Raw genomic sequence first — 122,203 nt, 5'->3', positions numbered from 1 at the left:
GCCCTCATGGACCAGGAATTATCCTAGTCCCCTAAATCCATTGTCTCCTCTCATCGTTGTTATTGTCTTTCATTCAATCGTATTTATTGAGTGTTTACTGTGTGCAGAGCACTTTACTAAGCGCTTATTCTCTTCATCATCATGATCCACTATTACCACTCTATGCAGAACAGGACTAGTGCAACCAGACCTTTGGAAACATACTATAAAAGATGACCGAATCCTTGTCCATAAGGACTTTACACTTTAATTTCAGCATCCGTCCTGTATACTGGTATAGCTGTCCTTCATTTAGAAGGTGATGTTCCTGATGACGATTTTCATTTGAGTATGCAAGCATGATTGAGAAAACCACTGAGCTTCAAGAAAGAGGGCAGTTTTAACCAGAAGTCAAACCGTGAGGAAGCCAATCCCTCCCAGAGAGCAGGAGGCTCGAATTGAATGTTGTGTTCATAGGCAGAGAGTTCTGATTGAGGAATATGATAGCCCATCTGAAAGATTCTTCTCTGACCCACTTTGTAAACTGGGATAAAGGTGAAGTGGATGGACTTTTCCAAATAGGAGTCATTGGGCTGATTATCTTTTACAAAATGTAAACTTGGTTATACTGTCAGGGGCTGAGGATAGAGTAAGATTTCTTGGTAGTCAAGGAAACATTTTGGAAGACCTCCTCTAGACTCAGCTCTCCTCTAGACTGTACGCTCCTGTGGGTGGGGAACGTGTCTATATAACAGACTGTTATATTGTACCCTCCCAAGTGCTCAGTACAGTGCCCTGGAAACAGTAAGTCCTAAGTAAATATGATTGGTTGGTTAACGTGGAAAATTCAAACCTGAAAAATGAATACTCCCCTTCTCACTTGTAGCCTTATGGCCAATTTTTTAAAGGTTTTTTCAAGCCTTAATCTGATTATATGATTAGTATGTAACGTAATGGGAGAATTAGAAAATTTTCTTCCTGAAACATGCATCTGTTTTGGCTCTAACAGTCCTCAAGCTCATGTATGTAGATTTGGGAAAAGGCTATGTGCATGGGCATGGTGTTGATCAAGGTGTGTTCTGGCTTCAGTTTCCAGCCCCTGCTTCAGTCTTACTGTGCTGTATTGAACTGTGTTTTTAGGACTTTATTTTACTTTGTCATCTTTAAGGCACTAATGTGTGGCAAGGATGTAAAATACTCCAGTAGAGGTGGGATTAACGACAATATAGTAGTAGCATAGTACTATAGCAGTCTAGTAATAGTAATAATAATAATGATGGTATATGTTAAGTACTTACTATGTTCCAAGCACTGTTCTAAGTGCTAGGATAATAATGTTGGTATTTGTTAAGCGCTTAATATGTGCAGAGCACTGTTCTAAGCGCTGGGGTAGATACAGGGTAATCAGGTTGTCCCACATGAGGCTCACAGTTAATCCCCATTTTACAGATGAGGTAACTGAGGCACAGAGAAGTGAAGTGACTTGCCCACAGTCACACAGCTGACGAGTGGCAGAGCTGGGAGTCGAACCCATGACCTCTGACTCTGAAGTCCAGGCTCTTTCCACTGAGCCACGCTGCTTCCCAGGTTATCAAGTTGTCCCACGTGACCCTCACAGTCTTAATCTCCATTTTCCAGATGAGGTAACTGAGGCACAGAGAAGTTAAGCGACTTGCCCAAAGTCACACAGCTAAGTGGTGGAGCCAGGATTGGAACCCACGACCTCTGACTCCAAAGCCCGTGCTCTTTCTGCTAAATCGCACTGTTTCTCTGTATAGTAGCACAGTATAGTGTATAGTAGCAACATTTATTGAGTTCCCACTTCCCGTAGTGCACTGTACTAGGTATTTGGGAAGTCTTGTCTTATGCTATCGAGTTATTCCAACCCATAGCAACTCCATGCACACATCTCTCCTTGAACGCCCTGCTCTCCATCTGCAGTCATTCTGGTAGTGTACCCAGAGTTTCTTGGTAAAAACACATAGATGGTTCACCATTGCCTTCTTCCATGCTGTAAATTCGAGTCTCCTCCCTCGACTCTCTCCCATGCTGCTGCTGCCCAGAACAGGTGAGTTTTGACTTGTAGCAGATTGCCTGCCCTCGCTAGCCACTGCTCAAGCTAGGAATGGAATGGGCAGGCCTCTGCTTGACTCTCCCTCCCATAGCCGAGACTAGTAGAGTACGGGAAACTCTCCAGGTGCGATGCTGAGAGGGGAATTAGGAAGTACTTAGAAGAAAAGCAGCATGGACTAGCGGAAAGAGCCCCAACCTGGGAGTCCGAGGACCTGGGTTCTAATTCTGGCTCCGCCACCCCCATTCTGTGTGACCTTGGGCAAGTTACTTAACTTCTCAATGCCTCAGTTCCCTCATCTGCAAAATGGGGATTCGATACCTGTTCTCCCTCTTACTCAGACTGTGAGCCTCATGTGGGACCAGATCTTGTATCTACCCCAGAACATGACAGAACAGTGCTTGCCATAAAGTATTTAACAAATAAAACAATTATTTTTAACATTATTGTTATCATTATTATTAAGTACAGAATAGAGAAGTGACACATTTCCTGAACACAAGGAGCTTTAACTCTAACACAGGAAAAAAATATAAAAATATTGGCATGGTGGATATTCAAACCATCTATCTCCTTCCATTAATCCCCATTAAGTTTAATAGCGGGGGCTAAGTTGGTATTTAAGCGCTTACTATGTGCAGAGCACTGTTCTAAGCGCTGGGGTAGATACAGGGTAATCAGGTTGTCCCACATGAGGCTCACAGTTAATCCCCATTTTACAGATGAGGTAACTGGGGCACAGAGAAGTGAAGTGACTTGCTCATAGTCACACAGCTGACAAGTGGCAGAGCAGGGATTTAAACCCATGACCTCTGACTCCCAAGTCCACGCTCTTTCCACTGAGCCACACTGCTAAGTGCTTTCTATGTGTCAAGTACTGTATTAAGTGCAGGGATAGATACAAGATAATCAGGTCAGAGAGAGTCCTTGTCCCATGTAGAGATCACGGTCTAAAAAGAAGGGGGAGCAGATATTTACATACTACGGATGAGAAAATCAAGGCACAGAGAAGTTAAGTGGTCTGACCCAGAAGACCTGCAAATGGCAAAATCAGTATTAGAACCCAGGTCCTCTGATTCCCATGCCTGTGCTCTTTCCACTAGGCCACATTCCTTCTCTCAATGGTTCACTTGTTGCTATAACGTGATTTCTTCATAAAATGAGGTTCTTCAGATACTGTTTTAGAGCAGAAATCACTGTACTTTAATATAAAGATTTTGGGGGTTTTTGTTCTTGTTTTTGATGGTACTTAAGTGCTTACTAGGTACAAAACACTATACTAAGCGCTGGGGTAGATACAAGCTAATTCATTCAATCATATTTATTGAGCACTTACTGAGTGCAGGGCACTGTACATTTGGGAAGTACAATTCAGCAACAAATAGAGAAAATCCCTGTCCACAGAGGGCTCACAGTCTATAAAGGGGGAGACAGACATCAAAATAAGAAAACAGGCATCAGAAGCATCATTATAAATAAATAGAATTATATATATACATACACCATTAATAAAAAAATAGAATTATTATAAATGTGTACATACATACACAAGATTGAACCTAGTCCCACTCCCGTATCGAATTCACAATCCAAATAGGAGGGAAGTTGCTACAGTCTTTTCTCATTTCACCCTATCCCAAAGATAATCCTCATTTTTCAAAAGTTCAGGGCCTACCTAGCCTACTCTCCTACAACATTTTCCTACGTACATCATAAGATCATGTTTGCAATAGTGGTAGTGTAATCCTACCTGGATGTGGGAGATGAACCAGAAGATATCTTGAGGTTCCTAACAACTCATGATTCTATAGCTCTCAGAAACCAATGAGAATATGCACCCAAACACACTTCTCCCACCTGCTATTAACATATTTTTACATTTTGTACATAATAAGCTCAACCCCAACTTTCCCCTGCTCTGATAAAGACTTTATTTCAAAGAATTTGTTTGGAAAATCACAGAATGAAATTGGACCAAGGAAAGTCTAAATATTATAAAAATTTGATAATCTGAGCAGAGTGAGAATCATCTGATCGTTGTCGGCAGGGAAAATATCTACCAACTCTGTAATACTGTACTCTCCCCAGATTTAGTACAGTGCTCTGTACATAGTAAGTGTTCAATAAATGCGACTGACATAAATTCCAAAAGCTGTTAATGTAACTGAAAAAGTTTTGAGGCGACTCATTTAGCATTTTTCCTGAGTTACTTTGTCATATCATTTTTTCCCCTCAGCTTAAATTATGATTTATTTCAGAAGAGAAGGAAAAATACATCATAAGGAAAATAAATCTCTCGATAAAGAGAAAGAACATTATCATCCCTTGATACCGTGTCAAAGATAAATTTCAACTTAAAGTAATTTCCGCTAAAAGGAACTGAAGGGTTATTGAAGCCCCTTGCAACTGTCTTGTGTGTTTCTCTGACTCACTGGTGGAGTTCAAGTTGAAATGCAACGGATCCAGAAAGCTCCCTCCCCTCTGGAGCTGGAAACTGACTCCTCCTTGCCTTAACTCTCTTTCCCTCTCCCTCCCTTCCACTGGAACTCAGGGAGAGAGTAGAAAATTGGAGGATACCTTCCTCCACTGCGATAAACCTCCCTTTTCATAAAGCTCCTCATCTTTTTGACTTCATTTACCCCTTCCTCTCCCACAGAACCTTTTCCCGACCCACTAAATGGTAAACCTGAAGTTAGCAAGATGAGGTTAACTAACTTTTTGTTCACATTCCTGCTTCAAGTCTGTGTGCTCTGGAAAGGGCTGATCGCTCAAGACTTACCCCAGAAAGCTATAGCTTTTCAAGGTAAGGGGGTCACTTCATCTTATAACTGTATTATAGGAGTTTGGGTTCAGATTCAAGTAGGTCTCATAGCGGCGTTTATTTTGTAGAATCTTGACTGGGCTTGGTAGATTTCTTAATTTTACTTTTTTACCTCTGGATTTGAAGCTGAGTCTTATCCGTTTTAAAAAAGCTGGATTTTAAAATTGTTGGATTCTTTAAAAAAATCGCTCAAGTTGATGTATCATTTTCTCCTTCAATATCCCTGGTAAATGATTTTTTCAAGGTTTCTTTTAGTAGCGTCCTATGGAAAGAGAGTCCAAGAATTTGACTGAGAAGTGTGCGTGTGTTGGTGTATTGATTACTGGAATCAGTGCTTAAATACTATTGGAAAATATCACTTAAGAATACACATTCATCCGGAATGTAATTTCCAAGTGGTTTTACTCTCTCTGTTTTTTTAAATGATTTTCATCCCAATTTAGTTGCCATTTTTAAAAAAACCTTCTATCAGCAATGGCTATTGTTAGACATGATAAAAATTTTGTAGGGGATAATATTTAGCAGTTAACATTGCATTTTGCTCTGGCTAAGGAATATTACAATTGGTTATAGAGCATAACTTTTTTCCAAAGTTGGATGAACAGTTGGCTTTTTTTCTATAGAAGTTAAGCCAGCAGATAGCTCTTCTTTAACAGTCTTTGGCTATGAAATGAGTCATTATAATCTCCAAATAAGTATTTAAGAATGTTGTTTTGGTACTGATCTTCTAAATTTTCTGCCTAATTTGCTTCTAGGACCTTTAAAAGACCTCCACAAAAATGTTGGTTTGTGTGTACGCCCTTGTATCTATTTCCTTGCACAAACATCTTCCCACCTTATCTTTTACCTGATTCTAATTTTTGAATATAGAGTGACTTTGCTTTTTTCCATGAGTGTCACTAGATTTTTCAAGATATTCTTTAGAAACGGTGAAATTCAAGAATTGAAAGTTGGTAGAATAAAACCTAATATACAATCACAGCCTAGTATTATCAAGAATTACAGGTCTGCCAGTGGAGGTACAACTTACGGAGATCACCTATATGCTTGAAAGATTCCTTCCTGACTTATGGGAGACCTGGTTCCTAAAATAATGCATTTTAACCCGAATGTTCTCAAGAGTGCTTAAAACTATCTTCTCATTATTTCGGGAACAGATTGTCCTGTGGATCTGTTTTTTGTCCTCGATACCTCTGAAAGTGTTGCTTTGAGGGTAAAACCATTTGGATACCTTGTAGAGCAGGTGAAGATATTCACCAAGAAGTTCATTGACAAATTAACAGACAGGTAAGCATACACTGTGATTTCTATTTTCTGAGCATTTCTCTGACTGATCTTTGCATAGATGAAGACAGGGCCACTGTTTATGTCTGATAGGTCTCAACTCCACAGCCTCTCTTCTGCTTTGGCAGATAGGGTCTCATCCAATAGTTTTCTACATTTCTGACTTCTAGGTTCCAGCTACACGTGCTTAACACTTAATCACCTTCCATCCTTCTTAATTAGAAGGGTATGTGTGGAATATGTAAAGTTATTGAAAAAAGTGGTCTAATTGCAGTTGATTGAGGTTGATTTTCTTTCTAAAGAATTAAAGGTCTAAAGTAAATACTATTACTGCCTATCAGAGAATATTTGGACATTTAGGCATCAAAATAAATCATTTTCTTTAAAATTTGAAAATGCAAAACTTGCCTGCACTTTTCTATTTCATACTGAAGAGGGCACCTCTCCCTTTAGCAATGTCAGACCTTTTCCGCACAGTTCAATCTTTAAACGTTTCTCTTATTACTATGCTGTTTGTTTTTTTTTAAAAAAAAACACAAAACAAAAAATTTTTTCAATTCTGCATACAGGATTTCTATTTTGGGACAAGCTGTAAAATACCACTGAATGCTCTTGACAGAGTCTTTTCAGAAGATAGTTTTAAGAACAGAAGGTCTCCGTAGAGTGGAAAATGTCATTTTTTATTTGTCTCAGGAAGCTGGAAGCCTAGCTTTGTGGTGCCAGTTTTAACTTTATTCTAGTGATTGGTTTTGTCTCCTGCTTCCTAGTGTATCAACCTTTGGGTGCAATGTATTTGAATTTACTGTTGCAAGCCTGGTCCTGAAGAGACATTTGGCTGTATTAAGATGGCAGCCCTTTGGTATCCATTCCACGTAGTAAGCACTCAATAAATACTATTAATTGATGGACTGATCATTATAGGGTTTAAATAAAAATAATAATGATGGTATATGTTAAATGCTTTCTATGTGCAAAGCACTGTTCTAAGCGCTGGGGAGAATACAAGGTCATCAGGCTAGCCCACGTGGAGCTCACAGTCTTAATCCCCATTTTACAGATGAGATAACTGAGGCACAGAGAAGTTAAATGACTTGCCCAGTGTTACACAGCTGACAAGTGGCAGAGCCAGAATTAGAACCCACGACCTCTGACTCCCAAGCCCATGCTCTTTCCACTGAGCCATGCTGCTTCGCTAGTTGACCCATCTTAGAAATGGTTTGTTTTTGTGGGAAAACACATAAAAGATCATAACCCAGAACTAGGGTTACAGCTGTTATTTCCCAGAAGAAAGACAACCGGGGAGGAGTTATCTGCCAGCGGAGAGAGTCTTTTGATAACCATGATACTGATTAGCAACATTTTGTTCCATCAGAACATTTTTATTCATGAATGCCAGCCCCACTTTTCCATTTCCTTGGCCAAAGAAATGGCGAATGCAGAGTCTGGGTGTCCCCTGGCCATGACTCCCATTCATGCCTTCCACCAAAAATCACATATCCTTTTTTGGTAAGTCTCTCATGTGCAGGATGTGGGATGGCACCCAGACGATCTGCTTTCAAGGTTGGTGGATCCCAAATACCTAGTACAGGGCTCGGCACACAGTAAACACTCAGGAAATACCATTAATTGACCCACTGATTGATCATTAGAGGGCTGAGATGGTCCATCTTGGAAATGGTTTGTTTTTGTGGGAAAACACATAAAAGATCTTAAGCTTTTCCAGAATTAGGGTTACAAATGTTATCATAGATGTATCCTTATATTTACAGATATGATTTAAGGACAGACTCATGCCATTCTTAGTTTCCACTTTAGGAATTTTGACCACTATTTGGTTTAATTTCATTGAATAAGGGTCTGATTCTCTGAGGCAGGGATCAGGAGCATCTTCAGAGTCTCAGGGACCCCAATTATGGGTTTGTATCTGGTGGACCTGGTGACTTGCTTTGGAGTGAGTTCACTCTGGGGGAGGGGAAGGGTCCCCGGGGGAGGGGAAGGGTCCTCTAATCCCTGGCTATTAATTAATCAGTCAGTCAATCAATGGTATTTACTGAGTCCTTACTCTGTACAGAGTGCTTACTGGGTGCAGAGCATTGTACTACATAATTAGGAAAGAACTGTACAATGGAGTTGATAGATACATTCCCTGTCCCCAAGGAGCTTGCAGTTTAGAAGGGGAGATAGACTATCTTCACAAGAAGCTGCAGAATTAAATGGTCTCAGAGATTCCAGAGGTAGCGTGAAGCCTTGGCCTTGTCCCTCCTGTCAGATATAGGGCTGAATGGTGTTCTCATCCAAATGTGTAAAAGTCTTTCATCCTGGCAAATGGTTCAACCGAAAATGGCAGAGCGTTTAAGACCCCCAGGAGCCATTTCATATGTACAAGTACATGAGCAGTGCTGAAGTTGGTCAAAACCAAAATTCTGTCTCCAACAGCTTCATCAATTATCTGGTCATGTCTCTACTGAGGTAAATGGAAAATCATCTCTTAAAACAAGTCTATATTATCCCTCCAAAATGGCAGGGAAGGTGACCTGGTGATGGTTATCACCATAATCTGAAGAATTTTGCCAAAAAAAAAAAGTTTGGCTTTGTAGCCTCCCCACATTTGCAGGACACTTAGACTTGACTTTGTTATTGAAGATATGAACAAAGCACCAAATTATCAGGCAGTTAAACAACAAGATTCAGGCCCAAATCCAGACTTGGCTTTTATGTGTTTCTACCTGAGGCAGGCAGTCAGTCCTGGGAAGGGGCAAGGGAAACTTTAAATTGGTAAGATGAAGAAAGCATGAAAGATCGAGGCACTGTTTGTTTTTCTAGGTATTATCGATGTGATCGGAATTTGGTGTGGAATGCTGGAGCTCTGCATTACAGTGATTCAGTAGAGCTGATACAAGGCCTGACTCGAATGCCTAGTGGACAGAAGAATTTAAAGGATAGAGTGGAGGCCGTGCAGTACATTGGGAAAGGCACCCACACGGACTGTGCCATCAAGAGGGGAATAGAAGAGCTCCTCATTGGGTAAGTTGGGTCAAGTCTTGTGATGTTGAATGAAAATGGAGTATAGTGAAGGGTGGGTGGGAGAAAAGAAAGTGATAAACTCTATTAAGTCTATATCTCTGCAGTTTTCCTCGGATTTCCTTTTTGCTGATTTATAATCATATAAGACTAGTTAACTGACATCTGTCTAGCAAATAGTTGCGGGAGTTTTGTGTGGCAGTTCTGAAAGACCCCAAAAGTGTGTTTGTGAGTTTTTGTGTCACATGCTTCAGGGTGGATATTGGAATCTGACATTTTCAGAATAAGAATATTTATATGAATTCCACATGCATAAAATTGGTAGACTAATTTAGCAGTGAATTTCTTGATCTCATAAAGCTTCGGGTCATTCCTTTTTGGAATTCTTCTTGCAATCTTTCTAACCTTTGGAAAATGGAATGTCAGTAATACCTGATGGAAATGTCCTTCCTTGGGTGAAGCGGAGGGCATGTTGGAAATTTAGAAAAGCCAGTGAACAGAGTCTCCTAATAAAAGACACCACAGTTACCAGCCCTTGTTTCGAATTAAATGAAACAGGCTGCAATCAATAAAATATCAATAAAATTGGGAAGCAGCCTGGCTCAGTGGAAAGCACACGGGCTTGGGTGTCAGAGGTAATGGGTTCAAACCCCGGCTCTGCCACTTGTCAGCTGTGTGACTGCGGGCAAGTCACTTGACTTCTCTGGGCCTCAGTTCCCTCATCTGTAAAATGGGGATGAAGACTGTGAGCCTCGAGTGGGACAACCTGATTACCCTGTATCTACCCCAGCGCTTAGAACAGTGCTCAGCACATAGTAAGCACTTAACAAATACCAACACTATTATATAAAACCATACCATACAAATACCATAAAATAATCCAGCATAGTGGGGAAATGATGGAAAACACTAGTTTGGATTCCTGGAGACAAGCGGAATATGCAATGAGACTGTGTTCCCTTCACATCTTCCCAACCCTGAGGCCACCATGATGGTTCTGTCTGATCTTTGGGGACTAGTCTGGGATCTCCCTGACTTCACACAGATTGGAAACATCTGAGATTCTGGGTTTGTCAAGTGGATGCGATGATGCCATGGCTTTAGAAGCAGACATGCAAGTCTGACTGTAAGGTGTGACTGCTCAAGTTAGGTTCATTTATTCTTTCAGTCATATTTATTGAGTGATTACTGTGTGCAGAGAACTGTATTAAGGGCTTGGGAGAGTACAGTACAACAATAAACAGACACATTCCCTGCCTATATCGAATTTATAGTCAAAAGGGGGAGGTAGTGTTGGGCCCTGCCATCTTGGGTATCACTAAGAGTAAGTGTAACAGTAGAGATGAGGCTTTTCATATGGACAGTTGGGACTAAGATACTGCTTTCAACTGAAAACCTCTCTCCAAAATAAAAATGCTAGTCTTGGGCAGACATATCCACAATGTACCCCCATCCCTTCAGGATAGGTTTTGAAGTTCATTCAGTTGTATTTATTTGAGCACTTACTGTGTGCAGAGCACTGTACTAAGCTCTTGGAAAGTACAATTCAGCAACAGAGTAAGGACCAACAAACAAATGACACTACTTGGAGCTTCTGTTTTCCCAAATGGAATGTGTTCTGCCTCTTAAAACTCATTTGCATTCATTTCTTACTATGAATTCTGTGAAATTATTTACTCTGTAGTTTGCATGAGAATCATGATGTCATGCAAAATTGTCATTTTTGTGTTGCCTCTTGAAAAAATTCATGGCAGGTTTCTACTGGATAATGTATCCGTTGAATCCTAGAAGGTCCAACTTTGAAAAGTTTAAAATAATTTGTCCGCCAAATATAGACACCCCATAAAAGTAGACAGGGATTTATTTCAGAAGTATCTTCAGATCTGTACAACGAAGTTTATGGGTACGACTTTGCCTTAGTGCTGATGAAATTTCATGTTTTTAGTGTCTGAGGCACGAGGATCTTAAGGCATAAAATGTGTTTCAAAATCATGCCATTTCACCAAAACCAGGATGTAATCTCCAAGGATCTGATTATCCTTCTTCAGATTTATGTACTTTTGCTCTAGGGAGTGTTCTTTTTAGCACATAGAATCCTAGAACAGAAATGAACTTCAAGAAATTCTATGTTCCAGCCCCATCCCCCCAAGGAGGTAAATGTCTAAATGATTCTGTCAGGTGACTGTCCACCTTCTTTCTAAAGCCTTCCTGCAGAGGTGTGGTAAAAGAGATGGGATTCTTGAGCTTCATTCTTCTGTGAAGGTTTTTAATTTGAAGCAGTTTACAAGCACTTCCTACCAACTCCTTAAGGCATTAGGTAGCACTGAAGTTACAGGTTCACGTCCAGACAAAAGTTCTCCATCTTTCGGAATAAAGTTCTTGGGTTTGGGGCCAGAGTGGTGGAATTAGCAGCAGCATTTATTAAGTAAGTGCTTACTGTTTGTAAAGGACTGTCCTAAGCACTAGGAAAGAATTAGAGTCCCTGGACCTCAAGGGGCCCACAGTCTAAAATCAATTATTTGAGGACATTCCAGGGTGGGTGTGACTATGAAATTAGTTGCCTCAAAGTATCTTTGGGGAAGCAAGAGAATTGAGGGCATCAATTGAAACATAAGTAGGGTGCAGCAGTTAAATTGAACCTAATTGGCTAAATTAAAAACCAATTTCCTGCAGCCAAACAACCTTGACTGTAAGTGGCAAGCGTAATTAGGTGAGTCTAAATGAGCAAACTGCCCTCTGGAATGCATAGCAAGCTCAGGGGAGTCAATCTGTCACTGCCTGCTACGTCAGACACTAAAAGAAGGGGAAGGAAGGACTCGTCTTGGAGGTACTGTACCATATTCATTCATTGGTTGAAATACCAAGATAGAAGACAAAGAAAAAACTTCTTGGCAAAGGTGTGTACTTCCGGAGACGAGGCTTTCTCCAGCTTTATTCAAAGCCTGGGAAAGAACATCGGAATCTTAAGTTCAAGAATTCCAATCATATGGCCTTGGAAGGATTATTTTAAGATGGAGAAGGTGCAAGTGATTAAACTTCACTTCTGTAGATCTAGGAATACTTTAGGTTTCTCAGCAAGATAAATAAAGGTGACCTAAAAGCTGCAGTATCTTCACTGATCCTTTTACTTGAGCCAGCTAGAATTCTTGTAGACGATCTCACCAAGAAACTACATCCATCTATTGGAAGTGTGAGTTCAGTGCAATGACCTACTAAATTGGCCTTCAGCAACCTCCTCTGTTAGTAGGTAAGGGAAGGAAGGTCCCTCAGTGAAATTCAAAATATAGTGAGTGTGGTGAGACCCTCCTACTAGTAAAGATGCTTGCAAAGTTCTCCTTCCTTTGGATAGATCTCCTTTTTTGGGTGGAGAACAGTACGAGACATTTATCTTGGGCTGAAAGAAGAAAAACCATACGATGCACTTTAGGTCCCATCAGGGTACACAGGGCTTGGTGGGTGGGGGGGACAGACTCTTGAGATGGAATTATTGTAGGGAAGATCCTCTTCAAATGGAGAAAGGACTTAGAAGACTCCTGAAATAAGAAGAAAGACTGCCCTTCAGGGTCAAACTTCTTCAACAGGAAATGGGACACTTTTCTTGTATCCAAGAGTGCGGATGTCCATTTTCCAGAGAGGTTGGATGGATGCTGTGTGATCAGTTGCTGAATTTTCCTTTCTGGGCATGTTTAATGTTTTTTCTTGGAAGTCTTTATGATTCTAGATTTATAACGGTAAAGCTGTTTACTCCTCCCCACCAATAATATGCTGGATATAGCCTAATAATTATTATTATTATTGTATTTGTAAAGCGCTTACTATGTACCAGGCACTGTACTAAGCACTGGAGTGATTACAAGCAAATCGGGTTGGACATAGTCCCTGTCCCACGTGAGGCCTTCAATCCCCATTTTACAGATGAGGTAATTGAGATATAGAATGAAGTAACTTGCCCAAGGTCACATACCAGACAAGTGGCGGAGCCGGGATTAGAACCCATGACCTTCTGACTCCCATGTCCGTGCTTTATCGACTATGCCAAGAAAGCCCTGCTCTCCAAAGAACTCCTGCCTCCCAGGAAGTTCTGAGCTACTCTCATGAACATGGAATGGGTCAGGTCTTGCCATGATTGTTTATCTTGGGGTAAATGGAAATCCCCTTCTGTTGCAAAAGCTTTATTAGTTTGCAGGGTCATAAATAAGCTTTTTTTTATGTGACATTCATCCTGTCCTGAGTGTCTTCTGGCCTCAGTTTCTTCAAAGGGCAGTTTTCTGCTACCATCTTCAAAACTATGTAAAAGATAAGTGAGCCCTAGTTGCTTAGGCAAATTTGTTCTATGACATACAAAAAGTATTGGAAAGACTAAATTTGAATGCTCTATTATAGCAAGCTATTTTGGGGGGGAAAAAACCCAAGATAACCACAAATTCCTTCTTCATTCTGAATAATTTTCAGAGGAGATAGGGTTTGATAGCTCTTTCTTGGAGAATTTTAAGGAGAGTGCCGAGCTCTTGAGAATTCTGAAGAATCTTATACAAATTAGTACAATCCGGCTCTTTCCCAAAGATAAAAAGGGAGTGGTTAGCTGGGATGAAAGAGCCAGAGGCTTACACATGTAATAAGGAAGAGATAAATAAGAATTCTCAAGTTCATTTATCTCTATAAAGGTTACTGAAATTAATTGGCCTGGAATTTGAATTCCCTTCTGTAAGAAAGGTCATGTATTAGGAGATTTGATTTGCTTAAAGACCACTGAGATTTTTTGTAAAATATGGGCTTCCCAGGTAACTTGCTTGTATTTAAGTACCTAAGTCTCTAAGTTTGACTCTAAATCTCAAAATATATACCCTTCCTTATAGCATTAAATAGTTTAAGAACTTGAAATATGATTGATAATAAGTGGATAGTTTGTGATCATTTTGGAATGGTCTGTGGATGTGTATGTGCCTTCTCAGTTGCCTAATTAGGAACTAAATCTGCTGCTGGAAAGACAAATTGATGATGTGTGACCAACATTGACCAAACAAGTCTAAATTCCCCGTGCTTCCTCCCGCAATTACTGTACTGTGTACAAGCCTTCTCTGGTAACAAAGGAAGGGGGAAATGATGAGTAGAAAGAGGTCAAGTAAGTTCAGTCATGAAATAGATGCAACAATCCAATCCTGCCCCTTTGTCAACTCTCCCATCCTTCACAGCAGTATCTCCAACAGATCTGTGTTCTCTCAAAATCCACTCCCTTCACCTCCTACCCCTACTTCACCTTCACCCCTTAACAAAACACTTACCATCTCCCTTTTTCCCTCCCTAACTGCGATCTTTAACTGTTCACTCTTCAGTGGATTTTTCCCCACTGCTTCCTAAAAAAACATTCCCTCAACCCCACGGTTCCTTCCTGTTATCACCCCATCTTCCTCCTACCCTTCCTCTCTAAACTTCTTAAACGAGTTGTCTACACCAGCTCTCTCCACTTCCTCTCCTCCAATTCTCTCCTTGACCATCTCCAATCTGGCTTCCATCCCCTTCATTCCACAGAACTGCTCTCTCATAAGTCCCAAGTAATCTCTTTCTGGCCAAATCCAACAGCTTCTACTCCATCTTAATCTTCCTTCGCCACTCTCAACCACTCAACCACCCCCTTCTCCTGGAAACATCATTCAACCTTGGCTTCACTGACACTATTCTTTCCTGGTTTCCTCCTATCTCTCTGGCTGCTCATTCTCAGTATCTCTTGTGGGCCCCTCCTCTGCTTCCTACCTACTAACTGTGGGGGTCCTTTCAAGGCTTAATTCTGGGTCCTCTTCTAATCTCCATCTGCACCCATTCCCTTGGAGAACTCATTCACTCACAGGGTTTCAACTGCCACTTCTATGCAGATGATTCCCAAATCTATACATCCAGCCATGCTCTCTCTCCTTCTGTGCAGTCTTGCTTCTCCTCCTGCCTTAAGCAGAACTCCAAAGCCGAACTCTTTATCTTCTACCCAAACCCTGTCTTCGCCTTGACTTTCCCGTCACTGTAAACAGCACCACCTTCCTCCCTATCTCACAAGATCATAAACTTGGTGTTATCCTCAACTCATCTCTCTCATTCAAGCCACATATTCAATCTGTCACAAATTCACCCTTTCCTCTCCACCCAAACAGCTTTCACTTTAATCCAAGCACTTATTCTATACTGCCTTGTTTACTGTAGCAGCCTCCTTGCTGACCTACCCGCCTTCTCTATCTCCCCGGTCCAGTCCATATTTCACTCTGCTGCCAGGATCGTTTTTCTACAAAAACACTGAGTTCATGTTCCCCCACTCCTCAAGAACTTCCAGTGATCATCCATCCACCTCTGCGTCAAACAGAAAGACCTTACCATTGGCTTTAAAACACTCAGTAACCTTGTACTCTCCTGTCTTACCTCCTTGATTTCCTACTACAACCCATCCCACATACTTCACTGTTCTAATGCCAACCTACTCACTGTACCTCGTTCTCATCTGTGTCACCACTGACCACTCACCCACGTCCCACATCTGGCCTGGAATACCCTCCCTCTTCATATCTGGCAGATTTCCCACCTCCAAGACCTTACTGAAAGCACATCTTCAAGAGGCCTTCCCTGTCTAGGCCCTCCTTTCCTCTTCTCCCACTTCCTTTGCATCACCCTTCCACGTGGATTTGCACCCTTTATCCACCCCTCCCTCAGTCCCACAGAATTTATAATAATGTTGGTATTTGTTAAGCGCTTACTATGTGCCGAGCACTGTTCTAAGCGCTGGGGTAGATACAGGTTAATCAGGTTGTTCCACGTGAGGCTCACAGTTAATCCCCATTTTACAGATGAGGTAACTGAGGCACAGAGAAGTTAAGTGACTTGCCCACAGTCACACAGCTGTCAAGTGGCAGAGCTGGGATTCAAACTCATGACCTCTGACTCCCAAGCCCGTGCTCTTTCCACTGAGCCTCACTGCTAATTTCTATTAATGTCTGTCTCCTCCTTTAGACTGTAAGCTCACTGTGGGCAGAAAACGTGTCTACCAACTCTGTTATATTGTCCTGGAGCAGCATGGCCTAGTGGCTAGAGCACGGGCCTGGGAGTCAGAAGGTCATGGGCTCTAATCCCAGCTCCACCTCTTGTCTTCTGTGTGACCTTGGTCAAGTTACTTAACTTCTCTGGGCCTCATTTCCCTCAGCTGGAAAATGGGGATTAAGACTGTAAACGTTATGTGGGACAGGGTCTGTGTCCAACCCGAATATCTTGTATTTACCCCAGTGCTTAGAACAGTGCTTAACAAATACCGTAATCATTATTAATATTACTCTCCCAAGGGCTTAGTACAGTGCTCTGCACACTGAGTGTGCTCAGTAAGTATGATTGATAGATCAATTATGATTAAATCACATTTCCATTGCAGGATTGCTTCTGAAACATATTAGAAACTGGAGTTATACGGAATGCTTCTATTGGCCTGACTCAGCATAAAGTTTACCATGTTTTATTAATCTAATGCAGCAAATATAATCCTTGTTGTCCAAGGAAATAGTGGCAGTTAAGTGCAGTATCCCTTTTACCCAAGAACATTTTGTAATCTCTGCCTTGGAGATGAATACTGCTTTCTGCAGAGCAAATTGACCTGATGAAGGAAACAGAGACCCTTGGTATTTTCCAGACATCCCCATTGATTTATGATCATTTCACCCAGTGTGTTATAAGTCCCTAGCACTCTAACAGTGGTAGTAACTCAGTGATAGGTATTTGGAAAATTATTTCCTGAGGTCACTGTTGAAGCGTGAGAAATTATGATTACACATTTTTGTGGTCATGCGTAAAATAAATTTGTAATTTTTTAGTACTCCCTTGTCCTTAATTTTGATATTCACCATTTGGTTAACTCTTACTTGCATAAATATTTCTGGTGGCTGTTAAAGCTCCCGTTGAATCTGCAAAGTAATAGGAAATTAGCATTCTTAGCAAGATTCTGGGCTTCCTTCCCCTCTGAATAGCCAGTCATGTTTGAATTGTTCCCCTCCAACTTGTGTGTTATCTGTATGGCTCCAAAGTTAACAAATAGCCAATAGAAGTGGTTTCTGGGTCCAATCTCTCTGCAGAATTCTTTGAGATTTATTAACATTTCTGAATCCTCTGTCAGCTCAACTCTATGTACAGCTTTGCCAACCTGAGAGAATTGGAGCTTAGTTGGTTTGGGGAACCAGATGTTTTGGAAGAAGTACTTCTTTGGTGGGGAAAATGTATCTGAATACAAAATACAAAATCTCAGACCTTTTCATCCATTAATATATAGGCTCTCCTACAATCAATATGATGACTTTTGCTCGTGATAAATTCTGCTGAGATAAAAATGTGAAAGCTAATCATTTCCCCCTGTAGAACTGCCCATTTGCTTTAAGAAAAATAGAACCCTAGCACTGAACATTATTTTGGGGTCATTCCGTTACAAGGGGAGGCATCAGGGAAGTGGGCAGAATGTGAAACCACTACCGACCCTTCCCAGTTGCGTCTCCTCCCTTTGAGCTGTATAGCTGTTGAATGGATATTAATGTCAGACAGAGGTCCCCCACTGTCTAGGATGCCATTTCAGTGACCCACCCACATCTGCCATCTGAGCCAAAGCTGACAGTTGTGTGTTGTCCCTAAAGCTGAGTGAAGTCCAGGGTGACCAAAGAAGTGACAAGGGATCCAAAATGATACCTCAGCCCGAAAGGCTGAGGCTGACCTGGCCTGAACCCTTTTGGCATGCATGCCAGACTTGCCAATTCCACTTTTTGGATCCTATGAAAGAAGATTTAAGAAGCCTTTCCTGTTCTTAAGGACTCTTTATATTAGGATGCACTTTATTAACCATTTAGTTATACCCCGTAGGCTGACCCGAAGAAAGATTTCTTCCATTTGGTTTAATAAATCAACTCTGAGTAATGTGTACTTCATTATTCTAGAGTATGTGGCCTTTCAAAATGGTTTTAGAGAAATCTGGCCCCAAATAAATGTATTTCCTACCTAAACACCCTTTTTATGACCAGCATCTTACAGCCAACATGACCAAGGAGAAACAGATTGATTGAATGAGATTTAAATGGAAAACATGTTTCCTAGTACTGCGGCAGGGAACTCTGACTGGTTCTATAGACCCAAGTTCCTAAACCTTTTGCCCTTTCCAGAGGTACCTCCCTGTTGACCATTAAACCTTTGGAACATGACGGTGTGGCTGAAAATCCCATTTGGGAGCAGGCTGGGTTGGCAACCCGCAGCCCTGAGAAGCATGTTCTCAAATCCCCATTTGCGATCATTCCAGTGGCTCCCACCAGAAGGAGAACAAGTACCTGATTGTGGTGACAGATGGACACCCCCTAGAAGGCTACAAAGAGCCCTGTGGAGGACTGGAAGATGCTGTCAACGAAGCCAAGCACCTTGGAATCAAAGTCTTCTCGATTGCCATTTCTCCTGGACATCTGGTATGAGACACAAAATACTTTTTCCTAGAGCATAGACATTTCAGAGGTTGAGGCTAAGAGACTGGGAGATTCTTGGAAAAGTAAATAATGCATTTAATTGCAGGCTGGGAACTGCCCCGCACCTGTATGCCTTTAAAGCATCTGTCTAAATGGTGGCCAGTACAGTAATGACTTCAGATGATCCTTAAGGACTTAGATTTTTTAACCCGTCCCCCAGTTCCACATCACTTACGTACATATCCCTCTGTAATGTATTTTATTGTCTGTCTCCCCATTTAGTTTATAAACTACTTGCAGGCAGGATCATTTCTACCTACTCTTTTGTATGGGGTAGCAGCATGGCTGGGGTAACAGCGTGGCTCAGTGGAAAGAGCACGGGCTTTGAAGTCAGAGGTCATGAGTTCGAATCCCTGCTCTGCCACTTGTCAGCTGTGTGACTGTGGGCAAGTCACTTAACTTCTCTGTGCCTCATTTACCTCATCTGTAAAATGGGGATTAAGACTGTGAGCTCCACGTGGGACAACCTGATTCTCCTGTGTCTACCCTAGCGCTTAGAACAGTGCTCTGCACATAGTAAGCACTTAACAAATACCAACATTATTATTGTACCCTCTCAAGCGCTTACTTACAGTACTACACACAGTAAGCACTCAAATACTATTGATTGATCCAAATTTCATCACCATGCTGATAGCCTCAAAACATCCCTGAATTCTTGGAGATGCAGGAAGAAATGAGACAGTCATTTCTAGGACCACACTGAAAAGCCCTGGGCGTCTCATTTGCCTTTTTTTTTTTTTAGTATTTGTTAAGCAGTTACTATGTTCCAGGCACTGTACTAAGCACTGAGGTAGAGAAGCAGCATGGCATAGTGGATAGAGCATGGGCCTGGGAGTCAGAAGGTCATGGGTTCTAAGTCTGCTTTCTGACCTTCGTTAAGTCACTTCACTTCTCTGTGCCTTAGTTACCTCATCTGTAAAATGGGGATTGAGACTGTAAGTTTCAAGTGGGACAGGGACTGTGTGGAACCCAATTTGCTTGCATCCACTCTAGTGCTTAATACAGTGCTTGGCACATAGTAAGTGCATAACAAATGCCACAATTGTTATTATTAAAGTAATCAGGTTGGACATGGTCCATGTCCCACCAGGGGCTCACAGTGTTAATTGCCATTTTACAGATGAGGTAATTGAGGTACAGAGATGTGACATGGCTTGCCCAAAATGGGTGGCAGAGGCAGAGTTAGAACCCAGGTCCTTCTGACTTCCAGATCCATATTCTATCCATTAGGCCGTGTTGCTTCTTTTGTTAGAAGAAAGATCCAGATAACCCAAGTGTACTCTCTCCTTCTGGGGAGTAATGAAAAGAGTTCAGCTCAGCGGCTGAGACATTTTACTTCATCAAAGGGCTTTCCACTTGCTCACAGCTGCATCCACTAAAGGAATCCCTTTATCCCTCCTCCAGGCAGGTGGGTAGCCCAAGCAGCTGTGTCTGCTGGTAATGACAGCTTCTCCTTGGTGGGGGGAGCTGGCCAACATCTCTTCCATGCTGAAGAGGTCATTCTGGCTACATCATTGGGAAAAATGGACTAAAGATAGAAAATTGGTATGATCTTCCTCAGTTGACCAAAAAAGAATCCTCCAAGAGGAGGCCGGTGGTTTGGGAAATAATCTATTCTCTCTCCTAAATGATTCTATGAATATCCTGAGGGGTAGTGTTATTCTCCTTCTTATCATTGTTATTATTTTTTGCCCTTCTAAAATTCATATTCATTCACTCAATCATATTTATTGATCACTTACTATGTGCAAAGTACTGTACTAAGTGCTTGGGAGAGTACAATATAACAACAAGCGCATTCCTGCCCACAGTGATCTCACACCATATGGTGACTGAGCAGGGAAATGGAGACAGATGTCTGACGGGGATTCCAAAATAGGTTTAAGGTTATAGCTCTTTTGGGATCATTTCTAGGAACACGTGCTGAGTGGATCGGGTTAATCTGATGAATGTTAGCAATAATGTGCTATGCATACAAAACCTGAACTGAATGGATCCATTCCTCTTCCTCTGGTTTACAAATTGTAACACTAGTATCAATGGGGGACAGATCAGGATGGGACCTAACACAGCCATGCCACTCCCAGTCATGTGCTGTCTTGGATTCCTCACAATGACTGTAGCAGTATGAGGGGAGAAAACTTTTCCAGCCCTAAGTTTGGCACAGGGGTGTTCGCCTTAAATATGTGGCAAGTCCCAGCATCCAAGATTCTTGGGAGGAATAGAGTGGAGAAGCATTAGAAAACCAGTCCCGGGCCATGTTTTGGTAAGAAGCTCTCTCTGGAGTTGAGCTCATACAGTTGGCAGACTGAAATTCCCAGAATTCAACCTTTAGGGAGAAACCACTTCTTAGGAAGAAGATTGCTGCGGTAGTGTTAGGTGCCAATTTGGCAGGGTCAAAGAGACTACTAAGGAGCACTGGCTGCATTGAACTCCAAAACAAATGTCAAATTTATGCCATAGCAATGTACTCCAGAGCCCTGAAACTGTTAAGAACATTATTTTGTCATCGTTTGGAATATAATTTTGAAGTGAAATCCTCTCCTGCACTGCTTCCTCCCTACACCTAACAGAATTAAGTATACACTCCTTGAGGGTTTAAAGTCAGTGAATTAATTGTATTTTCTGAGCGCTTACTATGGGAGAGTACAATACAACAGAATTAGCAGACACATTCCCTGCCCATACCGAGTTTACAGTCTAGAGGGTGAGACACAATATAAATAAGTAATTTATAATATATAAATATATTATACATACATACGTGCTGTATGTATACGTGATATATACATAAGTGCTGTGGGGTTGAGGGTGGGGCAAATAGCAAATGACCTCAGGGACAGGGACCATGTCCTCTACTTCTGCTACATAGTCACAAGAACCTAACAGTGTTCTCCCCGTAGGCTCTCTATAAAGACCAAGGGTAATGAAAATGATGATAATAAAGTAGGTTAGATATACAAGTACAGCAGAAGAAGTGTCAATACAGAAAGAGTCTGAAGGATTGGGTCTACACTGATTCTCCTATGTTTTGGATGTTTCCATGTAAATCTAATCCTCTTGTACCTCCAAAAGATCACTTTTCAGAAGTCCACTTGCCCTTTCCCCAAGTGCCCATCCCCCTCTCCCTGACCTCAATCCCAGAAGAGGATAAATTGTGTTTTTCAGCATATCCAATGGCATGGAGGGGTCTCTTGTAGCTAGAGAAGCAGCGTGGCTCAGTGGAAAGAGCCCGGGCTTGGGAGTCAGAGGTCATGGGTTCGAATCCCGGTCTGCCACTTGTCAGCTGTGTGACTGTGGGCAAGTCACTTCACTTCTCTGGGCCTCAGTTACCTCATCTGTAAAAATGGGGATGAAGACTGTGAGCCTCACGTGGAACAACCTGATTACCCTGTATCTACCCCAGCGCTTAGAACATTGCTCTGCACATAGTAAGCGCTTAAATGCCAACATTATTATTATTAAATATTGGGAAGCATTGTGGCCTAGGCTTAGGCCTAGGAGTCAATGGACCTGGGTTGTAATTCTGGCTCTGCCGTTTATCTGCTGAATGACCTTGAGCAAGTCACTTAACTTCTCTGTGCCTCGGTTCCCTCATTTGCAAAATGGGGATTTGATACCTGTTCTCCCTCCTACTTAGACTGTGAGTGCCATGTAGGACCTAAAAGTCTTGTATCTACCCAAGTGCTTAATACAGTGTTTGGCACGTAGTAAATGCTCACTGAATGCCACAGTTATTTTTATCATTATTACTTTTATTATCATGATTAAGAATATTGATCTCCAGGCTTTCCTCTAAGATTCACACTGCTGCCTCTTTTGATCTCAGGAGCCCAGGCTGAGTATCATTGCTACAGACCATACCTACCGGCGAAACTTCACTGTAAATTCTGAGGAAAATGTTGATGAGTCCATTGACACCATGATCAATATGATTGTGAGTAGAACACTTTCTAAAATTTTCTAATCAGCATATTTGCAGAATTTTTGATTTCACAGTTTTTAAGCTTTGGCCTTTCTGATGTTTAATTCTGTTGTCTCACTTTCATTTGCAGAAAAAAAACGTGGAACAAGTGGTAAGTATTCCAGTATTCTCTGCTCTTCCCCTCACCTACCACCTAATTGAACAAGGTAGACCCATCTGTTATTGAATTGGCATTTGTGTTTCCCTTTGGAATTGTACAAGCAATAAATAGAAAGCAAAGTAGAGAATGGGGCAGTTTTTTAAGACTTTATATTTGGAATCCACTGACTATATGTCTTTGAGTCAGTATTTGGAGGCCACTGACTCTTTTACTCTCTGTATTTGGAGGACATTGACTGTATGTCTTTGACTTTTCTTCACTAAAATTTTGTGCTTTTTCTTCATTGCTTTGCAGTGCTGCTCCTTTGAATGCCAGGTGAGTGAGATGGCATAAGCTTACAGGTTCAAATTTCCTTTAGCTGCACTCGGTTTCTGTATCTGTGTGCGGGCATCTGTGCTAACTGTGTTTCTGTCTGTTGGCTTACAGCCTGCCAGAGGACCTCCAGGACCCCGGGGTGATCCAGGATATGATGTGAGTAAAATTTTAATGTTCAAAGCATTTCTCTGTACTTCAGTGAGCTCGTCCCCTGAGTGAGGCGGGACACCAGGATGTGGTGACAGGATTCAGGGAAACGCAATCCCCTCTCTGCCACAGAGCCCAGTGGGCTATTGAGAGATTCCTTTGCCTCTCAGAAAAACAAGTCCACATGGATGCAGTCAGGATTTTGAAAAGTTTGTATGAGGAGAATAAAAGAATAATATGGCCTTAGTGTTCGCCACAGAAGCTAGTGACCATAATGTTTTTTTTAAGTGTGAAGCCTAGAAAAAGAAGTTGTGTTGGCATTTCAGACAGTTGGACACCAACTTGTTTTTGAATCACTCCAAGGAAGTAGTGTATTGCAATGCCCTGGGGTTAGAAGAAGCAATGGACTCAGGGTCTGATTCTGCAGCAAGGCCACTTTCTTCCCGAGTTTGGCCTTTCCCAATTTTTTCCTATTTTTCTTCTGCTGCATCCACCCCAAAATTTTCCATTCGAGCTGGTAGACATAGACTATTTGGGAAATCCACCACTCCCAGTAAAGCAAACTGGTGGAAATACAAAAGGTTGTTTTATGGTTCCTGTTCATCCAACAAGAAAATAAGCCCTGGCCCATGTACTGGAAACAACCAGAGTACCTAAAAGCACTCTGTCCTTTTAATCTCTAGACTGAAATCTCATTATGGGCAGGGAATGTTTCTGTTGTTATATCATACTCTCCCAAGTACTTACTTACGGTGCTCTGCATACAGTAATCTCTCAATAAATACAATTGAAGGAATAATCTATCCCCTGGGGCTTGGACATCATTGGAAAATTAGGTTTCTCAGGAACTCTCCATGCCATTCGCTATGGTTCCTGCTTCTCTTCTCTTAGCCTCATTACACTGGAACTATAGTATAGGCTAGGACCAGGTTGAGGCAGGGAAGAGGGAGAGATGTAGATGAGGCCAGTCTTGATTTTGAAGGCTTATCTAATGGAATTTTACCCCCTAAAGCATTTTGGAAAACCGTTTGTATGAGATGGCTTCTTAATTTCTTTAAGCTCATTAGGTGTAGGGAATGTTTATTGCATTGCTATACTGTACTGAAGGGTCCTGCGAAAAGGAATCAAGTTACAGGACCACAGAAGATGGGGTTTGTTTTAGCAATACTAATACAGATCTGTATAGGTGAGGCCAGACAGAGCCTGTTACCCTAAAAGGGAACTCAACCTCATCCTTGAAAAGCGGGAGAGGCAATTAGTTATAATTTGTGTTAGGCATGGTGTTCCTTCACACCATCAACAAGATCCAGTCAGTATTGGTGATCTTGATCAGATGATCCAGTGGGATCAATCAAGTGTGGCTTCAGTTTTCTTAACTGATTCATTCATTCAATAGTATTTACTGAGCGCTTACTATGCGCAGAGCACTGTATTAAGCGCTTGCAATATGCAATTAGGCAACAGATAGAGGCAATCCCTGCCCAATGACGGGCTCACGGTCTAGTCGGGTGACAGGGGAGGGTGTGGCTGAAGCATGTCTAAGGAAAATGAGCTGGATGAAATACAAAATGGAGTCTGAAAACAAAATAGAGGAAGCCTGGTTAAGATTCGGTTTCCACCGTCCTCTCCCAAGAATTTAGTACAGTGCTCCACACACAGTAAGCACTCAATAAATATGATTAACATTTTGTCTTCCAGGGAGAAAGAGGAAAGCCCGGTCTTCCTGGTGAGAAGGGTGATGCTGGAGACCCCGTAAGTAGCCAGACTAATGACTGTATTGATGATGGCTGTGAAAACTACAGCCTTTCTTTTGCTAAAGATCTGTTTCGTTAGTTCTCATCCAGGCTAGAGCCCTGGACAGGCTGGTAATCCAGCTCCAGTTCACACTTAGAGCCTTCCTAGTCCCCGGCATCCAAATACCAAACTGAACCAGAAATGGCCCAGGTCGCACTGGAAGTGGATGTGGACTCCAGTCCAGAGTGCTATTAAATATATATATTTTTCCCTGAACTTTCTGGGAGTGGTCCAGGGGACAACTGTCCGTATGTGGAATTCTCCAGTTGCCACCCCTCTGCTCCTCCTGCTGTAAACCACCACACTGTGGGGAGGATGTGAAGGAGGAAGAAATACTGCGCTTGGTGTGTTGTGACTGGGTTTGGCTTTCTTCCAGGCTGATCTGGCCCAGGGAGCTTAGGTCATAGACCATTCATGCAGGCCTCTGATCCGAGCTCTCCTAGAATAGTCCTATGCCAGATATTGGGAATGTTGATCCTAATTATTCCTAGGAACACAGTAGAGTGGGTATCCTGCACAGAATAAAATGTGGATGATCATCATGAATAAAAGCCTAATTAGGGTTTTTGACTTAACAGGTACATAATCAGGTGATCAAAGTTTCCCCTCTTGCCCTCCATCCTCTGTCCTCTGTCCTCTTCCTTTTCATCTAAGGAAGATGAGAGAAACAGCGTGGCTTAGTGGAAGGAGAACGGTCTTGGGAGTCAAAGGATATGGGTTCTAATTCCCACTCTGCCACTTATCTGCTGTGTGACCTTGGACAAGCCACTTAACTTCTCTGTGCCTCGGTTACCTCATCTGTTAAATGGGAATAAAAACTATGAGCCCCACACGGGACAACATGATTACCTTGTATCTACCCCAGCTCTTAGAACAGTGCTTGGCATATAGTGAGCGTTTAACAAATATCATAATTATTAGTAGTATTATTATCTAAGACTTTCTTTCTCTGACTCTAATGAAAGGAATTCCAGAGAAATCCAGAGCTTGCCCAAAAGACTGATCATGGTTTGTCACTGGAGCTAACTTCATTTTGCTGACTCTCTTCTCATGTCTCTAGCCCGTTTTGTTAGCAATCAGCATAATTTGAGAAAACCAAAGTTCTGTGAAAAGCATTTTAGGTCTTCTTTGTGCCTCTGCATGTTGTTTGCAAATAAATGTTCAGTATTAAATCCAAACTTTATATAGTGCAAAAAGTCGAGATCAACAATCTAACAAAACTACTTTAGAGAGAATAAAAAAACAAAGTAGCGAACTGAACGATGTAGATGCATCTGCATCCTTACTTAATCTAGATTGGAATCCCAGTCATTTCCTGGAACTTCTTACAGTTTGTTCAGTCATTAAAATGCAGCAACTGTGTCATTACAGATGACCCTAATGAGCTTTCCCTCCCCTTCTGCCAGTGGCAATCACTGCTTTTCACGTAAGAACACAGATATAGATGTAGAGAAGCAGAATGGCCTACTGGATAGAGCACGGGCCTGGGAGTCAGAGGACCTGGGTTCTAATCCCGGCCCCGCTGCTTGTCTGCTGTGTGACCTTGGGCAAGTCATCTAACTTCTCCATGCCTCAGTCACCTCATCTGTAAAATTGGGATTAAGACTGTGAGCCCTAAATGGACGGAGACTGTGTCCAACCTAATTAACTTGTATCTATCCCAGCACTAGGTTCAGTACCTGGCACACAGTAAGTGCTTAACAAATACCATCGACAACAGCAACAATAGATATTGTGAGACAGAGGGACAAAGAGAAAGAGATGGGGTTGGAGATGTATGGTGATTTGATCTAGTCCTCTTCCCTCCTGGGTTCTCCTCAGCCCTCGGTGCTCACACAAACTAAGGGTTGAGGGTGAGTGCCCGGCTCTGCCACTTGTCAGCTGTGTGACTGGGGGCAAGTCACTTAACTTCTCTGTGCCTGTTACCTCATCTGTAAAATGGGGATTAACTGTGAGCCTCACGTGGGACAACCCGATTACCCTGTATCTACCCCAGCGCTTAGAACAGTGCTCTGCACATTGTAAGCGCTTAACAAATACCAACATTATTATTGTTATTATTCAAATGTGGTCAGACATCTGCTAGGTTATCCTCAAGAATATCAGCCACCCTAAAACTGAATCATTCCTAAAATAACTGCTCTATCTGTAAGCAATCCTCTGACTCAAACTTCCCCTCATCAGCCTCTTGGGGCACATTTGGGGCCCTCATCCAGCATGCTCCGAAGTCAACAGGGGCAATGTTAAAGAATTGATTTTCCTAAACTCAGTGACCTTGAGGGTATAGTTTTCCCACACTTGGAATGGATCCTTTTCCCATTCAAAAACTGCAAAATTTAACATTCTCATTTTGAAAACATTGACCCACACTCCTTCTCCCCCTACTTGAGAGGTGATGGATGTGCTTCCCACCCTCTTAAAACAAGATTTCTCATTCAACCAGCGGGCAAAGCAGAGATGAGATGCTCCACAGAGACACATTCTTCCACAGCTGGGACTGAGGGAAGATGCTCAGCCTGTCTTCTTCTGGGAAGCCGGATTACCAACAAGCAGTTATGGGCTCTGTGTAGCCTCCAGAGTTGAGAGTCCTATTGGTTATTGAGGAGCAGCTTGTTCCCCTGAGCCAGAGAGATTATGGCCCCATGGATCAGGGGCATGTAGAGACACTGGGTAGCCACTTTCATCCTTACACTTCCTAACTAGTGTTGTTCTTCCTTCTGTTCTAGGGGAGACCAGGTGATCTTGGACCCGTTGGTTACCAGGGAATGAAGGTAGGTATCATCTGCCCGATTTTTTGGGGAGGCTTGTTTTAATTCTGTGATTATTAAATGCCTTCTTCCCTCTCTGTTTTCCTTTGCTTTTTAGGGAGAAAAAGGAGGCCGGGGGGAAAAGGTGAGTGTGGGGTCATTCGGCCCAGGTCTCAGCCTTGCCTAAGAGGGGCTGCTTGGCTTCAGATTCCTCTGTCATGTACCTCTCTCTCCTTTTCCTGCTTCAACACATTAAGTATGCCCCATTCTCCAGAGGATCAGTGATCATAGGCTCAGTTTTTTTCCCAGATATCTGACTATCCCAATCCTTGTGCTTAGCTTAACATTGGCCATTCAAAGGGTTAATGTCACACCTCTTCAGCCCCCCATAACTGACCATCCTCCAACCTGCTCTGGTTACACACAAATTGTGCAACGTAGAGTTTGGTAAAGGTGGAGAGAGCTGGTTTAGCATCGATCTAATTCCAAAATTCAGTAAGTATGAGATTCAGTTCCCCTCAGAAGCCCCATATTCAAGTCTCTTACTTCTGATGAATAAAACCTGAGCCCAAATATTCAGAATTTCTCATAGTCAATGTCTGTCAACTCTTGGGATTAGAAAAGTCAGCTGGTTACTGGTGTGTCACTAGGTTATCCCACTTGCTATTACCAGTTAATTAGAAGTTCTAGGATTCCGTACATCTTTTCAAAGTGGAAAAGCTGAAGGAAACCCTCCTCAATTTGTGGATGTGTTTATGGGCTCCATATGCCTCATTTCTCATTTTGGGAAAGCATCATAGCCTAGTGGAGAGAGCAGGAGCTTGAGAGTCAGGAGAACCTATGTCCTAATCCCAGCTTCACCACTTGTCTGCTGTGTGACCTTGGACAAGTCACTTTACTTCTCTGTGCCTCAGTTCCCTCATCTGCAAAATGGGAATTAAGACTGTGAGTCCAATGTGGGACAGGGACTGTGTCCAATCTAATTAGCTTGTATCTACCCCAACACTTAGAACATTGCTTTACACCTAGTAAAGCACTTTACAAATACAATCATTTTTTTTTCCTCCTCTGTTGACCCTTGAGGGTCATAGTAGCATATGCTTGTAGACTGTAAGCTCTGTGTAAACTATAAGATCCTTATGGGTAGGAATCATGTCTTCCAACTCTATTGTGTTTTATTTTCCCAAACTTGCAATACAATGTTCTGCCCACATTAAACACCCAGTAAATACTGTTGATTTGGCAACATACAGACAGACATTGTCCTTGGAGAGAGGCAAGAGAGAAAATTTGGCCACTTCTTAACTCTTTTTCTTCTCATTTTCAGGGATCAAGAGGAGCGAAGGGATACAAGGTCAGTATTGCTCATATTTTGGTGTTCTTTTTCTCTTTTAAACTGCTGTGACCATTTTGTGACCATTAATCATGTCCCTTCTCTTGCTCCCTTTGCTTTCAGGGAGAGAAAGGCAAGCGTGGCATTGATGGCATTGATGGCATGAAGGTAAAACTTGCGTTGAGAAAGACAGAATCCTTTATTGATAAAAAATAAGAGCACTGAAAAGTTAATTATGGGATTTATTAATTACTTATTGTGTGCTGCATACTGGGATGAATACAAAAGAAAGAGAATAGGCAAGCTCACTGTAAGTGGCTCCTAGGCAGATACATAGAACAATTCCAGTGAAATACAAGACAATAAAAAACAAATTCAATAATCCAGATTAACAATGGTAAACAAGTAGCTGAAAACAGTACTTAGAGGCATGAATCTTCATGCTCTTCATTTTCCCAGGGAAGAGTTTCAAAAAGATGTATGCCGGCCTTGGGCTTCTTGGTTTTGCTGACATGCTAAGCAGAAACTAGAGGAAATAGGTGATTTGAGGCCAGCAAATGAGAGAAGCAGCGTGGCTCAGTGGAAAGAGCACGGGCTTTGGAGTCAGAGGTCATAGGTTCGAATCCCAGCTCTGCCACTTGTCAGCTGTGTGACTTTCGGCAAGTCATTTAATTTCTCGGTGCCTCAGTTACCTCATCTGTAAAATGGGGATTAAGACTGTGAGCCCCGCGTGGGACAACCTGATTCTCCTGTGTCTACCCCAGCGCTTAGAACAGTGCTTGGCACATAGTAAGCGCTTAACAAATACCAACATTATGATTATTATTATTTATGCTTGAATTTCTAAACTTGTGTTTTTTGAGGAAATTCAAACCTGCCTAAAAGTCCCACATTCAGGTATGAGATATAATTTGACTTGGTTTGGATCTGAAAGTACCACACATCATGAGATTACCAAGAAAAGTGCTTTATCCCACCCGGTAAAATTGAACTAAGGACATGGCTAGGACACACGTAAATGGTGATGCTGAGGGGAACCTCCATTTTAAAGCTTTATTTCCCTCCTGCCTGCTAGGGTGAAACTGGATTTCCTGGGTTACCTGGCTGCAAGGGATCACCAGGATTTGATGTAAGTGTGATTTTTTGAAATTAAAAAGATGAATATCATGGCTATAGCAGGTTTAAACCAGGCTGCATGATGGCTAGGGTAGGGAGAGGAGTGAGAAAACATGTGAGCAAACCCTTCCCTCTGATTAGCAGTGTAAGCATTCATGATCCTGAATTGAGGTGTGTGTTGGGATTGTAATAATTCATTAGTAAATGTTTAATAATCATTAATTTATCACTTGGAATATATTCCAAGACTTGGTCACATTTTCTTCTATTAGGAAATATTTCCTTGAATGCATCTTTGCAACTCCAGGAAGGTATTTAATAGAATATTAAGATTGGAACCATTCTAGAAATGCCCATCAAATATATTCTTTTCTTATCGTGTAGATAGATTGCCTATCAGTTACTTGTGTAAATTTAACACCCATAATGAAAACTGGTATCATTGTGCCTTGAGTAAAAATATTCTGTGTTTTAATAGGGAGTACAGGGACCCCCTGGACCTAAGGGAGATCCAGGCTCTTTCGGGGCTAAAGGACAAAAAGTAAGTTGTTTTTCCATTCAAAATGCTCTTGTTTATACTAGTAAGGAATTAATGGATTCAGTAATTGGTCTGTCTTCTATTTATTATGCTAACATAACAAGGGGGTGGCTTGATTAGCAGAATTTCCTGTGCACATGTCAGGTTTTGGACCAATTAACATCCATCTTGAGGCTACCTGAAAGGAGGGAGTTGATCTGGGGCAGTTTTGGGGAGGAGCAGTGGGAGGCTGGGAAAATACCGACTATGGGTTTCTGGGGAGGGGAAAACTGGCAGAACTAGAAGCATAATGTCACCAAGACCCACTCGAGGTCACTAAAGTCCACTTGGGTTTTCTACCCAAGCTCACCTACCAACCCTTACGGTCTCTACCTTTCCACCTACCTTACCCCTGTTTTCCAACCCACTACTTTCTCTTCCTATCCATTTCCCACCTATCCCCACTCACTCCCCCAAGCCTTTCCACTCCCTTACTGAGTCTTATTTCTCTGTTGCCTTTTCTCCTCATCCATCCTCTCATTTTCTCCATTCTCTTCTTTTCTCTTCCTTCCATTTCATTCTTTTTCTAGCTCCCTTTGTCTCAGGTTCTAGGTTCTAGATATTTCCTCCTGACTTGTATCTTTTTTTTTTTTACTGTCTTTTTCCATGCAATTCTCCTTCTCCCCACCTCCTCCACCCACTGTAATTCGATTGGACTCTTGAATTACTTATGAATCATCATAATAAATGAAGTAGGGACCTTAATTTGAAAGCTGTGTTTGTTTAAGGAAACCCTTGAACTTCTTTATCCTTGGCTTTCGTGTTTCCTTTTTTCTCCTCAAATATTTTTGTGTTATTTGGCCCTTGCTTTTTTCCTTTTCTGCTCTTTCTCTTTGCTCTCCTTCCAGTGTTGGCATGGCAGAGGAGTCCAACATTGTTTAGAAAACAGGAATGTGGCGGGGAGGAAGCAAGGAATGCTATGGATAGGTGTGCAGAGCAGAGGCTTTTCCCGGCCTGCCTTAGCTAGTAGCGGAACAGCCAACATGCTCTTCATGGCACCCAGACATCTATAGAGTTGACTTAGCCAATACAGAGTTAGGTGGAGAGAGGCTTCACTGTTTTTAAAGAAACTTTCCAACCAGCAGGCAGAAGGTCATATTCAGTGCTCTGCAAACGGTATGTGCTCAGTAAATACGACGGATTGATTGATATTTCCTTGGAATGGTATCCTGCTGCGTTGGATGGCAGGCCACTGGATCCTTGCTAGTCTTCACTGCTTATGCCCACAATCAGTGGACCTGGCACCAGAAAAGTAATGGAATCTGCCTGTTAGTTTGGCAATCTTGACTTGTGAGTCAGTTTCTGTAAAGCAAATCAGCAGCTCACATGCTTGGTTGTAATTCAGTATAGTGGACCTGGAAAATGGTAGGTTGGGCTCTTGTAGACAGATTGGGTGTCCAACTGGGGTCAATCCCATTAACCTTTGATATCTAGGAGGTGAGGGGAAGAATTTTCCTCCCTTTCACACCCAGATATCAGCATATACTGATATCTTGGAATGTCCCCTAATGTATTCCTTGTCCTATCTCTGAGAACATGAATATGAAGATGAGAAAAGTCTGAAATGTTTTCTCCCTTTCTATCTATAAGATCTTCTTAATAATAATAATACTGATGGTATTTGTTAAGCCCTTACTATGGGCCAAGCACTATACTACGCGCTGGGATAGATACAATGTAATCAGGTTGCCCCAGGTGGGGCTCAGAATCTTAATCCCCATTTTACAGAAGAAGTAACTGAGTCACAGAGAAATTAAGTGACTTGCCTCAAGTCACACAGCCGATAAGTGCCGGATCCGGGATTAGAACCCATTCCTCCCGACTCCCAAGCCTGTGCTCTTTCCACTAAGCCACGCTGATTCTCATCTTGCCTTGAGCTATCTGATGCAGTGCTCAATAAATAACACTGACTGATTGGTAGTACATGGCTTCAAATTCACTGACGAATTGATTTTTTGGTATAAGCTATTCCTGGGCCCGGCCAACATGCCGTATTTTGTATCAGACCCCGATACCAAACAATTGCAACCGTAAAAGCTATTCTTTCTCTCCTCTAAAATGTGAGTCTCATTTGGGACAGGAACTGTATCTGACCTGATTAACTTGTATCTTACACCAGCACTTTGTACAGTGCTCGGGACTGTAAATAATAAACAAATAATAAATAAACAGTAAATAATAAATGAATAACAAATACCACCATGATTATAAGTATCATTATTATTATGCAGTAGAACATGCAGTATAAAAGTGACATGGCCCTTGCTTTGGAGATTATAATCTAATCAATTTCAATCCTAACTTTCCCTGTTACCAAGAATTCACCTAAAGATTTAGTGAACCTTTGGGTACTTTCTGCCTCACCAACCCCCTCTCTTACCGCCCACTGTGTGAAGAAGTATTTCTTTAAGTTGTTTCTAGCCTACCAATTTTCAAGGGGAGACCCCTAGTCAGGGTTGTGGGATTTAATAAACAGCACAATAATTTTCAGCCATAATTCAATCATGTCCCCACTCAGTTTCCATCTTTGAAGACTGAAAAGTACTAGTGTAAGGGCAGCTTACACCAATTCTTCTGAAAATTGACTCCAGACAATAAGTTTGACGTGTTCTTAATGAAGAAAATGGAATCCTTGGACATTATTTATTTAATTTTGATTATCATCTTATTCTAATGTGAAGGAAATGGTTATTATTTTGGTTTGAGTTATTCCCTAAATTTTCCTTTGCCGTTTTATGCAGTAATATGTTGAAATGAATTGTTCTGCTCTGCGTGAAATAGTTTGGCTTTTGTGGCCTTGAGGAATCAGGAGAAGAGGGTTGTGGCTACAGAATGGACCACAGAGCTGTCTAATGAGCTTTGTGCTTTCCAGCAGAGATTTGCCATCCAAAATTAAAGCTAACATCTTTTAAGAAACATATCCCTAACGGGTGCATAAGCTCACGTTAAATGCAGACTGCAAACTGTTTAGAGTTGGCCCAGCTAGAAAATAAATCACTGCAAGCCTTGAACAATGAGATCTCCTTTAGTTGCTCTGAGAACAGCATCAGATCCTGAGTTCTTCAGCTAAAACTTTCTTGCGCTGATTTGATCCCTGTTGTGTGGGCTGAAAATGAGTGGTTTACTGGCCAAGGATAAATCTTCCTAATTATAGATAAATAATTGCCTTTGTAATTTTAGATTAACAATCCAAGAAGCTTTAAAGGGTGAGGAAATGCAGTATATTCATATAGCTTACGTAGTTATTCATATAACTACCTCTGTAGAACAGTACTCTGCACATAGTAAGCGCTTAATAAATATGATTGAATGAATGTTTATATAGAACTGGGCGGTGGAAAATGTTCCTTTGGCATTTGGCCTTAGTTATGTAATTTAATAAAATGCAATGTCACACACTGCCAATGGCAGAGTTATAGAGGGTTTTGAAAAAATGTTTAAGTATAGCTTACATAGTTATTCATATAACTACCTCTGTAGAACAGTACTCTGCACATAGTAAGCGCTTAATAAATACGATTGAATGAATGTTTATATAGAACTGGGCGATGGAAAATGTTCCTTTGGCATTTGGCCTTAGTTATGTAATTTAATAAAATGCAATGTCACACACTGCCAATGGCAGAGTTATAGAGGGTTTTGAAAAAATGTTTAAGTAAAGGTTCCATGAGTCATATCCTAAAATCTTTGAAAGTGCTATGAGACCGGACCAAACAGCGAAACACGGAAGATGTTCTCAGGGAAATCCCTATCTGTTATTGAGCCTAATGGGCTTGTATGTCTCCGAGTCAGTGAACAGTAACATTATTAGCAGCAGGGACATTTAATGAGCACTTTCAGTCTGTTAAGAAGTACTCGGAAGAGTTGAGGAGAAATATAAAAACACTGATTGAGAAATCAACCCGGGCTCACAGTTTAGAGGGTGAGTTTAGAAGCCCAGAGAAAGAGCAGCAGCAGGGTTAATTCATCTAAAACTAGAAGGCAACAACACGTGCAACAATAAGAATTGCAGGGAGAAGCAACGTGGCCTAGTGGATAGGATACGGGCCTGAGTCAGAGGACAGTTTTCCAGTCCCAGCTCTGCCATTTATCCACTGTGTGACCTAGGGCAAGTCACTTCACTCCTCTGTGCCTCAGTTACCTCAACCGTAAAATGGGGATTAAGAGAGTGTGAGCCCCATGTGGTACATGGATTCTGCCCAACCTGATTATCTTGTATCTACCCCAGTCTTTTGCATGGTGTCTGGCATATAGTAAGTGCTTAATAAATACCATTTTTTAAAAAAGTAAGCAGCCTTATGGCCTAATGGCACTGCTAGGAGCATATGGGCTTCAGCCTCCACCCTGCTTCAGGCAGAGCCTACTTTCCATTGTCAGACTCACTGTGGCACATTCACTCATAATAATAATAATAATAATGTTGGTATTTAAGCGCTTACTATGTGCAAAGCACTGTTCTAAGCGCTGGGGTAGCTACAGGGTAATCAGGTTGTCCCGCGTGAGGCTCACAGTCTTCATCCCCAGATGAGGTCACTGAGGCCCAGAGAGGTGAAGTGACTTGCCCACAGTCACAGAGCTGACAAGTGGTTGAGTCGGGACTTGAACCCATGACCTCTGACTTCCAATCCCAGAGTCTTTCCACTGAGCCACGCTGTAATGGCCGCCAGGCTGCCCTTTGGTGAATTAAGACTCCAAGTGGCTCACCGGTAGGGATCGTACCTAATACCTGGGCCTAGGTCAGTGCTCTGCACAAAGATTGCATTCATTAAATTCTAGTGCCCTTGACTACTCCTCTGGCAAATTAACTGGTGTCCTAGTAGTCTGAAAAAGAAAATGGGTCTCCCTCGTACCTACCTCTTGTGACTAAAGCACTTTGAAAAATCTGAGTCCATTGTTCTTTTGTCGATACTTCCTGGTTTCATGCTAAGGTTTATGGATTAGGTCACACAGTTTCAGGGAGAAAATACGTCTGAAGCAAGATATAACTAACACAAAATATGGTTTATGTCTTGGTTGTTTTTCTTAATTGACAACTGAAGTCTGACCTCTAACATGTACTGTTTAACTGGAGACCCTTGAACTCAAATCTAGCAGAAGGGAAAGGGGGCGGAATGGGATGGCCATTCCAGGGTCCACGCCGTGAAGCGCTTAGGCTGAGGAGAGTATCCTGGGGCACCAGAACAGTTTGGTGGCTCAAAGCATCTTGTTGCTGTTTGACTAGGGCTGGGATTCCTGATGGGGTCTTCATAACAATCTTGGCACCAGGAAAATCCCCACAGTGCAGTCAGTCCTCTGCAGCCAGACCTGGAAATTTATCGTCGACTTCAAAGCACTCAATCAGCTTGCTCCATCCTACCTCACTTCACTGATTTCCTACGATAGCCCAGTCTACTCACTCCATTTCCGCTAATGCCAGTTTACTCACTGCGATCCGATATTGTCTATTTTGCCGCCAAACTCTTGCCTACCTACTCCCCCTAACCTGGAACTCTCTCCCCCTCCATACATACTAGACCACCATTCTCTCCACCTTCAAAGCATTAGTAAAGTGATATTTCTTCCAAAAGGCCTTCCCCCATTCATCCATCCTTTCCCCAGTTCATTCTTCCTTCTGCGTTGTCTGTGCACTTGGATCTGTAATCTTTGGACATTTGATATTCGCCCCAACCCCATAGCACTTAGGTACATGTCTTTTAATGATATACTATGAATTATTTATTCATATTAATATCTGTCTCCCCCTCTAGACTGTAAGCTCATTATGGGCAGGGAACGTATCCGCTAATTCTTGTATTATACTTTCCAAAGTTCTTAGTACAGTGCTCTGCTCCTAGTAAGCACTCAATAAATACGATTGATAGATTAGGGAAATTCCTGACCCCTCTGATTTCTTTTCCAGGGTGTAGCCGGAGCCGATGGGGAACCGGGAAGACCAGGAAATACAGGATCCCCGGGAGAGGAGGTAAAATGACAAAAACCAACGAACCCTGGATTCTCAAACAGATTCATTGCTTACATTATAATCACCTGGGACCAGGAGAGCATCCTCATTTTCCTTTAAGTTATTCATATCCTTTTGTTTCTAGGGCCAACCAGGAGATCCAGGTCCCCGAGGAGAGAAAGGAGAACTAGGAGATGAAGTAAGTGATACACATTTCCTTTCCCCTTTTCTTGGATGGTAAGGCACAGCAAAATATGAAAACGGCTAATTCATTTTTTTTTTTCTTTCCATTTCAGGGAAATGTTGGCCCAGATGGTCCCACGGGAGAAAGGGTAAGTAATGTTGCTTTAATGGGTCTGACCTACTTCATGGTCTTCCCAATTTAGTCATGGAATTGATGACTTTTGCCAAATTATGTTCTCTAGAAATGCAGACATGCATGTTGCGCCCATTGTAAATAGTTTAAAACAACAGTTCCTCATAAAACTTTAGCTGCTAAGAAAACAGACTTGAAGTTGAGTAGTGACTCAAGGGTGAAGCCTGAATGGTGCAATGCTCTTTGAAGTTGACCTGGGCCGAATCAATAAATGATCCCTAGGTCCTGAATGTTTGTCCTAGAGTTGTAGATTAAAGCCAGTTAGATTACAGGCCCATTTATATCTGATGATGATGATGGTATTTGTGCCAAGCACTGTTCTAAATGTTGGGTTATCAGGTTATCAGGTTGTCCCAGGTGGGGCTCAATCCACCTGGATTAATCCCCATTTTACAGATGAGGTCACTGAGGTACAGAGAAGTTAAGTGACTTGCCCAAAGTCACACAGCTGACAAGTGGCAGAGCTGGAATTAGAACCCACGACCTCTGACTCCCAAGCCCGGGCTCTTCCCACTAAACCATGCCGCTTCTCTGATATCATTACTCCCTGCTGGATTTCAGCTTCATTCCCCAACTGCTGATGGTATTCAAATTTCATTCTTATTCTGCTTCTCTCCAACAGGGTGGCCCTGGAGAAAGAGGGCCTCAGGGTACACCCGGGGCCCGTGGACCGAGAGGCGATCCGGTAACTTATTTTTAAATTCGTTGGTTTGAAATTATTCAATGCAATAGCTCCATGTCAGTTTTTTGGAACTCATGTTGGTTCTATATCAGAACTGGTATTTGTCTAGAAATAATTCCATAGAGAGAGAGTAATACTTTCCACCACACTATCCAAGACTTTTTGACACGGACTGATTCTGACATTGTCAGGCTGATTATAGCTTCTGGAGTCACCAAATATTTTGATTGTTTTAGGTTGGACAGTTCAGCATCAGCCTGCCTTGGCCTACTTAAAAGTCTTCCTACAGTGTAAACTAGGGCATCACATTGGAAAGGTGCAGAAACCCAACGGCCAAGTGAGGGTGACAGAATATAAACCTTCCCCCAAATTCAGTAGCTTTAATATGTGAGTTCACTTTTCCAGCAGCTCTGCTGAATGCCTTGTTTTTTGTAGAGCCCTTTAATTTTTCTAAAGCCTGTTGATATCAATTATCTCGTTTTATCCTCACAATATGCCATTTGAGGTATGGAGAGGCAGGTATTATCTTCATTTTACAGATGAAGAGGTTGAGACTAAGAGAGCAACAGGCCAGGGGTATAGCCAAGACTGGAACCCAGATCTTTTGATTTCCACTCTCTTGCTCCTTACACTAGACCATACTCGCGGAAAGAGACAGTCATTTTGTCTTGGCTCAGAAGAAGCCAGTTTAGAATATAAAGAGAGATCATCATATCAGAAAGATCTGTTTCCCCTCTCAAGCCACAAGCTAAAATCAAGAATCTCATCTGAGGTTCCAGATGAGAACAAAAGAAGGAAAAAAAAAAGACTAGGAACCACACAGTGTTGTTGGTGAAAATTCTAAAATATGTACCTCTGGGGACTTTTCTGAATGTTAGCTATCAGAGAGTACTTTATAAAGTCTCTGCTGCTGGTATTCTTGTAAGTAGTAATGGCCTGGAAAGAGTTGGAAACTAGCTGAGTTCTCTCATGTCTTGTGACTCATTAGGAAAGTTTATGGGTGACCTGGGTGGGAAGCAGGAAACTGTGTGTGTGTGTGTGCGTGTGTGTATGGTGGAATTAGCGGGGAGAATGTCACCTACAGTTTTTAACGAGGGTGCGTGTTCCCAACTGTAGGCGGGGAATAAGTAGGAAAGTATTTGGCTTGTCTGCCACAGAAGTGAGTCATCTAACAGCTTAATATATAGTGCCAGGCAGCCAACTGCGCTCCCCTGTCCAAAATCAACATACAACAAATACTGGGTGATGCCACTCTTCTTTCCAAGGAGGGTGGAAAATAAGGTAAAGTCACTTGTGAGAGGTACTAGCTACGATGAATAAGACCTTAATCACTCAAGAGGACATACTGTACTAGGCTGTTTCTAGTGACGCCCCGCTCTGGGAGTTCAGTCCGTAATGGCCTGTGAAAATCCTGTTTTTGCCAGAAATTCCCTCCAGCGGGCACCCTAATATTCTTTCCCCTGGACTTTGATATAATCCATAGTCCTGTCATGGGCTATTGCTGCAAACAGGGTCTCTAACAGTCTAAATGCCCTGTTCAGTATCTGAGAAAAGGTTAGTTTTCTGTCATAGTCTCAGGGAACAACTGGGTCATTACAGAGATAGTGCTCAGTGAATAAAGTCTAGTTGGGAACGTTGTTTTTTGTTTTGTTTTTTGGTTTTTTATCTGGCTTAAACTCTTTCAAGCAGAGCTTGAAAATAATAATAATTATGGAATTTGTTAAGCACTTACTATGTGCCAAGCACTGTTCTTATAATCAGATGGTCCCATGTGGGACTCATAGTCTCAATCCCCATTTTATAGATGAGGTAACTGAGACACAGAGAAGTTAAGGGACTTGCCCAAGGTCACACAGTAGACAAGTGGCGGAATCGGGATTAGAACCCACGACCTCTGACTCCCAAGCCCGGGCTCTTGCCACTAGGCCATGCTGCTCCTCACAAAATATATACACTAAAAATACTAAAAGATCAAAGATACTAAAATATACTTGCCCTCCCACACTAAGTCCATTTCTCCGCCAGTCCTTTCTCTCGATGTCCACACCGTACAACAGTGAACAGGACTTACACCTTGCCCTCACCACAGGTAGATGACTCCACTTACTCATCCTTCTTCCCGTCACCAAGAAAAGGAAAAGACACAGGCATAAAATACACCCAAGTTTCAAGCTTCTAAAAGCTGAAGTTAGAATATCTCAGGGCCAAGTGCCTCTCTTCAAATTCCCCCTGCTCGGCTCAGAGGCCCTGACTCCAAACCGAGCTATTCAGTCCCTTCTGGCGAGCTGTATTTTTCAAACTGTGCTCAGTGTAATATTTGTCCCCAGTTAAACCAAGAGTCAGGAATCATTCCTACCACTGTAAGACATTATTTTGATAGGCTCAGACATTGCAATACTGTGTTTACAAATCCTTATGCCCAGAAAAGCCCACAATTAGAGTTTTGCACAGGGCTGGCCTCAGCCGTGGGAAGCCAGGACTTCCACACCAGTTGAAGCAGTTTCAGTGGTCTGAGCCCCTGTACTTCACAGCTAATTGACTGCTGCCTCCTTCATTCATTCAATAGTATTTATTGAGCACTTACTATGTGCAGAGCACTGTACTAAGCGCTTGGAATGTACAATTCGGCAACAGATAAAGACAATCCCTGCCCATCGACGGGCTCACAGTCTAATCGGGGGAGACAGATGGACAAAAACAAGACAACTTAATCACGGTAATTCCTCTATATGAGTTAATGGTTACAAGGCAATGGTGATAACAACTGAATCCCTTTTCCAGATGCAAACTGGATTACCGCAAATATAGCCAATATATCAGGCAGGATGAATAGAAGACATCAGAATATTAAGAGGATCTTTTTAAGGAAAGAATCAAAGAGGCTGCTTAACCTTCCTGGAGCTCAGCTTCCTGCAAAATAGAGATATAGGCCGTCTGCCTCCAATCAAATTCCCTGCTTGTTAACAAGGGTAGAGAAGGCCATGGTCCTCTATAAATAAATACAAGGAATTGTTTCAACCTCAAGTGGAAGGTTTAAAAATGCTGAAATGCTCCCATCAGGTAGTGTGGTCTTGAAGAGCTGAAAGTTCCTGCCTTTATGAAAAGTATCTAAGCCTTACCTCTTCAACATAACTGTGGTTTTAGGTCTTCACAAACATTTGTGACTTTCCCTAGAACTTGGAAGTTGGCCTGAAATTGTTTTTTGGTGTTTTTTGTTTTATTTTTGTTTTTTGCTGTTGTTGTTGTTGGTTAGAATTGTATTCTGTAGAATGCTGTGGGATCACCATGCCTCTTTTTCTCTCTCAGGGCGAACAAGGACCTCCAGGTGATCAAGGTCGAGAAGGAGGTGTCGGAGCCTCTGGAGATCCGGTGAGAAACAGAACAGATTCCCAAAATTATCGAGCCCAGTGTCCAGTTGGGATAAATCATACTTTACATAAGAAAAAGGACTAATTTGTTTCTACCTAGTCCACCCCATTTTCTACCTCCTTCCCTTCCGACTCTACGCTCCTCTAAGGGCAGTGACTGCTGGTGGATGAGGAAAGGATGGAAGTGCCCTTGGGTATTTGGCAGGTGGGTAAGTTTTTAACAATTGAAACAAGATGTGCAAGATAAAAATTTTTGGAAAATTTCATATTGAGTTCCCCTCCCAGTCCAGTGAAACAGACATTAATCACACAGATTTGGAATCCTAAAGTTCTCTGCATACGTGTTCATTTTGATAATGAAAGTGCTGTGACTTTAATGAGCCTCAAGGGATCCAGCTTTCATGTTTGTTAATGTGAAAAAATGCATACTGGAACTAGCTCAGATTAGATTTTGAAAACGTCATGAGGTATATATTCATAGCTATTATCTAAAATGAGAAGTTTGTTATCGTGATATTGTGGTTACATCGCCCCAGCTCCCACAACACCTCTGTGAAAACTGTGCCCTCAACAACTATATTTTGACTAACCAATTTCTTAAGCCAATAGTCATCTACATATTCACTTGTTTCTTCCTCCTAAATGTAATTAGTTTAGTGGCTGTCTTCCCCACTGGACTGTCAGCTCCTTGAAGACAAGTATCATTCTACTAACTGACTCCCAAGTGCTTAGTATAGTACTTTGCACCCAGTAGGCTCTCAATAAATACTGATTGCTCAATTATAGCATATTAATTGTACTCCTATAAGTCTCCATTCTGTCCAATGCCAGTTTTAAATGTAATAAATTTTAACTTTCCCACTTTTGTAATTGAAACATTAGCTGTGATCATGATGTGGATTCTAAAAGACTTAAAAATATTATTCAGGACTCTGAGGGTTTGTGGGCTGTTGGTGTTTATGGAAAAGGCATGGCCTACTTCCTCTAGGAAACAATATCCATTTTCAGGCTCTTTGGCGCCTGATCTCTGAATTACTTCTCAACGCATGAGAGCTAATCTTTATCTTGCAATGAATGTGAACTTACATCAGAAATGCTGCCCTCTTATTTAAAATCAGTTTAAACATCTGTTCAAATTTCTTTTGAATTTGTCTTCACAAAACCTCCATGGACTAAATTAGTCCCTTATGTTTTCTTGGCAGCTGTGCAACAATGTGCTGAAAAAGGACTTTTCCATCAGGAAAACCTATCAGTAAAGAGGTAGCCTAAAAGCCATAAGTAGTGATTCCCAATTCAGCAAAGGATGTCTAGACCCAGTATGCTTATCTGTTTGGTAAACTCAGCGAGAATGGTTGAGGTGCATAGCTCCCAACATTATCAGTGACATCTTACCAAACACATTCATTCAATAGTATTTGTTGAGCACTTACTATGTGCACAGCACTGTACTAAGCGCTTGGAATGAACAATTCGGCAACAGAGACAATCCCTGCCCATTGACGAGCTTATACACCATTCTTTATTTGTGGGTCTATTAGTTTTAAATGAATGCCCTATTCCATTAAATGAATGCCCTATGGACTATCCCTGATTATTAATAATAATTAATAATTATGGTATTTCTTAAGTGTGTACTATGTGCCGAGCACTGTTCTAAGCACTGGGGTAGATACAAGGTAATCAGGTTGGGAAGCAGCCTGGCTCAGTGAAAAGAGCATGGGCTTTGGAGTCAGAGGTCATGGGTTCGAATGCCGGATCTGCCACTTGTCAGCTGTGTGACTGTGGGCAAGTCACTTCACTTCTCTGTGCCTCAGTTACCTCATCTGTAAAATGGGGATGAAGACTGTGAGCCCCGTGTGGGACAACCTGATTCCCCTGTGTCTACCCCTGCGCTTAGAACAGTGCTCTGCACATAATAAGTGCTTAACAAATACCAACATTATTAGGTTGTCCCACGTGGGGCTCACAGCCTTAATCTCCATTTTACAGATGAGATAATGGAGGCACAGAGAAGTTAAGTGACTTGCCCAAAGTCACACAGCTGACAAGTGGAGCTGGGATCAGAACCCATGACTTCTGAGTCCCTAGCCCGTGCTCTTTCCACTAATCCATGCTGCTTCTCCAGCAGCAGATTAGAGGAAAACGTATTCAAATATTATAGGGTGTTTTTTTTTCCCTGAGAAAAACTGAAATATTTCAAGGAAAATGGTGAAATCTACATAGCAGCATCTCTCTTTTAACAAGATTGTTTTCTCTAGCAAGTGGGTAATGGGGATCTCTCCAGTTACTCTCAGCAGATTCTCAGAAAGAATGGGGAGAAAATGAGTGGAGTTAAACTCTGAATCTTAATATAGAAGGATTTTTTTTCCTACCCCACCAAGCAGCCAGTTAGAGAAATGAGCTGACTTAGTTTCATGTTGTAAACAAAATTCTTGCCAAATTGTACATGTTCTTCTTAAAACATCAAAATGACTATTTAAAATGTATTCCTAGAGATCTTTTATGTTTTAAATGAATTACATTTTAAATGTGCTACCTTTTAATTTCCTGAGCGTCCCAAATGGGGTGCATAAAAAAAAAAAATCACTGCATTCTGCTCAGAATGTCTAGTGACTCAAAGCTAGTTTGGATTTGACTTAGAGCCTAAAGCAGGGACTTTAGGGGACCCATGGAGTGACAAGAGAAGCAGCATAGCCTAGTGAATAGAACACGGGCCTGCAAGTCAGAAGGACCTGGATTCTAATCCCAGGTAGGCCACTTGTCTGCTGTGTGACTTGAGCAGGTCACTTAACTTCTCTGTGTCTCAGTTACCTCATCTGTAAAATGGAGTTTAAGACTGTAGCCCCATGTGGGTCATGGACTGTGACCAATATAATTTGTGTCTACCCCAGTGCTTAATACAGTGTCTGGCCTATAGTAAGTGCTTAACAAATACCATTATATGTGTATATATATTGCTGGTATTTGTTAAGTCCTTACTATGTATATATTTTTATGTGTTCAGCAAACTTCCACACATAATGTTATTGGGCAAGGCTGACAAGTTAATCCCATGCTGTAGCAAACAGTCAGTGAGGAATCTGAGCATAGAAACTGAATCCAGGTGTGATAAGAGAAGCAGCGTGGCTCAGTGGAAAGAGCCCAGGCTTGGGAGTCAGAGTTCATGAGTTCGTATCCCGGCTCTGCCACTTGTCAGCTGTGTGACTGTGGGCAAGTCACTTCACTTCTCTGTGCCTCAGTTCCCTCATCTGTAAAATGGGGATTAACTGAGAGCCCCACTGGGGACAACCTGATGACCCTGTATCTACCCCAGCGTTTAGAACAGTGCTCGGCACATAGTAAGCGCTTAACAAATACCAACATTACTATAAGTTTACAGAGCTAAAGTGCCAAGTAGAGATGTAACTGAATCCTACAGTATCGCAGAAATAATTCATATGAGGTGGCAAATGTCTTCTCCTCATCCTTTCCCAATGTTCATTCCCACTTTTTTTGCCCATACATGTTCAATGACAATCAGTCAATTATATTTATTGAGCACCTACTGAATGCAATGGACTATATTAAGCACTTGGGAGAGTGCAACAGAAGAAAAGCGTAAATTATCTGCCCTGAAATCCTCTTACTAATATATTGTGTGAGTTCCTTGATAGCTGCATAAATGCTTGAAGTGAAGCAACCCTAAGGAAGTTTCCTGTTTTTCAGAGAGGGGTTTTCTACTCTTCAGTGCCTGGTTGTCTTGTTCTCCCCCAACTCATCATCAATCCAATTGAACTATCCCACAAACTCTTCTGGTTCCCAGAGAGAATTGATATACTGGGGTAGGACTCAGCAGTGAGTCACTCTTTGCTCCTCAGAGTCTGTATAAATCCAACCCATGTGAAAATATGGTCTTCCTCAGCCAGAATCAGCATTGCACAAATGAAATACAGATGCGTTTGACTGGGGCTGTATAGGATTTGTTTAGGAAGTACAAACCCTTTTCCAGAGATATCAGAGTGCCCCTATTGTAACCAACAGGGAAAGGGGAATTTTCAAAGGGCTTAGACTATTGCTCAGTACCACATTGTAAACATGGTGTTATTGTGTAGAAGTATACTGTAGAAGAATTCTCTGCCTATTCCAGAGTGGTACTAATATAGAAACCACCCAAGTCACTAATGCCTGATCTGCAGTAGACTGAGCATTACATCAGTATAATATAAAAGTGGCATCCTAAATGGAAGGAGATCTTGGCCCCTAACCCTGAGTGAGCGATGTCTCTACTTGACTTCTCAACTAAAATATAGCTGTTTTACTCAACAATTGATGATACTGTCAATTGAAATTGAGAGTCCAGGGATAGTCATAAGTTCCTTTCTGGCATTTGGTCTGATGCATCGTTTTCCTTTATCGGATATCTAAAACATTTTTGCTTTCATAGTTTTTTTTTTTTTAATAAATTGACTTCTCTCATGTTTTCCTCCGGTGCTGGCAAGAAGTCCTTTTGTTGAAGGTCTTTGCTAAGAACTGTTTTTTAAAAGAATATCCAGAGTACTTGCAAACCTCAGTGTACCTCTCCCCTTACTCCTCTAGTACAGATAAGACCTCTTTACTTTTTGGGATTTTGATTTTTTTTTTTTTTTGCTTCTGATGCTTTAAAACTTTTCCCAAAGCACCAGACTTGGCAAGCGTGTACTGACAACAACAGGCTGCCCCTCTTCATTCCCAATCTCCACAGCTACAGGGAGGCACATAACCGAGATGACTGGGTTGCCATGTTGTACCAGAGAAATGTTCTACAGAAGATAATGTTTCAAATCCAGAGGTGAATGAACCCAAGTCACTTGGTTGGGAATTCTGAGAGAGGACTGAAACGCCTCAGAGACTTACGAATCCTGGAGGCCAGTCTCTAGGCAAACACCAGAGGTCTACTTATTTTTGAGTATCCTCTTCTGAGGATGCCACAGCCTATATATGTTTCTCTTGGTGATTTCTTGGTTCTAGGGCTAATAAACTGAAGGAAGAGGTAGAGGAGTAAAGAGGAGGTTCAAGGAAGATGTGCTACTCTGAAACAAAATCCTAAGGTCACTGTGCTTGTGTTGATTGTTAATTTCAAGCACCAAATGATTTTCAATAATGTAACTCGTGACATCTGCCCTTGAGGCAGAAGTTTCTACCCTGCCATCTCTCCCATTGACCCTACAGTCGATCAACTGGAAGCATTTATTGAAAACTTACTGAATACAAAGCATTGAACCAAGAGCTTGGTAACATACCAGAAATAGAGCATATTGTCCCTGCTCTCAAGGAGCTTTTAGTGCAGTGGAAAAGAAGTAGAGACATTAGTATTTACCAATATTTGGAGCAGGAGAAAGAACAAAGATATAACAGGTAGTAGAATATGTCAGCATGAAATTTCTGAACAAATAATTGAACATGAAATTTAATATGTGTTACAAAAGTGTTGATGATAGCTATAAAATGCATATGTAATAATGATGGTTGTTGGGTTGATATAACTTGGAGGTTTGGGAATTAATCTGGAAGGACTGTCTGGAGGAGGTGAAACTTTAGGAGGGCTTTGAAGATCAGGGGAACTCTGACCTTGTGGATTTGAAGTGGGAGGGAGAAGAGCATGAGAAAGAGGTCAGAGGTATGAGAGTCTCTTCTTTCTCTGTCCCCTCTGATTCTCTTGACTCATTCTTTAGAGGAAGCAGCTATGATGAGATTGAATCAACTCAGTCTGTGTACTAGACTTGAGAAATAATCATGCTTGGAACTTGATGTTTTCCTCGTCATTCCTTTCCGGAAAGCTTGGAAGAGGTATCTTCACTAAACCTAATTAGGAAATTTCTCCTTTAAAAGCTTTCCCATGGCATTCATTGGAGGAGGGGTTAGAGAGGAAGGTGCGAGTCAACATCTCTCCTTCTCTGAGTCAGTCAAGCTGGGCCAACTGATTTAGTGTGTACAGAAGCTCCATCAGCATGTTGGGAAACTTATACAGAACTCTATTTTCCCACTGCATTGCCCCAATCAGAAATGGACAGGGATCCTGTTCAGACCATTTAACATTTATTCTGTATCAGTTGAAGACCTTTCAAAGTGATGACCAATCCCGTTCATTCAAAAGTGGTCTCTTTAATAGCATACCTTTTAACTTTTCTCAGTGTGAAGAGAATATATCATCTTTTTCCAATATGTATTTGTAGTCAATTAGTTCTTGAGTTCCCACTATGTCAGAGTGGTGTACTTTGTGCCTTATCACAAATTAGGCAGCAGGGTCCCTGCCCTGCTTACAGTTACAGTTGAAAAAAGACAATGACTAGGTATAGATATTTTAAGATCAATTTACGATTCTTTGAACGAACAATCATCAGTGGGGAATTGGGGTCCACCAGAGAATGCCAATGGCAACTGAATCTTTTGGAGATGTTTCAGATGCTGTTAAGTCTTTATCAGTGTTTGACTTCTCTGAGTTGACAGTGGCTCAGTGTCACAGTGTGGGGTAGCATGGAGTGGGGTGATGTGGGGTGGGGAAGACAGAGCATTCAAATTCCACATATGACTGAGCTCCGGGGCCTGGCTGCATTTGCACAGTTGCTTTATTGGGTTGGGTCATTGCCCTCATGCGTATGTGGAAAGACTCCCATAAGATTCATGCAGAAATGAAAAATCATCTTGACTTTAGACAGATCTCTGAATCTCTGCAAATCGGGTGCAGCTGACCGGTCTCTTCAAATTATCTGCCCTCCTGGGATCCTCTGGGTCAGATGGTCCTGACTGCTTTGTTCTTATGGGCTGAATCAGTGATTTTTCTGGACACCACTTCATCCTGAGAGTTAGGGAGTCTTCTTATATGCATTTTCCCAGCTAACCCTGCATATTCTTTAATTCATTCAAGTCCAGGAAGCAGGCAGAAAATAGCTATGGGTTCAAAAGGGGAGTAAACTTCTGGAGGAATAGCTTATAATGTAACTTTTGTTTCTAAAAGGAAATTTAGGATTGTAGAGGACAAATGAAAGGGATGATAGATGGTACATCCTGAAACATTAGGAATCAAGAGAAGTAATAATTCTATGATTTATTTATTATTCATTTATTTATTAATCATATTTACTGAGCAGCCTGTGTACAAAGCATTGTACTAAGTGCTTGAGATGTACAGTACGACATCAAACACATTCCCTGCCCAGAGTGATCTCACAGTCTAGAGGGGGAGAAAGATATTAATATAAATAAATACATAGATAAATCATAAATATATACATATGTGCCATGGGGAAGGGAGAGAGCATGTATGAAGATTCCTCTAAACATCCTGTTATCACTGTCAGAGACAGAATGCTGAATAATTTTTCGGTTCTTCTGTACCCTACTGACAGTGAAGAAGTCCATGAGGCATAAGGAGGCAGTCCCTACCATAGATTCAGAATAGAACTAGATTGCAGACTCATGAAAGGGAATAAGCAGGCAAGTAAAGCACAACTTATGTAGGCTTTCAGGGGCCAATTTAGCATAAGGAAGTTTAGGCTACTCTTATTTCCCATCTTCAATCATGGAAATCTGACCCAGTTAATAACGGTGGTATTTGTTAAGCATTTACTATGTGCCAGACACTGTTCTAAGCCCTAGGGTAGCTACAAGCTAATCGGGTTGGACCCAATCCCTTGTCCCACTTAGGGCTCACAGTTTTAAACCTATTTTACAGATGAGGAAGCTGAGGCACAGAGAAGTGAAGTGACTTGCCCAAGGTCACACAACAGACAAGTGATAGAACTGGGATTAGTCCTTCTGACTCCCACACACATGCTCTAACCACTATACCGTGCTGCTTCTCAATTGCCCCTTAGTACTTACAGGGCTAGGAAGTCAGGTCCAGGTAAAGGGGATAACATTCCGAGGATATTTTGGAACAGCCCCATTTGATCTCAGGGAGCTCTGTGCTCCCACCTTCTTCCCCCCAAACACTTTCTTGAAAATAAATGAGGGGTGAGTCTCACTCTAGCAGAGTAGTCATCATGAAAAATAAACAATCTGAAGCAACTTGACTCTTGCTAAGAAAAGATACCTTTAAAAGCATCAAAGTTTGTTTGTATTCATTCATTCATTCAATAGTATTTATTGAGCGCTTACTATGTGCAGAGCACTGTACTAAGCACTTGGAATGTACAAATTGGTAACAGATAGAGACAGTCCCTGCCCTTTGACTGGCTTACAGTCTAATTGATGGGCAATTCTGTCTGGTCAAACTGCATCGTGACAAAATTACCAAATGAACTGAATTCAGGTGTGTGATGCTCCCTGCTTTGTTTCCAAAGAAATCTTGAGGTTTAATGAATCACAATTCTCCCTTCAACAATGTAAAATAAAATATGTGGTGCAACAAAAAGGAAATAGTGTTTGAGCATTTTAGTGTAAACATTTCTGTGGAAAAAAACCCAGCCTTCATTTTAGAATGAATTTGTTTGAAATCTCAGTATTATGCTGCTTTTTCTAAGGTTCAGATTTGGAACCAAATGGCATAAGGAGAGAAAGAATCCAAATAAAACAAAACAAAAAAAATTATACAAAACAGAAAGGAAAGTGAATTAATAGGGTAAAAATAAATGTTGAAGGAACAAATTTATGGACAAGAAAATCAGTGGACCACTATGTATCTTTTCCAACCTTTCCAGACATCCTCTTCCTAAGAAGATTGAAATGTATCTTTTCCCATCTTCCTCTGAGACCCTTTCATGGACAGCACATCGTGAAGTAGCCTTTTGACGTAGTAGCCTTTCAGAAGAGCCTTGTTTACTGCCGTAATGTTTCATCTTCGGGAAACTAATTCTGTGTCTGCTCCATGTTTATCTCGCCCTCTTTCTGTTTAGATTCCTTCTCCTAGTTTGTAAAATTTGACCAATCGTGAAGCTATTTGACCAGTTCATCTTCAGCATATCCCTTCATAATACTGCTTGCAAAAGCACCCCAATTTCTGTTGTAAAGAAATCAAATCAATTTCTTGACTCTTCATATCACCAAAAATGTTCTTATAGCAGTGGTTTCAGCCCCCAAAAGCATGAGAAAATGTGAGATGGAAGGATCTGAATAATGTTCTTTCTGTTCCACCTTTTTATTTCCTTTAATGGTATTTGTTGGCCATTTACTATGTTCCAAGTGCTGTTCAAAAAACTTGAATAGATACAAGATAATCATGTGGGACCCAATTCCTGTCCCACAGAGGGCTCCCATTCTTAATCCTCATTTTGCAGATGAGGGAACTGTGGCACAGAGAAGTTAAGTGATCTGCCCAAAGTCATCCATCAGGCAAGTAGTGGAGCTGGGTTTAGAACCCAGGCCCCCTGACTCCCAGGCCCATGCTCCTTCCACTAGGCCACACTGCTTCATCTCCTCAGATTTCCTCCTTCCTACCAAATAGGGACGGTGTCATGGATTTCACTTTCATTAAAATAAGCCACCAGCCAACAAGTGTCCAACATAGATGGGGCTATGTTCAGGTGGATTGTCCTGAAGCTGCTTCACTACTGGACCCAATTTGTCCCATAAATATTGGCAGTTGGGATTCAGACCCCAGGACCTCTGCTTACTGTTGTCACCTGAAAACCAAAAGATTAGTGATCACCCTCCCGAGATGGACTGGTCTTTAGATCAGAATCCAAATAAGGGCCAGGCACCACTTGCTATTAGGAAACTCCAAGAACAAGGGTTCTGCAGATCCCACCCAGGGAAGCAGAACTCTTTCTTCCAATTGAACTGTTCCATGACCAAGTGGGCTTCACTTGACATTTGGGGAGAAAAGACTCTTGCCCGGTCAGGCCACTAAATTTGTTAGATTTTCCGAAATTTAGGAGGCTGTTGTTGTCCAAGACGTTTTTCTCAAATGCTGAGGAGGAAAATGTTTTTTCCCCTGCCAAGTCAAAAGGAATAGAATAGGCAAAGACTGGAATTTGGCAATCAGCAGTGTGCAAGCTTGTTATCTGAAAGAGCTGAACTCTGATACGTGTTTCTTTTGGCCAGGGATATAACACAGCTCCCATTTTCTTCCCTTCATATTTCTTACTATCTTGAGTCCATCCCCACTCCATTTTTCCCTGTCCCGCTGAATGCACAAAACCAGAAAAGTAGCAGGGATTGTCCTTGAAGTGTTCCCCTAGCGATATAACAGGTCTCCACTGTTGGGGCCAAAATCTGCAGAAATGGCCTGGAAAGCATCGATCGACAGAAGACTGGTCAGGGTTCCAGGAGAAACCAGGGACTGTTTTCTCCACTAACTTAAGAGTGTCAATTGTTCAGCTTCAAGGTTTATGGCATCCAGTTTTCTTAATGATTCTCCCTTATGCCCTGTGGAAATTTTGGGTCCCAGAGACTCAGACTAACAGAAGTGAAGCAAAATAATCCTGTGGAGAACAGAAGTCTGGAATCTCAAGTAATACAAGAAAAATATGTCATTTTTTTTAATCCATTCAGGTCAGAATTGTCTTAGAAATGTTGTTTGTTGTAACAAATTCAAATTATGCTAAAATATTAAACACCAAACTCTACATTGAACTAAATTCCCACTCTCTGATGGGAGATGAAACATTTTGACCCCTGCCTTAATTTTCCTGAGGTCTCCATCCCAGTAGCCTCAAGCAATTAGGTCCTTTGACCATGAAGTTGGGCCTGAGACAAGTCCCCTCATCCCTTCCTCCGTCTCCCTGCTATAACACAGGAAAGGAAGAAATTAGGACCCCCCATAGCTAGAGTGGGCAGGATGAGGGGGCTTTCATCTGTTTAGAAATGATGAAATTTGAAATTTTGCTGTCCTGGGCAGTTTGATCCAGAAGGGATGGTTGATTGAGTCAATTGCTTTTGATCATTTTTATTAGTTATTAGTTAAAACTAAGCTGTCGGCTGTTTCAAGTCATCCTAAGTATATAGCCTCCCCACCCCCCCCATTCTAGACTGGAGCCCCTTTAAGGCAGAGTCTTGGAACTTGGTAGTTAGCTTAATGAATACTCCTCGTTTCCAAAGGACCTGCTTTGTTCCCAGGGAATAGTTTATGCACTAGGAGTATCTGGCCCTTTAAAAAGCAAAGGCATCTCTGTTGCTGTAGTTGAATTCTCTAAGACTGGACTACTGTCTGTCTTTTCCATGACAGTCATTCTGATTTTTTTTAACCTTTCACAAATATGAGTCCCTATGTTGAGGCTAATGAACATATTGAATTTTGGCTAACGAATTTCGACCATGAAAAATTTCAACCATGACCCATCAAGACCACGTAGTGGGTTATAGTTTACATATGAAAAAAGTTTCACTCCCGGGCAATGACTTCAACAACTCCTGCTGCAATTGCCTATTTTCAGAAGAGTGGCTGTTTTATGACTTGATGAGGCAATAAAATATGTGGCAATGTTCTACAAAAGGATCTGGCAGTCTAGAAATAAAAGTCAAACTGGATTCCTTTGTAGTTAGGCAGAGACGTAGCACATAGAGCAGTAAACTGTAAGCCTGTCAATGGGCAGGGATTGTCTCTACCTGTTGCTGAATTGTACATTCCAAGCACTCAGTACAGTGCTCTGCACATGAATGAATGAATGCATATAAATAGTATCAATAAATCTGAAGGTGCATAACCATGTACTGTGCACTAGTCTTAGGGTAAATGTAAAAAAAATTGATATGGTTCCTGCCTATTTAAGGAATAGGCAATCTGACATAAATAGAGAACCATAATTGAAAGAATGATCCAAAAGAAAGAAATGTCAATGATTTTGTGGGCAAATTGGTGTCAAGGATGCTTAGTCAAGGAAACATTCTGGGATCATGATGGCCTTGAATGACAATCAGTCATATTTATGGAGCGCTTACTGTGTGCAGAGCATTATGCTAAGTGCTTGGGAGGATACAATAAAACAGAGTTGATAGGCGTGTTCCTTGTTTACAATGAGCTTACAGTCTGTTGTTAAAAATTTCAGAATGGAAAAACACCATGGAAAAATGTGTTCCAAAAGATAAATAGCTTTTATGTACAACAGGCTCCCCCAATTTTTCCCTTTCCCTCTGCTTGAAGTGTTAGAAAGATGCAAAATGGAGAAAAACCCTTCCTAGTACCATGACTAAGTGGCGACAGAAATTGAAATGTCTGAATCAGACGTTTGAGGCAAGATCTAAGTCTAGGCTATATGACCAGAGGGCCCTAAGTGAAGAGTCCAACTATTAGTCGTACTGAAGTTGTCTGCTTTCCTTCAGTGACTTGCTTGGAAATGTGGAAGTGACTGAAGCACTGAACTTTTGAAAAAGTCTAGTCCCAGATCACCATGTTTCTCTGTTTTCTGTGATTTTTTGGGGTTCTAAACACCAAAATGCCAAAGTCCATGAAGTTACCTTTTGTTATATGGCAAATCAAAATATGAAACTCCACTCTAATCAACTTCTCAATCAGAGGATAATTCCAATACCTCAAATTTGCACTGATAAAATTTGATCGAGAGCCAGGAAAGAAAACTTCCCTCTTTTTGGTGAATTCTCCTACTCCTACCACATCCTGGAGTTTGCTTTCCCCTGGGTCAGGAGGAAGGGAGAGATTGACAAAGAATTTCGACTTATTAGTTTAACACGGGTGACCCTACCTCAGGCTAAAACAGTGGTGAGAAATGTATTTAGGTCTTTGCTGTATTATGATCCAGGGGCAGGGTTCAAATGGGCAAATTCATGGTTTTAAAGCTGCTCCAAACTAATGTGAGGCAGTGAGGGCCAGTCTGAGAAACAACTCCAAAAAGGTAATCTGGTTTCTAATTCTTTTCCCTGGTTTTAGTGCTGTGCTTTGGGGACAAATCCAGGAAAAGCCTTCAAGAAACAAGAGAGCAATTAGAATATATTTTTTCTTGCAGAATAAAAGGCTTCAAGAGAAACCCTGAGGAGGAGGAGCCTTAGGAAAGCATCTCCAGATGTGGAGTGTGAAAGCTGAGTTTATTTGTAGAGACCTTTGCTTTCTGAGCATCTTTTGAGGAACATATCCACCCTGAGGGTGCTTGTGTGCTTTCCTTTGAGTCACTGGAGTCCCTGCCTTCTGAGGAAGGAGTGAAGTCACTCACTTGAAGAAGGAAAGGAGGAGGTAAAGATTTAACAAGTTCTCTTTTCTGGTTTTTACAGGGTGATTCTGGGCCCGTTGGACCAAAGGGTCACAGAGGAGATGAAGGTGTTTCTGGACCTGGGGTGAGTATTGTTTACTGTCCTGGCTCAGTCTTTACTGGGAGATGCCCATTTTCGCAATAGTAGCCTTTTTTCTTTGTTTCTGTCACTGTCTCTGATTTCCCTCTCTCTCCTCTCTCTCCTCTCTCTTTCCTCTCTCTCTCGTCTCTCTCTCCTCTCTCTCTCTCTCTTCTCCCACTATGTAGTTACCCTTCCTCCACTTCCATTTTCTTACTTGTGCAATCTCCTTTCTGCCTGTTGATGAAACGTTTCTCCATTACACTCTCCAAAGTACTTAGAACAGTATTCTGAACACAGCAAGTGCTCAGTAAATAGCACTGATTGATTGAAAACACACTGTTTTTCCTAAATCACTGTAGCTTCTTTGGAGAAAGAAGTACAGTGCTAAATGCTTTGTACAGTGCTCTGCACACAGTAAGAGCTCAGTAAATATAAATGAATGAATGAAGGAATGATTTGAAACCAGGTTTTTCCTCATGATAATAAAAATGAGTTTGAGCAACTTGTCCCTAAACTGTCTGTTTCTTATACTCCAAAGCCTAATTTCATCATCATCTTCCTCACTTTACAAAGGGTCCCAGAGGAGCCCCTGGACCTGTAGGACCACCTGGAGATCCTGGTTTGATGGGTGATCGGGTAAGTTTACGTCCATACGAGCATTCCAGAATTACCCGTGTAGATTCCTTGCCATTGGTCAGTTGGCTCTTCCAGTTGGAATTGACTCTTGTGGAAAGAACTCAACTGCTTCTTCATAGGATGGAGACAGGCAAAGGGGGAAGGAAAACTTACTTGTCCCACTGAGCCCAGTAAACTAATCTGAGAGTGCACTAACTGCATAAAACAGCTGAAGTCCTAGTAAGCTGATTACCAGAAAACCTAACATCTGGGAGGAAGGAAGAATCTTATTTTCGGATGAAGCAGCTTTTGGGCATTGCAGTAGAGAACAGTAGAGCTTTTTTTCCTTTTCATTTTCATATGAGTTAAAGTTTCCATGACATGAGCCCATTCCTCATATCTTTTCCATATGCGGCTCTTCAGTCAACTTCAAAGAGGTTCAGAATGCTAAAGAGGCAAGTGAGGGTAAAGGAAGGGTGGGAGGAAAAGAGGGATAATTCCCAATTCAGCCCATCACTTTGAGCCCAGTTAATGTTGTCTCCTGTTTTGTCAGGGATAAGGCCTTCTGTACGCCCTATTCAAATTATATTTCTTTGCCTTTCTTTGAATGTTCATTTCTTTTCCTCAGGGTACCTTACACTTAGAACATAGTTTTAAATTAAACCATAAGTCCTGCAGTGATTACTTTGAAATTAGACTTGCTTTTTTATTTTCTAGAGCAAAACAATAGCATTTATTTTAGGAAAGCAAGTGCTAGCTTCTATAAATCCTTAATCCACAAAATATCTGGGTGGGGGGGCAGGGAGGTTGCCTTTTGGTGAACATTTATTTCCTCAAATTTTTTCCCAATCTTTACTGTGGGGCTCCTATATGAGCTATGCAGATGAATGAAAACAGAGTTACTATTTTTATTATTCAGGTAAGAACTAATCTCTGAAGACTTTTGGCCACCTCCAGTTGTCCAAAGGAAGAGACTTTGATTAAGAAGGAAAAATGGGCACTTTTGGAGCCATTAAGGAACAACTATTGAATGAATGAAGAGAGCCCCAGCTGCAGGGAACTAATCTATTTTATTCTCTTAATGGGCTGCTTTTACTTTGACATCATTTGGATCTCTTTTCTCCACTCTACTAGGGTGAAGATGGCCCACCTGGAAATGGAACTGAAGGATTCCCAGGATTCCCAGTAAGTTTTACAAAAACCAAAAACACCAAAGAAAAGTAATTTCATTGCTTCGAACCTGGTTTAATATTCTATCTGTTTTCCCTAGGGATATCCAGGGAACAGAGGTCTTCCTGGCATAAACGTGAGCTGCTTTATACCATATCCTTTCCCCTACTTTCTCACTCTTTCACTCTCTCTCTGTTTCTATCACTTTCTTTCCTCTCTTCTCATCTCAGTAGAATCCTTTAGGTTTTTAGTTGTCCTTTCTTTAGCTCTAGGAATTTTACTACCAACATACGACATTCCTTGTGGGCAAAGATTTTATTAGATTTATAGCACACACACATATATAAATCTACATATTATGTATGTATATATTTAGATATGTATGTATATAGAGAGATTTATATATGTGTGTATATGTGTATGCATATATATGCATATATAAACTGCTTAAGAATAACCATCTAAAACTGATTATAACTAGACTAATTAATCATATGACCCTCCAACTTTTCAACTATCCTTCAAGTATGAGGAAGGTATGCTGCACATATTCAGTCATTCAATCATATTTATTAAGCACTAACTATGTGCAGAGCACTATACTAAACATTTGAGAAAATACAACAATAAACAGTGACAATCCCTGCCCACAGTGAGCTCACAGTTTAGGGGTGGGGAGACAGACATCAATACAAATAAATGAAATTACAGTTTTTTACATAAGTGCTGTGGGGCTGGGAGGAGGCGGGGGAGAGCAAAGGGAGCATCTCAGGGTGATGCAGAAGAGAGTGGGAGATGAAAAATGGCGTGTAGTCCCAGAAGGCCTCTTGGAATAGATGTGTTTTCAATAAGGTTTTGAAGGCGGGGAGAGTAATTGTCTGTCAGATTTGAGGAGGGAAGGCATTCCAGGCCAGAGGCAGAATGTGGGCCAGGGCTCAAAGGCAGGACAGGTGAGGTGGCAGGACAGATGAGATTGAGGCACAGTGCACTAGAGGAGCAAAGTAGGCAGGCTGGGTTGTAGAAGGAGAGAAATGAGATGAGGTAGGAGGGGGCAAGGCGATGGAGAGCTTTAAAGCCAATGGTGAGGAGTTTTTGTCTGATAGGGAGGTGGGCTGGGCAGCCACTGGAGATTTTTGAGAAGAGGGGTGACATGTCCTGAATGTTTCTATAGAAAGATGATCCAGGCAGCTGAGTGAAGTATAGACTGGAGTGGGGAGAGACAGGAGGTTGGGAGACCAGAAAGGAGGCTGATGCAGTAATCCAGTCGGGATAGGATGAGTGATTGTACTAACATGGTAGTGGTTTGGATGAAGAGGAAGAGGCGGTTCCTGTGTATATAGCCAACAGTGGTTTATCTAAGATATACATATGCATTTGGTGGGATTTCATTTATTTACAGTTGTCATTTTTTTAATGAAGCAGTGAAAGATTCAAGAGGAAAAAAAGCCTAAATGATAAAGTCCGCTGGACTGCAAAGTTGTATTTGGGAATTTAGAAGTTTTGCTACCCGTAGTTGCTTTTGTAACCTTTAATGACATTTAAAATGACTTTAACCTTGTCCGTGTATATTTTAATGCATCCTATCAAAGACAAATGAGCTAATATAGCTATAAGAAACTTTATTTTTATATTTTCATTTTTCTGAACTTAAGTTCTACATCTTAATGTGATAAAGTTTGCAATCAGCTAGGGGTATTTTATCAAGTTTCCTTTTTCTGTTATATCTGGTTACTGGGCCCCTTTAGTGGGAGTGGCTGGTACCATGAGCCTCCTTTTCCATATGAAGGAAGAGGATTCATATTCCCAAAACATGCTGGGAGAAGGCTGCTGCACTCCATGTTAAGGTGTTTCACTTTTTAAGTGTTCTGGTTGATTCTTCATTCAGGTTTAATTAAAAGATCTTCAGGATACTACTCCCTTCAGTGCTGCCTTGAACCAAGAAATGCCTTACTATCCAGTGAAATCCTTTGAAATTTCATGTTGGCCAAAGGAACTCCAAGGGGGTTGGGGAGGGAGGGAAGGAGAGAGAAAGAAGGAGAGGCAACAAGGAAAGCTGAGAGAGAGTTTCTTGTAAGTGAATTCAGAAAGATGTTCTCCAGATCAATTATGCAGAGGCACAACTGATCAAGTGACAATATCCTAGGAGTTGCTGTTTAAAGAAACCATGGATTCTTATTATTTTGTGAATTCTCTGATGTTCCCTAGTCCAACCCCCTACCTGGCTCAACCCTTACCTACTTCTCACCACACCTCCTAGCATCCCCTTTTTAAGGATATAAAATTGCCTGATCAATCGAGTTAAGATCATTAGTCGAGCTTCCCTCTCTTCAGCCTTATCAGTCTTAGTAAGATTAATATTCGAGCTGCTCTCTCTTAACAGGGCTTTACCACATTTTTGTTGGAGAATAGACATTTACTAGTACATAAGTAATTCTATTCATGAAGACTGGCGCAAAGTATATACTCTTGGATTTAGTCAGTGGGACAGGATTTACCTATTGGAGCTAATCAGGGCATTCGTTTTAACCTAGTAGTCCCTCTGTGATTTGATCCTGTCTAGTTCTGATCTTTTTCTTCCTCTGTTCCGTCACTGAGGCACTTCTGATCCTGTAACCGTATAGTTTCTAAGCAGCTGAAGATGTTTCTTAAATAATCTTTACCCTTCATTCAAATTTATCCTTGACTCTTGAAACTGCTCAAACAGCTTTAAAATGATTGTTTATAAATTAACATACTATTCATATATCTAATGACAAATCCTGTTCTTTGATTGAAATCTCACAAGTATAAGTTCCTCTAATGGGACTTTCCAGTGCCTATTTTCTGGTTAAAAATGCCATTTGTTCTCAATTTATAGGGCACCAGAGGCTACCCTGGGGTGAAGGGTGATGAGGGAGAAGCTGGTGATCCTGGTGATGATGTAAGTGAAGACTAGTGCTGACAGTTTTCTTGCCATTCTGGAATTATTTTTGCAAGACAGTGAAAATGAAATTTTGCAATCCATCAGATTTATTGAGCACTTACTATGGGCTTAGCACTGTACTAAGAATTTGGGAGAGTACAGTACAACAGAGTTGGTGGACATATTCCCTGCCCACAGGGAGCTTACAGTCTAGAGGGATGAATGTTTGAACTATACATTCTTGTCATCTGGTTTACTGGATACAGATGCCCCAAATGCTGCTTATCTAACTGATTAACGCATTTTGAGGAATGTTAGTATTTTTAATGGTTAACAACAGTAATGGGATTTTTTAAGTAAAAAGTTTGCTTCCTGATTAATTTCTCAACTGGAAACAGAATGATATGAGGAAGGAATTTGTAAAACCAAATTAGAGCACAATCCTTTCAACTGAAGAAATATTGTGTCCTCTTCTTGTCACCATGTCCTAGAAAATGGATAAAATGGAGCATGTGGAATTATAGCAGGACAACCCCTCTGGGGCCATACTGGGAGAGGGATCAATGAGCATTAAAGCATTTGTTTATTTTTTTCAGGACCTCAATCCTGGGCCTCCAGGAAGAAAAGGAGCCAAAGGTCACAGAGGCCCCGAAGGCCCTGCTGTAAGTAAGAGCGGTGCACGAAATCAATCTGTAGTAATTACTGAGTGCTTACTTCAAGCAGAGCACTGTACTGAGCACTAAAGAGAATACCTTAGAGTTAGCAGACACAATCCTCTTCCTCAAGGAGGTTCCAATCTAGCGAAGGAGTCAGGTAGGGGGAAACAGAGTTTAAAGATATATACGTAAGTACTACAAAGTGTGAGAGTGAATATCCAAGTATGTAGGTGATGCTGAAGTGGCATCAGAGGGGGAAAAGAGTAGGGAGTTGATAGAATAATCAGGGAAGTTCAGAGATGTAGAAAAAGAGGCATTCCACACTGTGTGAATTTTATGAGGAGGCTTTACTGGCAGAGAATAACCTGAGTGTAACAATTTGCTGCTAGGAAAGGGAGTTAATATTCAACAGCTATTCAACCCAGAGCACGCTAAGTTATTGCTTATTCCACTGACTGGTTAAATATCAAGGGTCCCTGAGGTGGCATTATAAAACCCCTTGTATCTTTCCCTGATGACAGAGATATGCTAAAGGATATGATTTTGGGCCACGGAGTGAATGGATCAAAAGAGAATTGAGCATAATTCATGTGTGAAGTGTGACCTGTCCATGCCGTCTAACACTAACTGGCAAAGACCCTGGGCAGCCATAGGGCCAAACAGAAGCTTTGTCAATCTGACCCTATAAAGAGACAAGCCTGTTGTTCAAGCACAGGTTTCTCCAGTTAATTCACATCTTTTACTTGACAGACTTAGAAAGAAGTCTTGCCCTGTTGCCTGGGTTTGCAGACCTTTGATCTTTTATAATAGAATCTGGGACTTGCAGGCCCTGTAAGGTTCAGTATTCCTGGCTATTTATCTTCAGGATAAAATGGAAAGAAAGGGCCGTATCAACTTGTGGCTTAATTTAATATCCAAAACCCAGGCACGTGGTGTACTCTGAGAGGCTGTGAGTATTAAACAGGGCATTCCTCTGGCAAGACTAAATGGCTGGAGTTCAAGAACTATCTCAGAGTTCAGCTTCAGAGTCCATCTGCTCTCTTGACCAGACCAAGATGTTTGATAGTCTGGCTCTGTTCAAACTGAAGTTAGAAGCCACCTCCATTTCCCTCCCTCATTCCACCACATATGGTTAGGGAGTGACAACCTATTTCCCTAGATCATCCACTCATAAACTCTTTTATTTACAGGGACCTCCAGGACACACGGGGCCTCCTGGACCAGATGTGAGTGAAACTGCTTTTCTCTTACTGTATTTCCACTAGGTAAAGAGCAGAGGAAAGAGGTCTATCAATGAATCAATGACCTGACATTAGAAAAGTAGCATGGGAAGATCATGGGCCTGGAAGACAGGGGACCTGGGTTCTAATACCGACTCTGCCAATTGCTAGTTGTGTGACCTTGGGCAAGTCACTTAACTGCTCTCTGCCTCATTTTCCTCAACTGTAAAATGGGGATTCAGCACCTGTTCTCCCTCCCGCTTAAGACTGTGAGCTTCATACCAGCCAGGGACTGTGTCCCACCTAATTGTCTTGCACTTACCCTAGCACTTAAAACTGTATTTAACACATAGTAAGCACTCAAAAAGTACAATAAAATAAACATTAAATATCACTTAGTGAACATTTACCATTTCATCATACAATTTTTGTAGATTTATATAATGGGAAGGAGTGAAAACCCTACTGGAAATTATTTGTGTTTCATCCTTGTAACTAATATATGGAGAAACTGGGTTTTCCTTCAGTGATATTCATGATACCCATTTACATTAATTTTGAGGGATTGTGGTATAGATTCATTCAATCATATTTATTGAACACTTGCTGTGTGCAAAGCACTGTAAGTAAACTTTGCCCCTTATTAATGAAAGAATTGTCTCAACCAGGGATTTCTCTGAAATGATTTTTTTTCCCTGAGGCAGAATAAGTCTATAGCATCCTGTTCTTCAAAGAGAGATTCATTTTCTAACTAAATATTAAGAAATTGGGCACAGTACTGAGAGTTCAATCCAAGTGTGCCAGCCATGTTATTAATTGTTGTAAATCTCGATGACTAGGATGATGATGAGGAGGAGAAGGCAAGGGCTTAGCAGTTCGACTAATTGCTCAGATCAGTACTTTGACCAGATTCCTCTGACAGATCTGATGAAAAAGAAGATTATTGTGATTGTTCAACCCATGAAAAATGAGTTGGAAATGATGTTTTCATCCTTTCTCTACTACATCAGAACAAAGAGATCGCGTGATGGTTTTCACTGGGTACAGACTAGGCTGATTCTGCTAAACATCAAACTCTGAACTTTATCCTGAAAAGCTCAGTGAATTATATTGTAGTTTATCCAGATTTATTCGCCTTAAACTTGCTGCAATATGTTGGCAGCCAATCAGTCCTCAATCTTGTTCCTCAGCCAAATACTTTACTTGGAGAAGGGGCATTCAACAGAAAAGCAAATCAAACCTTTGCCAACATTTCCTAGTTTTAATCCAGCCAATGATCCATTTAGATCTCCTTGTTGCAGTATTCTGTTGTCCAATAGACCAGAGGAAGGAGATTTATTAGAGCAAGTTATTTCCCAACAAAATTCTCTGGGAATCTGGATTAAAACAAAGTCAATTTCCTTAAGAAAAAAATGAAAGAAGCTGCATGAACATTGTAGGCTAATCATAAGACTTTTTATTTTGAAAGTAGCATTTGGAAAAAAAATCCCAATAATAGACATATTAGGCATTTCACTTGTTAGGACCCTCCTACTGTAAAGCAGCAACTTTATTTAAAATTCAGGCAATGGTGAAAATCTTAGATTGCAAAACAATTTCCCTTTTCATATAATATGGGATTTACGTGATAAACACCATATACTGTCTTTTAAAATAATATTTTCAAAATGTTCTTGAACAGGTTTCTTAGTTAAGCTGGGTTCAGAAAACATGTTTTTGGTACTTAAACTCATTTTTTCTGACTGGTACGGTGCTCTTATTCCCCAGGTATGATGAGACTTTTAGTAATACCCCAGTTTGTACCCCAGATTAAAATCCACTGAGAAATATCAAAAAATGATTGAATATCTGGAAATAGACCCTGTGTGAAACAAGGTTGAAGGAATTAGGACTATTTAGCTTGGAGAAGAGAGGACCAAGAGGTGACTTAATTGTCTTCAAATAGGCTTAGGGTTTTTAATGAGGAGGATGTTGGTGACTGAGGAGCAAATAAGAAGGAAGATTTCACCTGGGTAGAAGAAAGGACTTTCTAACAGATCGATAAAGTCTTGGAACCAGCAATCAAGGAACACTGTGGCATCTCCAACCCAGGAGATCCTTAAATCGGTGATATATCCTGGATGATTTAGTTATTCACCTCCCTCCTACATTATTATTATTAGAGAGCTGGCCTTGTGATCCCCCAAGGTCCCTTCCAGTTCTAATTTCCTAATTAGTCTTTGATTGACCCCCCCTTCAGTCATTATTTACAGAGGAAAGAAGGCATCACCCCTTGAAAGATGATGCAGCCCTAGAATGGTAATTTGTCACCTACCTCTTTTGCTGCTTGCCCATCTGCACTAATAAATAATCCAACAAATGCAGGTTAAAGCATTTGGTATTCAGAATTCATCCTGATGAAACAGATGCTGTTTTCCTTCAAAGTTCTTGGGATGCTTGCTCCTGCCCTTACAAATCACCTGAGTTTCTTCAGGCTCTTGAGTGACACTGTGGCCTTTTTTTCCTCCAGGAATGTGAAATTCTGGACATCATTATGAAAATGTGCTGTGAGTATTGATTTTTCATTTTGAATATCTTTCTGATAAGAAGAGAAAAATATCTGTAACCTAGTCTATCACAAACATCAGCAATCAGAAATGAGTTATTCTGAACTGTGTGTGGAAAGGGTGATAGGACCTGATTTGTTCCAGGCTCCCAGAGGGAATTTCAGCACATGGCATCTGCGATCCTCAGCGCCTCTTCCACCCCTGACTGAAATAAAGATGGGGAGCAAAAAGGCAGAGGTTCATCTCCAAAATTGAATATCAGTATCTCTGCATGGCATAGTGGAAAAAGCCTGGGCTTGGGAGTCAGAGGTCGTGGCTTCTAATCTAATTCTAACCACATGTCAGCTGTGTGACTTTGGGCAAGTCACTTCACTTCTCTGTGCTTCAGTTACCTCATCTGTAAAATGGGGATTAAGACTGTGAGCCTCACGTAGAGCAACCCAATTACCTTGTATCTCTCCCAGTGCTTAGAACAGTGCTTTGCACATAGTAAACATTTAACAAATACCATCATTTATTACATTTATTACAGCTAGAGCCTGTCATACTCGCCCAAGTGGCTTAGACTGTCACTTCCTAGTTCCAGAATTAAGAATTTATCCTTTGTTTGTGCTACAAATATTTATTAAAACTTGATCACTGGTAGTGTCTTTGGGTATAAAGAATAATAACACAGTTTTGGATTTTTTACCAAAAACTCACAGTTTCCATTCAAGGTGAACTTGCCCATTGTATTCAACCAGACATGAAATAGATTCAGATTAATAGATGCTCAGGGTGATAGGGATAGATTTTTTTTTCCATTGTCCCATCCATGGGGTACCAACTGGCATTAATGATGTAACTTCTGTCAGTGACAATATGCTCCTGGGAGAGAAACCCAAGGACAAGAGAGGGGAGCCAGGTGAACAATGTCCTACAAAATTCAAATGGTCCCAAAGATTGAGGATACTTAATACTATTCTGTTCTTACCTGTCTATATTTGTTGCAGCTCAGGGGAGACACGGGTAAATGAAGAGAATTAGGTGAGGAAAGGAGTATAGCAGACAGAACAAGAAATAGAATGAAAACCAAGACAATATAGGAAATGAAGGAAGATTGGAATCTTCGTTCTCATTTGCACTTAACCCTTTCGAGGAGGCAGAGTCCACCCATAAGTGTCCCATCCAGCAACTGCTGCTTCAATTGGGTGATAAGATTAGGGTGTCAAATTACTACATGTCCAATGACTTCTTCTGTACAGAGCACTCCCTTTGATGTCAGTGGCGTAATTTCAACCCTTTTTGATTTTATGAGGGGATTCACCAATCACCCCTACCCTTTTGAAGAGGAAAAATGCTAGGGGTTTAGTTGGAAGAGAGAAATTACAGGTTGAAAGGAAGGAAAATCTCCCCATAAGTGTAGTGTTTTCATGTTTTTATTTTCAGAAATCAGTGAGGTCTGTATTGTATTTAAATTTCTTCTGTTTCCCCCATCTTTCCCCAGCTTGCTGTGGTAAGTATGAATTTGCACACTACTCTAAAAGTGCATGCTGCTTCACTGTCTTTATCTACCACTATTTTCGGCATCCAAAATAGTCTCATTTTATTTGAGTCAGGTAGCACTTTGCCTCCTGTTCAGACATCAGAATAACAGTGGCTTAAATGGGCTGAGGGTATTTGCACGTTGAAGATAAATAGGCAAATAAGTTCCAGATGAGGAGGTACCTGGGATATCTTTGTCTTGCAATCCTGTGTCTAAAAATGACAATGTTCATGTTGGTAATCCAAACCACTTGGGGAGTTTGTCTCTTTAAAAAGTCATTTGAGCAACTCCTTGTCAACCCTGTGGTCTGTTTTATCCTGTCTCACTCTACTCTTTCAAGAGCTTAAAATAAATACTACTGCTGTTTTGATTAAACCATGACACTTGTTCAGGCAAAATGGCATGCAGTCTGATTAATTTTTTGATATTAACCCATGTCCTGGTATGTTTTTTTTTTGTGGTAGAATGCAAATGTGGGCCCATTGATCTCTTCTTCGTGTTGGACAGTTCTGAAAGCATAGGCTTGCAAAACTTTGAGATTGCCAAAGATTTCATCATCAAAGTCATCGACAGGTTGAGCAGAGATGAACAAGTCATGGTGAGATGATTAGTCTTGATTGTAATCTCCTCTGTACAGTTTCATAGGTTCCCATTTTCCCTCAGGCATAGCAAAAGAAAATGCTAATCAATTTTTTTTCTTTTAGATTTAGACTTTCTAACTTGTGGCTCCAGAATATAATACAAAATAGGTCCAAATAAAATGTTGATATAATTTATTATTTTTATGCTATGATTAAGGTATATTACAATTAACCTAATCCATTTCCTACCACATGTCAGATGGTAAAGAATTACCAGAAAGTAAATTTAATTTACATGGAATTGTCTAGGAAAAATTATCCCTGTCCATTTGAAAACCACAAATAAAATTCATGGTTAATAATTCTGCCATGAAATCATCCATTTAAACTGGAGAGAAAGTATTTCCCCACCCATCTTCCTTCCTGCTCCCAATTCTTATTATAAGATCGGAAACCAAATGAACAATGGCGCTTCAAATGAATTCGTGAATGTGATGAATAACCGTATCTAAACTTGCCTTTTCCTCAAACTCCACTTATTCTAAAAAAAAAAAAACGCATGAAAGGAAAAACCCAATACAACTGTGAAAACGGCACTAAAGCAGTAAGTGTTTAAGGTTAAGCGGAAGCACATTATTTCAAAATCTGATTCCTTCTCATTTGCCAACCCAAAAGAAATTCACAAGCCTCAGGATGGAATAAAAAGAGAAGTCAATTTAATAGGAATCATTATTTGTTCTTCAAAATGGAAAAAAGTTCACCCCATGAAAGAGATTGATCTGAGAAGTGGGACCAATGGGTCAGAGGCAACAGAGCCCAGAACAATGGAAAATTAAGAGGTTTGCTTTGGCATAGTTAAGAGCTGAAGTTGGGGAATGGGGGGGAAGAGAACAAATGGGGAAGAGAAAGTCAGCTTTATCCTTTGGAAACTTTTAAGTGTTCATTATTATCGGAATGCCTTACTGACAGGATTAGACTGGTTCCTCTGTCATAATCATCCATTGAAAACCTGCACTTTAAGATGTTTTGTCATCTTGGGGCATCACTGGAGAGTGAGAGGGTCCTCCAGCTAAGAACCCTAAAGCCTTGGAGACCTTCCCTTGCCATCCAAGTTTTGTTACTTTATGATAGCGATTCCTTTTCAGACGTGGTTCTCAAAGGAACTGTGACCGCGGACACTATTGCAGCCCTCCCTCTCTCCCCATCCTCAAACACACAGCCCTAAATCAACATTTTAATAACCAGGTCTTTTGATTTGAAGAGGTAATTCTGATTAGAAACATCTCCCTGAATCCTCCTTGACTAATTCCTGAACTTCTCCAAGCCTCTTATCCACTGTCCCCTTTTTCAAGATTCCTCATCTGATATTCACCCATTTCCTATTGATTGGAATTAGTTTAAAAAAACTGAGTTAAAAAGGAGGGAAGAGCCAAGCAGCTGCTCCCAATCCCAGCTACTTCTCCCTTCCTCTTTCCCCTCCTCCCCATTTTTTCCCCCATCTCTCTGCTATTTATCAAGTGATTGTATTTGAGAAACCCCACAGAGATGATAGAACTCAGCCAAAATATGATTATACCACTTTCAAAAAGTTTCTTTTAAGGAATTTAGCAATTTTAAGATTTAATGATTTCCATTTTGTTTCCAAAAATTGTTTTGCAGTTTGAACCTGGACAGTCCAAAGTTGGTGTTGTACAGTACAGTCACAGTAAAACTCAGGAACTTGTGTCCATGTCAGATGTCAACATTAGAAACATTCGTGATCTGAAAGAGTAAGTCTTTGCCTTTTCTGGGATGCTATTGACAAAAGAGTAGACTATTAGCCAACTGTTTAACGATAAATACATGCCTTAATAATTGGGATTTATCATTTGAAGCGACTGACATAGACCCTGATTTACTTTACTAGACGGGCAAGTAGCTTATCTGCAAGACTACTTTAGCATAACCTATAAGCTAAATGTCAGAAGCTATTATGCTATACCCCTAATCTGCTCAGTCTTTCAAACAAGCAAAAAAAACACCACAAACTTTTGGTTTTAGGTTTGGGCCTTCCCAGTAGTAAAAAGCCAGTTTAGAAAAGAAAGAAGCTTTGGGAAAATAATTATGATGGCACCTCAATCTTGTGGCCATAAATAATTTGTGAAAATGGAATTGACCCTGAATGCAGAGAGTAGAAATTAACCAACATGACATCATGTTTAAAGAATAAGGTATAAAGAAAACCTTTAAAGAGCCATTCTTGTTCTCTCAGGGGTAAAGGAAACTTGGCAAAGTACGTGAAACACACTTTAAATTTTGGACTGTAAATTCAAAGTGGATCTAAGAAGACAATTAAAACGTTATAAAATTGGCTGGAAAAAAATATGTTTTATATAAAAGGCCCCAGATGGTAAGGATCAGTTATGAAATGGCCTGCTGAAGGGAAGAGGCTCAGTTGAGTAGCCATGGAGGCATTGAGAACAAACATTCTACCATTTTTGTGAATATTGCTGATATTTCTAGTTCACACTCATAAGTATGTGGATGTTTCTATGTGTTGTCTTCAACCTACATTTTCTCAAAGTAAGCCATTTGGACATTTAGGAAGAGTGGGCAAAAATTACTATTGGCCCTGAAAACTCTGTGTTTAATTCATCTGCTATGTCCATTTTTATTTTTTCTTTGCCCCAACCAAGTGGTCATTTAAGGTATCAGCATTTGCAAATTCCATCCATTTAACAGCATAAGCATCTCACTTGTGAGGCACTTCAGAATTCAAGAATACATTCTTGCAGTGTTTTGATTGCTCTAAACTAGACCTATCAGCAAACATTTATCAGAGAGATTTCCCAAACAGATCAACTGAAAAGAAAAAGTAGTCCCAACTTACCATCTAAATTGGAGTCCAGAATCCTCATAACCATAGTACATAACTTCAGTGCATGTCCAGAGGCTCATGCTGTGACAGTGATGAAAATGATGCCTTTGAATTGGGGAAGAATAAACTCTCCAGAGCTTAGCTAGTTTCATCCAGCTGTGAGGCTGGCTGACCACTTGGTCACTTGCCCCATAAATGCTCCAGTGATTTGAGTCAGGGCAGACCAGATGTCACACTGCAGGAGTGGAGAAGCCCAACCTTTGTGCAATAGTTCAAGAAAAGGCTTAAAAATTGGATCACAGGGTTGAGAACAAAATTCAGCCACCTTCCTTGATGTCTCTGTTTCTTTGGGATTTTTGCTTTGTCCTCCTAAGAATGGGATTTTGTTCTTTCAAGTGCCTCTAGTGATTATTAACTGAGTATTCACTGCTCTGCTCCAGTATGAAGGAAATTTATGAACATCTTGCTTTGGGATGAAAAGTATAGTCTTGTGGCTTGGCACGTGATGGGATAATACTGTCAGAGCTGAGACTAAGAACCAATGAAAAGCCATGAATGTTTGACTCCATCTTAGGCTAAACATCTGATTTTCAGAAATATCAGTTATGCGTATGTGTGTGTGTTGCTGAATTCCCTAACTTATTTAGGAGTGGGTAATCATTTTGTATTTGAAAACAGAGAATATTATAATTGTATTGCTAAATGTGTTTTTTTATGAAACCCAAAGAGTTTACGGTATGGGACTTCCCAAGTTCCTTTGTTCTCTGCTCTCAATTTTGTTATAAAGTGTACAGTGTTGCTAGTTAAAAGTCTGACCACTACACTGAAAAATGAAAGTTCATTTCAAATTTGTGAACCGTGGCATGGGGTATAAATAGCAAAATGTAATTATGTGACTTTCATTCAATTAAGGATCTGACCTTTATTTTTACTGAATCCCATAGCCTGGAGAAACTATTCAAAAACTATTAAGAAGCTGGAAGGTTATTCCAGGGATTCAAGTTCCCTCCTTGGTGTGAACAGCCAGTTCAGTGAGTCAGCCTTTCCCCAAAGGAGAGCACTGTAGAGTGGAATTGGATTGGATGGATTTTTCAGATTGATTTTGCGAGTTGCAGGGCAGCCCTTAGCAATGCTCAGAAAAGTGTGTGTCTATGAGCTCGAAATGTTATTCCCCTTGAAAAGAACAGGATACCAAATATTCAAGAAACCCTGCATTTCAAAAGTTGATTCGGAAGGAAACTCTGTACTGTCATAATGTAATGGCTGCAATGTCCTTCGTGAAAATCAGAGAAATAGTTTCTGTATGGAGGAAATTGAAGGTGGAAATGTGGCTGCCAATGTGTGGCTAATGTAGTAGGAAGTAGCATTTTCTGCTGCCGCTAGTGATGAGCAGCACAACCTTTCGGTTACCAAATGAGAAGACATATATCAATGGACCCAAGAGCCAAGCAGTACTACTTTACTGACTAAATGATCATCGGACAACAAGAACCGAAAGCTGTTCTTATCACCGATGCTATTGCTATACTGGGACCATTGTTAGATACAATACTAAATTTTACTAGGGATTCAGTCAACTCATCTGAAAGTGGCCTAACATCAAATCCTTAGAATATGAAGAGAATTTCAAGCATTTTTCTGAAAAAAAAGTTTCAACTGCCACTACCACTAGGGGAAAATAATTAGTGGGTGTCTCCAAAAAATTGTCTACAACACTGGAAGCCCAGATTTAATTAATCAAAAGTGTACTTATTAGAAATTTCATGAGGCTGACAAAAGGAAATCCATCAGAAATGTGTGTTATGGAACTCTGATCAAGATAAGGAGCTTGAACATCAAGTTCTGGTATCCCTAACTGCACTGACCGTTATCAAACCAACAACTTCAAAACATCCCTGAACAATTTATTTGGATCTACAGCCACTGCCCCGAAACTTCTTTTAAGGTTGGTGGTCCCATTCTCGATATTGCCTAGGAAGAACTCCTTTAAGATTGTAGTCCACTCCTACTTGAATTTACTCCATCATCTACTATTAATAATAATGGGAATTGTCACGTGCATACTATCTGCCAGGTACTGTGCTAAGCACTGGGGTGATTACAGGGAAATCAGATTGGACACAGTCCCCATCCCATGTTGGACTCAAAGTCTCAATCCCCATTTTACAGATGAGGTAACGGAGGCCCAGAGAAGTGGAGTGATGTGCTCAGAGTCACACAGCGGACAAGTGGCGGAGCTGGGATTAGAAAGAATGGCATTCTGACTACCAGGCAGCATGGCTCAGTGGAAAGAGCATGGGGTGGGGAGTCAGAGGTCATGGGTTCAAATCCTGGCTCCTCCACTTGTCAGCTGTGTGACCTTGGGCAAGTCCCTTAACTTCTCTGAGCCTCAGTTACCTCATCTGTAAAATGTAAGACTGTGAGCCCCTCGTGGGATAACCTGATCACCTTGTATTCTCCCTAGTGCTTAGAACAATGCTTTGCACATAGTAAGCGCTTAACAAATGCCATCATTATTATTATTACTAGGTCTGCCATGCTTATGCCATGCTGCAAATAAGGCCTTAGGAAGAGAAGAAATCAATCATTTATTGAGTGCTTACTGTGTGCAAAGCACTGAATTAAGAGCCTGGGAGAGTACAATACCAGAGTTGATAGACTCAGTTCCCTGCCCAGAAAATTTGCCCATGTATGGATATGGCCTTCATTCTAATTTTGAGAGAGCCACTGCCATAGTTGGCAACATGTTCAAACTTCCCAAATCTGATGGTTACCTCCCAAAATGCAAGTCAGCGAGGGGTGTACTATTTAATACTTGGGCAGGTTTAATTTTCCGTATGTGGAATGCTAAGAAGTCACTTCATTTCAAAGATGCCAGAGTCACCTCCATTTTTAAGAAATAGTGTGAGAAGGGTGATTGAAAGCTATATGACATTTCCTTGCTCTCTTTAGTCAGAGTTCTTCTAGGTTTATCATTGTCAGAGATACAGCATGGTGGAGTAGATAATGTACAGATTACTTTGGCTGGTTCTAATCCAGCCTCTGCCACTTGTCTCTGTGTGACCTTGGGCAAGTCTGTTACCTCACCTTAAAATGGGGTTTAAGACTGTGAGCCCCATGTGGGACAGGGACTGTATCCCACCTGATTACGTTGTATCTACCCCAGTGCTTAGTTCAGTGCCTGGTACACGGTAAAACGCATCATAAATACCATTTTAAAAAAACAAATGTGAGAAGCTTTTGAATTCGAAGAATTGAATCATGGTTTTAGACCAGGTGTAGAAGAGCAGCCATGATTTTACTGCACAGCAGAAATAGGAAGAATGTAAGGAACAAAACTGTAGTCAGAAACCATACAAAGATGCTTGATCCTCCCAGGAGATGTGATATCTGACTACAAACAACGAGTTTGGCTACCCTGAGGAACTTACCAAGAGTTTAAGGATTCTCCAAAGTGATAAAGTCTTTCATGTCACAATGAAATTACCTAGTAAATCAGGATTGTGTAACAGACTCAGTTCTGCCAGAATGCATGTTTTCCACTGAATTTTGGCCAAATGTGACAACAGAATTAGGAAATGGTCTTCCGATGAGAAAAGCCTATCAGGGCACCGTGTAACATAATGTTGGAAGATGCTTTGAAAGAAACAGCCTTGCACATGAGCATGTGTGGGAAGCCAAGGTTATGCAAGGACATACACCAAACAGTTGTTCAATTGAGACATTTTTAAGGCTGAAATAAAAGACACTGAAGGTGCTGCTAAGATTATGTTCTTGTCCTCCGAAATGTTTTTTGGGTGAATACATTACGAGCACATCAGATATCTTTGAAACCATTATACAGAGTTGCTATATACAATGATGGCTCTGTTCTGGGCACACATACACCCAGGATGACACACAGGCTTTTCTGAATTGCTTCGTAGACTAAAATGCAAGTCTGAAGAAAACCAAGATTTTTGAATCAGCCTGCTTAAGTACAACCAAAGATTTTCATCAGCAATCCAGGCCTCAGTTTTAGTAATCAGGCCCCACGCTGAACAATAATGTGCAGATAATCAAAGTACAGATTGGATCACAAAGGCCAGCATGCCTTGGAGAATGTGGTGTCGAAACAGCATCGACCTACAGTTCAAATGGAAAGTCTACAGAACATTTATATGTACAGTGTTCCAAGACTTATATATCACCAAAACCTTGAGCTAATGCAGAAGTTACTTCTGACTTCTGAGAAGTTTCATCAGCGTCACCTACATCCTAACATATAAGGGCAAGGGGAGCTAAATCACTGAGATCCTGGAATTTGATCAGTCCACCAGAATCAAAGCCCAACACACTCAACTTGGAGAGCTATAGAAGAAGAATGACCAACTCCATTCCTTCTATCTCCAACAACTTGTATCCACTTTTCTGCTTTAACTTCTTCTGTTAGCTTCTCCAACAGCTTCTTCTCCCCTTCCTTCAAGCAAACCCATTCATTCATTGTTGCATTTATTGAGCATTTACAGTGTGCAGAGCATTATACTAAGCCCAATCTCCTTTCTCCCAATCCTTCCAAACTCTTCAAAAGGGTCATCTGTATCTGCTACCTCCACTTCCTCTTTTCCATTTCCCTTCTTGACCAATCTAGAACCTGATTTCAATTTCCAAGTTTACCAATGTCCTCCTTCTCACTCAATTTAATGGACTCTATGCTTATCCTCCTCAACCTTTCAGCTACCTTTGAAGCTATAAATCATTCCTTTTTCCTGGAAACATTGTCTTACCTCAGTTTTTCTGGCCCAGTTCTCTTGCGGTTCTCCTCTTTCTTTGGCCGATTCTTCTTTTTCACTGACTTTTGCCACCACCTCCTCCAATTCTATTCCCTAACTGTGGGTATCCCTCTCTTCTCAATTTACTGTCATTCCTTTGGGGAACTCAGCCACTTCCATGACAAACTCCTACCTTTATGTAAATGAACTCCCAAATCTCCCTGATCTCTCTCCTTCTCTGAAATCTTGCATTTCCTCCGGCCCTTAGGACATCTTTAGATGGATGGGCCCCTGGCACTTCACGCTCAATATGTCTATAGCAGAACTCATCTTCCCACCCAAATCCTCTCTTCCACCTAACTTTTCTTCACAAGTAACACCACCACTATTCTCCTGATCTCTCAAGCCAGTAATCTTGGCACTATCCTCGACACCCCTCTCCCTTTCACCCACAGATCCTGTCAGTTCTTCCTCCACAACAATTTCTTGATCCTCCCCTCTCCTTCTAAATGGTCATTATCCTGGGTCCAGATCCTTGCCACACATTCTGACTTGACTGCTGCATCTGCCTCTTCTCTAATCTCCTTGCTTCTAATCTCTCCCTTCCTCCAGTTCATATTTCACTCAGATCATTTTTTAAAGTTACTCTGCCAAGCATCCCTTCATTTCTCAAAAACGTTAAATCATTGCTCATTCTTCTCTGCATCACACAGAGATTTCTGACAATTGTCATCAAGGCATTTAATTCGCTGTCTCCCACCTACTTATCCACTTTCTTCTCCCACTACCCCACAACTCACACTCTTCAATCCTCTTAAGCTAACCTATTCTCTGTGCTTCTCTCATATCACTTCTTCTGCTAACTTTCTGCTCATCTCATCCTCCAACCTGGCACTCTCTCCCCATCCTAATCTGACAGATTACAGCTCTCCCCATCTGCAAAGTTTTCTGACATCACATTTCCATGCAGGCCTTCCAAATTAACTTCTACTTTCCTTGCTAAATGTGCCCCACACTTGAATAGGTGAAAGTAGGATACCGCAGAATCAAAGGAGAAAAATTAGGGGAGAAAAGGGACAGAATGACTATCAAAGAATAAAGAAAATGATGAAGAAGAGATTAAGTGGAGAAAGATTAGAAGGAAAAGATAAGTAGAGGAAAAGGCAGGCAGATGCCCACATATCCCTAAAAATATATATCCTGCTCCATTCTAATCACAGGTTCAGGACTGGAAAAGGCCAAAGAAGGGGGAAAAAGTTGGACCCCAGCTTGTCGAATTACAGACCTATTGATAAGGCTACAGGATATAACCTAAGAAAAGAAAAATGAAGGGGGATGCAGTAATCAGAGATGGTGGGAGAAATTAGGAGGAAAAATGAACATTTAAGTGGTAACTCAAGAAATTTAGAGGAACTTGGCTGCTGCTCTCAAACAGGATCCCACCTTGATTTTCCATTGCATTTTCAGAGCTGTGAAGAAACTGAACTGGATTGCCGGTGGCACCTTCACTGGGGAGGCCCTGGACTTTGCCAGTAACACCCTTGGTCGACCTGATGGGAATCAGAGAATCGCCATCGTTATCACCGATGGGCGATCTGACACAAAGAGAGATCCTTCTCCCCTCAATGCCCTCTGCCAAACAGGAGCCCAGGTAAGACAACTCGCCTGGGTCAGGCAGCCGTTTGAGCCCCAGCAAAGGAAAACCAGTGTTACAGCCCAAGCAACTAACCCCTTTCAAAATAGATTCTGGCAAGAGCAAAGTAATCCGCCTTGTTCCAAACAGTATTTATACATTGGAGGTCAAAAATGAAGTTCGCACTAAGCAAATTTACAATGATGCACAATCAGTGTATTTCTTTTTTTGGCAGGTTGTTGCAGTAGGCATAAATGATATATTTTCCAAACCTTCAAACCAAGAGGGATTGAGTGCAGTTACTTGTGAAGCACCGGCTCCCGGTCAGAAAAAAGGCCTATCAATTTCAAAAGAAAATTATGCAGAACTGCTGGACGATGCTTTCCTGAAGAATATTACCTCCCAGATCTGCATTGGTGAGAATGAATGAGTCCTTTCTCTGAGAAACAAGGCATTAAAAGGTCACTCCTAGGTTATGGGGCAGGCATTTATTAATCATTCTAAGCAATTTGCTAGAGAGGAACTCAAAGTGTCAGTAATCTCAGGAATAAGTAGTTCGTCAACACGCATTCCTTGAGTACTCACAAAGCACATTTAAGGGCTCGAATACATAAGCTAGAAAGCTATGGGGGTGGGAAAAGGGGGAGTGAATGAGAAGAGATCAAGGGTCATGATTTTGTGTGATTCCACAAGGAAAGGGGATTTTAGAATGGCAGAAATGAAATGACTCAGCATCCTGGAAAAGGGATAGATTCTCCTATTTCAAACTGTTCAAAAAATCCCTGTGATAACGAAAGAAAAGGCAGCTATACATACAATTCTAAAAACTCGCTTGGTCTGGAATTGAAATGAGACTATTTCAAACCTCACAGAAGAATGCATTTGTTCTCAGTAAATCTGCACTGCTTAATCCATTGCTGGGCAATGGGCATGCAAGTATTACTATTGTCAACTGGTAAACCCAAGAAGAATATCTCAGCACTCTGCAAAGATACAATGCTATTCACTCCAACAGTGGTTAAAACCAAAGAGACTATAATGAATCTGCTAATAGGTTATTACTGTGTTGTTGTTTTTTTTTACAGAGAAGAAATGTCCTGACTACACATGCCCAAGTGAGTATTACTTAATACTAGTTAAATAACCAGAAGGAGGAAAACAATGGTGGTCGTTCAAAAACCTGCTGCTTACAGCTTCCCTCGTGGGTCTGATATTTTTAATGTGACAAACAGACACTGGTATGCTCTTTTCCTGGCCCAAGAGGACCAAAGTATCAGGGGCCACTGCATGGCCTAATAGAAAGAGCACAGGCCTGGAAATCAGAGGACCTGGGTTCCAATCCTGTGTGCATCACCTGCCTGCTGTGTGAATTTGGGCAAGTAACTTATCTGTACCTCAGGTTCCTCATCTGTAAAATAGAAGTGGACTACCTTTTCTCCATCCCCCATAGACTGTTAGCCTCATGGGGGACAGAGACTATGTCGAACCTGATTATCTTTTATCTACCTCAGGACTTGGTGCAGTGCTTGGATCATAGAATTTTACAAATATAGTAGTTATCATCATTCTGCCAATGCTTCTACCATCTGGATATTTAAAATCCACCTATTATGCATCATTACTTTAAAGTTGCGATAGCCTGTGGCCCTTCACAGTTGTGGCAGGTTAGATGGAGTGCAGATCAGGCAAAGAGCAAAAAAACCCAAAACCTTCAGTCTGAAGAGGTCAGTCTTAAGGGCAATCCATCTTGGACAACACCATCTTTGAAATGTGGTTAAAGGAAGGAAAGTTCAGTTCAAGGGAGAATGAAGGAGAGAAAAGGCAAAGAACTAATCTGACACTTTTGTAGGTCTCTACTCCCAAAGGAAGAATCAGGGTTGGAAATACATCAGTTCTATTTTTAGTCACACTGGGATCCTCCACAAGAGGGTCATTTCTCAGCTGCTGAGGTCAAACCACTAAGGCAACCCCACACCCCTTTCAGAGACAACCCTGGGCTAAAGAGGGAAACCCCATCCCATGTCCTCCTCCAGGTTGTAGCTTAACCTACTGTGAGCAGGAGAAGTCCTTCAGAAGCTCCTCCCCTTGAATAAGAAGCATTGTGGCTTAGTGGAAAGAGCCCAGGGTTGGGAGTCAGAGGTCATGGGTTCTGATTCTGGCTCTGCCACTGATCAGCTGTGTCACTCTGGGCAAGTCACTTGACTTCTCTATGGCTCAGTTGCCTCATCTGTAAAATGGGGATTAAGACTGTGAGCCCCACACAGGACAACCTGATTACCTTGTATCTACCCCAGTGCTTAAAACTACTCGGCACATAGTGAGAACTTAACAAATGTCACTGTTATTATTATTAATAACAAGGATTCCAGACTTGTGGGTGAGCCCCAAAGCCAGCTGCCTTGTCTAGTCCTACTGGTGGTCTTTAATCAACTAGATGTTTAGCACTTACCCTGTGCAGACTGTGAGCTTGTTGTGGGGAGGAATGTGTCTGTTATATTGTACTGTGCCCAAGTGCTTAGTACAGTGCTTTGTACACATTAAGCGCTCAATAAATACAATTGAATGAGCAAATGCAGAGAACTATACTAAGAACTTGGGAGAGTAGGAAACAATAGAGATGATCCCTTTCCAATGGGAGCTTACAGACTAGAGGGAGAGACAGATAATAAAATAATTTACAAATATGAACGAAAGTGTTGTGCTGGGGAGTGGGGGGTGGGGGACTTTCAACGTGCTTAAGGAATACAGTCCCAAGTGCATAGGAGGTGCTGAAGCGAGGGCTTAGACAGGGAAGGTGTCTTGGAGTAGGCATGGTTTTAGTAGGGCTTGAAGATGGAGAGAGTTGGATATGAGGTGGGGCAAATTCCAGGCCAGAGGGAGGTAAGGTAAGATGGGATGACCTGATTGAGTGCTTTAAAGCTGATGGTAAGGAGTTATTTAATACAGAGATGGATAGACAACTCTTGGAGGGTTTTGAGGAGTGGAAAGACATGGACTGAATGTTTTCGTAGGAAAATGAGTCAGGCAGCGGAGTGAAGTATGGACTGGAGAGACGAGAGACAAAAGGCAAGGAGGTCAGTAAGAAGGTTGAGGCAGTGGTCAAGGTAGCAGTTTGGGTGGATAGGAGAAAATATTAACACGTATGAAGTCTTAAAGCTAGAAGGCCGTTTTGGAACATAGTCCATGCCACTAGTCAATCAATTGCCAGCTTTGCCCAACTCAATCCACAAAACAAAATGGAGGCCTTAGGCTGCTTTTGTAAGAATCTCACTTTCCAAAGAATTGAGGGGTTGTGGATAGGGAGGCTCTTATGCCGTGAAAGTGCTATCATTCAGTTCTCCTTCTACTTAGGCCTTCTGATTGAGTATTGAATTAGTAGTGATTTGGGGAGTCCCTCAAGACTGTAAGATTCTTGTGGGCAGGCAACGCGTCTACCAACTGTGCTCTCCCAAGTGCTTAAGACAGCACTCTGCATGTAGTAAATACTTAAATACCATTGATGATGACGATGAGTAGAGCTATATGACACCCAAATGTCTCTCAGCGTAACAGACAACTTTGTCCTGTACCTTTCTCCTCCGTAGTCAAGTTCACCTCTTCCTCAGACATCACTATTTTGGTGGACAGCTCTACCAGTGTGGGCAGCCACAATTTTAAAACCAGCAAACAGTTCGTGAAGCGCCTGGCGGAGCGATTCCTCTCCGCCGACAAGACCGACACTGCCGACGTCCGCGTCTCTGTCGTCCAGTACAGCGGCAGGAACCAGCAGAAGCTAGAGGCCCAGTTCCTACAGAATTACACAGAGATCGCCAGCATCATCGATGACATGGAATTCATTAATGACGCCACAGATGTCAACGCTGCCATCCGGTACGTGACGACCCTCTACCAGAAATCCTCTCCGAGAGGGGTGAAGAAGAGGCTGCTGCTCTTCTCCGATGGTAATTCCCAGGGCATCACCGGGAAGGCAATCGAAGCTGCAGTCCAGGAAGCACAGCGAGCTGGCATCGAGATCTATGTACTGGTGGTGGGCCGCCATGCCAACGAACCCAACATCCGAGTCCTGGTCACGGGCAAGACCACGGAATACGATGTCGCCTACGGAGAACGCCATCTGTTTCGGGTGCCCGACTACCATGCCCTACTCCAAGGGGTTTTCTATCAAACGGTTTCCAGAAAGATCTCCATCGACTGAAAAGGAGGGTCTAGCCGGCTCCAAGGGCATGTTGTATATTCTTCCCTTCCCCCCCCCACCCATTTTCCTATTCCATCCCCTCCTTAAAAATCAAAAATAAGATGTGGTTAGCGTTACTTTTGAGCCACCTGATGAACTTGCTTTAAGAAAGAGAAAAGAATGGGACGCCACAGAACGATAGTTCATTTTATATGCACAGAACTTCACTCCCTACTCCGCGGCTGCCAACTGTACCTTTGCACCCATTCCTTTAGCCTTCATTTCCTCCTACCTCTCTCCCAGCCCCACCCAAAATTAAAAGGCCTGCCTAGACAGGGGCATTTTAACATCTAAACAATAGGCACCCTATTTGTGGTAGTGCTCAACAAGTAAAGGAGAAGCAGCATATTTGGGGCATCATTTTGCCTTTTTTGGAGGTTTATTTGCAGCCTTATTTTTTTTTTACCTTCCTTTAAAAATTTTTTTTTTAAATAGGACCATAAGGTGGGTGGGTGAGAGGATTCTTGTTTTCTTTCTGTCATTTCACAGAGAAAAGACTAGGCTTGAGGTTTGCCTATTATTGCCTATTAACATTAATTCTCCTAAGGTTTTTGCCACTAACAAATTTCAGTGCCTAAGAGTTCATAGACTCCAATAAATCCATGTGGCCCGAGATACTGACAATGCTTTGGAGCTAAATGAAAGTTGGTCAAAGGTCAATAGGGAATAATGAAGCAGAATATTTCACATCACTAGGCTAAGTGGGGATAGAGCTTGCAAACTTATCCTTTGGAATATTTTGTTTCTCAATTGCTTCTTGCCAACCCTCTCATGGTCTACAACAGAGTAAAACAATTATCTGTTATTGTAAACGTGAAAATAAAGGTGCTAGCCTCCTCTCCCAGGAGTTATTCTTCCTTTTGTGTTTACACATTGATTTTTCCAAAGATATGTTCAAGGTCTTTGGATTGGATTGGACACAGATTCATTCACCATTTCCATGGTGCCCTTGCTCAGAAAAGCTGTTTAAAAATAAACGCTATGGTCTGTTTTACATTGTAACCAAGATCATTTTTAGCAGTTCAGTTTTTACTCTTGAGTTTTGCTGAATTGTGTCCATTTCAACCATTTGTTCCAATAAATTGTTTTCCACAAATCCTCATTTCGATTGTTGTCATTGTTCCTGAGGAGGTTCCCCTGAACCTGCAGGTCTCATGCTCACCAGATGAGGAGAACTGGGGTTTGAATCTGGGCAGAGGGTGATGGAAGTACAGGTTTGCAGGGCATTTTTCTAAAGGGAGAGTTAAGGCAATGGACAAGAGACAGTTTGGAATAGAATGCAGTTAGCTGCCCAAACGCATGAGCTCTAGGGAATTGGACATCCCATCCAACCAAGAGAAAGGGGAAGGAAAAAGGTAAATAAATGTAGGGGGAAGACGGAATGCCAACTGCTATGAAGTGGCATCATAATCCAAGCCCATCGAAGCCCACCACTTTGGAACTCAGCCTGAGGGAGCAGCCTGAGGCTATGTGTGGTCCTGATGAAAAGAGGGGGTCTGGACTAAGAAGCATGGAGAGGGACAGGGGACTGAAGGTTACCACCTGCTGAGAGTGATTTGTGACAAACATTAATAAAAATTCCCAGCTTTCACTACTCTCATAATGTTAGCTAATATTAGAAAGTACGTTGCCATTATATATGGCATTTACTCGGTCCATATTTAAAAGCCCAGTAAGCAGGGGTAGAACTCTTCAGGGCATGCAAACTGAGGCACAGGGGAAGGGAGTGGGGGTTTGACCAGCTAGAAATTGCTTAGAGACCACAGGTCCCCACATCCTTCCTCCCTGCTGGTCCACCATCCCAGGAGAAGCTATGCACATCAGTACATATATTTGGGACGTTGTGAGCACTTAAGTGGTACAGAGTGCTCAAGTGGTAGTTTCTGGGTATTATAAATTCATCAGAAAAAGACTACAGGAGGAAGAGTGATTTCAGAGGGCTGTGAAGATGAAGGAGAGCTGAGATCTGTGGGAATTGAAGGGGAAAGGAGACCCACCCAGGGGAAAAGCTTTGGTGCAACAGGTCACAAGTACAAAACAAGAACAAGGCAGAGTGAGTAGGTTAGTTGAAGAGAAACAAGTAGTTCAACCCGGGGTAGAGTGGCAGAAAAGATTGAATAAGTAGCAGGGAGACAGCTCCTTAAGTGTTTTAAACCAACTGGCCAGAGGTTTCTGCTTGGTATGGAAGGAATGGGTAACCATTCTAGGTTTTTGAAGAATAGGGAGACATGTACCAAATGGCATTTTAGAAAAATAATCCAGGCATCAGAGTGAAGGATTGCCTGGAAAAAGGAAAAATTGTAAGGAGGCTGATGCAATATTCAAATTGGTATATACCAAGTATCTAGTGGTAGAACCTGGGCCAGGGAGTCAGAAGGACCTGGGTTGTAATTCTGGCTGTCACCTGTCTGCTGTGTGACCTTGAACAAGTCACTTCACTTCTCTGTGCCTCGGTTCCCTCATCCGTAAAATGGGGATTAAGACGATGAACCCCATGTGAGACAGGGACTTTGTCCAACCTGATTAGTTTATACCCCAGCACTTAGAACAGCGCTTGGCATATAGTAAGCCCTTATAAATACCAACATTTTTCAGTGCTTGAACCAAGATGGTGGTCATTTGGAGGAAGGGAAAGTGGAAAGTCATTTGGATGAAGAGAAATGGAGACATCAGCAAAGGGAAAACAGGAATTGGTGACAGATTGAACATGGATTGAAAGAGGAGAAAGGCAAGCATAATGACTTCAGAGGCAGGGAAAATGGACGTGTGGTCATCTTTGATGGGAAGTTAGGTGGAAGAGAGAAATTAGGAAGGAAGATGAAGATTTTAGTTGTTGCCATAGTAAACATGAAGCTGGTGAATTGCTCCCTTTATTCATCCCCCCTCCCAGCCCTATAGCACTTAGTTACCTAACCATAATTTATTTATTTATATTAATGGCCATCTCCCTAGACTGTAAGCTCATTGTGGTCAGGAAATGTGCCTGTTAAGGTGTCATACTGTACTCTCCCAAGTACTCTGCACACAGTAGCACTCAGTAAGTACAATTGACTGACTGGCTGACATCTCTTTAAAGAGAAAATGTAAAACTGAAGAGAAAGAGAGAGGTGAGGGAGAGGGTGGTAGATTTAGTAGTCTTTCAGGTGATAGTTGAGCCATAAGAGAGCAGAGAAGCTCCCTAAGAAAGGAAGTAGAGAAAGGGACACAGGCTGGAGCCTTGAGACACTTCCACGGGAAGGGGATGGGAAGTAGAGGGAGAGCTGGTGAAAGAGACTAAGACCAAAGAGCTTAGGACAAACCCCGCAGAAAATTTAGTCAGTAAAACAAAGATTAATGTTAATGTTAACAGTAAGGTTAATGTTCCCAGGAGAAGGGAATGCTCCAACATTATGGTCAGACCTATAAGTAAAATAATACTCCCGCATCTGAGTTGTATTGGATGAGAACTGTGTTCTGATATCAAAAAAAGCTCTTCCCAAGTATATGAAACATTGAGAAAATGCTTCAGGATTTCAAAGGTACCACCATCATCTCCACATTCAAGAAAGGTGAGGAAAATGACTGTGGAAACTATCTTACTATTAACCAGTTTTCCACTCCTGGCAAATTCTATTCAGAATCTTTCTGGACAGAGTTCTGAAGAACAACTTTAACATGAACTCGTGAATCATAATATGGCTTTGGACTGCAAGAGAAATAACACACATGAATTTTCCTGAGTCCAGGAAATAATGTCAAGATGTCCATACAGTAACCGTAGCCAACTCAAAGGCATTTGCTACAATCAGCAGGCTTAGGCTCAGGAAGCTACTGAAAAACTCTACTGATCCTGAGAATTTTAATATCCTAAAGCACCTTCCCAGTTGAGAGGGTGCAGACAGTTCAGAGTTGGAGGTTCTTCTCCTGTTCCTTCCCCCATCATTAATGGAGTAAAGTAGGGATATGCATTAAGCCATTACTGTTCCCTTTATGCTCCACAGCTATGCTTGAGGATGCAGCTAGAGACCTGGAATCTGGTGCCCAAGTATGCTTCCAGGAAATTCTTCCAACATATCTGGCTATAAGCATTTGAACAGTCGTTTTAGCATTCACCCAAGCATGGAAAAAAACAACAAACTGATGATTCTGCTCTAGAAACCAGCATGCAAAGATATACATAAAATTTCAAACAGGTTTGGAAACACTCATGCTTAAGCTGAAAAAGGTCAATGTTATATACTAGACTGCCCTGGGCAAATCCTAGCCACAACCCTTACTAATCCCTACCCATAAGATTATCATCCGTAAAACAAACCTGAGTTCTAATCATTGATATATATACACATGACACAGACAAAAAAGGAGCTAAATCAAGAAATAATAATAATGATAATAATAATTGTGGTATTTGTTAAGTGCTTACTATATGCAAGGCACTGTACTAAGTACTAGGGTGGACATGAGCAAATTGGGTTAGATATAGTCCCTGTCCCACATGGGGCTCACAGTCTGAGTCCCCCTTTTACAGATGATGGAACTGAGGCACAGAGAAGTGAAGTGACTTGCCCAAGGCCACAGAGCAGACAAGTGGTGGAGCTGGGATGAGAACCCATGACCTTCTGACGCACAAGCCCGGGCCCTATCCACTACGACTTGCTGCTTCTCATGGCACCAATGTGGTCTTGACTTTTTGGCCAAAATTCAAGTTGGCCAGAGAAGGCTTATAACTGTTTAAGACAGCTGGGAGACTTGAATCTACTATTTATGCTACATCCAATTTTTTGAGTTGTTTACTCAGTATAAATTAGAAGATCTTGGAAGAGTCAGTCAACCAGTATTAAATTAATGCTGGCATTAAACCTTCAGGAAGTGGGCTATGTAAAGGGGATGGATGACCAAATGGAAGCCAAATATCTTCTATTTGGACTGCTGAAATGTGGGGTGTGGAGCAAGGAGGGCAGTAGAAATGTTTTAAAGAACTAAAGAAGCACAACCCAAAACAATGTGACAAATCTGTGGACAGGTGATAAACAGAATCAGTTAGCAGTCTGCTTGCTCTGAGTCATCAGGCATCCGGCCCAGTTTAATGACAGCTCCAAATTTCATGATCAAATTCTATAGATATCAATAAAGATATTGAATGGAACCCAAAAAACATTTTAAGGATACAGTAAAACCAAGCCTCAGACATCACTGCGTCCAGCTGAAAACTGAGAGTCATGTGCCCAGGATAGTCTAGCAGGGGCCACCGCAATCAAAGATTGAGCTGCTCTCTTCAAATGAAAACTTCATAAGGAAAAGAGAGAAAGAAAGGCAGCCATATTCGATATGCAATGTGGCCTGGACTGTGGGCCCACATCGGCTTTTTACAGTCACACATGCACTCAGGGATGAATTTCACCATCAGCGGCCTCTGTGTATCTAGATGCCTTCTACGGTGTTCTCCCTGCCCCTGAGAGACTTCCCTTCCCCAACTCACTATAATGTCAGGATCCAGCCATTGTCTAGACTATGAGGTCATTGTGGACGGGGAACATGTCTGTTTATTGTTATATTGTACTCTCCCAAGTGACTACTACAGTGCTCTGCACACAGTAAGCACTCAATAAGTACTATTGAATTGAATGAATTGCATTCATTCCCTAATCAGCAACTAAGAATTGGGTGGGCTTGACGAAGAACCCATATAATTGCCCTCACTTGCATCTAAGTCTCTTACAATTTAGTATCCTGTGGTCCCTATGGGAATCTTTAATCCCATTTTTTTAAAATAGTGACTGAAAGCCTGGGACTCTTTTCCAAATATTTGGTTCACAGATAAATCCAGCACACATTTCAAAACTGCAAAACATTTATCAACATTGGGGAAAAATCAACATTAGGAAAAGGTTTTCTGGGGATAAAGAACTTGGAACCATGTGCTGGTGTAGTACAGCTGTCCTTTGTTTTCAGCAAAGACACTACTGATGGCGAGATCCACTAAATGTATGGGTGAGGATGAAAAGATGAATGCAAGACGAATGATTGATTTCACACTCCGTATATTTCATTTGCTTACTCCATTTTTCATCTAGTTCATCCTGGTATACTTGAACAAGCAATAGTAGTAGTAATAATATTCATTGAGGATATGCTAGATGCAATTAACTCTACTAAGCACCAAGTAAAAAAATATGCAAGTGATGTATTCCCTGCCCTTAGAAGCTTATACAGTAATGAAGGAAATAAATAAAAATAATAATAATGATGTTTGTTAAGTGCTTACTATGTGCCAGGCACTGCTGTAAGCACTGGAGGAGATACGAGGCAATCAGGTTGCCCCACGTGGGGCTCACCGTCTTAATCCCTATTTTACAGATGAGGCAACTGAGGTACAAAAAAGTTAAGTGGCTTTCCCAAGGTCACACAGCAGACAAGTCACGGAGCCGGGATTAGAACCCACGACCTCTGACTCCCAAGCCAGTCCAGTGGCTCTTTCCACTGAGCCACGTTGCTAAGGGTATTTACGGAGTAATCAAGATAAAAAATTGTTTGCACAATTGAATAAAGGCCAGAGGATGAGGATGAGTAGATAAGATCAATCGATTGTATTTATTGAGCACTTACTGTGTGCAGAGTACTGTATTAAGGGCGTGGGAGAGTACAATACAATGGAGTCGGTGTAAGTGGCAGAGTTGGCTGACAGGTCTAAATGACCGGAATGTTGGAAATTAATTACGTTAGGTGTGAAGAGACCAGAATGTTTTCATAATACCACCATCTGACTGATTTAATCTTTCCCCCTAATCCCACTCTTCTCTGTAAATCAAGTCAGTAGCTATTCTTCCTCTCTCAGAAGCCCTCTACCTCAATGCCAGCCTCTACTCTATCACTCAAATCTCACATTCAGTTCTGGCAGTTCTTCCTGCACAACTCCTGGCAAATCTGCCACTTTCTCTGTACCCAAACTGCTACCAGCAACCAGCTCTGGGCTTGCTATGGCTAGAATATTGCCTTAGCCTCCTCGCCGTCCCTTGCCCTTCTCATGCTGCTGCATGAGATCGTCTAAACATTGCATTAGTCACTAAAAGGTGTTTGTTGAGTCAACTACTAGATCCACATCTCTCCTCAAACTCTTGCACTGACTTTCTGACAATTCCTGACAATTGGCTTCAGTGCTCTCACCAACTGGTCCCACTTTATCTAACTATTCTCTCCATCAATTATTCCCCAACCCTCTGGTTTCATTCCGCCCAAGCCAACCTCCTAACTGTATCTTGTTCTCAACTGTCAAAGGAAAGCACCGTGACCTAGTGGCAAGGGAATAGGCTTGTGAGTCAAAGGACCTGGATTCTAATCCCAGCTCCACTTGTCTGTGTGAACTTGGGCAAGTCACTTAACTTCTCTGTGCCTCAGCTACCTCATCTGTAAAATGGGGATTAAGACTGTGAGTCCCATGTGGGACATAGATGGTGCCCAACTTGATTAGCTTGTATCTTTCCCAGTGCATTTAAAAATTACAAAAAAAACCCCAAAACACCAAATATAGCACATATAAACACCCTTCTCAGCATATATATATGTATGCATATATACATACACACATATATTAGCATATACAGATATCAATATATAAACATATACATATATATTCATTCAGTCATATATATTGAGTGCTTAGTGTGTGCAGAGAGAACACTGAACTAAGTGTTTGGAAAGTACAATTCAGCAATAAAGAGAAACAATCAATGCCCACACCATGATATCTGCTCTATTTACCACACTCAATTATTTTACTACTCTAATTCTAAAAATTTTAATTCTTATCTCCTGCATTACCATCTAAGTAGGAAACTTGTCACTACTTTATTCCACACTTCCTAAGCAACTAATACATTGCCCTGTACCAAGTGGGTGTTCAAGAAATATTACCACTACTTTGCTACCCTGGTACATTTGTTACTGACAGCCTGACTCTGATTTAAAAATTTCCCTCTTGGTCTCCCAATTATCCCTCAGGCTCCGCTTCTGGAAAGCAATCCCACCCCGATTGTTGCTTTCCAGGCTGGTCAATTCATTGGTGCTGTCCCCCACTGGTTGAGACCCCATCCTGAGTTGACCCCATTCAAATTCATTCAGTCATATTTACTGAGCACTTACTGTGTGCAGAGCACTGTACTAAGCACCAATACAACAATAAACAAGACACAGTCCTTGCCCTCAACAAACTCATTCTAATGTGCCATAGTTACAGAAGCAGAAGAGTTGATAATGTGTTGGTATTTTGTTAAGCGCTTACTATGTGCAGAGCACTGTTCTAAGCGCTGGGGGAGACACGGGGGAATCAGGTTGTCCCACATGGGGCTCAAAATCTTAATCCCCATTTTACAGATGAGGTAACTGAGGCCCAGAGAAGTTAAGTGACTTGCCCACAGTCACACAGCTGACAAGTGGCAGAGCCGGGATTCGAACTCATGACCTCTGACTCCAAAGCCCATGCTCTTTCCACTGAGCCACGCATTAATGTATTCACCAAGTATTTCTACTTAGTAGCTTGGTGGGGGCAGGGAGTCAAATACAAAACCTGGAAACCCCATAGAATTAAAGTCTGGAAAGCTGAGACTGCATCTCTAATAATGGCTGTATCACTCTTGAAATGATTTAAAGTAAAACAAGCATTTGTAGTTCTTGTAAGACCCACATAAGCTTCTCAACATAACTTTGTTTTCCAAAGAAGGAGCAAAATACTTGACACAAGAACAAAAGATATTTTTGTTTCCATATCCACAGGATCACGCCAACCCATTCTAGCCAGACTGCTGCCAAACCGTACGAATTCAGTTTGAAATCCTATTTTGAAAACTGTCAAAATACAATGTAATTTCCAGTAGATGGAACAGACATTTTATTGTCGGTTCCAACCCAGTCCCCCGGCAGACTGTCTTCACAGAAATCTGGTGTACATTAAGATGGAAAATTCTATTTTGAGAAACACAGCGGATACCAGGCTAATCTATGGAACAGTGTAAATGAATGTACACAGACTCTGAGTCCCGTGTGGGACCTAAATATCTTTTATCTACCCCAGTGCTTAGTTCAGTGCTTGCCACACAAATAAGCACTTAAATACCACAGTTACATGTGCATTCTATTAATTTAACCTTCCCAAACTGCTTCTCCAGTGTGTGATGTTTCAGACCCCGCTGTGATTAGTAGCAACTGCTTGGAGATTTCTATTTTTTCCATGTCGCCTCAGGAAAAAATAAGGAAAAGAGTTTCCTAGATTCACATTTCTATGGGGGTCCGCATGTGTTGAACGTTTTCAAGCCATTTTCAAGAGCAAGCTGAGAGAGACCTGTTCTCTCCAATATTTTTCTGGTTCTCTACAGCAGGATGACATAGGTGTCAGATCAAAGAAGCCAACATACCATCGGCACTCTGCCGTGCTGTATCGCACTGTGCCGCACTGTGCCGAGGCGGGCCGGGCCGGGCCGTGCTGTGCCTGGCCGAGCCCACCCGCAACACCGCTCCGCCGCCAGCCTGACCCCAAACCTACGCGATCCTAAAGATCCTTAATTCTCTCCTCAGGCCCCCTGATCCTCCCCTTCCCCCATCCCTCACCGCCAACGATCTGGCCACCTACTTCATCACGAAAATTAACACAATCAGGTCTGAGCTCCCCGAAGTCATCCCTCCCCCTCCTGCCTCCCGCCTCCCCAACCCTCTCCCCTACTTTCCCATCCTTCCCTGCAGTATCCTCAGAGGAGATCTCCTCCCTCCTCGCAAGTGCCAACCCCTCCACCTGCGCCTCAGACCCCATTCCCGCCCACCTTATAAAAACCATCGCCCCTTCCCTCCTCCCCTCCTTAAATTCTATTTTTAACCGCTCACTCTCCAATGGCTTCTTTCCCTCTCCCTTCAAACATGCCCATGTCTCCCCCATCCTAAAAAAAACCTCTCTCGACCCCACTTCCCCTTCCAGTTATCGCCCTATCTCCCTACTACCCTTCCTTTCCAAGCTCCTAGAATGAGTCGTCTACACTCGCTGCCTAGAATTCCTTAACTCCCATTTTCTCCTGGACCCCCTCCAATCTGGCTTCCGTCCCCTCCACTCTACCGAGACTGCTCTCTCAAAGGTCACCCATGACCTCCTTCTTGCCAAATCTAATGGCTCCTACTCTATCCTAATCCTCCTTGACCTCTCAGCTGCCTTTGACACTGTTGACCATCCCCTTCTTCTCCACACCTTATTTCACCTTGGCTTCACGGACTCCGTCCTCTCCCGGTTCTCCTCTTATCTCTTTGGCCATTCATTCTCAGTCTCCTTTATGGGCTCCTCCTCCTCCTCCCATCCTCTAACTGTTGGGGTTCCTCAAGGGTCAGTCCTTGGCCCTCTTCTGTTTTCCATCTATACTCACTCCCTTGGTGAACTCATTCACTTTCACAGCTTCAACTATCATCTCTATGCAGATGACACACAGATCTACATCTCTGCCCCTGTCCTCTCCCCCTCCCTTCGGGCTCATATATCCTCCTGCCTCCAAGACGTCTCTACCTGGATGTCTGCCCGCCACCTAAAACTCAACATGTCCCAAACTGAGCTCCTCATCTTCCCTCCCAAGCCCTGTCCTCTCCTTGACTTCCCTATCACTGTGGACGGTAAGACCATCCTTCCCGTCTCTCAGGCCTGCAACCTCGGTGTCATCTTTGACTCGGCTCTCTCATTCACCCCACACATCCAATCTGTCACCAAGACCTGCCGGTCTCACCTGTATAATATCGCCAAGATCCGCTCTTTCCTCTCCACCCAAACAGCTATCTTACTGGTATGGGCTCTCATAATATCCCGGATGGATTATTGTGTCAGCCTTCTCTCTGATCTCCCTTCCTCCTGTCTCTCTCCACTCCAGTCTATTCTTCATTCTGCTGCCCGGCTCATCTTCCTGCAGAAACGCTCTGGGCATGTTACTCCCCTTCTTAAAAACCTCCAGTGGTTACCTATCAACCTCCGCACAAAACAAAAACTTCTCACTCTAGGCTTCAAGGCTGTCCATCACCTTGCCCCCTCCTACCTCTCCTCCCTCCTCTCTTTCTACTCCCCACACCACACGCTCCGCTCCTCTGCCGCCCACCTCCTCGCCGTCCCCCGTTCTCGCCTATCCCGCCATCGACCCCTGGGCCACGTCCTCCCGTGGCTCTGGAACTCCCTCCCGCCTCACTTTTGCCTAACTAATTCTCTCCCCTCTTCAAAGCCCTACTTAGAGCTCACCTCCTCCAAGAGGCCTTCCCAGACTGAGCTTCCCCTTTTCCCTCTGCTCCCTCTGCTGCCCCTCTACCCCCCCTTCACCTCCCCACAGCTAAGCCCCCTTTTCCCACCCCTTCCCTCTGCTCCTCCCCCTCTCCCTTCTCCTCCCCTCAGCACTGTGCTCGTCCACTCAAATGTATATATTTTAATTACCCTATTTATTTTGTTAATGAGATGTACATCACCTTGATTCTTTTTATTGCTATTGTTTTAATGAGATGTACATCCCCTTGTTTCTATTTATTGCTATTGTTATTGTCTGTCTGTCTCCCCCAATTAGACTGTAAGCCCGTCAATGGGCAGGGATTGTCTCTGTCTGTTGACGATTTGTACATTCCAAGCGCTTAGTACAGTGCTCTGCACATAGTAAGTGCTCAATAAATACTATTGAATGAATGAATGAATTCTTCAGTCTATTATATTTACTCATTTTCTCATCTTTTGATCTCTCCTCCACCTCACCCCCATCCTGACCCCTTGTTTCTTGGCTATCACTGTTGACAGTTATGTGCTAAAGATATTCTTATTATTTTGTCCTCAAAAATCAGGAAGGCACAATTGAGCAGTGGGGGCAATTTAGTAAAAAAAAATATGGTATTTTACTGGAGAAAATTGATCTGATTTTGTTACGGCAGGTTTGTGATAGATATAGATCAATGAGATCTTTTAGGAGTTCCTTATCTTTAAGCCATGCCACTCATTATGTCTCTGTGGCATTTTCCAGGAGAGTAACTCACTGTATATTCACAGCAAACTTGATTCTCCTTTGGAGTCCAGGGTTGCTAGCAACACACTTAGGCCCCAAAAGGAAACATGTCACCCTTCTCAAAGGTATCTCCTTTTCATTTTGTATTTAGGGAGAATTTGGAGGGGGGCTTCCAAAAAATGTGGCTTGGGTGGGGTGTGGGGAAGAAAAGACAGAGAGACAGAAAGGAAGGAAACTTTCAAAGAGCCTTGGATTTTTCAAAAGGTTTCATTCAGAAGACAGATACGACAAGCACTTCCAAATTTAAACCACCAGAAAATGAAAACTGACAGAGAACAAAACGAATTTACAAGCTAGAACCATTCAGGAATGCCTTACTCTGCAGTGATGAATGTGACAAGCTAGCCTCCAAATTCTGAAAATACTGAAATTGAAGGCCAGATGAAGATCAGTGCTTTCAGGGGAATATTGTTGAGAAGTGCTGTAATGAACTCTTGGGGGTATAGAAAATCATCAGTTGGAAAACCAAAATGTAAGTTTGGAAGTCACCTCCAACACCACCTACCTAGTCTTCTAAAATAACTTTCGTCTGAATTTTGAAAGACACGGGCCACTTCTCTGCCAAAATTCTCTCACTTGGCTTTCACTTCAAAATGACTACTTTCCTAAAGCACTGCCCTTCCAAGATGGAGGTCACTTACATTAATCTAAAGGCTGGGTTCTTTTTGAGTGAGGAAGTAGTTCTGGATCTAGATAATCTGATATCACTGATTTGTCTATTATTCCTTTAGATAAATAATTGGAAATGTTCCCTTTTGAGGAAAGATCTCTTTTAGGACAGTACAGTTAGAAATCAGTGTTCCATCTTAAATCTTGCTTGACACCCAGATGAATGGAATTCGGCAACCTGGTGCACAGTGGATGGACAGTAAACTGTCATAATTAGGAAAAATATTTCAAACTACCAATTAGTAATAATTATGGTATTGTGGCTCAGTGGAAAAAGCCCGGGCTTGGGAGTCAGAGGTCATGGGTTCGAATCCCGGCTCTGCCACTTGTCAGCTGAGTGACTATGAGCAAATCACTTAACTTCTCGGTGCCTCAGTTACCTCATCTGTAAAACGGGGATTAACTGTGAGCCTCACATGGGACCACCTGATTACCCTGTATCTACCCCAGCGCTTAGAACAGTGCTCTGCACATAGTAAGCGCTTAACAAATACCAACAATATTATTATTATGCACTTAGTGTGTGCCAGGCACTGCACTAAGCACCGTAGATATAAGCAAATCGGTTTGGTCACAGTGTCTGGTCTATGTGGGGTTCACAGTTTCAAACCCCATTTTACAGATGAAGTAACTGAGGCACAAAGAAATAAAGTGACTTGCCCAAGGTCACACAGCAGACAAGTGGAAGAGCCGGGATTAGAACCCATGACCTTCTGACTCCCAGGTCTGTGCTCTATCCACTATGCCCTACTGCTTCTCTAGTCCTATTTATTGAGGGCCTGAGTGCTAAACACTGTACTAAGCATCTAGAAGAAAACAACAAAAGCAAAACACACATTCTCTGCCCTCGAGGAGGTTGAGCTTGTTGTGGGCAAGGAATGAGTCTGTTCGTTGTTATATTGTACTCTCCCAAGAGCTTAGTACAGTGCTTTGTACACAGTAAGCATTCACTAAAGATGATTGAATGAATAACTTACAATCAGATGAATGTCTCCATTTTAATAGTATTTAGTGCGTACTATGTGTCAAGCACTGTTTTAAGCATCCAGTCATTTCTTGAGCATCGTCACCACAATGGCATATTCATGCTTGAGAAACTAAAGTACTAATGATGATGATGATGATGGTATTTGTTAAGCGCTTACTATGTGCAGAGCACTGTTCTAAGCACTGGGGGAGATACAGGGTAATCAGGTCGTCCCACGTGAGTCTCACAGTTAATCCCCATTTTACAGATGAGGTAACTGAGGTACAGAGAAGTGAAGTGACTTGCCCACAGTCACACAGCTGACAAGTGGCAGAGCCGGGAGTCGAACCCACGACCTCTGACTCCGAAGCCCAGGCTCTTTTCCACTGAGCCACGCTAGTAGCTACAGCTAGATACATACCAAAATCTTATCTCTGTCCTGATTCAAACACGGGAAGCAGCGTGACTCAGTGGAAAGAGCCTGGGCTTCGGAGTCAGAGGTCATGAGTTCGACTCCCGGCTCTGCCACTTGTCAGCTGTGTGACTGTGGGCAAGTCACTTCACTTCTCTGTACCTCAGTTACCTCATCTGTAAAATGGGGATTAACTGTGAGCCTCGCGTGGGACAAACTGATTACCCTGTATCTCCCCCAGCGCTTAGAACAGTGCTCTGCACATAGTAAGCATTTAACAAATACCAACATTATTATTATTATGAGCCCAAATCAACCCAAGTTCTGATGTATGGACCCAAAACTGGGTCTACTTTGGATAGATGCCACTTTGGGGCAGCGGTGTGGTCACTTAGCATAGAATTCATTGTGGGAAGGAAACATAATAATCATAGTAATAATAATAATTGTGGTACTTGTTAAACACTTACTATGTGCCGGGTGCCGTACTAAGCAATGGGGTAGATACTAGCAAATTGGGTTGGACACGGCCCCTGTCTTACTTGGGGTTTACAGGCTTAACTCCATTTAACAGATGAGGTGACTGAGGCACAGTGAAGTGACTTGCCCAAGGTCTCACAGCAGATGAGCGGTGGAGCTGGAAATAGAACCCAGGTCCTTCGGATTCCCAGGCCCATGCAGTAGCCACTAGGCAATTCTCTTCATCCGTCCTCTATTTTAAAATTCTCAAATACATAACACATTACACCCAGTGGGTGCTCAATAAATGCTAATAATTCTATTCTCACTGATGCTGTTACTACTTCAATTGCCTCCATGGGGTTTTTAGTCTCAAAAAGTGCACGCAGATTTCTGTGCAAGTGAGAATTCTTTCACACATGTGTGATTATTTGGTGCTGGGACAGAAAGGCCATGCCTGCTGTGCTTGCTAGAGTCTCTTGGCCTCTCACTGAAAGAGTGGCCAGAAGGGCTACCTGGGAAGAACTCAGTTCTCACATCCTGTAAGCGCTCAGTACAGTGGTAAGCACACAGTAGGTGTTCAATAAATATGATGGAATGAATGTAAAGCTGTGACCCAGCTTTACAGTCCCTATGTTTACAGAGATTTTAAATTTGCAATGGAAACCAGTGACACTGGTACTAAACATTGAATCACAAGAGGTAACTTTTCCAAGAAAAATAAACATTGATTTCCAAGCCATTACATTCAGTCAATCCGTAGATTTATCAAATGTTTACTGTTCGGCAGAGCACGGTACTAAGTACCTGGGAGAGTATAATGCAGAGTTGGTAGACTCATTTCCTTCCCATGATGAGAACAATATGATTTCTCTGCCCACTGTCTTGCCGTGGAATTTCATTTAATATACATCGTGATCGACAATTTATTAAGATAAGAGAATGGGTCTGAATACTATATTATCATGGGAGATTTCTTTTCTCTCCTGCTGGTTAGAGTGATTATTGAGCCCAGGAAATACTGTTGGGTATAGTTAATCTAAATGTCCCTTGTAAATATCTCAGCTGAATTTGGCTTTCAGCAGATGAGAGCACATCTGGAAAATGGTTGCTTCAGAAAGGAAAAGAAGAAAAGTTGGGAGGTTGGGCCAGCCAGCTTGCCAAGTCTTCTTACCCCTTGATTTGAATGTACTGTACTGAAATCTAATCTCTAGCTTAATACAATGGCACTAGATAAAAGCATCCTACTTGGATTTTCATGAAAGGGCACTCACCTGTTTAAGAAAAATATAACATGAGGAACCAAGTTCCCAAAAACCAATTTTCATTAATATCAATAGTATTTATTGAGCACTTACTATGTGCAGAGCACTGTACTAAGTACTTGGGAGAGTACAAAATAGCAGAATTAGCCGACTCATTCCCTGCCTAAAATAAGATTATAGTTTAAAAATGACTTAGGCTGGAATGAGTGCATTTTCTAGGCAGGATGTATCTCCTTTAAGGAAATGAAGAAAGACTCCCTCTCCCCAGCTGTCTCCTTCCCAAGGCTTCTCTGGGGCTTCTTTTTTTTCTTTTCACTGTTTACTTAATACGATGAGATGAGAAATTCCTTGGTCTCAAAAGCATCCTGATCATAAACATGCAGCTGCAGGAAGCACAGTTAAAGTACTATCAAGTGAGCCATTTTACACTGAAAGAGCAGTCTCGTCTTGTGCTGTCGATTTGTCTACGAGCCATAGCAACTCCATGGACACAGCTCTCCCAGAACGCCCCACCTCCATCTGCAATCGTTTTGATAGTGTATCCGTAGAGTTTTTTTGGGTAAAAATATGAAAGTGGTTTACCACTGCCTTCTTCCACACAGTAAACTTAAGTCTCTGCCCTCGGCTTTCTCCCATGCCACTGCTGCCCAGCACAGGTGAGTTTTGACTTGTAGCAGATTGCCTTCCACTGGCTAGCCACTGGCCAAGCTGGGAATGGAATAGGTAGGCCTCTGCTTGACTCTCCCTCCCATAGCCAAGACTAGTAGAGTACTGGAAACTCTCCAGGTATGATCCTGAGAGGGGCGAAAGTGTAATACTGCTCTAATTAATTACATCTGTACCGGAGAAAAAGGGTCCAGGCATTTCACCAGAGTAAGAAGCAGGGATAGCAGAGAAAGTGAGGGAAGGTGGAGATGGGAGTGGGAAAGAGGCAGACACAACTGAACTTTGAAATATGGCCTGGGGAGCAGCAGCAGGAGAGGGGTCTAGGGCTAGAAGCAGGAGAAGAACAGAGTCCAAAGGATGCAAAATCCAGACAAAGATTGCCAGTGGCAGTGACGGAGAAGGAGTCAACCATGGGTGGAAATTTGGAAACGTGGGGCCCTCGATCTGGGGACTGGCCAGGTGGCTGCATCAGGGCAGGACGCAGTGGGTAGCTCAGGAAGGCTGGAACATTTAGGAAGGTAGATCCTGCTGCCTGCAGTAAAAGGAAGTGAGAAAAACCAGACTATGGTGGGGAAGAGGACAGGTGGACCCAAGAAGACAGACGGGAAGCAGCGGGGTTGGGACCTCTGAAGGCAGAAGATTGTGATACATCATGGCCATCTGATGTGTGCAGGGATTGTCTCTATTTGTTGCTGAATTGTACTTTCCAAGTGCTTAGTACAGTGCTCTGCACACAATAAGCACTCAATAAATACAATTCAATAATGAAGACTACGAGAAGAAGAGGAGCCGAGGGTGGTGTGGAGAAAAGCAGAGAAAAGAGAACAGAAGTCTAGGAACAGACAGAGAAAGAGGAAAAGAGCAGTAAGGGTTAGTAAACACAAAATCCTTTGGCTATCAGCTGTCCCATTTCTAGAATGACTTCTCTAAGAAATCTCTTGTGGAGAGTATCATCATCATTGGCCTCTATCACTTTGTTCCCACCTAAAAACTGGGAGGTAACTGCTCAACTATTTTGTTTATTGCAGATATAATCGACTATTTTTTTCTTGTGTGAATCACTAGATTTCTGATATAAATCATGACCTTCCCCTAGGGATATGATGCTCAAAATTACTCAACATTCCAAAACACTTGTTGTGGAGCAGAATGGAGTCTCCTTCTCCTCATACTAAAGCCATTTTATGAGCTTCAACTAGAGATTGTTCAAGCATACATCCAGGGATTTAAAATGCAACAACCGGCTTGGCACAGGTGGCTGGATCATCTGGACTTGAAGCAGAGTTGAAGAGAAGTGATGATGGCCAGCCACACCGCTGACTCCTGGAGCTGAGCTAGGGGACACTTTGAATCACCTGCCAAAAACTCCCTTTTTTATCTTATGTCACATAGGCAGTGGAGCCTAATTGGAATGCAATGTTCCTGTTTTGGCTCCCACCAAACTGACAGCTATTTTGACTGTGGGAATCTGCATGAAACACTTATGGATAAGCATAGTGGTGAACTCTAGATTCAAATACCCTTTTGTCAAGGCACCAGCTAGACTGCTTTGCTTTGATCTGACCCCATGGACCGGCTAGTCCCAGGAGGATGGCTAGTCCCAGGAGGATGGCTAGTCCCACGAGGATACTCCAAGGACTAGGTGACAACTAGGGAAAATACCATATTCAGCGATGTTGTAAGGAAAAGTAAATTAATAGATCTTCTGTTTCTGTTCAGTAAATATTTACATTCTACATCTCCCTATGAGAAATGGATCAGTTCTAAGAAGACTTGGAAAAGTCCAATTAAGCACTATATTTTGACCACCCATTTGCTGATTTCTAGTCCCAAGAAAACCTATTCACTGATTAATGGAGATCAGCTATAAGGGAACCATGTTTGTTGGTAAAACAAAAATAGGATTTGTCTGATACTCATCAAGTTCTGGTTGGCTTCTCCAGAGTTGTCTTATTTTATCATATTCCCACTTCTTACTTTTTCATTGTTATTTGACATCCCCTGAGACTGCAGTCCATATTTTCTACTGTCTTTTTCTATCTTATTTACTCCATCTGTTAAACGAGGGTAATAATACATGCTAAATAAGGAAAGAAATGGTCCAAAAATGGTTGAAAAACTAGTTTGACCCACAAATCAAAGCATTTTTGCCTGTTTTGTCCTCAAAAAATATTTGCTCCTCTTATTAAAAGGAAGTTTATTTGCAAAACTGTTTAATGTGACAGTACAATTTGCTAGGTACAAAACTGGAGTAGGATTAGAGCATAACTTCCCAGCCAGGCTAAACATAATCTTCCGGAAGTAATACATAAATAAAAACAGCAAAATCTCTTGAGAATGTCCCAAGCTGATAGCATGCAAATTCTCAGGGGATCAGGGGTTCTACAGGGATTTGGCCAGAAGTTACTAGAACATTTTTCAGTTCTCCAGTGACTATGTGTAATTTGACCTAGTAAGTATCTGACCAATGTCAAATGTAATGCAAGAATAAATCCATAATTCTTGTTTGACCACTCAGCATTCTATATTTTATTCCCATCTTTATGTCATGTCACCAGCAGAGAGGGCTTAGTGTCACCTTCGGGCTTTGAGATTTCACTCCAAACTCCTCCTTTTAGATGATTTTTTAAGTTGCCAAATAAAATAAGCCCTAGAACTAACCCCTGGTAGACTACATTATTTACATTTCTCCATCCTGAAAAGTGGCTGTTTATCACTACCCTTTGTTTACTATCTCTCTAGTTTTCTATACAAAACATCTGTGAACAGAGAAGAATAGACTCAGTTCAATAGACTCAGTTCTGCCTGAACAGTAGGCATAGTTAACTCTTTCAACCTGCTTGGACATATTGGACCAGTCTAGATATCAATATATGACTAAATGGAACAAGAATTGAAATCATATTTCACCCTAGCGTATTGATCCAACTTTGAATTGTACAAACTCTTCTGTCTTTGGAACAGGGCCTTCAATAAAATGGAAATGTGATCCCTTCTCACCATTAATCTCGAGGCTGACCCCTAACAGGTGTAGGAAAGTTAATAAATTGGGTGTGAATTTTTAGGGCTTTACCTGGTTTATTCCCATTCCCACTCCCCATCCCCAAGTTTTTTTCAAATAAAGGTTGCTCCACTCTTCAAAACAGCGTTTAATTTTAAAATATTTTTGTGTTTTTCTTGATATTTTCATTCATTTGACTGAGTATGTTTACAAATCCATATTAATCATTATTATTACCATCCTCCTCTAGACTGTAAGGTCATTGTGGGCGGGGAATGTGTCCATTACATCGTACTCTTCCAACCACTTAGTACAGTGCTCTGCACACAGTGAGTGCTGAATAAATACAATTGATCAGTGCTCTGCACACAGTGAGTGCTGAAAAAGTACAATTGATTGATTGAGTTATTGGCATCCTAATTCTGTCCTGGTCAATTCAGCATATTTGTGTGATGAATGCTGAATGTCTCCATTATCAGTAATAGAATTGATCTGTATTTCTGAACATGATATTTACATGACTAAATTGAAAATTGAAAAATAGAGTCCAGTACCCTAAACTAAGTGACTTCAACACTGCTAGTTGCACAAAGATGTAGCTTAGCTGTATGTCCAGTCATTTGCAAATACTGAAATAGGGTAATGTTGCCCAATATAGCTTGATATAGTTGGTTGGGAATTACACTAGTCATAGTAGTATTTATTGAGTGTCCTCTTGGGGGAGTGTACTATCCTAGACGTTTGAGAATTACAGTAGAAAGAAGTGACACATTCACTGCCCATGTGGAATGTATACTCCAACGGGGAGAAATATTAAATTATAAAAGCATAAGCTAAAATAAAACCTAGAATCTTTGTCCTGATTTTAACCCTGTTAAAACTTCAATAGTTATAAGTTATACTTTCTTGAACCAAAACATCCATCCCTTGCTAAGAGATTACATCATAAAAGTTCAGGTATCAAATTTTTATTTTTTTTAACTTCAATTATAAACACATGTCCTCTAAGAAAACTTTCCTGAATTAGTCCTCATTTTCTCTTCTCCCACTCCTTTCTGTGGCTCCTTATTTGCTCCCTTTATTCATCCCCCCTTCCAGCCCCACAGCACTTCTGTACATACCTGTAATTTATTTATTAATCCATATTAATTTCTGTCTCCCCCTCTAAACTGTAAGGTCACTATGGGCAGGGAATGTACCTGTTTTATTATACTCTTCCGATCGTTTAGTCCAGTGCTCTGCCCACAGTAAGAACTCAAATACGATTGAATGAATAAACAGAGATGGGCAACACTCAGGTTATTAAGTGATAAACGAGACTGTGATCGCTGTTTGGGACAGGGACTGTGCATCTGACCTGATGATTTGGTATCCGCCCCAGATCTTAATACAGTGCTTGGCACATAGTAAGGGCATAAATACCACAATTATTATAATCCACAATGCTACCAAACATTTATCCTATCCTGCCTTGACTACAGCAGTAGCCTCCTTGCTGACCTCCCTGCCTCCTGCCTCTCCCCACTCCTGTCCTTACTTTACTCCGCTGCCCAGATCATTTTCCCAAAAAATACCACCCTACCCACAGTACCTTGATCTCACAGCCAACCCCTCACCACGCCCTCCTCGCCTGGAACTCCCTCCTACTTCATGTCTAACAGACGATCACCCTCCCCACATTCAAAGCTGTATCAAAATCACAAGAGGCCTTCCCTGACTAAGTACTCATTCTCCCTCTTTCCTTTCCCTTCTCTGTCACCCCTGCACTTGGATGTACACACTTTATTCACCCCACCCTTATCACCACAACACTGAAGTACATATCTGCAATTTATTTTAATGTTTAGTATTTTAAGTTACTCCTGAGCAGGGAGCAGGTCTACCATCTCTGGTGTATTTCACTCTCCCCAGGTGTTTAGTACAGTGCTCTGCACACAAGAAGAGCTCAGTTCACACCACTGATTGATACTGACTGTGTCAAAATACTGGATGGATTACTTCCTAGTTGAAGTTGTGGAACCCTTTTCTCTGGAGGAATTTAAAACACTGGAGTGATTCTATTTTGCCGAGGGTGTTGAGTGGCTATGCCTGAAGGTAGCGGCTGGTGGGCATACTACACTCGCAAAGTTTTTTCCATTGCTTCAGTTTGATTCTTCTACTCTTCCCCACAATCAATTTAAAATCTGGTGAATCAGCAAATCGCAATTCAGCTGGGATGCTCCGGCAACACAAACTGCTCATTTTCAGCCTCCAAGCCAACCCTTTTCTCTGTGGGAGACTCTTGGGATAGAGCCAAGGCCAAACATGGACCTCAGAGTCCCTGAGAATAGCTTCCTCTTCCAACTGGTGCTTAAATGTTTCCTTAGCTGTGAAAGGAGAGAGTTCCATCCTGTGGCTGGAATCTTTGTCCGCAGTGATAGCAATTAACCTGACCACATCCAGACAACTGGGACACGGTTTTCAGGTTGCCAAACTACTTGCCATAGTGACCTACAATTGTATTGTTTAATCATGAGTCCTGAGTTGCCTCTGTCTAAATATTTCCACTGTTTAACATAATGCATTACTACACCCAGAGGGTGCTCATGATCACCAGTGGTATTTATTGAGCGCTTACTATGTGCAGAGCACTCTACCAAGCACCTGGGAGAGGTCAAGATGACAGAGTTGGCAGACATGTTCCCGGCTTATAAATGTTATCATCACTACTACTGTAGTGGATGGTTCAAGAGAGACGGTTGAAGAGGTGAACAAGAGAAACTAGGCCCGGCGTAGGAAATGAAGAGACACGATTAAAGGCACTGTACAGAATCAACTCATTTTGCCTACCCTATCAATTTCCAAATGCTCTAAAGACATCGGAGATAGTGAGCTGGAGCTATTACAAGTGTGTATTACAAGGTTGGATCCTTGTTGAAGACTGTGGCGTACAAACTGCTCCCAGTGTGGGAAGGGAAGAGGGAAGAAAGGGAGAATAACGAGAAGTTAACCAGGTTTACAGAGTCTACTACCTCTACAATCAGAAACCACTGGATTTTCCTCCTGAAAAAATTGGTAATACTATCACATTTATTTTGAACACTTGTAAAGTGCTTGGAATGTATAAATCATGATTTTAATCCCTGGAATATTTATAAGAAAGCAAATTAAAACCCCATCTTTCTTCACAAGGGGCTTATAAATTCTGAGAAGCAGCATAGTCTACAGGGAGTCAGAGGACCTAATAATAATAATAATAATAATAATAATGTTGGTATTTGTTAAGCGCTTACTATTTGCCAAGCACTGTTCTAAGCGCTGGGGTAGACACAGGGAATGAGGTTGTCCCACGTGGGGCTCACAATCTTAATCCCCATTTTACAGATGAGGTAACTGAGGCACCGAGAAGTTAAGTGACTTGCCCAAAGTCACACAGCTGACATGTGGCCGAGCAGGGATTTGAACCCATGACCTCTGACTCCAAAGCCCATGCTCTTTCCACTGAGCCATGCTGCTTCTCTAGGACCTGGGTTCCAGTCCTGACTCCACCACTTGTCTGCTGGGTGTGAACTTGGGCAAGTCACTTAACTTCTCTGTGCCTCAGTTACCTCACCTGTAAAATGGAGATTAAGACTGTGAGTCCCATGTGGGACAGGTACTCTGTTCAACCTGATTAGATTTTACCTAGCCCAGCATTTAGCACAGTGCCTTAACCACTGCCATAAAAAAAAAGAACAGGTTCCTCTGGGGTTGGGCAGAGGAGCGAGGTGCATCAAACTACTTCAGTCCCTAGAGTACCAGCTTCTGCTCCAAACATGAATATAACCTGATGCATGAGAACAGAGACCAAAGTTACTGTTAAGAAGAAAAAAGACAAGCTATCCTTGAATCTATTCGATTTGGGATCAACTGGCCTTTCCTTGTATATTTAAACGTAATTTAAAATGCTTAAGACACTGACACAGGCCTCTTTTAAAGGGATGTTTGAAACAAATTTTGTAAGTTATTTGAATTCCTTTGTAAAAGGAAGTCAAGATGGATCTGACTATTATACCCATTTAGCCTCCCCAAGAATATGAACCAGTTCTGGTAGGTAATAATAATGATGGCGTTTGTTAAGTGCTTACTACGTGCCAAGCACTCTTCTAAGCGCTGGGGTAGACACAAAGTAATCAGGTTGCCCCATATGGGGCTCACAATCTTAATCCTTATTTTACAGATGAGGTAGCTGAGGCCCAGAGAAGTGAAAACACTTGCCCAAAGTCACATAACTGACAAGTGGCAGATCCAGGATTAGAACCCACGACCTCTGATTCCCAAGCCTGGGCTCTTTCCACTAAGCTACGCTGTTTCTGGAAAGAGCAGTTGAGAAAGGTAACCAAACACATTGTCACAGATAAGGATTAAAATTCCTCAAACTACATCTTAAATCTAGTGAAAAAGAAAACATTTCATTAGCAAATCACAAATGAGATTCCAGATGGGTTTAGGAGAATCTTCATCAAGTGTCACAATGCTATCTCTTCCCATAATCAGACCATTACGAAATTGATCGTCTTAAGAAAAAAAAACACTTTTTTTCTGGTTGTTTGCATAGGAGAGGATATACTAGGATAATAATAATTGTAATATTTGTTAAGTATGTACTATATGCCAAGCACTGGAGTAGAATCAAGATAATCAGGTTTCACAAGGGATCACAGTCTATGTAGGAGCACAGGTATGGAATCCCCATTTTGCAGATGAAGGAACTGAGGTACAGAGAAATGACTAACCCAAGGTCACACAGCTGGCACGCTGTGAAATCAGGATTAGAACCCAGGTCTTCTGACTTCCAGTCATGATCTTTCCACTAGGCCACACTGCTTCTCATCTACAGATCTAAATATATAAATATATATGCATAGTTGGTTGTGGATGCTATTCTCCAATAAATTTTGTCATAAAATAAATTGATTTTAAGAAAATTCTCAGGAAAAATAATAGAAGGACTAGATAATTTAGGGTATTATTACACTATGTAATGTGTAAGTTATTAAAGGCCCTCACTTCCTCTTCTCCCACTCGCTTCTGCGTCACTCTTGCACTCAGATTTGCACCATTTATTCACCCTCCCTCAGCTCCACGGCACTGATGCACGTATCTATTCATTTATATTAATGTCTTTCTTCCCCTCTAGATTATAATCTCACTGTGGTCAGGAAACACGACTATATTCATATTATATTGTATGACAATTGTTTAACAGTTATATCGTACTCTCCCAAGCATTTTAGTACAGTGGGCAGAAAGCACTCAATAATACAATTGATTGTGTGAGATATTTTGCATAACAATAAACTAAATTGCTAGAATATACGTATTTGAAATCCCTGAATGAGAAATGTCTTTTAGGATATGAACTTTCACAGGAGAACTGGATTCCAGGGCACTCTGCAGTCCAGATTTTCTTTGTAAATGATAATGAGGGCTTGTAGTCTCCTTGTAAGCAGGGATTGCAACTGTTGTAATTCTACTAAAATGTACTTTCCCAAGCGCTTAATACAGTGCTCTGCACACAGTAAGTGCTCAATAAATACCATTGATTGATTTACCTGAAAAAGGATTAAGTTAATATGCAACCAGGGTTACTTCTAATATGATTGTCACGATAGAAGCAAACATGAATGAAGGAAACATCAATTCATATGCTATTAATGCAGTATTGTCTAGCTGCAGAGAAAAGCAGTTAAGTAACTGCAGAAACACATGGAAACTGTCTTAAGGTTTCCCAAGAAATGAAAACCACAGAAATAGTCTCAGAAGGCCTAATCCCACACAGTCACAGATTTTTCCAATTAGCAGTTTCTCTATACACACTCCCACCAATAATGGCACAGTACGGATGCGGTAAAGAAGTGTTTGGAGACTGTAACTATCAAATCCTATTTGCTCTCTGCCTAGATATTCCTCTGTCCAATTTGTCAATCCTAAATGAGATGAATTAAATGGATATTCAAGAGGCTCCATTCATTCATTCAATCGTATTTACTGAATGGTTCCATCCCCTTGCTCCCTCCTACCTCACCTCCCTTCTCTCTTCCTATAGCCCAGCCCACACACTCCACTCCTCTGCTGCCTCTAACCTCCTCACTGGGCTTCTTTCCCACCTGTCCCTCCGTCAACCCCTGGCCCACATCCTACCTCTGACCTGGAATGCCCTCCCTCCTCACATTGGCCAACCTCTCTTCTCCTCTTCAAAGCCCTACTGAGAACTCACCTCCTCCAGAAGGCCTTCCCAGACTGAGCCTCACCTTTCCCTCTCTTCCTCCTCCCCTCCCCATTGCCCCTACTCCTCCCTCTGCTCTACCCCCATCTCCTCCCCATAGCACTTGTATATATTTGTACATATTTATTGCTCTATTTATTTTATTAATGATGTGCATTTATCTATGGTTCTATTTATCTATTTGGATGGTATTGATGCCTGTCTGTTTGTTTTGTTTTGTTGTCTGTCTCCCCCTTCTAGACTGTGAGGCCGTTACTGAGTAGGGGTTGTCTCTGTTGCCGAATTGTACTTTCCAAGTGCTTAGTACAGTGCTCTGCAAACAGTATGTGCTCAATAAATACAATTGAATGAATGAAAGGCACTGTACTAAGCGCTTGGAAAGTACAACTCAGCAATAGAGAGAGACAATCCCTGCCCGCAACAGGCTTACAGTCTAAAGGGGTGGAGACAGACAACAAAATAAGTAAATAGACATAAATTTAAATAAATAGAATTATATATATATATATACATAACTGCCTTGGGGTGGAGGGGAGAACAAAGGGAGCCAGTCAAGGTGACACAGAAGGAGGGGGAGCTGAGGGAATGGGGGCATAGTCTGGGAAGGCCTCTTGGAGGAGGTGCACCTTCAGTAGGGCTTTGAAGGGGAGAAGAGTAATTGTGTGGTGGATTTCAGGAGAGAGGGCATTCCAGGCCAGAGGTAGGATGTGGGCCAGGTGTCAACAGTAAGACAGGTGAGATCGAGGCACAGTTTGAAGGTTAGCACCAGAGGAGCGAAATATGTCATCTGGGATGTAGAAAGAGAGAAGGGAGGTGAGGTAAAAGGGAGCAAGGTGATATAGAGGTGATATTTTTGAACTAGTAATCTCCCATAATAGTCAATTTGTTTTCCAAAATTTCCAACCCATAACTGGAAGGCTTTTGGAAATCTAAAGAGATTTAGAATATGTCCATTTTTCTTTTGAACTATTGTGCAATTTCTACAATGGAAAAATCCTGGGAATTGGGGTAAAATTGAGGTCAGCAGAGATTTACTTTCCCAAGGCCAACTTCAATTCTCCATGTTCACCTTCTCCTCCTTCCAAGGAGTTTCCTAAGAGGATCTCTCCCATGAATCTCAAAATAGAATCCCTTAATCAATCAATTTGAGCGCTTACTATTTCCAGATTACTATACTAAGTGCTTGGGAGAGCATAATGCACCAGAGCTGGTAGACATATTTCCTGCCCATAAGGAGCTTATACTCTAAGGGAGAGACAGGCATTAAAATAAATTATGAATATGTACATAAGTGCCATGGGGAAAATATCAAGTGCTTAAAGGACATAGATTCATGTGCATAAGCGATGTGGAAAGGAGAGTAGGAGAAATGAAGACTTAGTTGGGGAAGCCCACTTGGAGTAGTTGTGATTTTAATAAGGTGTTGAAGGTAGGGAGAGTGGGGGTCTGTCATATCTGAAGGGGGAGGGAATTCCTGGGCAGAAGGAGGATGTGGGCAAGAGTTTGGTGGCGAGATAAATGAGAACATAGTACAGTGGATATGTTGGCATTAGAGAAGCAAAGTGAGTGGGCTAGGTTGTAGTAGGAAATCAGTGAAGTATGGTAGGAAGGGGAGACCCCAGTGCTTAGTATAGTGCTTGGCACAAAGTAAACAATTAACAAGCATCACAATTATTATTAATGACTAAGGGGCAAGGTTGTCCAGGTTGGAGGGAAGATGCACATTCTGGATTTTTCAAGTTGAAATTGATTTTTTCCTAAGAAATTCTGGAGCAGAGCAGGGGGAATAGAAATCAGAGTTAAAGTGGGAAAACCCCAGAAGATCATAGCATACATCTCAATGAAGTCCTTTGTGTCTAAAATGTTGGTTCTGCTCTTCCTCTTCTCCTGCCACTGATGTTGTATTTGGGTCACGGGTGACATTGTGAAACTGGTTAAGAAGCCGAGTGTGTTTTCCGAGGTAACATTAGGTTACTATCGCTGCTTGATCAATCTTGAACGGTATGAAAGCTTGATGACCTATTGCCACACATACTTCATCAATATTCCAGAGCAATGCTGAATTCACTTTTCTACCTCTGTTTATTTGGGTAATATGAAAAACCACAGTCCCTTCAAACACACAGTCCCCATAAATAAACTTACAGTAACTCCACATGAAGGGGAGTTGTGTTCACTTAACTTAGAGCTGCACAATTACAGCTAATTTACCCCAGGAGTGGGAGTCCAAAAATCACTTTTCTACCTCCTTCCTCTCCTGCAGCTTGAACTCATACATGGAGCCATTTTCCTCATTTATATACCTAAATAGTACAAGCTATATCAGAAGTGCCCCACCTCCCTTACAAACATCATCACATGCATTTATTGACTCCTTTGCAAACATCATTCCATGCATTTATTGGCCACTCCCAAGGTATATATGCTGGGTGCTGTAGGGTTTAAAACATTCAGTTTGGACACAGTCTTCGATCTCACAGAATTTACAGCTTTGCGGAGAAATACCACCAGTGTAAATAAGCAGTTTGAGTGGAATAGATATTTGGAATGCACACTATCAGAGATGTATATCCACTGATGGAAGGATAGGATGAGGTGAGAAAGAGATAGGGTCAGGGGGAAAGATATTTAAGTCAGGAAATAATTTCTGAAGGAGGTGGATTTTGAGTTGACACTCTACTCACTTTTCACCTCCAAAAATTTTCTACAACTTTGTATTCCTTTTGCATCTTTAAAGTATTACAGAATACCCTGAATAGAGGCCTTTGTGTGTCCCTTAGAATTCTTAATTAATGATATTTGTCTCCATGGCAGCAGAAAGCTTCATCACCATTATTACTGTATAATGTGATAAGCCTCATCTAATGTTTCAACGTTTTGGGGAGTCTGGTGGAGAGAGAACTAGCTAGAAAATAAAGTGCAAATCAACAGCCTGCATGAGATCTCATCACTCATCGAGCAACCAAAAAAAATGATAAAATGAGAATCTTCATCTCAATTCACATTTTACTAGTTTTGGTTAACCACAGATCATTAGGAGTGTATTTTGATTCTGGTTTTATTTAAAACTTAGGATTGTAATGTTTACAAATTTCTTAACTCTAGCAAAAAGCTCATTTCTGTTCAAAACTTCCTTGAGTACTGATCACATATAATGCCACAGTCCTTCATGTTCCACAAATTAGTCTGAAAATAGGATGAGACCTGCCCTAGAGATGCTTACAATTTAAAATGGGTTTTTCCAGAGATTCTCCTGACTCAGGCCAGGCTAGAAATTTAATAAACCTCTGGGTTTATCTTTTCTTTATTCACACCTTGGCCTAAATTTATTATTGTAATTTTCATTTATTCATATCCAGAACTGATTTTAATGTCTCTCACCTAAAGGGCAGGGCACATGTCTACCACTTCTGTTGTACTGTACTCTCCCAAGCACTAAATACAGCGTTCTGCACAGTAAGTGCTCAATAAAAACAGTTGATTGACTAATTATCTAAAAATTCTGTGCAAAAATCAGTGTAAAAGTTTACCTATGGAATTAAATCACCAATTCCCAAACAATCATGCGAGCCTCGGTGAATTTCCAACTTTAGTAAAGTGGGTTGTTATTTGCACCACCATTTTTGCTTAAAAGGGTAGCAGTTTCAAGAAGTAAGATCAACCTCCCAAGAACACATCCTAAAATAGCAACAGAATCAGGTTTAGGGTCTAGACCTCCACTGATATTAGTCTGGCACTTAAGCCAATAATGGAACATCTATATAACGTGGCTCAGTGGAAAGAGCACGGGCTTGGGAGTCAGAGGTCATGAGTTTGAGTCCTGGCTCTGCCATTTGTCAGCTGTGTGACTGTGGGCAAGTCACTTCACTTCTCTGTGCCTCAGTGACCTCATCTGTAAAATGGGGATTAACTGTGAGCCTCACGTGGGACAACCTTCCTCAAGAACCTCCAGTCTACCTCTGCATCAAACAAAAACTCCTCACCATTGGCTTTAAAACTCTCAATCCCTCTGCTGCCCCTCTACCCACCCCTTCACCTCCCCTCAGCTAAGCCTCCTTCACCTCCCTTCCCTCTGCTCCTCCCCCTCTCCCTTCCCCTTCCCTCAGCACTGTGCTTGTCCGCTCATTTGTAGATATTTTTTATTACCCAATTTATTTTGTTAATGAGATGTACATCACCTTGATTCTATATATTGCTATTATTTTAATGAGATGTCCATCCCCTTGATTCTATTTATTGCTATTGTTTTGTCTGTCTGTCTCCCCCGATTAGACAGTAGGCCCGTCAATGGGCAGGGACTGTCTCTATCTGTTGCCGATTTGTACATTCCAAGCGCTTAGTACAGTGCTCTACACATAATAAGCGCTCAATAAATACTATTGAATGAATGAATGAACAACCTGATTACCCTGTATCTACGCCAGTGCTTAGAACAGTGCTCTGCACATAGTAAGCGCTTAACAAATACCAACATTATTATTATTATATAACTCTAAAAAGCAAGAGTGTTTTGAAAGAGGCTCCAAAGAGAGGCAAGCAATGACAAGGATTGGGTCATCGAGTTTTTAGTGTGAATCCATTTTCCACTGCTATTTCACATTAATGCCAAATACAACCACTCTGACCCCATATGAGTTCGAGTCTTAGACTTGTTCTCCATGCGCTTTTTCACCATACGAGGCAAAAGAATGAAGGGTTGGCAGGGAGGATTTGATTTTGTACTTCTTTTACTGAGAAATTTGAAAAAAACTTGGCTTACTGGTTTGGTATGTTCAGCTATGAATTCAAATTACGATGTGGGTATTGTCCAGCTGACATTCCCAGGGGAGTTTGGTCTTCCCGCTTTATTAACTGGAAAGACAAATAGGTGACAAGTTTTCACTTCCCTTTAATCTTTCATTTGTGTGCTAGTCATTCAAGCGTATTTAGTGAGCGCTTACCGTTTGCAAAGCACTGTACTAAGCACTTGATGCTAAGTGTTCTGACGGGAAGATTTTCAACAGCTGTGAAGATAACGCCAGATCAAGAAAAGGCACCGCTTTATACAAAATGATTTCAGTTTACAAGTATACGGGTTTCTTCCAGACCAGAGAGCACAATCCAGTTGCTTAAACTGTTGTCATCTCTACTAATGATAATGGTCAAATCATTTTGGGATTGACCCATATAAAAATTGGTATAGCTAGTCTCCTAAAGATCGTAAATGCCAGACACTGGAAACAGAGATAACATTCCCACATATCACCCATAAGAGGAGGCACGTAAGGAATGGTTTACATCCAACCCATGGGATTAGGAGACCCAGTTTCATAGCCTGGGGTTGCTACTAGCCGGGGTCTGTCTCTCTCCGCCCACCAGCAGCACCTGCTTCTGTTCCTTCTCAATTTCTAATAATAATGTTGGTATTTGTTAAGCACTTACTATGTGCAGAGCACTGTTCTAAGCATTGAGGAAGATACAGGGTAATCAGGTTGTCCCACGTGAGGCTCATAGTTAATCCCCATTTTACAGATGAGGTAACTGAGGCCCAGAGAAGTGAAGTGACTTGCCCACAGTCACACAGCTGACAAATGGCAGAGCCGGGATTCGAACCCACATATTGATGTAAAGCATCGTGGCTCAGTGGAAAGAGCCCGGGCTTGGGAGTCAGAGGTCGTGGGTTCAAATCCCAGATCTGCCACCTGTCAGCTATGGGACTTTGGGCAAGTCACTTAACTTCTCTGTGCTTCAGTTACCTCATCTGGAAAATGGGGATGAAGACTGTAAGCCCCATGTGGGACAATCTGATTACCTTGTATCTGCCCCAGCGCTTAGAACGGTGTTTAGCACATAGGAAGCGCTTAACAAATACCAACATTATTAAATTATTATTATTATGCAAGAAAATTGGGTTGGGCACAGACCCTGTCCCACACGGAGCTCACAGTCTTAATCCCCATTTTACAGATGAGGGAACTGAGGCACAGAGAAGTTAAGTGACATTCCCAAGGTCACACAGCAGACAAGCAGCAGAGCTGGGACTAGAACCCATGACCTTCTGCGGTGAGATCTCGTACCCTATGCTCATAAAAGTCCCACATAAGTAAGCAATTCAGGATATAAGACGCCTGGTTTCTGAGAAGTAGCAGTGCCATCCAGAATAACCCTGGATATGTGAGCAGCTTTATTTAGAAATGCACCGCTCACCCCAACTGAGGAAAGGGAACAGAAGAGTTCTCTAAAAATTTTCTGACTCACACAGACTCTACTGGGCTCATCAGGAGAGCATGACTGTTAAACATTAAATTGAAAACAAACTCATTTTCTTAGTATGAGTAAGTCTTTTTTATGCTAGCGTGACAGAGGAACACTGTCACTGCTCTATAAGGAGAACAGCTCTAAAAGACTTGAATTTTATTGATGCCTGTCCCCGCCAGCCCAGACTGGGAGCTCGTTGTGGGCAGGGATTGTCACTGTTTATTGTTGTACTGTACTTTCCCAAGTGCTTAGTACAGTGCTCTGCACACAGTAAGGGCTCAATAAATAACTTCTCTCTCTCATGAGGATTTTGCCCAGTTTAGGCTGTGCATTCTAATGCCGGTTTCTGGTCAGGCACCCGTCGATTGGCAGTTTCAGTAATGTGTCCTCTCCTAAGTAGATATTTTCGGAGATAAGGTTTGACTCTGAGGAACCCATAAGAGTTTTGTAGATTCTAAATAGCCTCTGGAAAGCCCTTGCTGGGGAGGTGGACAGGAGGAGAAACACACTGTAAGCCCGTCAAACGGCAGGGATTGTTGCCTATCTGTTGCCGACTTGTTCATTCCAAGCGCTTAGTACAGTGCTCTGCACATAGTAAGCGCTCAATAAATACTATTGAATGAAATATAATTGAATGAATTATTAAATGAATGGTTTCCAGGAAGTTGAAAGGGAGGGCAGCCTTCTGTTTGCTGGTTCTGCAGGTAGGGACGGAGTAAGCTTAGCCTTAGCCCCATTAATTCTAGTAACCTGGACAGGGTCTACCTACCTCGCCAGGCAATGCCTCCAAATTTCTGAAGTGGAGAAAGATCAATAGCTATCACTGTTGGATTTGCAATCAGAAAATCAATCAATAACACCAAACCTTCCAAACCTGCCCCGAGATGTGACTGTCTCAAATCACATCTGCTCCCAAAACAAACACATTTTGCCACCATCGACAGCGTATAAACCCGCTGTGGGCAGGGAGTGTGTCTGTTTATTGTTATATTGTATTTTCTCCAATGTTCAGTAAATATGATTGAAGGCATATATGCCCCCACAATGACAATGCATGATAAATTAGAGAGCCAATGGGGTTTCAATGGAAGGGACATGGGCCAGGGAGTCAGAGGACCTGGATTCTAACTCTGGCCCTGCCACTTGCTGCTGTGTGTCCTTGAGGAAGTCACAACTTCTCTGTGCCTCTATTCCCTCATCGGAAAATGGAGATTAAATGTCTCTTCTCCCTCCTCCTTAGACTGTGAGTCCCATCTGGAACAAGGACTGAATCCAATCTAATTATCTCGTCTCTATCCCAACACTTAGTACAAATCTTAGCTATTTATAAGCACGTAACACCACATTTTTCTTTGCTAGTATTATTACCACTATCGATTTTAAAAATTTCTCCAGAGATTTAGACAAAACCATTGCAGAAATATAGGAATCAGATGAACTAATTGTAATCCCTGTATCTACCCCAGCTCTTAGAATAGTGCTTGGCACATAGTAAGCGCTTAACAAATACCATAGTAATAATAATAATCGGTGAGTTTAATGTGAGAATTGGTATTGATGTCTACACATGGAAGAAGTTTACTGGGCCCCATGAAACTGGCAAATTCAACAGCATTGGCCTATTTTTACTAAATGAACGTGCTAAACACCGTCTTGAGATCCAACACCAGCTTCCACCTTTCATATTACGACATTCTGGATGTATCTACGATCTCAAGAGTGGCGTCTCATCAACTATATCCTAGTGCAGGGGGTCCTTAGTCAGTCACTCAGTCAATCGTATTTACTGACTGGTTACTGTGTGCAGAGCCCTGCGCTAAACCCTGATCCTTAGGGATTAGCAGATCACAAGAGTCACACATAGACAAAATTCTGACCAGACCACTGTCCAGAATGTCCCAAGCTACACTGACTATTATCAATCATATTTATTGAGCGCTTACTGTGTGTAGAGTACTGTATTAAGTTCCTGTGAGAGTACATCACAACCAAGTTGGTAGACAGGCTCCGTCCCACAGTGAGTTTACAGTCTATTAATAGTAATAATGTTGGTATTTGCTAAGCGCTTACTATGTGCAGAGCACTGTTCTAAGCGCTGGGGGAGATACAGGGTAATCAGGTTGCCCCACATGAAGCTCACAGTCTTAATCTCCATTTTACAGATGAGGAAACTGAGGCACAGAGAAGCTGTGACTTGCCCACAGCCACACAGCTGACAAGTGGCAGAGCCGGGATTCAAACCCACGACCTCTGACTCCCAAGCCAGGGCTCTTTCCACTGAGCCACGTTGTTTTACATCAATATGTGGCTTCCAAATTACCAAGGAATCTAAACTTCAAAATCCTGGAGAATGAAGGCATTTACAAAGAGCTCTGCAGCAGTATTACAAAAGGGAAATTCAAACCACCATCCCAGCGTAAACAGTAAATCTGGCTTCTGTGCAACGAGTATGGGAAGCAGCACGGTGTAGTGGATAGAGCAGGGGCCTGGAAGTCAGAAGGTCATGGGTCTAATCCCAGCTCCTCCACTTCTCTGCTGTGTGACCTTAGGCAAGTCACTTCAAGTGTTTCAGTGGATAGAGCCTGGGCTGGGGAGTCAGAGGTCATGGGTTCAAATCTCAGCTCTGCCACTTGTCAGCTGTGTGACTGTGGGCAAGTCATTTAGCTTCTCTGTGCCTCAGTTACCTCATCTGTAAAATGGGGATTAACTGTGAGCCTCACGTGGGACAACCCTGATTACCTTGTTTCTACCCCAGTGCTTAGAACAGTGCTCTGCACATAGTAAGCGCTTAACAAATACCAACATTATTATTACTAATATTATTCTCTGTGCCTCAGTTCTCTCATCTGTAGAATGGAGAATAAGACTGTGAGCCCTGTGTGGGACAGGGACTGGGTCCAACCCGATTTGCTTGTATCCACCCCAGTGCTCAGTACAGTGTCTGGCACATAGTAAGTGTTTAATACTATCATTATTATTATTATTAAGCAATTGGACACATCCGTTTACAAGTTACTATATTGGTTCAATCCAAATTCCCCAGAGAATTATTTAGAGCAAGACAATCACTGCTCTTACATTGTCCTAATTGCTTCAACACTTTGGACAGAAATGAAGCTTACACTGAAGTCAATCCGCAAGCATCTCCCCCATCCTTAAAAACCTCAAATGGTTATTTCTCTCTGCATCAGACAGAAACTCCTGATCACTGGCTTCGACACACTCAATCAGCTCTCTCCTTCCTATCTGCCACTCTCTTATCTCACTACATTCCAGCTTGCATTCTTCATTCCTTGCAAGCTAACTTGCTCACGGTGCCTCCATCTCACCTCTCCAGCTGCCAACCTCTTGCCCTTACCCTTTCCACTGCTGGAACTCCATCCCACTTCAAATTCCACACACTGCAGTCTTCCCCATTTTCAAAGCCCTTCTGAAATTATATTCAGAGGAGGACTTCCCCGATTTATTTCTAATTACCTCTGACTATACTCCCTCTATTGCCTTTTTAGCACATCTGCACCACCTAAACACCAAAGCACTGTTAACCCCATGCTGCTTTCTTGAGGTTGTATTATTTGCACTATTACTTAAAACAGGACTCTCATACATCTCCTTTTTTCCATCTGTATTAAAAGCACATCTCCAAGAGGCCTTCCCAGACTAAGCCCTCCTTTCCTCTTCTCCCACTCCCTTCTACGTCGCCCTGACTTGCTCCCTTTATTCATCCCCTCGCCCGGATCCCAGGACTTATGTATATATTTGTCATTTATTTATGTCTGTTTCCCCCTCTAGACTGTCAGCTCATTGTGCCCAGGGAATGTGTCCATTTATTATTGTATTGTACTTTCCCGTGTTCTTTGTACAGTGCTCTGCACAAAGTGCTCATAAAAAGCAATTGACTGACTCTAAAGAGAAGCAGCGTGGCTTAGTGGAAACAGCCCGGGCTTGGGAATCAGAGGTCATGGGTTCTAATCCCTGAACTGCCACTTGTCAGCTGTGTGACTTTGGGCAAGTCACTTAACTTCTCTGTGCCTCAGTTACCTCATCTGGAAAATGGGGATTAAGACTGTGAACCTCATGTGGGACAACCTGATTACCTTGTATCAACCCCAGCCTCTCAGAATCTAGTAACGATCCCTCATAGTGGCCAAGGGGTAAAGGGGATCCCTCAGATTTGGCTTTGGTGGAGGCTGCTGTGGTGGCAAATCAATCAATCAATTGTATTTATTGAGTGCTTACTATGTGCAGAACACTGTACTAAGCAGTTGGGAGAGTATAGTACAGTGTTCTGCACATAGTACAGAATTCACAGACACATTCTCTGATTCTCTGCCCCAGTTGCTTAGATTGCCTACTTAGCTGCATTGGCCTTTATGCGTGTGTGTTTATATGTGTGTATGTGTGAGAGAGAGAAAACTTTGAAAAAAAGATACAGGGTGACAGTGATAAGAGCAGGGAAAGGCAGAGAAGCATACCTAATGGCAGGTAGAGAAGAGACTCAGAAGGGGAAATGAGTCAAGTGGGACAGAGCGGAAGGACAGACGAAGGGGAAAATATGAAGATAGAGCCAGATATAAGAGGAGAATTGACAGAAAGAGCACCTGTGGTGTTGTGGTCCTTAGGATAAAGGAGGAGCATAGCAAAAGGCAATGTGAAAAGTGACAGAATTAAAGGAACAGAAGAAAAAGAAAGGGGCAGAAAAGGGAAAATCAGGGGGAGGATAGGGCTTGGATGGGAAGATAAAGGGTTCTGTTTTGTACGTGTTAAGCTTGAAGTGACCAGAGGACATCCAAGTAGAGATATCTTGAAGGCAGGAGGAAATGTGAGGCCATAGAGAAGCGGAGACATCAAGGTTGGAGATGTAGATTTGGGTGTCATCTGCATAGAGGGTGTAGTTTAAACTGTGGGAGTGAATGAGTTCTCCAAGGCAGTGGGTGAAGAGCCACAGAACTGAGCCTTGAGGGGCCCCCACATTTAGAGGTTGGGAGGCAGAGGGGGAGGCCACGGAAGAGACAGAGAATGAGGCCAGAGAGATAGGAGGAGAACCAGGAGAGGACATTGTCAATGTTTCCAAGAGAAGGGGATGGTTGAAAGTGCAGAAAGCAGCTGAGAGGTCAAGGAGGACTAGGATGAAGTAGAGGCCATTGGATTTGCCAAGAAAGAGATCATTTGTGATCGCTGAGGGACAGTTTCTGTGGGATCAAGGGGCTGGAAGCTAGATTGCAGGGGGTCAAGGAGAGAATTGGAGGAGAGGAACTTGAGATAGTGGAAGTAGAAAACTCACTCAAGGAGTTTGGAGAGGAATGGTAAGGTAGAGATGGGGCAATAACTCGAGAGAGCTGTGGGGTCAAGGGTGGGGTTTTTTTAGGATGGGAAGACATGAGCATGCTGGAAAGCAGTGAGGACAAGTTATTAGAGATTGAACAGTTGAAGATGGGGGCCGGAGGGAAGAAGAGAGGGGGCAAGCGTGAGGAAAGAAAATGCCACAGTGGATGCATTCAGCCGCAGACAAACAATTACTGATATTTATTGGGCCTTACTGTGTGCAGAACACAGGTACTAATTGCTTGGGAGAGTGTAATACAAAAGAATTGTTAACATTCCCTGCTCACAAGGAGTTCACAACTGCAAGGAGGCAAAGCCTCTAAATCAGATTTAGAGCCAAAGGAAAACATAACTTCTATCTAGAAGAATAGTGTAAAATCATAGGTAACTGAGGAAAGAACAGAAGTGACGATAGACCATGAACTCCTTGTTAGCAGGGAACATATCTACCAACTCATTCATTCATTCAATTGTATTTATTGTGTCCTAACTATGTGCAGAGCACTGTACTAAACGCTTGGAATGTGCAATTCGGCAACAGATAGACAATCCCTGCCCAATGACGGGCTCACAGTCTAATGGGGGGAGACAGACGGCAGAGCGAACCAGAACGAAACATCATCACGATAAATAGAATCAAGGGAATGTACACCTCATTAACAAAACAAATGGCTTAATAAAAAATATATACAAACGAGCACAGTGCTGAGGGGAAGGGGAAGAGCAGAGGGTGGGGGGGAGGGGAGGGAGAGCAGAGGGAAATGGGGGGGGGGGGCGGTACAATATAACTCAGCTAAGTAGGCAATCTACGCAACTGGAGCAGAGAATCAGAGAATGTGTCTGTTAATTCTGTTGTACTATACTCTCCCAACTGCTTAGTACAGTGTTCTGCACATAGTAAGCACTTAATAAATGCAATTGATTGAATAATTTGCCACCACAGCAGCCTCCACCAAAGCCAAATCTGAGGGGTCCCCTTTACCCCTTGGCCAAAGACAGGATCGTTACTAGATTCTGAGAGGCTTTTAGGATAGTGAGACAGAACCCCAAAGAGCATAACATGTCCTAAAGCAGGCTATCTGGTCACTCTATTCCTTCTTGCCATTGCTACTTATACCATCTTTGAGGTTTAGCAAGTTTCAATAATGATTTTTTTATAGGGTAGTAAATTCCTGCATGCATTGTGCTATAAACTGCCATGTGAAACATGGCCATGCCTCCTGCTTCTTCTAGCCTAAGAGAAGTCCAAATGACTAATTCCTTGGTTTTAGGGGTTCACTCAAAGCCCTTTCAGGCTTCATATAATCTGTCCAAGGCCTAGAAGTCAGCCTGATTCTACTTCAGGCTCTAACCTCACTCACAGATCAGACATGAGGGCCAATGTGAAACTCAGGCCCAGAGCCCTGCAGTTGATTCCACTGAAGCTAAAAGTCTGTCTTCTGCATCAGTGACATGAAGAAATACTTTTACAGATGGGACTTGGAAAGCCTATTGAACAGTGACTCCATTCTTCCCCACAGTTTTCCTCAAAAGCATAGCCAACCCTCAATTCGTTCTTCTATAAGGGAGAGACTTTATTCCCTAGTAATAATTTCATATTTTCAAAATGTCTTAGGGTAGTTATATAGAGACAAGTACTCCCTAAATACAAATAGGATCGCATCACACCAGTTTCACAACTGAAAAAAAAAGCAACAACAAAGAAATCCAAAGAGGTTAAATTACAAGAACTCATTTATAAAGAGGAATGGACTTCTGAGCACTTCACTTTCAAAATTATGCCTTAAAAAAAAGAAAAGCTAAACTGGTCCTCTGCCATTGTCTTGATTCCTTCCTGGGACTAAAACATTCAGGGTCAGTCATGTATGTGGGTGGCATAAACACTATATCAAATCCAAAAATAAAATTGTATTCTTTTGAGGGGTAGGGGGAGTTTCTTGAATTCCCAAGTGTAACTTAGAATTTTGGATCTTGGGTGGTTCTATAACCTACTTTATATCTCAGAAATACTGTCTTCAACAAAATTATGGAAAACATATGCTGTATTCTCTTCAAATCTGATTAGGTGTGAGATAAGTCGCTTCTCTTCTACAACTATGAAGACAGTGGGGATTTGCAGTTTCAATCTGAAAGTTTGCAAAGATCATGAAGACATATTTAATAAAACCCAGCTGGTAAGTGCTACAAAATGAGTCATAGGGGAGACACATCTGGAATTCTTTATAGTCATTGAAATGTGTGTTTTAAGAAGAGGGCAGATGTGGAAAAAAGTGAGACCTTAAGCAATATGTTAATTTTGAGCCCTTTCAAAAGTGTAAATAAGCACCATTAGATCGTACAACTGCCGCTTGAAAATTCCTAGGGCTCATCATTCCTAATGCAAGACATGTTACCTCTTTTCAAAAAAGAGTCTTATTGGATCATATATTACTCCAGGTAGATTTTACCACAGGCACCGGATGCAAAGAAAATCAGGCTGATAAAGGTCTTTAACAAATCACCTAGTATAGTGCTTTGCACACCGTAAGTGCTCAATAAATATGATTGAATATTCCAGGCTCCACCTTCAGGAAGGACTCTGCATATGTACTCCACTTATATAAAAGGAAAAAAATGACCCAAATGGCCTATCCTTATGACACTACTGCTGCTCTTAGGGTTACTAAATATATGCAAACGCAGCTCAAAAAATTGAGATGGGGCTTGTCATTCATTTTCCCATTATGTCCACTACTTTCCCTAATTTGCCCACTAATCCTTTGTTGTTCAGGCTACATATTTTGAGCCAGTAGCTCTTAGTATTTTTGCTATTTCATGGGCTTCATTTGAAATAACCTGCCCCATCTGTTCTGGCTGCCTGGTAGGTTAGTCTCTTGCTGTTGCTTCACAGACACCCCCAAGGACATGCATTCATGAACTGCTTCCCAGGGTCCACCAGAAGTCTCCACACACCCACCAGCTACGCGGAAAACAGCTGGATGGAAGTGGCTGAATTTCACCACCAGATGACTCACCCCAAATCCCCAAACCATGGCCTCTTCAGAGACTCCAGGACCACACCATATAGGGATTGGGGTGACTCTGATGGACATGGCCAGCTTTTAACCATTTCAGGGGCACACTCCAGCATGGATCAGCTCAAAGAACCCTTAAGCGGGGAGTGGGGAGGGAATGGGGGAAAACGATGAGACAGATCTGTGGCTCTTCCAGGAACGTAGCCAGCTCCAGGCACTGGGTGAGGGTTAGGGGTATGAGGAGCGGGGGAGTTGTTCTCAAGGGATTGGACTAAGCAGCATTTCTAAGACTTTCGAACTGATCAGAATGGCCAGGGCTGACAAGGAAGTGGTAAAACTGTCTCATTTTCTCAAGGATCCACTCTTAATAGCTTGAATCATCTTAGATGGTCTCAAAGCCATCTTGCAACCCACTAGCATGAATCAATCAACCAATGGTATTTATTGAGCGCTTACTACATACAGAGCTCTGTTCTAAGCTCTTGGGAGAGTACAATACAAGAGAAATGATCAGACCTTCCGTGCCTGGGAATGCAGTGTACTAGCAGAACAAACAATTACATTGTATGCAATTTATTTTAGAGTCTTTCTACCCTGGGAGATTGTAAACTCACTGAGAGCAGGGATTGACACCTACTAATTCCACTGTACTCTTCCAGTTGCTCTTCACACAAGAAAGTGATCAATAAATCCAGCCATTAGCACCACCCAAACAAAAATACTCAGGTCACTCTATTGAATAATGACATGGTTAATGAGATGCTACTGTTTCAGACTAGATATATCTATAATGCTTTCTCATTTAATGATCAGAGATGGTATCTCTTTTAATGAGGATTTTTTTAGATGGTATCCTTTTTATGTTTTTTTAAATGGTATTTGTGAAGCAGTTACTCTTTGCCAGATACTGAGAAACAGAGAGGATAAGTGACTTGTCCAGGATCACACAGCAGACACATGGCAGAGGCAGGATTAGAACCCAGGTCCTCTGACTCCTAGGCCCATGCTCTTTCCACTAGGCCATGCTCTAACAGGGCTGAATGATGAGATGTAGGTGGTGCCCCAGGGCTTAAATCAGGGTGCAGGACCAACTCAAATGGGGACCCTCAAAGTTCAGATAGATGGAGATGGGGAGTGGGTAGAGGGAAAGGATATGACAGGAGGTGACACGTGATAGGCTATGGGAAGATAACGTGGCAAGTGACAAAAGGGGAAAACCAATAAGCAGAAAGCAAGACGGGTAGGGACTGAAAAAAGCTGTTGACAATCAGACACCATCAACATTGGTAATCAATAACTGGTATTTATTAAGCATCTCCTCCTGCCTTCAGGACATCGCTAATTGGATAGCCTCCCTCCATCTCAAACTCCAGATATACAAGGCAGAGCTCCTTACCTTCCCTCCCTAACGCTGTCCTCTCCCTGACTTTTCCATCACTGTGGATGGCACAACCATCCTTCCCGTCTCACAAGCCCATAAACGTAGTGTCATCCTTGACTCCGCTCTCTCATTCATCCCACATACCCAGTCCGTCACCAAACCCCGCCAGTCTCACCTTCACAACATTGCCAAAATCCACCCTTTCCTCTCCATCCAAACAGCTACTGTGTTAGTAAAGTCACTCATCCTATCAGGACTGGATTGCTGCATCAGCCTCCTTTCTGACCTCCCAACCTCCTGTCTCTCCCCATTTCAGTCCATACTTCACTCTGCTGCCCGGATTATTTTTCTACAGAAATGTTCTGAACATGTCACCCCACTCCTCAAAAATCTCCGGTGGTTGACTATCAACCTCCGTATCAAGCAAAAACTCCTCACTATTGGCTTCAGAGCTCTTCATCATCTTGCCCCCCACCTCCACCCCTTACCTCCTCATTCTCGCTTGTCCCACCATCAACCCCTGGCCCATGTCCTACCTCTGGCCTGGAATGGTCTCCCTCCCCTAAATCCACCAAACAACCACACTTCCCCCCTTCAAAGCCCGACTGAAGGCTCACCTCCTCCAAGAGGCCTTCCCAGACTAAGCCCCCTTTTTCCTCAACTCCTCCTCCCCTCTTTGTTGCCCCAACTCTCTTCCTTTGTTTTACCACCCTCCCCACCTCACAGCACTTGTGTATATATGTACTTAGCTATAATTCCATTTATTTATTTAGATGCCTGTTTACTTGATTTGATGTCCGTCTCCCCACTTCTAGACTAAAGGCCAGTTTCTGCAGGGATTATCTCTACTGCTGAATTGTACTTTCCAGACACTTACTACAGTGTCCTGCACACAGTAAGCACTCAATAAATACAATTGAATGAAATGAAAACTTGATCTGTGAAGAGTAAGTGCAGAGAGTAAGCGCTTGGGAGAGAACGACACAAGAGAGTGGGAAACAAGTTCCCTGCCCACAAGGAGTTTGTAGTCTGGAGGACCGTAAAAGGTTATTGTTAGTAATGATACCATCTTGTATTTTCCCGAGTGCTTTTATTTTCCCCAAAGCACTTTCTCATCAGGGAACACATTTTATCCCCTAAACTTCCCTGCAAGGTAGGGTAAAGCAGGGGTTGCTAGTTGCATTTTTCAGAGGAGGAAACTGAGGCCCAGAGGGGCTCTTTCCATGAGGTCAGTTGGAAGGGTGAGGCTCAGCACAGAGAGCCGGCCAGGAGGACTGCAAGCAGGCTGTCACTGGAGCCACCAGAGCCCTCAGTGTGGGACTGGACCGGGAAACAAAGAGGCCTGAATCCAGGACTCTGGTCCAGTACAGCCCACTGCCCAAGAGGCCAACCCGGCAAGCATCTCCAATCCCCAGTCAAAGGGGCATGGAGTCCCCTGGTCATGGGCGAGTAGAGAGTGACCGGTACCCATCTCCCAAGACCCCTCAGGA

The 122,203-nt window shown here is 41.9% G+C and overlaps 1 protein-coding gene and 2 non-coding genes across 3 annotated transcripts; 1 reads left to right on the top strand and 2 right to left on the bottom strand.

Moving 5' to 3' along the window:
* Positions 1-2,057: 2,057 nt before the first annotated feature.
* On the bottom strand, positions 2,058-2,194 carry LOC114813529. Its single transcript, XR_003761246.1, has one exon. It is a non-coding gene; the product is annotated as a small nucleolar RNA SNORA7 (small nucleolar RNA).
* Positions 2,195-4,568: 2,374 nt separating this feature from the next.
* On the top strand, positions 4,569-80,143 carry COL6A1 (collagen type VI alpha 1 chain). Its single transcript, XM_029069164.1, has 35 exons — positions 4,569-4,853; positions 6,029-6,158; positions 8,979-9,179; positions 18,472-18,631; positions 22,521-22,628; positions 22,747-22,767; positions 23,071-23,091; positions 23,203-23,247; positions 24,937-24,990; positions 27,759-27,803; positions 27,898-27,924; positions 29,107-29,133; positions 29,236-29,280; positions 30,188-30,241; positions 30,707-30,769; positions 36,705-36,767; positions 36,892-36,945; positions 37,043-37,078; positions 37,745-37,807; positions 41,111-41,173; positions 54,292-54,354; positions 54,925-54,987; positions 56,101-56,151; positions 56,237-56,272; positions 58,994-59,056; positions 59,635-59,700; positions 60,885-60,920; positions 63,424-63,460; positions 64,947-64,955; positions 65,450-65,583; positions 67,226-67,335; positions 74,642-74,825; positions 75,043-75,223; positions 75,893-75,922; positions 78,392-80,143. Exons 1-35 carry the CDS (start codon positions 4,751-4,753, stop codon positions 79,000-79,002), a joined length of 3,057 nt encoding a protein of 1,018 aa, XP_028924997.1. The 5' UTR covers positions 4,569-4,750; the 3' UTR covers positions 79,003-80,143.
* Positions 80,144-95,508: 15,365 nt separating this feature from the next.
* Positions 95,509-95,646, bottom strand: LOC114813353. Its single transcript, XR_003761075.1, has one exon. It is a non-coding gene; the product is annotated as a small nucleolar RNA SNORA7 (small nucleolar RNA).
* Between the last annotated feature and the right edge of the window lie 26,557 nt (positions 95,647-122,203).

This window comes from Ornithorhynchus anatinus, chromosome 7, assembly GCF_004115215.2.
Source record: "Ornithorhynchus anatinus isolate Pmale09 chromosome 7, mOrnAna1.pri.v4, whole genome shotgun sequence".
Classification (NCBI taxonomy): Eukaryota; Metazoa; Chordata; class Mammalia; order Monotremata; family Ornithorhynchidae; genus Ornithorhynchus; species Ornithorhynchus anatinus.
Note: the sequence above shows the minus strand (reverse complement) of the source record. Positions and strands in the feature narration are given on the sequence as shown.

Bases quoted from the DNA above. Each gene is read 5' to 3' on its own strand.
- COL6A1 (XM_029069164.1), top strand. From the start codon at position 4,751: ATGAGGTTAACTAACTTTTTGTTCACATTCCTGCTTCAAGTCTGTGTG. The intron at 37,079-37,744 runs GTAAGTAATGTT...TCTCTCCAACAG, and splicing joins ATGGTCCCACGGGAGAAAGG to GGTGGCCCTGGAGAAAGAGG. The intron at 37,808-41,110 runs GTAACTTATTTT...TTTCTCTCTCAG, and splicing joins GTGGACCGAGAGGCGATCCG to GGCGAACAAGGACCTCCAGG.